Source organism: Crotalus tigris, unplaced genomic scaffold (genome assembly GCF_016545835.1).
Source record: "Crotalus tigris isolate CLP2741 ecotype Arizona unplaced genomic scaffold, ASM1654583v1 scf7180000023636.1099087, whole genome shotgun sequence".
Lineage (NCBI taxonomy): Eukaryota > Metazoa > Chordata > Lepidosauria > Squamata > Viperidae > Crotalus > Crotalus tigris.
Genome location: NW_024100093.1, coordinates 963,513 through 1,099,087, shown reverse-complemented (window position 1 = coordinate 1,099,087; position 135,575 = coordinate 963,513). Strand labels below are relative to the sequence as shown.

The window sequence follows — 135,575 nt, the reverse complement described above, 5'->3', positions numbered from 1 at the left end:
AAAACTTATTTTAATTATCAGGCATCACTCTCAGCCAATTAACAAATAAACCTGTTAGTGTAAAATAATAAATGTATTCCTTAAAAGTGTTTAAATGAATTACTATTACTGAAGTTAATTAATGGTTTTATAAATGTAAGTTATTCAGTGACTTAATTCTTTTAATTTTGTTCTGAAAAACTAAGGTCACCTTAAGATTATAGTTTTAAAATCATGAAAGTAAAAAATTATGAAATAAAAAGTATAAAAAAATCAGAAATTTATGAAAATGTGAAGATTAATGATGGAAAGTAGTGATATGTCTCCATTAATGGAACAGTATTGAGGCAATTTTTATGTAGTTCCCTAAGCATCCTTTGGATTCTCCTCTGACAAATTTATTGGAGGTTTGCAGGTTGGTTCCATTTCAAACAGTTGATTTCATTCCATCTGTTAAGCTAATTGAATTTGACTATTCATATCAATTTGGAAAAAAAAGTTGTTTGACTTTCCTATTCAGTTTGATTCAGTTCAAAGATTTGATCAAAGTGACTTTGAATTAAACCTCTGAATAAAAATGTGCTGAGCCTATTAATGTATTCCATAAAATTTTGTAACCTGAGAAGCTCTGTTATTCTGATTTGACATTTAACACTTATGCAGTTGTATATACAGAAAGAGGGAAGTTTTAAAGATAATTCTAGCATTGCTTGTGATATTTGATTCTAGTCAAGTTAAAAGCATACGCCCATGCACACACAGAGTACATGGAGAGAACAGGGTGAATTAAATCTTATCAAAGAGCAATTTTCCACAATGTGTTCAAAATTGAATAATAAAGTCTCATTTAAAGACACTATACAACCATTTGCAGTATTTGATAACCAGTAACGCACAATATTTCTGATACTCTTGTTTGTGTTAATATTTTTATAATCAGATTGCACTCTTTTTTCCAGGGACCCTGAAATCTGGCGTCAGGCTTGTTTGAAGGTTTGGGGCAGGACATGTAATAAAATGGTTCCTTACACCTCGTGGAGGGAAATGTTTGTGAAAAGACCTAGAGTTCGATTTGATGGTAAGAAACAGCAGTGTTGTAATGATAATCAGGAAAGACAGGGGTGGTATAATTGCAGCAGTAGTTCCTGATTGTAAATAGAAAGATTGGTTGGAAATGTGACTGGCGTACACTTGGGACTACTAACAATGATTGGCATTCTAAATATATACTTTGACCTTATAACACAGTCCCACTTAAAGAACACATAATCACCTTTTTAATGACCTCTCACCGAATAGAATAATTGTGATATTTGTGTTTGATGAGATATTCTCTGGGAAGGAACTTTCCAGGAATTGAGAATGAAACCCTCCCGAAAATAATTGCTGTGGCAAGGACACAGCTTTTCTGAATAATAAGTAAATTTTTAATTGAATAAGCATGTTTCAATTGTGTGTGTGTGTATGTATCCAGAAGCTGCATTGCAATAAATAACTGGATCATGGGGAAAAAAAGTTAAAATTAATTGAATTATTTATTAAAATAATTGCTTGTAAATAAAGTGCCCCCATTTGACTTTTTCTGCGTGTGCAAATACAAACCATTCATATGTAAACACTTCTTATGTTGGAAGAAAGACTCTGTTTCTTCCAACAGAAGCAAAAAGGAATAGTACTGTAGAGGAAATGGCAGGAAGGAAAGAAACATTTACAAAAAGAAATGAAGAAAGTGAAATGAGAGGAGGGAAACAAACCAATACAGAGATGAGGCTACAAGGAAGAAAAGACAAGAGAAAGGTTGTAAATAACTCAACAGAAGCCTTTATGCACGAATGCATGAGTTCTAGTAAATTTGAAATGCTTTATTCTCAGCCAAGTATGCCTAGCACCTGTCCTAGTTAGACATTATGCCTATTCTGTATGTGACCATTTCCTCCCATTTAAAGGAGAATAGTGTAAAACTCTACTGGTCCCAATGATCCCATTCTTGCCCTTCACATTTTGAGGTGAGCCTGCTGTGGAGAATGAGAGGAGGAAGAACTACTTATGTAACTCTTGCCTCACTGAGAGTAAGAACTGTATCAGTGTGTAACCGCCAAGGATCCTTTTTCCCCCTCTCCTGTCTCTGTTGAATTCAGTTTATGGTATTATTTGCAGATAGTTGCTTTATGTCTCTCCTACCACCTTTGTTTGTACAACAGTCCAAGTCTTTCCAACTTAAAAATAATAATTTGAAGAAAAAAATCTATCCTGCTTTTAAATGCAGTTATACAGTAATTGCAATAGATGAGATTATAACTGCTAAATGGTGCAAAGAAGATTGAAAATTGTAATAGGCTCTCTGTTTCAGAATCCTAAAATATGTATAATTGTATATTTAAAGTATATATTGATAATAAGCAGGTAACTCCATATTTTACAGGGGTATATATCAGCAAGACAACATACATTCGTCAAGGAGAACAATCTCTTGATGGATTCTATCGGGCATGGCACCAAGTGGACTATTACAGGTATAGCCATTTTAAAATGACTGAGTTACTTACCTCTCTTGCCTTCCTTCCAATGCAGTTTATGTATAAAGCTGCAAACCAAGATATACAGTGAATTCAAATGATTACCTGTACGTAAAAAGTCATGATGGTTTAGGTAACTGGAGCCATGTATTTTGTGACTAAAGTTTATAATTTTGCTTTTAGACATTCCTAAGGTATTTAAAAATTATTAGGAGAAAATTGTGTGGGGATTCCAAACTCTGAATCTTCTATGACTCTCAGGCTATGAATATACAGAGCTAGCTTAAAATATGCAAATTAAATCCTGAAATGAGCTAGTTTTGAATCATAATTGGATACCCTAGTTATTCTTCATTCTGATATCCCACTACTGGAATACTTCCAGTAACAAAACTGGATCATCATAGTTAATCAAATTCTGAGGACATGTTCTTTTGGTGCATGCTGTGATAAGATTCTTTGCATGGTTTCAGAGCTTTTTTCTGATTTCTAATGTTGGGAAAGATGTTTCTTCATTTTATTGTTATCTTTTAATACGTTTTTCTGAACAAACTCAAATTGGAAAAATGTTGAACAACTGTTTTAGGTACTTGAGATTTTTCCCAGATGGCCAAGTAATGATGCTAACAACTCCAGAAGAACCTCAGTCTATTGTTCCTCGATTACGGACTAAAAACACAAGGTATCTTCAACATTTGTAATAAAAAATTATATGGTCCATTGGATCCTGATAACTAGGTAAACAGTAAAGCTACTATCATTTTTCATTGCTTAGATGACTAAATTAAAGAATGCATTGATCAAGTGATTTGAAAATTACACTAAGTTATCTTTAATGAAAGAAAACCATGTTTGAATCTAAAGTTAATTATAATTTCAGTAAGCTCTTTGAATAATAGAGATTTAAGTTAATCATTTTTAATTTAAATCATATTTATTCTAGGACCTAATTTAATATCAGCAATGTTTTTAGTAGCACTTGAATGAATATATTTTCATGAAATGTTTTCCTTCTAAATCTCAGAACTGATGCAATCCTGCTTGGACATTATCGCCTTTCCCAGGATACAGACAATCAAACCAAAGTATTTGCTTTAATGACAAAGAAGAAAGAAGAGGTATTTATATAATGAAATATTAGATGGTCAACAGTAATCAACTGATTGATTAATAGAACAAGAAAGCAATAAATATTGTACTTTAGGATCATTTGTTAAATAAAAATATAACTTTGGAGTAGTTCTTTCTACAAAATACTCTCTCCAGATGTTCTTCTTAAACTCTGAATTTAAAGGAAACTACTTTTAGGTGTAATTTTTTTTTTTAAATTTGGAAGAGTTCAAAAACAAAATTCCTGAGGAAAGTACATCCAGAAGATAGTGAAATATAAGAATTCTGTATCCATCTTTAGACATTGTTTTATAATTTTAATTGCTCTGTTTCCTGCTGCCCTGAACCAACAAAGGCAAGCTATAGGTTTAAAGAGAAGACTGATTATTTGACAATATATATGGATTTTCTTTTTCCTAAATCTAGAGGCATAGAAGGTTGGAATTAAGGGCTAGAAGGTGAACAAGAAAAGATTGAAAGAAAATGTTGAAAGCTGAAGGGGAAATTGAAGGTTAGGAATAGTAGAAATTAATAAAAAGCCTTTCCCAGTTTTCTACCACTCAATAATTTTTATAGATTCTTAATATTTTCACTATCAACATTTAAAAGTCTAGTTTTAGAAGTAAGATACTTATATTATCTTTAACAGGTTATATTTTATATTATTCACTGTAGAAAAATACACTTTATTATAAACACACAATATGTTTTTTGTCTAAATGAAAATCAGCATTCATAGTATCATAGAAGATATATTTTTCTTCATCAATTTCTTCTAGGAGTCTATAAATGCTAATTTTCATTCAGACAATAAAAATGTTCTGGTGTTATAATTTCTCACAATAGGGTCATTGTGTTTTGAGTTTATACATTAACATAGAAGATTGCTGATTGGGGTTGATTTGTACCAGAATTTTTGAAGAAATGAAAATGTCTTTGAAATGTAACGTTTTATCTTTTAACTCTAGGGTACAGATTCAGTAGCTATCTTTTGCTGCATATTCTTGACAGCCTATTCCTTTCTTGTTTGTTATGTAGAAACCAATTGACTATCACAAGTTCAGATATTTCTGTCGTGTCCCTGTGCAAGAAACTGATCACAGTTTTCATCTAGGGTTACAGCTGAATTCCAGTGGCCGTCAGAAATTTAATAAACTCATTTGGATTCATCATTCTTGCCACATAACGTACAAGTAAGGTTTTTTTTTTTCAAATGTTATAAAAAACTTTAAAAGTCCTTGAAACCTAATCTTTCAGTCCTACCTAATAAAAGATACTTACTTACTTTCTTTTTTACAAGTTTTTTTATGCCCATTTACAAGACTTGGCAACAGAAGGAATCATATGGATGTCTACAGCCCATAATCATACCACTTATATAATAAGAAATGTCTGTATCACTACAGTTTAAACTAGGAGCCTGTAAGATTAGTTAATTTTGTAACATAAAAATAAATGCAAGTATCTGAAAGGTGAGATTTGCCCATATATCACATTGTTTCTAGTTGTTTTCATCCAACTGGCCAAACAAATATTGCCAGCAGAATAGAGTGATGGAGGAATTTGATGGTACATAAATGTGTAGGAAGAAGAAGGGGAAATTCCATTGAATGACTTAAAGTCCTTTTGTAATTAGATGGTGTCCATAACTTCCAGTTTGAAATGTTTGCTAGATACTTTGTCTCATAGATGAAGCAGAATACTGATTTTAATTTCTTAGGCAAATAAATCTAATTCAGTCAACAATATTGAACAAATCAGACGAGGGATATCAAACATCAAAAACATTTGCCAGACTATCTCATTTCTTTACATGAACAATTTGAAACTCTATAGAAAAACACCATCCAAAATTGAATTGCTACTTAACACTGGATGAAGACAATCATTACAAATATCTGGGCATCCTTCAAGTTGATAACTTCAAGCTTCACTGAAGTCAAGAAGAAGTGAAGAAGATCTGAAAATCTAAACTCAGTGAAGGAGACACCATCAAGGCACGTGGGCAATTCCAGTCACTAGAGCAGAACTAAAATGCTGGGTTAATTCTGGCTGCACAAGACCAAGCCTTAAAAACAAATGCATGCAAAACCAGAATTGAGAAAGAAGCTAATGCCCTCTCTGCAAAAAAGCTGAAGAAAAAGTGGACTACCTAATTGTTGCAAGAATGTTGTACACACCAATTATAAACAGCATGTCAAAGTAGCAACAATAGTGCATTGCAATATCTGCAAAAATATCATTTGCCTGCAAGCAAGAACTGGTGGGACCGTACAATAGACAAAGTAATAAAATATGAAGAAGGTAAAGTGCTCTCGGACTTTAAGATTCAAACAGACAGATACATGCTGCATAAAATCCCAGACTTAACAATTGTCGGTAACAAAGACAAAAAAATCTGGATATTGGATGCTGTGGCCAAAGAAAAAATAATGTCAATAGTAATAGATGTCTTGGGTGCAGTTGCAAACATTACAAAAGGCAGCTTTATTTGGAACAGCTTATGTCCTGCAACAATATCTTTATCACTATCAAACAACAACCTCTGCCTATCCCAGTTCCTTGGGAAGGACTTGATAGATAGATTAAAATATCAAATCCAGAATAAACGTGCTGACTGTATGACCAACCGTAATAATAAATATATGTTGTGCCCAACTCTCAGTGACTCTAGTTTATAAATTGTTAAAACATTTAAAACAAGAAAAAAAAAACAAAAAATGAATAAAGATAACAAAAATGACAAAATGTGATGAGAACAGTGGATAAAGGGGGCTTCAGTTACCCTTGTCAAAGGCCTGGGTGAAAACCACTTCGGGTTCCTTTGAAACACTAAAATGGGAGCCATTCAGATTTCAGGGAAAACATCATTCCAGAGAGCTGGAGCTGCTACAGAGAAGGTGGGCTTCTGAGATCTTGATAGTTGACATTGTTTAATTGAACCTGGAGTATGCCTACCCTGCCAGATCAGATAAACAGATACTAAATTAAACAAATTAGTATGATATTCTTGTTGAATTATTTTGAAGTATTTTAATAATTTGCAGATTATTCTACTAATCATTGGCATCAGAAAGTGGCATTCATGTCTCAAAGTCTCTTCTAACCATGAAAATTCCTATACAACCTTTTTTTTTTTTTTTTGCAGTATAGCTATATATTTCATGTATTATTTTGGAACCGTGCGGTTTTGTTTTTTTTCTCAATAAAGCCTTAAGATCTGCAAACATTGGGGTCAAATTCCAATTTCCATAGCCATATATGTAAAAGTGCTCTGGTTTCAAGTAAAAAATCTTCTTACATAGGATGCAAAGAGAATAGGTACAAGTTATATTATTCAAGGCAGTTCTTTTCCTTTTAGGCAAGGAATAAGTCAGGTTTATCACTTTTTTCTTTTTTTTAGGTCTACTGGTGAGACAGCAGTCTCTTCTTTTGACATTGACAAGATGTACACCCCTTTGTTCTTTGCACGAGTGAAGAGCTTTACTGCAGTTTCAGAACGGCCTCTCTGAGAAGCTCATGTTTCTTGCATGAAAGAAATTACAGCAAACAACACTTAAGTTATAAATGTGAGTGTGTCTGTGTGTGTGCGTGTGTGTATGGATGGATGTGTGTTTGTGTGTGTGTGTGTGTATACAGACGTGAACACAGACATTATATATATATATATATATGAATTTTATTTTAAAATTGGGAGATCTTTTTGGAAGAATATATACTGGAAATACATTTGATTTAGGGTGGCAGGGTTATCTTTCTGGTTTTGATGTCAAATTTACATTTTATTTTAAAATTGTTTATGTTGTGAAAAGACTTTGTAAGATACAAGGCATTTTTTGCCATCTCATTTTATGAGCAAAATTTATAAGCTGTTCTCTTTACAAAGTAAGGCTTCATCTGCCTATGCACCTTAAGTTCAGGAATTGTTATAAACATACTGCTGTACATAAAACATTGTGTGTGTGCTTGGGGAAGGCTCAAAATGTGAAGAATTTGTCCTGCATCTGTGCGTGGCCTATAAATGTATAATAGAAATTCATGTATTGGGATTACCTTTCAGGAAGAGATGCTGATTTCAGTATAAATTACAGCTTTATGAGAAAAAAAAAGGGGGAAAGGAGAAGGTGAAAGTTCAGCTTCAGATATCAACATCTTTTTTTTTTAAAGAATTACTTGGTTTTAAATAATCATAATAGTCACTTCAGAAGTTACTAGGTTTTGAGTTGATGATCACAGGACAGCCACATTGCTGCATTGATTGCGTTTGTCTTCTAGATCCAGGAAGTGAACACTAAAGTGTATCATCTGAATTCTCTTATGCAAACAAACAGGGCTGCATTTTGTATTGTTTTGTTTTTAGCTCATCTGCTAACTGCTAAAAATGCTGTACACCTCTTGGGTGTTTTGTAACATTTAACCTTTTCTTTTGGGATGCCTACAGATGTTCAGGTACTGTGTGCTGCTTCTCCTGTGTATGTAATTTGGGAATTGGATGCGACTGCTGTATTTCACCTATCATAAATATGTATTTACTCATACAACTCACTGTTCTAAATGTTTTCCTTTTACCAAGTTGTGTTTTTTTATTTTATTGGGAGGGGGGCATATGGATGAAATAAAGGTTACTTTGTTTGAAGTACCAAAATCTCTTTTGTTTGCCATACTGAGTGCCAGTTACCAGCCAGCCTGCGGAAAAATCAGCCAAAGGCCATAATGAAAGTAATAAAGACTGCAGGACCAATAAGCCGTTTGCACTGAATGCCATCAGTCCCTAAGGCAGCGGTTCTCAACCTGTGGGTCGCGACCCCATTTGGGGTCGAACGACCATTTTACGGGGGTCGCCAAACAACATGATCCGCCATTTTTTTGTCAGCCGGCGCAGGGGGTGGTGCCATGCATGCGCGTGGCGCAGGGGGGCACCACTGCGCATGCGCACGGTGCAGGGGGCAGCGCCATGCATGTGCTCCACGCAGGGTGGTGCATGGTGGCGCGCGCATGCGTGCCGCGCAGGGGGTGCCGCCGCGCCTGCGCGCTGCCTGCTTATGTCCGGGGTTGCCGTATAAAAAGGTTGAGAACCACTGCCCTAAGGGAACTAACTTGTTAGGAAGATTGGGGAAGAAGCCTGGTGAGTTGAACAGATATAGGGCTAAGGGGAATAAGGCGGTGAGAGAATTAGCAGGTACATGTGCCATGTAGAGGAAGAGGGTAAGGCACGCTAGCCATGGCCTCCTCAGTTTCTAAGATTTCTCTAGGTTTTGTCTTGGCTGAAATCCAGACCAACCAAACGGATGGCATATTTTGATTCAGCCGAATTATTATTTGTCAAACTCGGTCGCATCATGTGACGTATCGTGACGTATCACAATATTTTTTGCCTTTGCGGAATCAGATAGGTGTGGCCCTAACATGCATTTGGCCCGCGGGCTGCCAGTTTGATACCCCTGCTCTAAAGGGTTCAACTGAATCACCATCCCTCAGTGTGTTTGTTTTGTGTGCGGCACAAATAACACTTTCTGTATACTTCTACTTAAAAATGCACATCTACAGACATTTTTACAAAACAAAGCAACATTTTAGCCTATGGATCTCGATATGGCCTATGGATGCACAATAGGTAACAATTCTATCTGTAATTAATATACCCAATATATACATTAGCTATTTGGTAATTGCTTGAAAAAGAAAGCACAAGAAACGACAGCCAATCAGTTTTTAAAATTCCCAATAACAAAAAATTACCTATTGTATAAAAAGTATGTCATAGGACATTGGCACATTGAATAACTGAAATAAAGTTCACTGTTTGAATACTTGAAATAGCTACTATTAGCTTGGAATATTTTCCTTTATTTTGTGCATTCCTACTGTCACTTTCAAAGAGAACTGACAAGCTTCATATTTAGGCTGTTTCACCTTATACAGCTATCGCCATCAAGGTTTGTTTTTTTAAAACAATCTAGGCAGTTGCAACTTACACCATCATTTCTGACCTAGTTTCTGTATCAATGGAAAATAGTTCCTGACTATTTTTTTGTTGTGTTGTACCTTTTAAAGCCTTTTTTGGCAACTGGAACTGTTGGATGAGGTCTTAGAGACTGATAAAAAAATATCTAAAGGCAAAACGTGTAGCCTGGTAAATATGAAGACCATTTTGAGACGAAGCACTGCCAACTTGCACGCACGTAGTGCAGGTCACACCTAAATGTATCTCACAAAAGATTTAGCCATCTCCAGTGACTTTTTTGATTAAGATACAATACATCGATCAATGCATCAGTTTGTATTCAGAGTACAAAGTTCTCATGATCGGCACGTGGGCTTGTGCCACTGATCATTTTAGGTCAGTGTATTTGCTTTCCCCTATCTTCTGAATCTCCTACTGTTCCAAGATTGACAGTTGACCAAATGATCAAATTGGGAGGGAAAAGGACAAAGACTGAAAAGAGTGGTAGGGCTGGAAATGCCTGCTCCTAAATGAAGTGAGTGACCCTGACTCTTAGAGGTCTGGGATGAAGGAGCCCTGATTTTTGCCACTGCTATCGGATGACCCTACAGGATAATAAAAACAATAAGCTGGTAAGTTTTGGACCTTTTTTATTGCAAAATAAAAAAAATACAGAATAATCATGAAAAATTATTCAGCAACAAAACTGACACTCTATCAGAATGACATTTTTACAAGTGAAAATAATGTTTTTGTATGCTTCACTGCTACATGTTACCAGAACTATTTATTAATATGAAGTATTTCTTAAAATCATGTTTGTATAGCTATCTCACTGATGACAAAATAATGTGTTTTGAAATAAAATATCTGGGGGAAAAATAATGCCTCATTGGAATGTGTTCTGGAAAATGGAACCATAGGGCTCTTAGCAGCACTCTGATTAAGTTTCTGTTATATCAAATGGTTTGTTCTTGAAAATTTCAGGTCAATTTTTACTGCTACAGCTCCAGTTCTTTGTTTTTTTAAAATAAGTGTAATTAAAATCAGTCTTGTTTGTGGCCCAACAGATAGGACTTTATTTAACTGTAGAATAAGAATAGAGTAGAATTAGAATTAGAATTAGAATAGAATAGAATAGAATAGAATAGAATAGAATAGAATAGAATAGAATAGAATAGAATAGAATAGAATAGAACTTTGGAGGTCTTCTAGTCCAACCCCCTGCTCAAGCAGGAGAACCTGTACCATCTCAGACAAGTGACTCTCTAGTCCAGTGTTTCTCAACCTTGACAATTTTAAGGCATGTGGACTTCAACTCCCAGAATTCCACAGCCAGCATTGCTGGCTGTGGAATTCTGGGAGTTGAAGTCCACATGCCTTAAAATTGTCAAGGTTGAGAAACACTGCTCTAGTCTATTCTTAAAAACCTCCAGTGATGGAGCGCCCACAATTTCTGAAGGCCAGCTGTTCCACTGGTTAATTGTCCTCACTGTAATGAAGTTTCTCCTTAATTCCAGGTTGCTTCTCTCTTTGATCAGTTTCCAACCATTGTTTCTTGCCCTTCCCTCTGGTGCTTTAGAGAATAATTTGACCCCCTTTTCTTTGTGGCAGCCTCTCAAATACTGGAATACTGCTATCATGTCACCCCTATTTCTTCTTTTCTTTAGACTAGCCAAACCCTGTAATGAAGAGTTTCAGGCTCCATGATCCCTCAAGTGGGCCTCCTGCTAATTTTAGATCTTTAGAGGTATTTCCTAATCTACCTTCATCTGCTTCACATTTGATCTTAGGACATACTAATATGACTTAGCACTGGCCAAATTTGGCAGATGATAGTTGCTTGCAGGGGGCCTTTGTAGCAAAGATAATTAGATTCAAGTATGACTAATCACCTTTTTATGTGTGCACAATACTTATGACACATGCTAAAAGGGGACAGAGCTTTAATAATGTCAGGCCCAGTCCAAAAAAGATGTAGAACAATCTTGGCAAAATTTGGTTATTTGCTCACACAAAGAGATAGAATCTTGCCAGCCTAAATCCTTACTACTCTCATCCTAACGGATATACCCTAGGACAGGGGTAGGCAACCTCGGCTCTTTTATGACTCATGGACTTCAACTCCCAGAATTCCTGAGCCAGCATAGCTGACTTAGGAATTCTGGGAGTTGAAGTCCATAAGTCATAAAAGAGCCGAGGTTGCCCACCCCTGCCCTAGGACATTCTAGGGAGTAGCTATCCTGACTTTCTTCCTCTGGCTCCTATCCAGCTCTGGGATGTGTTGTCTTTTGTCTCATCCCCCTCCTTGGATGTGTTCCCTCCTTGCTGGGAAACTGCCACTTTACTACAATCCATCACTTCCCCCTTTGTCAGCACCATCCATTACATCTGGTCTGGTTGCAGCTGCAGATACCTGCTCATCTGCTACACCTCTTTTATAAATGTGTTGGCTTAAAGTCTTAAAGCCTTTAGTAACAGAACTGAAAACACTGAAAAAACAGTGGAATAAAAGTTTTGAATAACCCTAAGAAAATTAAGTATAATTTTTCAAAGGAAAAAAAAACAGATTAGTTCACTCACTAAGGCTGCAAAGTCGAAATGTTTATGATATAGCAAGAAAGCATGGCCAGTCCAAAATACTTTCCTCTAGACCACCAGTGGGCAGAACAGATCATCGGCCTACTTGTGCTACTACATTGGGCATATGGGCAATGAGGCTAAGGAGGAGTGCCACCCTAACTGTTTAAAGGTGGGACATTTTAAGGAAAGGCTTTGAGCATCACCCTTAACTGTTCTCTTTAGTGTCTGGCAGGGCAGGGAAGGGTAAGGTAGATGAGGGGCATGCAACAGTTGTTTAGTGCCTTATGCAGTTATCAGTGCCTTATGCAGGTAGCTGTGCTATCTCACAGCTGCTTGGCTCCTGTTACTTGTTAGCTGCCCTATTTATAAACATGGGTCTAGCAGTCTCCTTCTGAAAGAGTGTTAAACCTTGAGCAAAAGATTTCCAGATCACAGGAAGGACATGAGATTAAGTGGCTTTGAGGTCTATGTCTCTTTCTTTCTTTCTTTCTTTCTTTCTTTCTTTCTTTCTTTCTTTCTTTCTTTCTTTCTTTCTTTCTTTCTTTCTTTCTTTCTTTCTTTCTTTCTTTCTTTCTTTCTTTCTTTCTTTCTTTCTCTTATCAGCCCCCAGCCCATTACAAATAAGGATATATAGCTGGATGTCACAATAAAATAGATTACAGAGCTGATTTGTAATAAATATTATACATTGCCAGTAGATGGCAGTCTATGATTTAGAGACACCTAATATAACTGCTCAGCAGCATTCCTTGGTCAGCTTGATGCCTTGGAACAGAACCCAGAATAACAAGGTTGGAAGGGAGCTTGGAGGTCTTCTAGTCCAACCCTCTGCTCAGGCAGGAGATCCTATACCATTCCAGACAAATAGCTGTCCAATCTCGTCTTTAAAACTTCCTGTGTTGAAGCATTTGCAGCTTTTGGAGGCAAGCTGTTCCACTGATCGATTGTGCTGTCACAATCGATCAGTGGTTTTAAAGTTGCTTCTCTCCTTGATTACTGTAGTTTCCATTCTCGTCCTGCCTTCTGGTGCTTTGGAGAATAGGTTGTCCCCCTCTTCTCTGTGGCAGCCTCTCAAACATTGGAACACTGCTATCATGTCACCCTTAGTCCTTCTTTTCACTAGTCTAGATATACAAATTCCTGCAACTGTTCTTCATATGTTTTAACTTCCAGTCCTCTAACCACATTTGTCGCTCTTCTCTGCACAATTTCTAGAGTCTCAACTTCTTTTTTGTATCATGGTGACCAAAACTGGAGTCAGTATTCCAAGTATGTTCTTACCAAAGCAATATAAAGCTAACACTTCACATGATCTTGATTTCCTCTGCTGATGAGGCAGTGTAGGACTGCATTGGCATTTTTGGCAGCTGCAGCACACTGCTGGCTCATATTTAAGTGGTTGTCATTAGGATTCCTAGATCCCACTCACAATTACTGCTGTTGAGCAAGGTGCCTCTCATTCTATACCTGTGTATTTGTTTTTTCTTGCCTAAGAGTAAAATCTTCTAGAACTATTTTTTTTAACATGACAAAAAGAAATCATGAAATACACAGTAATAATCATGCCAACTGAATTTGATAAAAATTTAAATTTTAGTTTATATATAAATTAAATAATTGCACTCCTTCTGTCAAGCCCCACTTTTTTGAGATACAACCCAAGGCTCAGAATGGTTTTTAACCCACAAAGATGCACACATCTAATAAGGATGCATTGTTGTCGTTATGAGCAAACCATATTTTTAAATCATAGTTGATTAGAATGCCCTTAGCTTGTCCTGCCAATGTTCGTGGAGGTGTGGTTTCCTTCTCAGTAGTTCCTTCATTAGGATATTGTTTTCCGTTTGTCTGGTGTTAGTCCCTGCTTAATCCTTAAGGAGAAAAACATACCCCCACCAACACTGGCAGGGAAACTACTATATATAAACAAACATCAAACACTGGTGATGTTACTCAGTCAGGTAATGAAACGTCTGCAATCAAACAACCAAGCTCAGAGAGCACTCAGGACTCCAAAGAAAGTTCTGTGCTTGCAATACTTGGTAAACCACTATCCACTTTGCCAGACTCTAAGAAAGCCATCACAAAGACGTTAATTATTCTTCATTGTGCAGGCTATGGTCTCCTGAGAATTTAAACCCTAAAGCAGTTCTTTTGGTACTCTTTTGAAATCCCAAGGAAGCTAGCTCTACCATTCCCTTGTTATATACAATTAACAGGTAGAATCCAAAGCAGTGATGGCGAACCTATGGCAGGCGTGCCAGAGGCGGCACTCAGAGCCCTCTCTGTTGGCACGCGCGCCACTACCGCCAGCAGCAGGTCCATCAGGCTGCCACCACCGCCTGGAGCAGGAGCCCCACCCAGCACAAAGGAGGCAAAGCGGCCGACTAGCAAGATCTAGGAAAGGTGGTAGAGCAGAGGTCACCAACCATTGTCGATTGGTGGACTGGAAGAAAAGGGAGGGGGAAGCATTTTACATGCATGCGCGTACGGGGCTACGAGCATGGACACACTGCAAATGGGGTGGGGCTAATGCCTGCGTGACACTCACTAGCCCTGCCCCGTTCTTACATGATACAGAGCCTTGTATCTGCACCCTGCGATGTGGCGACAGCTGTTTTTGCACCTTGCAGCACAGTGGCCCATTTTTGCACCCCCGGTTTTTGCGTGTCAGAGGCGGCACTCAGAGATGCCTCCCTGCCCCCCCTGAGGGCACCACAATGCTGATGTGGCCCTGGCACTTTGCAATAAATAAGTGGGTTTTGGGTTGCGGTGTGGGCACTCGGTCTCTAAAATGTTTGTCATCATTGATCTAAAGTTTATATACTGTCTCTGTTCTTGTGACCTCTAATCATAGAAATAATCAAGTTAATTTGAGATGATTGTAATAAAAGATCAAATCAGATTTTCATTTTACTTCAGAGTAAATTGTGGGATGCAGGTGAACACGAAAGGATGAAGCAGGAATCACACAGGAGATACTTGAACAACTGATTTTTTTTTTAAAAAAAACAAAACTTCAGAGATTGCATTTGAAAACGGGGAGTGGGTTGGAGAAAAAGAAGCATGCTATAGACTCACTTGTATAGATGGGCATGTGTACACATGCACACACACATATATATATACAAACAACATACAATACTTTAACTACTTTCTTCTTCTCTGTAAGGTTGCTTATTAAAGGCAATGGCTGGAAAAATCTAGTTAAACCTGAAAAGCCAAGAAAATATGAAGAGAAGAGATGAATGTTTGCCTGGGTATGTGACAAAACAGAGATGATTTCAATCTGGTTTTTCTTCTTTGTTTGGAGTTCTAATTAAAAGCCCTTTTTATGATATAATATATATGGGATAGTAAATATAAGTGTGTATGATTATCATATTTTTGAAAGTAAAATTTCTTCCTAGAGGCAGACTTTTTTTAATGTTAACAGATTACGATCTCTAAGTTATGAAAAATTGTCATTTTAACACCTCAGGCTAAAAACTGGCATCCAATAAAACATTCTCCTGATTCCTATGTAGAAGAGTTCAGTATTAAATAACTTTGCTTGCTAAGTGTACTTAAGGATGCTTTCTCTGGGCAGGATCGCATCCAAGGCTTTCTTTTCCCTCTTCCCCGTTAAGCCTCAAAAGACTGCTAAACTCGAAAGTTTCTTAATATTTCAGAACTAGGTTGATACAAAACTTTGGACTGGTCAAGAATAGGGGATGATACTCCAAATTCCCACTTAGCCACGAAGCAGCCTACTTTAATTCCCCTTATTTCTCTCTGTCAGTTTGTGTGCTGCTTCATAATATTAAGGAACCAATACTTGAGTCTTACTAGTATTTAAGCAGAAATATGACAGTTATAGATGATCCCTCAACTTGGATCTGGCTAAGCCAGTAAGAACAGCAAGTTACAGGCTGTAAATATAAATGATTTTATGTCCTTGAAAATTTCTATTTATGCCAGCTGTCCTCAGGAAAAGATCGATTGAGTAGATTATGCAGCGAAAGATACTTTCCAAATAGCTTACAAATAATACACAAGTTAGAGTAACTGGTTAAGGAGGAAAAAACTCAGTCCAGGTACATCAGACAAACTCTAGACCAGTGGTTCTCAACCTGTGGGTCGGGACCCCATTTGGGGTCGAATGACCATTTCACGGGGGTTGCCAAACAACGCAGTCCGCCATTTTTTCCCCCTTTTCCTTAGCTGTGCTACTCCCTTTTATTCTATTGGCTTTTGAAAGCCAATAGAATAGACTCTCTTGAATAGAGAGAGCTGAGCCCGCCAAAAGTCCCATTCTGCAAACGGTGCTGCACCAGTTGAGTAGTCCTCGACTTACGACCGGTTGAGTAGTCCTCGACTTACGACCGGTTGGGGGTCGCGGCATTAAAAAGGTTGAGAATCACTGCTCTAGACAAAGCAGCTTTTGAGGCCACCATAGAAAAGAGACTCATAAGCTTGGATGTGTTCTGCACAGGCAAAATTTAAATTATTAGAATCATAGAATTGTAGAACAGAAGGGACTACTAAGATATCTAGTCCATCTCTCTACAATGTACTGAAAAACCATGAAACCATCTTTGAGAGGTTACTATCCATCCTATTCTTACAAACCTCCGGATTCCATAGGTGAACTGTTCCACTATTGTACAGATGTTACCATCAGGAAGTTTATTTATTTATTTATTCATTTGTATCCAGCCTTTATTATTTTTATAAATACCTCTAATGCTCTTCCCTTCTCCTATTTTCCCCTCAACAGCCCTGTGAAGTGGGTTGGGCTGAGAGAGAGTGACTGGCCCAAAGTCACCCAGCTGGGTTTCATGCCTAAAGTGGGACTAGAACTCACAGTGTCCTGGTTTCTAGTTTGGTGCCTTAATCATTAGACCTAACTGGCTCTCCTTATGTTTAAAAGAAAACTAGGTAGCTGCCCTTACACCCATTATAGCTGGTTCTTTTTTCTATGGCTACGGAAAATAGTTCATGATCATCATCCTGTAAACTTCCCTTAGACACCTAAACATGGTCATCATGTCACCCCTATTTAGTCTCTCTCTCTCTCTCTCTCTCTCTCTCTCTCTCTCTCTCATCTATCTGTCTATCTATCTATCTATCTATCTATCTATCTATCTATCTATCTATCTATCTATCTACCATCTATCTATCTATGTTAATTAAATGTATTTGCCGCTCTCCAAAAATTCCACATTCCTTCAAACATTCTTCATTATTAGCCTTTCCTTTGCACTTTGGAATGAAATATTAGCCATGTAAATTTAATTCATCAAAACAAATAAGTATTCATTAGGAAAGAAGTTTCTTCTCTGCAAAAGAACTCTGCAAAGGCATTCCTATCAACTATCATTTAAAAATACGGTTTGCTCATAACGACAACAACAATACATCCTTATTAGCTGGGTACATCTTTGTGGGTTAAAGATCATTCTGAGCCTTGGGCCGCATCTCAAAAAAGTGGGCCTTGACAGGAGAAGTACAATTATTTCACTTATATATAAACTAAAATTTAAAATTTTATCAAATTCAGTTGGCGCCACTCTTACAGTGTATTTCATGCTTTCTGTCATGTAAAATAAAAGAATACTGTGCATAATTAGTGACAACCTTTGGATAGCTTTTGGGGGAGGGGTCACCCAAGGCTGGGGGAGGGGTTTGCATGAGGCCCTTGTGCCTTAAGAGATGACTCTCTAATCTACCTGGTGATTTTCAAAATATTTTTTTTTAAGGGTTATAAATTGGGTCAATAGGATTATCTCCAGAGTACTGAAGAAAGCCTACAGCAACTGAAGTCCTTGCTTAAGGCCAGTCTGCAGGGGCATGGCAATAGTTTAAGGACATTGGAATGAGGACCTTTTGTCCTTGGGTTGTATTTCTAGCCACTTTACTGTGACAGTCTCCTAGACCTGCTATACTAAAAACTAACCAACCAACAAACCTGTCACTATTTCTCCATCACCTTGACCAACCTGATGGAACAGGGCACTTAAAACCTCTGATTTTCTGTATAGCTGTTGCTCTATTGACATGAAGAGATAATGATCTATAGCTCATGGTCCTGTATGACCCGAATATCACCACGGGCTCTGATCTGTCTCACTTTGGCTGATCTCAGAAAAGCTAAGCAGAACAGGTCTTGATGAGGACTTGAAGGGAAGGCCACGCATCTTCTGGGGCCCCAGGCAGACAGGAAGTTGACGAAACATACCAGCAGACATAGAGAAAGCATTTGCCCATTGATTTATCTGGACATGTCTTGGTGATCTCCAAAAGATGAGTTGAAACGGAGGAAATGTTTACCTTCTGAAAAGGTTGCAATGCATCTCTTGACCAAAATGATCATATAAGATGTAAGCCCTAGTTATCACCTTTCACATCCAGGCCACTTCTAATTACAGTCATGGAGTCTACATGGGGCTGTGCTTGACAACCAGCCAACAAGAAGCCAAATATTTTTACTGGATGAGAATTTGACCTCTCAACTTTTGATAAACATAAACTGGCACAATCATATTTTGCTCATTTCGAAACAGCTTTGTTTACTTGTGGTTTGTTTCAAAGGCAGATTCAGTGGGGGGGGGGTTTCCCTTTAAAATTCTAAATAGTCTTTTCCTGAATCTCAGGAAACACTATTTTTCTTGTGATTAGAGCCACTTTGGAATCAGGTGGCATCTAAAGAAAACGAAGGAAGGAAGGAAGGAAGGAAGGAAGGAAGGAAGGAAGGAAGGAAGGAAGGAAGGAAGGAAGGAAGGAAGGAAGGAAGGAAGGAAGGAAGGAAGGACTCCAGCCCTACCAGTACTTAAGAGGTGAAAATTCTACACCCAGCTGGCTGAGGAATTTGGGAGTTGAAGTCCACAAGTCTTAAAATTGCCAAGTTTGGAGACCTGTACTCTTTAGCCATAAAAGTCTAGCTGAGGGAAATTATAGCCAACTTCTTGCTGTATTGTCCCAGAACTGAAATGAGATGTATTGTTAAATGGTCTGTTACGTCTTGAGCCCAATATTCATGTCTCATCTCAGCTTCTTTTAGAGGCCTAATAGTCAGTTTAAAGCAGAATGGAACAACTCTGGCTCTAGGTACACATAAAGCTTTTGGCCTATATTTCAAAAACTTTCTGCAAGGTAATTTAAGGCTTCTTAGAAGAAATATCTGTCTCTTACACCTTGTTGCTAGGAAAGGAAAAGTTATGTCAGGGGGAAAGAGAAAGAGAAAGGAAGGGAGGGCAGGAGGGGGAGGGGGAGAGGGAGAGGGAGAGAGGGAGAGAGGGAGAGAGAGAGAGGGAGAGAGAGAGAGAGAGAGAGAGAGAGAGAGAGAATGGAAATGTGAAATGACTGAAGGACTGAAAAGAGAAAGATCAGATGAAAGATCAGATGAAAGATCATCTGCATTTAGCTCACAACCTCCATGGGTTAATCCTGAGCAAATGCCGCATTCAACGGGAAAAATCTTCTTGCTCTTTTTTAAACCTCTGAATATGTACAGTTTTCAATTTTAAACTTAGAAATCCTACCAAAAGTGCTGTTACCCAATTTACTAGGCACTGAGCAACATTTTACTGTAGAAAAGGGGAATATATCATTCAAGCATGATAAATTGAATGTTTGTAGCCATGTATATGCTTGCCCAGTTTCCTCCTAGTTGTGACATGTTTTTTACAGCATAAATGGGGATGCTGCGCTATAGCAGCAGGTACGCCTGCAATCCAATGTGTGCCAGGATAATCTCAACAGCCATTTGCTATTTGGGACTCCAAGGACACCAAGCGAGTTATTAAGGTTCATTCAAACCACCTGCACTTGAAAATGAAGAACCAAGATGACAACTGAAATAAGCTGTAGATGGCCCCTCACCTCCTGGCAGCCATTACAGGAGGTAGGAACATGATGAATGCGGATAACTAAAATAATTTCAGGCAGAATTATGGGATGCAGTTCATTCCCACCAAGATCTTTGGTTTCTTAAAATATTTGGCTTCTTCCAACAGCTGACATAAGAACTAATGTTGTAATTCTGGGCATCCTTGTAGTAATCATTTACTAATTTATTATGCTTATTTATTTTAGTAGTAAAATGTATACCCATCCCATTAAGTACATGCTGGATAAGAACTGTATTGGCTTATAAGGCTTTTTGAGTGGCTTTCTGTTCAGTAATTGGTCCCTCAAAATGGAAGAAGGAAAGCTGTTCCATAAGACAATAGGATAAGCAAGTCAAGTACTGTAGCCCTGAGCCGTGGTGGTGCAGTGGTTAGAATGCAGTATTGCAGGCTCATTCTGCCGACTGCCAGGAGTTTGATCTGATTGGCTTAAGGTTGACTCAGCCTTCCATCCTCCCAAGGTCAGTAATACGAAGACCCAGAATGTTGGGGGCAATGCTGACTCCACAAACTGCTTAGAGAGGGCTGCAAAGCAAAGTGAAGTGCTATAGAAGTCTAAGTGGTATTGCTACTGCTTCTCTCAGGTGTAAAAAGTTGGAAGATCTGCTAATCTACCTTTCTGCCAAATATACAGGCTGATCTGATCATATGTTCCCTTTGCCAACTTTCGAGTTTCTGCTTTCCAAGCAAAGAAACGGGTTTTTATTGTGTACAAAAAATGGACCACTTACAAAAGAGCATTTTAAAAATCATTTTGGTCTGTACCAGGACAGTTTTTAATGTGTGATGTTCAGAAGCTATGACGCTTTTGTGGACAATCTATAAATTAAGGTGTAAAAATATCCTTGTAATCATAATCAAAACATCAAAATAGCAACGAATATCAGCATTTGGAATTCCAGAATATCATTGTGAAATTTGATTACATCTTGCTACTCAAAGCAAAAGGTGAAAAGATGGTAAGTTAGTTGTATTGTTGGAGAGCAACCATTCTGGATTGAAGGAGAGCTCAAGCAAGAAATCAGCCTGGACTCCCTACATAAATACAAGAGAATAAGCAACCATCCCCTCCTTCAAAAGCCTCTGAGCCTTATCTGGTCTTTATCAAATGAAGGCTGTCAATCTGGGAAGATTCCTGTACTATGGGCAGAGACCAATAAAGTAGCTAGTTGGAATGCAACACATGTAGGTCTTGTGCCAGATTGATACATACTAAGGGTTTACTTGTAAAATGATCATTCTTGAATAAAAGTAGTTCTATATTTTTATTAAAAAATATTTCTCACTCTGAGAAAAATAAAAAAATAGCTTTAAAATTTGATAGATACACAAATAGATCTCACTGTATGCAGAGGAGTGCATCAAATCAGTGGAACTCTCAGTCTGTACTTTCATGATTAATCCACTAATGCAGGCATAAGATAGTCAACTTATCTGCTGTGAAATATTTTACACAAATTGCTGCACAAATTGAAAAAAATCAGAAATTCAACAACAAAATGCAAAAGAATACCAATATAGGATATAACTTAACTGACACCCGGAATCAAGTAGCAACACCATGTTCATAATAGTTGAGAATCTATCTCACAACTCGGGGGAGATGATAAAAGAGCTTCACCGCAAAGGAAAGAAGTTGAAAAACTTCTCATTGTTGCAGTGGTCAAGATTTGTATACTTTTGGTCTTCCTCGTTGGGCCACTCATTCCTTTTGAGGGGTAAGGAATTCTGGTAATAGTGATGGGCAGCATCTCCCATGAGGTAAGGATCCTCTGGAGACAGCTGGCAAAAGGATTGGCTGCTGTTACAGAACAGGGGTGCTTTGATTTCAGATATATCTTCCACAAGTATATTTCCAGGAGATCTGAAGGAGTGGTAACCAACCTTCACTGAGGTTTCCCACCTACTAGGAACATGTTGGGGACTTAAATCTACTGTATTAAAGGAAGATGGAGTCTCGCTGGGTAGACCTGGCAGAACTGTAGTAGAGCCACTGACATATTTCATTGATGGAAGATGCCTTCCTAAGTCAGGGTTTTGATTCCAGCTTTCTGGCTCCCCATATTCAGAACAGTCAGACGCTAACAATTCCATTGGGTCTCCACTATCATATTCACTGCTTCCAATTGGCTTGTATTTGTCCAAGTATTTGCTGTAGCCCATATCTGGAGTGTGCTCTAATACATAGGGCAACTTTGTGGAACTGAAGCCTTTGGTGAAAGTCAAGCAATTATTTAGTTCTTGAGATGGGTTCTCTCTGAAGTATCCACTGAAGTTATTGTGCGATATTCGGTCTTCATGTTTGGGAACAATTAACAGTAAAGTATCATCCCTTTGCATCTCTCCTGTCAGGGACTTAAGAAAAATCCATCATAATACAATTCAGCTTTAATAAAGATCCATTCATTCTCAAAGCAAAATTATAGTTGAACTCCAAATGTTGGGTACCTACTCAAATTATCATGTGAAGTCACCCTGCTCTTTGATTCAACCTTTTGAATGTTCTCAGTTACTGTGAGAGTCAGTTCTCACACAGACAGTCAAAACGCAAATAAAGGCAAATTTGATCGTTGTGGGAAAAAAAGGCCCGATAGGATCAGTCAACTTGCCCCAAAGAGGGAGTCATATTCTCCACTAGGAAGAATTTTTAACTCACTTTTTCTGCTTTCTCCATTTTCTCTCTACATTTAACTTGACCTTAAAACAGAATCCTGTCTTTTTTCTGTGCTGGATGGTTACATCTGATGTATTTTTTTTTTTTTTTTTTTGCGAAGCAATAAGTTACTTCTGGTAAGACTAATAAGAAAATGTAAAATTTCCTCCTCCAGAAATAGAGCCAGAAAGACCAAGAAAGGTTTCAGCAAATGAAAGCTATTCCTTTCTAAGGGAGCTGATAAGTAACTTAATAATGACATTACACCCAAAATTTTGAGCAGGTTTTTTTTAGTATAATATAATGCTAGATAAATGAGAGAATGCATGGACAAATGGACTAAAATTCACATTAAATTATAGCTTCACAGAAAACTTTTATAAAATGACGTATGGTTGGTACTTCACAGATAGACTAGTGAAAATGTATAAAGGGATTTCTAATAAGTGCTGGAAATGTAGTCAAAATCTAGATTCATTTTATGCTATGTGGTGGTCTTGCAAATATGTGAAAACATACTGGATAAACATAACAATGACTATGCAGAAAATATTTAAGACACGAATATCAATGAAACCTGAAGCTTTTCTGTTAGGTTTGATGGACAAGCCAATTGAAAAACAATTTGGGGTGCTATTCCTGCACATGGTAACGGCTGTGAGGATTGTACTTGCCAAATAGTGGAAAGAAAAAGGAATGCTGACTGTTGAAGAGTGGATTTTGAAATTGACTGAATTTGCAGAGGTGGAGAAATCAACTGCTTTAATTAGAGATAATGGACAAGACAGTTTTACAAGAGACTGGAAACTGTTTGTGGACTTTCTACGGGCTAAATATAACAGATGGTTACCAGGCATTTGAAGAAGAGTGTAATGTTTAGCTCAACCTATTGACTGCTTTTTCTTCATATATCTATATCTGTACATATCTATATCTATACCTGTAGCTATATCTATAGTATATAGATATAGATGATGATGATGATAATAATAATAAAAAAGTTGGAAGGGACCTTGGAGGTCATCTAGTTCAACCCCCTGCTCAGGCAGGAAACCCTATACCATCTTGGACAAATGGCTGTCCAGTCTCTTCTTAAAAACTTCCAGTGTTGGAGCATTCACCTCTTCTGGAGGCAGGTTGTTCCACTGGTTAATTGTTCTAACTGTCAGGAAGTTTCTCCTTGGTTCTAGGTTGCTTCTCTCCTTGCTTAGTTTCCATCCATTGCTTCTTGTCCTGCCTTGGAAAATAGCTTGACTCCCTCTTCTTTGTGGCAGCCCCTGAGATATTGGAACACTGCTATCATGTCCCCCCTTGTCCTTCTCTTCATTAAACTAGACATACCCAATTCCAGCAACCGTTCTGTATATGTTTTAGCCTCCAGTCCCCTAATCATCTTTGTTGCTCTTCTCTGTACTCTTTATAGAGTCTCAACATCTTTTTTACATCGCGGTGACCAAAACTGGATGCAGTATTCCAAGTGTGGCCTTACCAAGGCATTGTAAAGTGGTATTAACACTTCACATGATCTTGATTCTATCCCTCTGTTAATGCAGCCTAGCACTGTGTTGGCCTTTTTGGCCGCTGCAGCACACTGCTGGCTCATATTTAGGTGATTGTCTACTAGGACTCCGAGGTCCATCTCACTGTTACTACTATTGAGCAAGGTACCTGTGCATTTGGTTTTTCTTGCCTAAATGTAGAACCTTGCTTTTTTCACCATTGAATTTCATTTTGTTAGATAGTGCCCAGTGTTCACGTCTGTCCAGATCCTTCTATATCTTAAGCCTGTCTTCTGGAGTGTTAGCTATTCCTGCCAGCTTGGTGTCATCTGCAAATTTGATGAGTTCCCCATCTATCCCCTCGTCCAAATCATTGATGAAGATGTTGAAGAGCACTGGGCCCAGAACAGAGCCCTGAGGCACCCCACTACACACTTCCCTCCATGTAGATGCGGTTCCATTGAGAACCACACGCCGAGTACGGCCGGTCAGCCAGCTGCGGATCCATCTGGTGGTGATGCTATCTACCCCACATTTTTCTGTCTTGTCAAGTAGTAGGTTGTGATCTACTATATATATATATGTGTGTGTGTGTGTGTGTGTGTGTGTGTGTAAAAGAGGAGAATTTACTGCTTTTTCTTTTCTTTCAGCACCCAGAGTGAAGCCTACATGTTAAATGTTAAATTTATTTGATAAATTTTTCTTCTTTTTTGTACACTATATATTTTTCTTTCTTATTGATGCTGGTGTTAGATGTATGCTTTTGTTTTGTTTTGTTTGTTTGTTTTTCTGTTTTCTATTTTACTTTTTATGATAAAACAATTAAAAATATTAAAAAATAACATTAGAGAGATAAATTCACATTTAAAAATAATAAATTTACAGGGAAAGTGTCCCTTCCATGGAGGCTGACTACTGGTGATTCCATGTCAATATTCTTTTGGGTGTCTTAGAAATAATATTTATTTATTTATTTACACAGCAAATTTATATAGCTGCCCATCTTACAAAAAAGTGATTCTGGGCAGCGTACAACAAATATATAAAACAATAAAGCATAATCATATGGAAGAGTTTGGCCATTGCCTTCTCCCAGAATTTGACTTTTTGACTTCCCAGTTGATGGTTTTGATGGGGTTTTTTGGTGGTCTCCAATACAAGTGTTTACTAGTGTGACTTTGTAGAATTTTTTTTTTTTTTTTAGATCAGCCAAATTTGACTAAGTGCTACCTAAGTGCTACCTCTTAGCTCAGGGGTGTCAAACTGCCAGCCCGCAGGCCGGACACGTCATCCAGAAGTCCTGCCCACCCCATCACCGGCAATGGCAAAACTGTTCCGATACATTGCACGACATCACGTGACATCGCGAGTTTGACATGTCTGTCTTAGCTTGATTTTTCTTTGGATTATTATATTATAAAGAAATGGTTGCCACCAAAGGAACCATCCCTATTGAGGAACATAACTCCAGGGAGGGCAAATTGTACTCAGGCTTTACTAATACCAAACCTTCAGTCAATTCCCCCTTCTTGCTGAGTCCTCGGTGGATGCTCAGCTTCAGGAGGCCCATCTGTGACAACAGTATGTGGTCATTTGGGTATTGGATTCCACAAAAATTTACCTCCATCTCTCTGTTCCTCTTCAGTCTTGGAGAAGTTGAAATATATGCTTTTTGTATTGACCTTCTTCCTTCTGCTTCCAGTTTGGTTTCTGGTCTTGGGTGATCATGAGCTCCCTTTGACTTAACAAATAAATGAAAAGAGGCATAATAATATAAAGATAAGAAACAATTTATAGTATCATGCATACCAGTGAAAGAGGTATAAATTCCAGAATGGCCTTAGGGCTCTAAATTAAGTTAAGGAATTTAATTAAGGAGAAATTTCCTAACAGTGAGGACAATTAACCAGTGGAACAGCTTGCCTTCAGAAGTTGTGGGTGCTCCATCACTGGAGGATTTTAAGAAGAGACTGGACAGTCACTTGTCTGAGATGGCATAGGTTCTCCTGCTTGAGCAGGGGGCTGGACTAGAAGATCTCCAAGGTCCCTTCCAGCTCTATTCTATTCTATTCTATTCTATTCTATTCTATTCTATTCTATTCTATTCTATTCCTAAAGTTATTTGTCAACCTGCTCCAATTCTTGATTTTATTTACTTAATTGAAAGTACATTTTCCTGATGTAGATCATCTTCACCATATGTGGGGGGAAAGAAATCTCATCCTTCTACTAACTTATTTGTTTATATGGTTTTTTTTTAAAAAAAACTACGGTATTAAAATGCATGGAGTTTTTAAAATTTCACAGAGACTGTGAATTATTTTTAAAGAAATGATTAGACTTTTGGGGGGGATTTTATCTAGACCAGGCTACTATTTGCATTTAATTAATAAAATTAGAAATTAGATAGGATAACATATTTGGGTACTATTTAGTTCAATAATAGATCTAAAAATATATATGTATTTGTATGTACATATATGTATATATGATTTCAGATTCAGGGATTATGTGGGAAAGAGGTATCCTATTAAATATGCTTAAGCATCAAATCAGGTTTAAAATATGATTTAACACCTTCTAGAACTGCAATTCCTAAGAATCCCAATCATTTTGTTCCTCCTAGATGGGGCTTTCCAGGGCTTGCAGTCTCGAAGTATGGGGAAAATGTTATGGAAGAAATCGGATTTCATGAACTGGTTGCAAATCAATATAAGCTCAATGAAGAGTGCAAAGTGGCATGTGGTGTTTTGTGTGGTTGAATTTTAACATCGGTTTGGTTGGAAATATTGACCCAAGACATTCGCTTTGGCTACCAGATAACCCAATGGGATTTATCTTTAATAATTAAGGACATGGTTGGGCTCTAATCATTTAATGGGGACATACCATGGTCATGTCTCTCTAGATCAGGGAACAAAGACAGAAATTTAGAAGCTTTTCTGGATTTGGTTGATGGTACTGTTTTGTGAGTTTTGTGTCATTTCTTTCAACAAGCTTCTAGCAGTTGCTGGTATGACCCAACTTGTATAAGATTGGTCCCAAATTAGAAAGACTTCCTGGATCCCCCAAAGCAAAATATAAGGCCAAACATCCCCTGGGTTAAGAACATCCTGATGGACAAAAACCTGATTAGTCTACATCCCAGGTTCCACTTTGGCAAACTAGATGAATATTGGAAGCTTCCAAGAAGAACCCAAAGGGTATAGTCCTCTTCCATCATTGTTCCTACCAGGTTTTTGTCCCTACCCTTTCAATATCATGCATTGCTCATCATCAAAATAAAACAGGTCCATGTGAACTCGCTCTAAATGAATCAAATATTTGTTTTGTTTTTACTTACCTGAAAAAATATGAACCGTCCTTCATGTCTCCAGAAGTTTGTTACAGGATATCCACCATGGCCTTGACATGGAATCAGTTTCAAAGGCCCATTACAATTAGGACATGGTTTCCCTACAGGACATGGACTACTCATTACTTCCATTCAAAGCATAGTGTAAGATTAATCCAGTCTTCAGGTTATACAGCAATAATCATCATTATGAGCATCTAAATCATAATTTAATGTAGAATTCCAAACCTGAATCCCCACCAGATATGTGGACTACAGTCCCAGAAATTTCAGTAGTGGCCACACCCTAAGTGAGAAGTCCGATAATTGAAATCTACAAATCTGGAGAAGGTTTTTATAAAAATAAAAATGAGTATAATTAGAAATGGTCATTATCCAGTGCAAAAGTTTAAGCTTTCCTGATCCAGATTGGAAGCATATTTATTTGGTTAAAAGAAAACTGGTAATGGTTTCCCCTGTCCAGTTGTATCTGACTCTAGAGCACTGTCTCATCTCCATTTCTTGGCCAAGGGATCCTATACTTTTCAAAGATGCTTCCATAGTCATGTGGCCAGCATGACTATATGCCAAGAAGCACAGAATGATGTTACCTTCCCACTGAATTGGTAGCTATTTATCTACTCACATTTGTATGCTTTCAAACTACTATATTGGCAGGAGCTGGGACAAGCAATGGGAGCTCACCCTGTCCGCAGCACTTGGGTCTCAAACTGTTAACTTTATAGTTGATAAGCACAGGATCTTAACTGCTAGGCCACTGCAACCGCCTGGTATGTGCTATTTATTTCAAGGACATTCTTTTTCAAGGATATTTGATTTGTTCATATAAAAGTGATTTCACATGTACAGGGGGCTTTCTGATTTTCATACAGCATACGATACATTTCAAAACTTCTCCTAAACTCCAGGAGTAATTTTTCATGTATGCAAGGGTTTGGATTAAAAGAAGTCTACACGTGGACCTTGGATTTTTAATGATGTGTAGAGCCCACTGAAATAAATGGAATATTTCTATCCATTGTTCTGTCCACTAAATATTGTTCAAACTTGTTCACTTTTGCTTGCTTATAAATCCTAAATATTTGTTCTAGAAAAAGAGACAAATGCACCAGAGATAAATTCCTTGTGTGTCTAATCAGATATAGCCAAATAAAGTATTCTATTCTATTCTATTCTATTCTATTCTATTCTATTCTATTCTATTCTATTCTATTCTATCCTGTTCTATCCTGTTCTATTCTATTCATAGGTACACATTAATTAACGAAAGGACCTATGCATGATTTCATAACATAAACCCAATTATGTTTCCCCAGAAAAAAAACTCTTTGAAATAAATGGACGAACGATTACAGCCTCAATATTACCGTTCATATTTTTCCAAGCAAAAATATTTGACAAGGTATCTATTTACAGCGTTCCAAAATTGCCTCAAGTTGTTTTGTAAAAGAACTTAGTAGCTGAAAGTTATACTTTATCTGACTTTCTCTACCGTTGCAATATTTTTTACAACACTATTAACGATAAACATCAGCTTGTAAAAGTATGCTTTATATTACTCAACATTTTAAAAATAGTTTTCAAATATAATAGCAAAGCATATACCACATCTGTAAAGAAAGTCGGGAAAGAGAAGGAGATTAGTTAATTATAGGTAGTTCTTGACCTATGTCCACAGTTCAGCCCAAAATTTCTGTTGTTCAGCAAGGCAGTTGTTAAGTGAGCTTTGTCCCCTTTTGTCACAATTAAGTAAATCACTGAAATTGTTAAGTGAATCATGTGGTTTTAAGTGAATCTGGCTTTCCCCATTGACTTTGTTTGTGGGAAGCCAGTTGGGAAGATTGCAAATGGTGATCACATGTCATAAATACATCCCAATTGCCAAACGCCCAAATCTTCATCGCATGACCCTGGGGACGCTGCAATGGTCATAAAGGTGAAAACCGATCATGTCACGTTTTTCAGTGCCCTTGTAACTTTGAGTGGTCACTAAAGGAATGGTTGTAAGTCAAGGACTACCTGTAGGTGCCGTTGTTGTTGTTAATTGCGAAGTTGTGTCCGACCCATTGCGACCCCTGGACAACGTTCCTCCAGGTCTTCCTGTCCTCTACCATCTTCTGGAGTCCATTTAAGTTCACACCTACTGCTTCAGTGACTCCATCCAGCCATCTCATTCTCTGTCGTCCCCTTCTTCTATTGCCCTCAATCTTTCTCAGCATTAGGCCCTTCTCCAGTGAGTCCTTCCTTCTCATTAGGTGGCCAAAGTATTTGAGTTTCAACTTCAGGATCTGGCCTTCTAAAGAGCAGTCGGGGTTGATCTCTTCTAGGACTGACCGGTTTGAACGCCTTGCAGTCAAAGGGACTCGCAGGAGTCTTCTCCAGCACCATAGTTCAAAGGCCTCAATTCTTTTGCGCTCAGCCTTTCTTATGGTCCAACTTTCACAGCCATACATTGCAACTGGGAAAACCATGGCCTGGACTATACGCACTTTGTTGGCAGGGTGATGTCTCTGCTTTTTAGAATGCTGTCTAGATTTGCCATAGCTTTCCTCCCCAGGAGCAAGCGTCTTTTAATTTCTTGGCTGCAGACCCCATCTGAGGTGATCTTGGAGCCCAGAAAAATAAAATCTGTCACTACCTCCATTTCTTCCCCATCTATTTGCCAGGACTTGAGAGGGCCGGATGCCATAATTTTGGTTTTTTAATGTTGAGTTTCAAGCCAACTTTTGCACTCTCCTTCTTCACCCGCATCAAGAGGCTCTTTAGTTCCTCTTCACTTTCTGCCATTAGAGTGGTATCATCTGCATTCTTAGGTTGCTGATATTTCTCCCGGCAATCTTAATTCCAACTTTTGTTTCATCTAGCCCTGCCTTCTCATGATGTGCTCTGCATATAAGTTAAATAGGCAGGGCGACAGTATACAGCCTTGCCGAACTCCTTTTCCAATTTTGAACCAATCAGTGGTTCCGTGTCCAGTTCTCACTGTTGCTTCTTGACCCGCATATAGGTTTCTCAAGAGACAAATAAGATGGTCTGGTATTCCCATCTCTTTAAGAACTTGCCACAATTTATTGTGATCCACACACATTGAGTCAGACTCAAATCCTGGAGACCTGGAGAGGAACAAAGGTAGATCCAGCAACAATCTGTCTACCTCCAAGATTTTAGTAATCCATTCTATCCCATCCATCCACTTGACTTTTCTGCCTTCTACATTCTTCAACCTTGCCCAGAATGGGCCATTGTCTGTTAGCATCAGATATCCGAAAGATATGATTTTCTGTTTGCTGATGATAAGTATCAAGGAAGTAGTCAGTCAGTTTTAGCTTGTCCAGGACTTATGGGTTCTTCTGGCCAGGGCTTTTTTTCTCATAGAATGTCCAGAACAGAGTTCTGGCACCTTTTTTGGATGGAACCTTGTAGGGTAGGCAAGGCGGGTTGTATGACGTGTGTGAGTTCCAGCACCTTTTTTTTTTTAAGAAAAAAAGCACTGCTTCTTGCACTCCACAGTACTTAATATTCATCTCAAAACCAATAGTTCCATGTCTCTGTCTTCTTTGTCTCACTCTTTTTTAATGTCCAAGTTTCATAATCGCATTACCTTTAGAAAGGCTGTTGCCATAACTATTTTCATCTTGGTTGTTGTCAAAATATCATTCACGATCTTGTCTCAGGTGTTGCCTAGCTGCTCTCTCACCAGAATGGAGTAGCAACCACTTTTGGAGGACAGGCATCTCCTTTCCATCATGAATGTGAACTTGAGGAACATTTTCTTGTTGCAATTTTAAAGTGTTCTTTTTCCCTCCCAACAACACCTACAAAAATATAGGAACTTCCTGGCAAGCGGAATACGCTAACTTGGAAAGCTATTTAGCAAAAGAAGAAGGCTAGAGTTAGTGTCAGAATCCAATCATATTTCATCTTTAATTATCAAATATAGAAACTCCCAATTCTGCCTTCTTTGGATTCTGCCATAAGAGGGAGAGAAGGGGGAGAACAAAGGGGCTTTATGGCCCTCACTTCCTTCAATACACTTCAAAGAGCTGAATGCTGAATGTGTGTTTATTGTAACATCAAAGCGTTAGCACTAGAGAACCTTATCATAACAAAGCAGAGTACTTGCCTTTCATGTAGTTACCTGAAGTCTCCATTCAGACGGAAGAAAGAAGAAAGGGGGTGGAATTGTGATACTTGAAACTATCACTGGAAGGGGGGTTGATTGGGTGGGACTACTGGGGAACCCCTTAAAACCTTGAATGGAGAGCTTGAACCCCAAGTCCTGTCTAGCATGCCTGCAACCATTTTCTCTTAATAAAGGATTCCTGTTGGAAGAATTATTCCAAGAGTTCTGTCTTCTTAAGATGCAAAGTGGGGTGGGTCCTTACATTAGACAGGACTTGCAAAATTAATCCACCTGGAAGGAAGACCCTTGCCGGGGGATTTTGCAAAAATTTACCATGTCAGACAATGGAGCAAGAGAGGGGGAAAACTCCCTGGAAAGAGAGCCGCTGACCCAGTTGGAACCTTGCCAGATGTTGGGATCCGAGAGGCCAGATTCCTCAGGAGAAGAAGTGGTGGAGACACAGGACCACAAGCCTCGCTGGTCGATGGGCGTTGGAAAGAAAAGTGAGTGGGGAAAGGAATCAAGAAAGGTGACCCTGAGACGGGGGACCAAGCAACCAGAATGGAAGCAGGAGATGGAGAAATCCCTGCACGCAAGTGAAGAGGGAGGAAGCTGGGCACCGTACTCAGACTGGATCCTAGAGAAAGCTATTGACCTGATGAAGAGAACTCTCAGCTCCCTAGGAGAGGAGAATACTGAACCCTACGGCCGCCCCAGTTCCTGGAGCCGCAAAGGGAGAGACACCGAGGGGGACATGGAACCTGCAACCCCAGGGACATCTACTGATCCAGGAGCTCCCACCCCCTACCGGACCACAGATGGCAATCTGGACGGAAGGCACTACCACCCACAACAGAGGCACCGATCCATTCCAAGACGTCCACCGTTGGAAGTGAAATTCAAAGGGGAGCCAACACGCTTGGGGTTTTTCCTAACCCAAGTCCTCAGCTACATGGAGGAATATGGGCAGGATATTCCCAGCGACAAAGCCCGCATCCGGATCGTGCAATCTGCCCTGGATGGACCAGCTGCGGATTGGGTAGTGAACTTGCATGACTCCAATGCCCCAGAACTCAGTAACTTCAACCGTTTCATGTCCTCTTTGAGAAGACGATTTGAAGACCCCCTGGCTGATCGCAAAGCCCGTGAAAGAATAACAACGATGAGGCAGGGCAAACGCCCAGTGGCTGAGTATACACAAGAATTCCGGGCCATTGCCAGCAAACTGAATTGGCCAGAAGACATCCTCCTTGGCCATTTCAAAGACGGACTAAACTATGATCTATATGATGCTTGCCTGCCCCGAGGGGACCCACATCGACTTGAGGAATGGTACGTCTTGGCAGAGGAAGCAGAAATCGACATATTGAAGAGGCACCGCCGAGGAAACAGTGACTATATTAATCCCCCCCATGCCCGAAGCTGTGAAGGTGAAAGCCTTAATAGACTCTGGCTGTACCCGCTGCCTCATTAGCCCAACACTAGTGGGGAATCTGGGCATCCCATCCAGGAGACTGGAACAACCAATCTCATTTGGCCAGCTAGATGGATCCATAGCAGGGGGGGTGCCAGCTACCCTAGCCACTTTGCCAATACATCTCTCCCTGGGCAACCATGAAGAGGACTTAACGTTTGTGGTGACCCCAGGTATGGAATGCCCAATGATTCTAGGGATGGAATGGTTGAAAAAATGGAACCCCTGGGTAAATTGGAGGACGACAGAAATCAAATTCCCGAAGGGGGACCCTATGGACTTAAAACCCCAAGGGAGGCTACCAGAATCAAGAATAGAAAAAGCATCCATAGGAGAGGAAAAAAGATTAACAGAAATACCAGAGGAATATAGGGACCTTGCTGAAGTCTTCAGTGAGGAGAGGGCGAATGAGCTCCCCCCCCACCGACCCACAGACTGTACCATTGAATTCAAGCCTGGGGCAAAACTCCCGAAGCCCAGATTATACTCCATGAGCCCAAAGGAGAAGGAGGAAATGGAAAGATTTATAAAAAAAAACCTGGAGAGAGGTTTCATTGAGCCAGCCAAGCCTAAAGTGGCTGCCCCGGTCCTTTTTAGAGAGAAGAAGGATGGCTCTTTACGTTTATGCGTGGATTATAGGGCCCTGAATACAATCAGTGAAAGCAACCTATACCCGCTGCCCCTCATGAAAGACATGCTGTCACACCTATCGAAAGGGAAAATTTTTTCTAAACTAGACTTAAGGGAAGCTTACTATCGAGTGAGAATCAAGGAAGGGGACGAATGGAAGACTGCATTTAACTGCCCCATGGGGTGCTATCAATTCAAAGTCTTGCCATTTGGATTACAAGGGGGCCCTGCAGTCTTTATGCAATTAATCAATGACGTTCTAAGGGAGCACCTGTTTAAGGGGGTCCTTGTTTACTTGGACGACATTCTTATCTTTACTGAAACAAAAGAAGAACACGTCAAACTTGTCAGAGCGGTTTTAAAGAAGCTGCGAGCCGCTCACCTATATGCCAAACTCTCAAAATGCGAATTCCACCAGGAAAGGATAGACTACCTAGGCTATCGCATATCCCCACAGGGCATTGAAATGGACCCAGAGAAGGTCAAAGCAGTACTAAATTGGGCACCACCCCGCACAAGAAAGCAACTACAAAGTTTCCTGGGCTTTGCAAACTTTTACCGCCAATTCATCCCCTCATTTGCACAGATAGCCTTGCCCCTCACTAACTTACTAAAAACGAAGGGAGCATCCTCAGTAAAACCTAGCCAGCCACTAACATGGACAATGGAGTGCCAAGCAGCGTTTGAGAGACTAAAGAGACTTTTTTCTGCCGAACCAATACTAAGGCACCCAGACATGGACAAGCCCTTCGTAATACAGGCAGATGCAAGTGATGTGGCAGTGGGGGCTGTGCTATTACAAGAAAATGATGATGCAGTATTGCAACCCTGTGCATATACATCCAAGAAACTCACGGAAACAGAACAGCGCTGGCCCGTATGGGAGAAGGAGGCTTATGGGATACGTTGGGCATTACTCACGTGGCGACAGTTCCTGGAAGGCAACAAAATCCCCTTCCAGGTGTGGACTGATCACAAAAATTTAGAAGCCCTGAAAACTTCCAGGAAACTCAATCCCAAACAAGCCCGCTGGTCCCAGCATTTTCACCAATTCCAATTTAAGCTCAAACATTTACCAGGAAGAAAGAACTTCCTGGCAGATGCACTATCTCGCATGCCCCAATATAACAGCGCACGAACCACAGACTCTAGACCAATAATGGCAGAGTCACAACTGGCAGCACCAGTAACCACAAGAACCCAAGCCAAAATAAAACCACAACTGGACAGCCAAACTGGGATTGAATTCAGAAAAAGCTTGGAAACAGATGAATGGTTCCAGAAAAACAAAAATGTGTGCACAATGAGAGACGGGTTGCCTTGGGTAGGGGAAAAGTTATATATACCAACAACTCAAAGAGTAACTTTCATGCACCTTTGCCATGACACAAAATCAGCAGGGCATTTTGGATTTGTAAAAACTTTACATTTAATTAAACGGCAATTTTGGTGGCCATCCATGAAAAAGGACATTGAAAGTTATATAGCCAGTTGTCCAAAATGTGCCACGGCAAAGAGGTTGCAAGGGAAAGTGCCAGGACTATTGCAAACAGTGGCAAGTCCCTCAGCCCCCTGGAGAGAAATAGCCATGGATTTTATAGTGGAATTGCCAGAAAGCAATGGGAATACTGTGGTCTGGACGGTCACGGACTTGTTTTCCAAACAGGTGCACTTTATCCCTTGCCAAAAGATTCCCACTGCAAAAGCCTTAGCAAAACTTTTCATCCAACACATTTACAGATTGCATGGGGCACCCCAACGCATCATCTCTGACAGGGGGGTGCAATTTACGTCTGCATTTTGGAAGGAATTTTTATCCCTCTTAGGAACCACTCAGGGACTGACATCTAGCCACCACCCTCAAGGAAATGGGGGGGCTGAAAAAATGAACTCCGTACTTAAGCAATATTTAAGATGTTTTCTTAGTTTCCAGCAGACCGAGTGGGCGGACTTACTCCCTTTTGCAGAAGTTGCCTACAATAATGCAGTCCACTCCAGCACAGGTTACACTCCTTTTCAAATAGCCACCGGTCAAAGTTTCAACCCCATGCCAGAATTAACCCCAAACGAACCAACGATCCCCTCGCTGAAAGAATGGATGGAGAAATTACAAAACACCTGGCCAATAGTCAGAAAAGCACTAGATGAAGCTAGGCAGGCATATGAAACACAAGCCGATAAAAAAAGGGTTGAGCCTACACCATTCATTATAGGAGAAATGGTGTACTTATCTACAAAATACCTAAAGTCCCTACAGCCCTGTAAAAAACTTGGACCAAAATATATAGGACCTTTTCCAATTAAAAGAATCATAAATCCAGTAACAGTAGAATTAGAATTACCCAAAAATCTCAGGCAAATACACCCAATTTTTCATTGCAGCTTGCTGAAAAGAGAGCATCAGTCACCTCTACGGCCAAAAATCCCCCCCCCCACCACCTCCAATCATGGTGGAGGGTGAACAACACTTCGAAATAAAGGAAGTCCTTGACTCTAGGAGATATCATGGAGCAACTCAGTACCTAGTTGCCTGGAAACACCTCCCTCCCTCACAAAATGAGTGGGTCCATAAACGTCATGTCAGAGTCCCGAAGCTATTGAAGAAGTTTCACACAGAGTATCCTAACAAGCCTAACTAAATTTTATACTTGTGTTTTCTTTCAGGTGGATCTCTCTTATTTTTAAGAGGGGCCGGATGTCAGAATCCAATCATATTTCATCTTTAATTATCAAATATAGAAACTCCCAATTCTGCCTTCTTTGGATTCTGCCATAAGAGGGAGAGAAGGGGGAGAACAAAGGGGCTTTATGGCCCTCACTTCCTTCAGTACACTTCAAAGAGCTGAATGCTGAATGTGTGTTTATTGTAACATCAAAGCGTTAGCACTAGAGAACCTTATCATAACAAAGCAGGGTACTTGCCTTTCATGTAGTTACCTGAAGTCTCCATTCAGACGGAAGAAAGAAGAAAGGGGGTGGAATTGTGATACTTGAAACTATCACTGGAAGGGGGGTTGATTGGGTGGGACTACTGGGGAACCCCTTAAAACCTTGAATGGGAGAGCTTGAACCCCAAGTCCTGTCTAGCATGCCTGCAACCATTTTCTCTTAATAAAGGATTCCTGTTGGAAGAATTATTCCAAGAGTTCTGTCTTCTTAAGATGCAAAGTGGGGTGGGTCCTTACAGTTAGACTTAAGAGATCTGATTCGATTTACCAGATGGAGTACTACATGATTAAACATTTGTTTGAATATGGTTAAAAGAATAGATAATTTTGGATATAAAGGGGTCCTATAGTAAGAGGGATAAGAGAAATAAGCAATATAGTATTTTTTTATAATATATAAAATGTTAAAATACTGGGATGATGTATGTGGATAGAAAGTTTAGCCATTTAAAGGTAATTACATTTGAGAGAATTATGACTGAGAAGAATGATTTGAATACTGAGGGGGAAGTAAGCTTAAATAAGATTTTTGAAAATAGGACATATAGTGACTCAACAAGATGACTTTTATAAACATAAGCCGCTCAGAAAAGATGTTATTTGTGTATGTTATAGGATATATAGGTAGTATGGTATCTTTATAATATATAAAATATGAAAATATTGGGATGCAGTATGTAAATGAAAAGTTTGGCTATTTAGGTAATTAATTTTGAGAAAACTATGATTGACAAAATGGTTTGAATACTGAGAGGAAATTAAGTTTAAATAATAATTTTGAAAATAGGACACATAGTGACCTAACAAGATGACTTTTACAAATACAATTGGAACATAAGCTAATTAGAAAAGATTGTTATATATGGATGTCATTGTTATCTGTACACACATAAAAAATGTTTATATCCCACCTTGTATGTATTGAAAATATTATTATATTTATCTAATGTTGACAAAGGAAACTACCATTGGAAGAAGGGAAGTTCAAGGAAACACACTATTTATTAATATATTGATCATGGAATTATAGAAATTAATTATTATTGATTGTTTTTTCAAATATATGAACCCAGACAACATGCTGTTTACTAAGCACTAAAGATTGTTATTGCAAAAAACCAATAAAATATATTTAAAAAAAATTAAAGTGTTCTTTTTCCCTTTAGATCATCTTGAACACTTCTGTCCATTTTGACTGATGTGCTTTGCAGGCTAACCACAGCAGTTCATTGACAATGTCCCAGAGGCAGAAACATCACTTCAAGTACATCAATGGCTACCTTAGTATCTAATGTCTTCTAGAGCTGCTTTTATCATATATGCTATAATATGATAATAAGTATAACTTTTGCCATTTGGATTGAAGGTAGCAGCAAGATCCAACCCCCTTAATTACTTTTTTTCTTTCTGTGTAAGTTAAGTTCTTCTACCTTAAGTGACTGCAGAACTGTGAAATGGTGAATCGCTACACTTATTTGAAAAAAGCCAAGGGAAACATACAAAGTTCAAAACAACAAAATGGAAGAATTATAAACAATTTCCCCAGGTTTTAATCCAGGAATATTCTAGTTACAAAGAAAGTGTTGCAATTATTGTGATATGCCAGCTATAGCATTTGTAGAAGCTACGAAAGACCAGCAAGGCAATAAGAAAGAAAATTTTATTTAAAACCTTGTTATTATGCCTTGATGCTTTCATTTTGTATATACTTTCAGTTTAACTGGGTTAGTATAGTATACATAGGTATACATATGTATTCATGGATATGTGCACATCCATGTGTATCTTTCTCTCTCTCTCTCTTTCTCTCTGCATCCGTATGCACATATCTATAAATACATATGTATACATATAAGCTAATACACATTTATACTGAAAATATATATACTGTAAATATACAATACTACACACACATACACATGCATATACTGCACATGCATGGGGGTACACATACATATGCATAATATGCATACCCATATAAAAGCATATTTAGGTAGGAATACCCATATGGAAGGAAAGTGATTGGCCCCGGTTTTTTAGGAACAGAGAAGTGGGAGGGCATATATAAATAAGCTATAGCTTTCTTTCCTGGGATGAATATTTTTTTAACTTCTTCTGCACACATGCATGTTAGCTACCTGATTTCATGTCCCTCTTCTGTTTCTGAAACCTGCCTGTTGATGTGGCATTTTTCTCCCCTTGTGTGATGGCATATGTGTTTGTGTGAGCAACTCAGGGTTATAATACATAAGACAGGCAGTCGTATATGTCTTTTAGATAAATTATATTTAAATTTTATATATACTTTTATATATGAATGTGTTTGGCAATATATATATAATTTATTTTATATATTTATTCATTTTATAGTCCAATTTGTGAAGGCTTTCAGTATAATCTTTCCAACTTCCTGGAACCCAATTTTCTTGGATTAGATGTCTACTGTGATTATTCTTGAATATCCCTACTTTAGCGGTAAACTTTTCTATGGTTTTTGGGTCATCTTAAAAATAGCTTTCATTATTCTTTTCCCTGTTATTTCTTTCTCTGTGTTGATTCTCTTGGAGGCATCTATTCTTGACCTTTATTGCTTGACATTGAGAGTCTGCATTCAGCATCTTTCTTGTAGCCCAAGGCTTTCATCCTTCATCTTTTTGGTCTGTCATGACAACTTGTTTTGACAATCATTTTGCTTCTTCCCTCCTTGAAATATTGTTCTGCATTGTTTTTTATAGGATCTTTTTCTTTCGCATAACTCTTCAGGTTCTCTTTTGCAGAAACTAAGAATGGTAAATGTGTTCACCTGGATCTCCTATTCTACCTGTAGGTCCTCCAGTCCAAATGTTGCTGACACACACTATTTAATTTACTAAGTTTCACTAGTAAATTTTATAGTAATTATTCATGTTCTGTTACATTGCTCCACGAGGATTCTTATATTTATATGGAATATAAATATATGGAATATGGACAACCAACTCCTCTTACTTCCAAAAATGCCTTTTGAACCTAGGCAAATCCCACAGACATCCTTAAAAAAATAAAATGAGAGACTGATACTGCACAACAGGGCTTCGTTTGAAACTGTGTCCAACTGATCTAAAAATGAAAGTGAGGGAAGGAGAGAGGAAGAGAGAATGAGAGGAGGGACGGGAGGAATCTTGGCAGTGTATACATTTTGGTCAGTGTATACATTACAATCAATCACTCTGTATATGTATAAGCCTCTCTTATGACAGCTGGTCTGTGAAAATAACCCCATCAAGCTCTTAAATTTCAACTAAATACACTTATCCCCAAAGTTGCCTACCCTTGGGCTAATTATTTAAATAGAAGGATGTTTCTATTTCATTGGATAATAGTTCTTGGGGAGTTGATACCTCATGGAATCATCAGCACAATAGTTTGGAAATCTTCCTCATTTCGTTTGGTGGAGGAAAGCAAATATCAGAAGAGTAACAATAGCCCCCCAAAAGTGCTTTGAAGACAATAATGACTCACAAATTCTCTTAATCCTATTCCATATTAGTAGACTGTGTTACAAGGGGAGGAATATATCAATAAGGGAAAAATCTTTCACCACTGACATGTCTTTGAATATCTTCATGTGGTCCTGTCTCCAATATGTGTCAGGAAACGTTATACAACTGTCATTATGGTTTTTATCCTTTTTTTAAATTACCAAAGGCCCTTAAGGAATTTTCCTTGAAGAAATTGGGCAAATGTGTAATTGTGTAAATTATGGGATCACCTTTCTTCTTTTTTGTGATGCATAGAGGATCTTCTTGATGAGGCTACTTCAGAACACAAGGGATAGTCTTACAACTCAAAAAAATAAAAATAACAATAAAGGAGCAGTGTCCTTTTCCGATTTCTTAAGCTAATCTACAGACAAAGAACAGGGTTTCTCCTGCTCTTCTAGTATTTATTTATGTTTAATTTTATTTATTTACTATTGTGGTAATCTGCTCCAATCAGTAGGTTCTGGGAGGCAAATAACAGTAGTAGTGGTAGTTGTAGTAATAATAATATCAATAACAATAACAATAATAATAATATAGTAGTAGTAAGATGTATGCCCCCAAACTATCAGCTGATTGAAAATTATAGCAAAAGAGAATTTTTAAAACAGCCTTATGAACACTAGTAGGAACTTTGAATATGAGGTGGAAGAATTACATGAACTTCTTAGGTTAAGCACTTCCACCTAGGTGGCGCAGCAGTTAGAGTGCAGTACTGCAGGCCACTTTAGCTGACTGTGTTCAGCAGATCAGCGGTTCAAATCTCACCGGCTCAAGGTTGACTCAGCCTTCCATCCTTCCGGGGTAGGTAAAATGAGGACCCAGATTGTTGGGGGCAATGTAAATATATATATACATTGCTTACTGGTGTACACCGCTTAGAGAGTGCTTACACTTAAAGCGGTATATAAGTCTCATAAAATAAAATATAAATAAATAAATAAATGTGTCTACCAAAGACCAAAGGCCTCTTGTCCATGTCTCCCTGGTCTCACCTGAGGGGGGAGACTCAAAGCTCTTTTTAAGTTATCCTCATCAAACTTTGATTCCCCCAAATTCACCAATTGGCAACCACTGCAGAAAGTGTTTCGTGGTCACCTTCAAAAAAAAACCTTTGGTGTCTCTTGATGTGACGGGCTACTTCTGTTTCCACTGCCGAAATCAGCTGAGGTTGAGCCGCACCACATGATCAGGCTAAAACAGCCGATTAAACAAAAATCTGGGCCTGCTGAGACTGACTGAACTGAGTGAGCATATCGTCAGATGACTTCACCAGATTTGAAGCATAAACTCCTATGAGCCCTTGATACTGAATCACACAATAGATATCCTAACTGCATCTATAAGCGCAGCGCTGGGTCAGACAGAGCCCTGAAATGATAGTGCTTAGGAAAAATGAAATTATATCTCCCAACCTGCTAACCCCAACCCAGATACAAGGGAAATCCTAAAGGCACTGAGATTTGGGCAATGAGAAATCAAAAGCCATGAAAATCTCCATAGCACAATCATTTACTGTTACTCAGTGCATCACCCTGAAGATTTTGCATTAATTTATTTCAATGGAATCTCCACTGAACTTTTGTAGTAGCTTAACATTAGATTGCAGATTTTTTTTTTAAGGGGGATGGTTGGATTGGCTCTTGTGATTAAAGTTAGTTGGGCTGCAAGCAGAAAGGATCTTATAGGGATGATTCCTGAGTATATTTTCTATGAAAGAGAAGCCAACTCAAGGAGTGCAGGAGAACAGTCTCGTCCCTATGACATACTTACTTTGCTGTTTCTGCCTGGCTTTGTCACATATGGCTGGTCTCAGGTACAACTTCCCTCCATCTAAAGTGGAGCAATCACTGTCACAGACCACAACGCCAAGGCAGGATTTTTTTAATATGCGCGAGTTGTGATTATTGGTGTTCCTCATGGCCCAGCTACTCAGGTGCCTCTGAGCATTTTTGTCATCTGCGCCGTAGATGTATTTTACGTAGGAATCGGGCCATTCCTGAAACCAGTCTGTCTGTTTCACATCCTGCGAGGAAGCCAAAGAAGTTTACATTTGACATGAAGAGAGAGGAAAAAAAGTAATACAGCTGTTTTTCGTTCTGCAGATTTCTGAGTTCGTGACACAGGCTGAGATGATTTTGAAAAGTTTAGGCTATACACCCAGGAAGAAGACTTGCCAGAAAACGTACCAAAGGTTGGAAGAGAAAATATTTAGGCATTAACTTCCCATCCATGGCTCTTAACCTTTAGTCATATATACAGTAATAGGATTGGATATTCCACTGAAATCGATGGAAATTTAGTTAAGCATGATGAGAGAATCTGTTTCGGTGACTCTGTTTCAAGGCTGATTAATCAGCATTCAAGCCAAAATATCTGTCTTGTTTTAATATCATGGGATGGCGGTACAAGGACAAAAGTAGGTTTCAAGCTACTTTATTTTTTCTTTTTATACATTACTGACTTTTATATTTAATATATGCATTATTACTTGCTGACCCCAGGTCATTAAATATTAGCATGTCTGAGAATGACAGAACTAGGTTAATTACATTCCCCAAGAGGGGAAATGTTAATTACGCTCATCTTCAACAATTCCAAATATACCTGTCTTCTTGCAAGAGGTGGTTTTAATCCATGTGTGCACAGAGGAAAATGCAAATGTATCAGAAAAATGATACATTAGTTTGTGGCTATTAGTTTGGTGAAAGAATAGAAAAAATATTGCAACAATATAGCAACAATTGCTGGAATGAGAATACAAGCTGCCAAGCCCATTTTGATCAATTTAATAGGGTGTCACCAATCTTTGGTGAATTCTCCTCTCCGTAACATCAGGGTCAACCAGTGACTTTCAGAGGTTTCAAATTGGAGGTTTGAATTACGTGTTAGTTTCGATGACAATGGGTTGGATGTTGACTCATCCCATTGATCAGTGTTTCCCAACATTGGCAGCTCTGAGATGTGCATGCGGACTGGGGAATTCTGGGAGTTGAAGTCTAGACATCTTAATGTTGTTTGCATTGGGAAACACTGCAATGGATCACTAGAGATTTAAATAAAATAGTACAATCCTATATATACATATTTACATAGAAATTTATTCTGCTTAGCTCAAGAAACAGTCTACTGAATGGATCGCACATAAGACTAAATCATGGTTTCTTTAGCCTTGTTTAAAATGAACCCACAGCCAGAATGTTAGTTTCAGGGCACAGCCATCTTATTCAATTCAATTCAATTCAATTCAATTCAATTCAACTCAACTCAACTCAACTCAATTCAAGCATGTTCTGAATCAAATTAGTGATCTACTTAACACGTCCATGCAATTTTCTTGAAAACAGAATGGAAATGGTTTGTTGTTGCTTTCTCTGAAAAAGTTTTCAACTTTTAGCCTACTGCCCAGGTAATCTCTTATCCCAATAGAAGGTCCCACTCCACTTAACTTCCAAGCACAGGTAAGGTCAGCCTGATGCTGCCACCTGCTGATGCAGGTAGTATTATATGAAATAATACTACCAGTAATAAATACTGCATTAATAATAGTGACTAAAGATAGACCATGGTTTTTGCAAAAGTTAATATGGAAAAAATAATTTATGTTTGTGTAAAAGGAACATTACGTTAGAAACCACCTACCTTGGGAAGTTTGATGTCATTAATATCCCAGCTGAGAACTTCCTCATTTTTAGAAGACAAGTTTTCTCGTTCCATGCCAACATCAGTAACAGCTCTCAGCATGTCAGGATTTGTCCCCTGGGTGTAACAAGAACAGCCTCCACTGTCAGTTTTTGAAGTGGTACGGCAGTCCCAGCTAGCAAGCACTTTAGGACCAGGAAGCAATTTCCCGAAGCTAAATCATAGGTTGTTCATTAAAGATAAAATCAGTATACTTTTGCTAGAAAAACCCGTTCCATTAAAAGTTTTGCAAGCAGCAAAGACAATGGAAACTGTGGCTTCCAGACAAGAGTGTGGTCTTTGGAAGATGGCATTAGCAGAGGTTTACAGCAGAAGTCCTTTCCATTGTTCTAGAATTTTAGGAACCAGAGCTTTCTCTTATTTTACATTAAATTCACTCTTAAATAAATGTGCCTTAAGACATAATTGTTCTTTTTGTTACAAATTTATTACAAGGATTATGGCAGCTCTTGTTCCCTCTCTTGGACTCCATACCTTTCTTAGCTAATAGTAAAATATGTAAGACTGATGGGTGGGGTGGACTTGGGTTCAGTAGATTGTTCTCTCTACATTCTGGCAGAGAGAAAGAAGTTCCCTGAGGATGGGCTCCAGCATGAGTCCAAAAGCTTGAAACATTAAATTTCAGATTGGATCCTGCAACATTATCCCAGGGAATGTATATTTGCCTTGGATAATGTCATGGATAATCCTTAATTAGTCTGGGATTGTGACAGCAGGAGACAGAACCTGCTCCTTCCTTCCTTCCCTCTCCCTCCCTCCCTCCCTCCCTCCCTCCCTCCCTCCCTCCCTCCCTCCCCTGTGTATGTGTGTGTGTGTGTGTGTGTGTGTGTCTAATTTACAGGTTTTACGGTAGAAAAGTATGAAGTCTTCAATTGTCTTTTGGAATGTAAAAGACCTCAGAGCAAACCTACTTACAAATGTAAACATTTTTTCAAACTTACTTGCAAAATTTTGCAAGAAAGAGTTGCAATGCCCCATGGTAATACATCAAGACTGATGGATTTTAAAGAATGTTAAGTGTGTTTTTTATGATCTTAAAAATAAGCCAACTGTTCTCAAAATTGTTATATTGAAAGTAATGGAAGGTACACACACGCACGCATGCACACGCATGCACACACACACAAAGCACACACAAACATACACACACACATATGTAGTCCTCAACTTACATCTGGCTGGTTAGCAAGCACTTGAGGATATCAAAAAATCGCAAAAGAGGAAATTATGACCCAGATTCTAAGTTCTGATGTGAGCCCTTCCTGTGGTTCTGTGACTGCATTTTAGGCACTTGTCAATTGTCCAAATTTACAGCCATTAGCATCGTTCCCTGCTCATGTGACCGTGATTTATGACTTTTTTTTTTTTTTGCAAGAAATGTGTATTTACTTCTAGTTTGGGCAAAAAATGCCCCATAGTGAACAATAGTTTTGGTTAACATTTGCTGCCTTTGTTTTTTTACAACTGTGGCATTCACTTCACAACCGCTGCCAAAAAGATAATAGAATCAGGCTCTGTCACATTGTGACTTGCTTTATGACCATAACAACTTACAACCAAACTGGTGGCTTCTATTAAGGTAATAAGTCAAGGACTAATCTATATGATAATATAGACCAGCCCCACTATTATTTTGTTCTAATTTGTGTTCATATATTTGTTAATATGGTTTTGGGACAAGTGGTAAGATTTAAAAATATGGATGTCATTTTGTATTATATTTCCAAACATCATTTTTCAACATGAATAATGAAGGATTTACCTAGTATTGGAGAGATGCAAAACCAAAAACACCACATTTTACAATGTAAAGACATGGATAAATGAAATGTATTTATTATTTATTGTTTGTTTATTCATTTATTCCATATTTCTTAATCATCCATTTCTTTCAGATGTTCTCCCTGCTCATGAGCTGGCATTGTATCCATGTAATGGAAAAACCAATCAGTTTTCTGGTGATCATGGTTTAATAACTTTAAAAATGGAGCATATTAGTTAAAATATGTATTATAGTTCATTTTTCTTTAGTCACATGACTTTCTTTTCTCTCCCCTCCCCCCAGTATATTAGAGTAATACCAGTATAATAAAGCACTACGTTATGTTCTTTTTAGCTGCATCAGGATTCCTTACATAAAATAAGGAGGGATACATCTGGCCAGATATGTACAGGGTTTTTAGGAGAATTTAGAAGTTACTTAGAAATGATTTACCTTTTCTGATTACTTGTTGGTATTCATTCCTTAACTGAAATAGAGGGCAATTCGGAAATAAATCTCCATTTGGTTATCAATGACAGACACTTGCAGATAAAGAACTTTTATTATACACATTAGAAAACTACATTACATTACTTTTTGACATAATCGCCATTCAAACTGAGGCACTTGCCATAACGTCTTACAAGTTTTGAAATTCCTTAGTAGTAGTCGCCCGGCACCAAATCTGGGCTATGGGGGAGGTGATCAAAAATATCCCAACGGAACTGCTTGAAACATTCTTGGGTGCTTCTAGCGGTGTGCGGGCGAGCATTATTGTGAACCAACACCACACTGGAAGTCAGCATGCCCCGATGCTTGGTATGAATGGCTTATCTGAGTTTTCGTAATGTTTCACAGTAGACTTCTGAATTGCCGGTCAAACCACGCTCTATGAACTTCACTAGAAAACTCTTTTGGCATCTTCACATTTGGCGGGATTTTCTAAGGCACCACTTACGGTATGGTGTTGGTTCACAATAATGCTCACTCACATACTGCTAGATGCACCCAAGAACTTTTGAAGCAGTTCCGTTGGGATGTTTTTGATCACCTACCCCCATAGCCCAGATTTGGCACCGAGCGACTACTACTAAGGAATTTCAAACCTTGTAAGACGTTATGACAAGTGCCTCAATTTCAATGGCGATTATGTCAAAAAGCAATGTAATGTTGTAGTTTTCTACTGTGTATAATAAAAATTCTGTATCTGCGAGTGTCTGTCATTGATAACCAAATGGAGGTTTATTTCCGAATTACCCTTGTAACTATCAGAATCCTCATGAATAAACTCAAAAAAAAGTAGCCCCTTCATAGCCCATCCACTGGCTATGGGAGTGCCCAAAGCTCCCAGAATCCCTGGAGCTCTTTGTGATTACAACATCTCATTCAAGTTATTCCTTGTGCTAAAAAAACCACAGCTTTGACGTTCTTTTAACTGTGTTTTGCCTCAGCGTATTTTTACAGCAATAGATGGCAGCAAATACCTTATTTTCTTCTCTCATTCTCAAAGCATTTCCATATTACTAAGTAGCATAAAACAAGCTGTTTCTGATTGTGTTCTAAATTAGGTTTTGGGGGGGTTGAATGTTTTCCCAGCAATAATACTTATGTGGGAATTGATAGTCTTCAATTCAGCCAAAGCTTCAGTCAAATGGAATGCAATCAAATCCTGTTGAAGCAAATTTGCAAATCAAAGTGGAGTGCAAATGGAAGGGGCTCTGTACATGTGAGGGCTTTTCTGATGCTTTGGCAATTGTGTTAGACAACGTACAATTTTGCAACTTCACTTCCATACATGGAAATTGTGGAAGGTTTAATTGAAATGAAGGACACTCTGAGGTCTTATCCCCCACATCTCTCTAATTACAGGTAGTCCTCGACTTACGATCCCCCAACGGGATCAGAATTTCTGTTGTTAAGTAAGGCATTTGTTAAGTGAGCCAGGCACAATTCTGCGACTTTTTTTTGGTCAGGGCTATTAAATGAATCACTGCAGTTGTTAAGTGAATCAAGTGGTCATTAAGCGAATCCAATCTTAGCACAGGTTGATTTAAATTGGGAAAGACTGCCAAGTTCTATCAGTAATATGCTGCTGATGCTGTCACCAATGATTTCATTATAAGTTTTCTTCAGCTTCCTTTAGGAAAGTTTGTGGCCACATGTTTTCACTGTTTTCTTCTGGAGGGAGTGATAGTGACACTTTGCCTATTCCAGAAGTTACTTCAAGGGGCTGCCTGTCAGGGCTACTTGTAACCATCACTTTTGTTCTGTCAGTCAAGAAAGGGCTTGACCATGATTGATCCCTATCACCTTCTTCATCCAATGCCCTTCCTCAGAGCTGGTGATCTGTTTTGGAGATGGCTTTAGCATTCTTTAAAAGAGTGTAAGTCTTATGCTAGACCTATTTTCTTAAAAAAATATCCCCAATGAAAGGGAAAGGTGTGGAGCACCAATTCATAACTCCAGGCCTCCACCACATGTTAAGGAGGGTGATTGGTAGTAGTTGTTCCCACTGATCAATGAAGTTTAATAGCATGGGGGGTGGGAGCAAAGTAGCTAAGAAAATCCAACAATCCTTTTCCTCCACTTGTTCTACATTTAAACCAATAACAGAACTGCGTACATCAGGGGTGTCCAACCTTGGCAACCCTTGGCAACTTTAAGACCAGTGGACCAACTCATGCTGCCTGGGGAACTCTGGGAGTTGAAGTCCAAAACTCTGAATGTGGCTAAGATTGGACCCCTCCCCCTGGTTTACATAATTCTCATGGCTGGGGCACAACAAAGCTTGAGAGAGCAGCACAATTTATGCCAAACCACTCAAGGTTAATGCAGCCATCTGGCTGTGCACTGAGACCGATATTGATACCTTTATCTTGTGTTAACGGCATGTTACGTCCCAGTGTTTATCCTGTCAACACACCTGGCAGCTCAGCTCTGCTCTCAGAACCCTTAATGGGGGCTTCAGATTTAAGCTCTGAATAGGCACATGTAACATATGCAGCAGGATGCAGGTTTAAGTCCCTCAACGATGAAGGAAAGAGTGCCAGGTTAAACAATCTTGATAATCCCAATATTTATGAGTTATGATTGCTACTTCCTCTGTGCCAACCTCTTTTTCTATGACCCCTCTATCTCTGGGCCATTACATCTCAAGGTGCCTGCCTGTTTTTGCTGCCTCTGCTCATTAGCTAAAATAAGTGCTGCAAAGAAGCCACAATATTATAACTGAGTCCTTCCCACTTAAGAGGACTCCCATTGCCCAGCACCATGCATTGTATATATTTTATTGTTGGGGGCTTCCCTAAGAGTTGAAATAAACATAAGGAGGAGTAAAATTAGTCCTTGACTTATAGCCATTTGTCTAGTGATCTTTTACAACAGCACTGAAAAAGTGACATCTGATAGTTTTTCACACTTACAATCATTGCAGCATCCTCATGGTCATGTGATCAAAATTTGGATGCTTGGAAACTCACATATATTTATGACTGTTGTGCTGTCCTGGGGTCATATGATCACCTTTTGCAAGTTTCTGACAAGCAAAGTCAATGGGTACAAGCAAAGTCACTTAACAACCAGATTACTAACTTATCAACTGCAGTGATTCATTTTAAACAATTATTTTTTTTTTAATTGAATTTTTTTCAAAAATTTTACAAATAAACATCCACCCCCCCTCCCAAACCACCCCACCCTCCCCCCCCCCGACTTCCCAGAACTGAATATAGGATTATTTAACAAATTTTAAAAAATAACGTATACAATTTATAAGATAATTAATAATAATAATAAAAATCATAATAATAATATATATAATAATAATATACGTAAAAAAAAGGAAGAAGAAAAAAGGGAAAAAGAAAAGAGAGAGAGAAAGAAAAAAGAAAGAGGTAGGCGAAAAATAAAACATATATAGAAAAGTATATAAATAATAATACAGAAGAAGAAAGAAAAAAAAAACAATCATTACAAGTTATAAAAAGGCTAAATAATATTTTTCCATGTCTAAATTATGTTGTATAAAATTTATCCATTTTTCCCATACCGCAAAAAATTTCTCTTGAGATTGCTCCTTTAAAAAAGCCGAAATCTTTGCCATTTCTGCCAAATACGAAACTTTATAAAACCACTCTTGTAAAATAGGCAAGGATTCCTTCTTCCAATATTGTCCTATTAACAGCCTAGTGGCTGTAATCAAATTTAGCATCAATATAACCTCCCTAGCATCACAATCAGTAACAATACCTAATAAAAATAATTGCGGAGTAAATTTTACCCTCCTTCTAAAAATTCTCTGAATATTCCACCATCATTTTAAACAATTATGACAAAAAGGTCGTAACATGGGGAACAACTATCTTGCTTCGCAACAAAATTTTGGGCACACTTGTGGTCATAAGCCAAGGATTGTCTGGATAAATTTAATAAATAAACAAAATACATGTTTCAATCGATGTGTAGAGTACATGTTAAAAATCTCAGGTTCTCAAGCTCAAGAGAGGCTACAAATCCATCCACATTCCTACACTTTACCCCCTGCCTTCCTGCTTTTCTCCCTGCCTTCCTATTGTTTATAGGTTGCCAGGTGCCCAACCATTCTGGATGGCTTACAGTGAGAAGTATCAAATGCATAGCTTCCTGAATATGATCAGGGTGAGAGCCATCTGGATCTCTGAAAGGCTATAATTCCAGAAGGTGGGAATTAGGATGGAGAAGGCACATTTCCTGGGTCCCATCAATTGGAAAACACCCAATTGCATGGATGGGAGACAGACAGTCTCTCAAATAATCAGGCCCATGCCATGAAAGGCTTTATAAGTGAACTTGAATTTTACCCCAAAGCCAGCTAGTAACTAGCTCACAGAGGAGTGGAATCACAGGGACACAACAAGCCATGACCAGTACTGCCTGCAGTATTGCATTCAGGGATCATCTCAGGGGTAGGATTCAGCCAGTTCATACAGGTTTGGTAGAACCGATAGTTAATTTTTTGTTGAGTTTGGCGAATTGGCTGAATCCCACTACCAGATGGTGCCCACTGAACCCCCTAGCCCTTGTTCGCAAGGTCCAGACTAGCCCTCTGAAGTGCACTTCCGGAAGTCTGTTTTGGGCCTTGGAGGCCCGGAGGAGTCCTGGCAGGCCCAGAATGGCCCACCAGAAGTGTATGGATGCCACTTCCGGAAGTCCATTCTGGGCCTGGGAGGCCCGGAGGAAGCCTCTCAGGCCCAGAATGGCCCACTGTAAGTGCATGGACGCCACTTCTGGAAGCAGACCCAGGCCCAGAATGGACTTCCAGAAGCAGTATCCACACAGAGAACCGGTTGTTCACATATTAGAATCCCACCACTAGATCATTTGTAGCTTCCAAGTAATTTGCAAACCATGCCTGCTGTGGGGCCTCAACAATCATAGCTTAACATGAAATGGATTAAGTCATTTTTATCTCAGCATGTAGTATGAATTCAGTTGTTGCAAACCATTTAGTAAGCACAATAAAACTGCCCTTGGCTTAGAGCAGGGTTCTTCAAACTTGGCACAATTTTTAAGACTTGTGACTGAGGCTTCTTTGGTAAGAAGTGAAACATTGTCAAGGAAAAGCAAAGTCCAGTTGCCTTTTGAAAAAGCACCTTTGAGTTTAAGACTTGTGGATTTCAACTCAAGAATTCCTCAGCCAGCCCCTAGAGACTTGGGCAACACATAAACCTGGAATCTCTTAAGGCAGGGGTGTCAAACTGCCAGCCCGCAGGCTGGTTGCATCATGCGGAGGCCGCGCCCACTCCAGCTCCAGCAATGCAAAAAAAAAGTTGTGATACATCGCAACACGTCACGTGACGTGGCAAGTTTGACACCTGTGTCTTAAGGGACTGTAGAACTTTAGAACCAGCTCTTCAAACTCAATTTCTTTGAGAGGGCCAGTGCTTTCTTTTGTCACCAGGGAATATTTCTCAAAGGTTCTTGACCGTTTGGGAATTCAGAACATTTCTGCTGAGGCATCCAAAGGCAGTCTGTGATAATAAGACCAGCATGCTATTAAATAGCAGCTGATGGGGAAGTTCAGGAGGAGAGCATTACAGCCTTCATCTCCTGCTGGTGGATTTCCTACAACCATCAGCTGGCCTCTGTGGGAAACTGCTGCTGAACCAGATGAGCCTTTGGTCGGATCTGGTGGGAGGTTTCGTTTCCAGAGGCTTTCTTCAGTATGCTGCTGTTGTTGTTGTTGTTGCAACATTTCTAAAGCACAGACGGACTGAGCCTAACATTTTATTTCTCTTCTAGCTAAATAAAGAATTGACAAATTAAACAAGTGACAAATCTCAGTGTATTTCTGGATCAAGAGAGGTCTAACGTTTTGTTTCCCTCAGCCAAATGTCTTTTGTTTTCTGCTTTGATGATTCCTTTGTCTGAAAAAAAATACAACAAAACATAATATTCAGATTCTGCCTTGATAAATGAGTTCTTCTTTCTTCCAAAAGAATGAGGACAAGCAGATTTGGAGCTGCAATTATCAAACTTCCCTCACCGTTGCTTTCAAAATTAATCTTTGCTTCATTTTGAGTATTAAGTATATACAGGAGCACACTGCATTGATTTTTACATGCAGAAACCTGTGAAAATCAGAACAATGTACTTAAATTTTAAAAAAGGATGGGGTAGAGTCAGAGAAATAAAAGAGAATAGTTGGAGAATGAAACTTTTTCACCAGCAACAAAACCCTGCTGTATTTAATTAAGAAGTCTATGAAAGTAGGCCATATGCCTGTGCATTTGCCTGCAGCAGGAGGGTGCAAAATATTTACCTCACAGAGCCTATCAAAAAGATCCTGGACTCCCTGCTGGAGAAGCAAAGAAAGATGGAAAAATGGCTGTTAACTTTTTCCTTTTGCCCCTAGCCAGGGTAGGCAACCTTGGCTCTTTTATAACTCATGGACTTCAATTCCCAGAATTCCTGAGCCAGCATGGCTGGCTCAGGAATTCTGGGAGTTGAAGTCCATAAGTCCTAAAAGAGCCAAGGTTGCCTACCCCTGCCCTAGACTCTCACAGTTCTCTATCAATCAATCTCATGGAATCGAAGGGCAATTGGAAGGCCTTTCCAATTGTTCAAGTATCTAAACTCAGTTGGATTATTTCTAAACACCCATGCCCTAAAATTCGTTTTGCTCTCAGCCTTTAGTCTCTGGAAAGTACTCTGAAGCCCATGTTCCCTTGCCAGCACTGTCGAAGGAGGGGAGGTGGACGGCAATCAAGCAGCAAAGCGGTTTGATGTCCTGGGTTGAAATTGCTTCCCCAAGGATATTATCCAGAACAGACTCCTAGAACTGGCATGAAACTCTACAGCCAGCCGCCAAAGCCCAGCCCAGCTAAGGCCCTGCATCCACTGGGATTCAGATTTGTACCTATGCCAAATGAGAAATCACTTCTGACAATAAAGTGAATTTCCAAATAAATAAAAGAAAAAGACATTTTTAAAAGATCCCGCTGGATAGACCAGGGGTAGGCAACCTTGGCTCTTTTATGACTCGTGGACTTCAACTCCCAGCCATGCTGGCTCAGGAATTCTGGGAGTTGAAGTCTATGAGTCATAAAAGAGCCAGGGTTGCCTACCCCTGGATAGGCAATAGCAAAATAAATAAATAAATAAATTCTGGCGAGCAGAAAACACAACCGCCTTAGGTTGCACTATTTGAAGCCATCTATATAGCCTTCTACAAAAGATTTATTCAGATGCTGATTTGAGAGACCAATGCAAATGTAAGTAATGAGAATGACATACAGGTAGTCCTCAACTTACAACCATTCATTCAGTGACTGTTCAAAGTTACAACGGTACTGAAAATGACTTATGACCGTTTTTCACACTAATGACCACTGGCAGCATCCTCTGACAGTCACATGATCAAAGGTTGGACACTTGGAAACTGGCATGTATTTATGCACTATCCCAGGGTCATATGATCATCAGTTGTAAGCCAGATTCACTTAACAACTGCACAATTCACTTAAGAATGACACTGATTGATTGATTGATTGGCAATGCTTTGATTGGCAATGGACATTTTGGGCTCCACTGCAGTTGTAAGTTGAGGACTATCTCTCCTTTGTCCTAAAGCCAGTGCTTTTATGAGCTAGGAATTTCCTCATAAATGCCCCATCAATCTCCCAATATGGGATGATTTTGTACTGGGCAGAAGAGAAAAGGTGCCTTCATTTTTCTATTTTTCTTTCATTCTCCATTTGCAACTCTAGTGTAACCGTTGAACAATGTGTCCCTTGTATAATCATTTCCAGAAATCTGTGTAATTTTTCTCCTTGTGAGAAAGAAGATAATGTTCTGAGATGATAAAGTGTGTTTCTATGCTTTTTCATCAGTCTTGAGTAAATAATAGTGTTACATATCTGTCTACATTATAAACATCAGCAATTTATTTTCATTAATAAAGGTATATTTTCTACATTTTTCTAATCTTAAACAACTCTGCAAGAGAAGTGGGAAATTCCATAAAATTCAGGCAAAAACTCATGTTATGTCCACATCCTCCAGGTCTCTTCCTTTTCATAGAAAACTGCAGCATTGTTTCTAGGAATGCATTTAGGTTTCTCCTGGTTAATCTCCATTGTCACAGCAAATAATCTTATTAAATATCTGTTATTGATACCGGAACAAGTGAACAAGACATTAAAAAAATTATTCTTCCTCAACAAACTGTTAAAATTGTTGCTACAATATGGAAAGCATCACATTTTTGTCAAGTGTGCTTTCAACGTTTGGTGCAATAAGAATATTATCAATGATTATTCAAGATAGATTATTTTAAAACCTGCACTTGGAACCTATTTACAATCTGTTTGGTGAGCTTGTGTGAAAATTCAAAGACTTTGGAAAAAAAGTTTTCATTGAAACAGTGTCAATAATTGAACCAGATACATGTAGTCCTCAACCTATGACTACAATTGAGCCCAAAATGTACGTTGCTAAGTGAGAAATTTATTAAGTGGATTTTGCTCCATTTTATGAATTTTCTTGCCACATTTGTTAAGTGAATCACTGCAGTTATTAAATTAGTAACACCAGTGGTGAGATTCAAATATGTGAACAACTGGTTCTCTGTGTGGATGCCGCTTCCGGAAGTCCATTCTGGGCCTGGTTAGCTACCGGTTCTGCCGAAGTGGTGCAAACCGGCTGAATCCCATCACTGAGTAACATTGTTGTTAAGTGAACCTGGTTTCCCCATTGTCTTTGATTGTCATTTATTTGAGGAAATAAATGAAGATTAGCTGCAGAAAGGATTGGTAATATTTTTGTGAGTGGCTGCAAAATAATATATAATGTACAATTGGAATGTGGGGAATAATCCTTCATCTATTGGTCTGGATTCAGAAATGTTAACAAATAGTCTTAAAAGAGAAATTGATGGGAAACAAAGGAAAAGTTTGGCTTTTATTGATGTTTGATGCAAAGTTTGATGCAAATGACTTTCTAACAGTTTGACATAACTTTCTTAAGCATCCCCAGGGTATCAATTCACATGCTTCTCTTACTAGTAGTACCTATGGTCAAATATTTATTCATTTAAAAACAACCAGTGAACATTGTGTTATTCTCTACTATTTTTTATTAGCTTGTGTAGTATGTTCTGTGTACAGTAACAAAATTATCTCATTGTGTTTTGTTCTTAAATAATAAAAAATAAAACAAATGCAAGTTCAAAAATATGCAATTTTTAAAAAAAGTGTAATCCAATTATTCTTGCAAAGCAGCATTCATTTTCAACATTGAAGAACTTTATCAAGCTAGAATGCTCTTTTTTTATAAAACATTTTAAAAAGTTTGTTACAGCATATGCGACAATATGAAATTAGAAAAATATTGGGGTTCCCCCCCCCAGTATTTTCTTATTCTGCCACTTCTCTAACTCTTGAGACAGCCATGTTAATTTGGACTGGAAAATCTGGATGATCACTGGATAGAAGGAATTATAGATAGTTGTTTAGCAACCACAATTGGTACATTAACTCAGTTGTTAAGCCAAACGGTCACTAAATGAAATTGTGAATAGGCTTACGATCTCATTCAGTTTTCCTTTGCTTTATAGATCTCTGATGGTCATAAATGTGATGATTGGTTGTAAAGTTACTTTTTCACTGGTATCATAATATGAACTAAGTATGGATTGCCTATACACTTTTTGCCGCCATCTAGTGATCATCCTGAGTTTTACATTTCAGGTATGGTAGACTAATGAGTTGGGCAAGCCTAGGTATCATTTTTCATGTTTGCACAAATCCTTGTAGCCATTAGATGGCACTCAGGCCCTTCCCAGTCATGACTAATTACAGGAACTAGGAACTTTGCAATCCAGATCTGGTAGTTCTAGGGTTACAAAATTCATTTTCTCTAGTATAAACTTTTGAGGTACCTGAAAAAGATGGAATTACAGAGATAGAATTAACAGAGAGTTGGATTACTGAAGCATGGGAACACACAAAAGCAATGCTCTTGTCAGACAACCTGTAAAGCCTGAGTTTGGAATAAAACTTAAATATGTGTTTTTTCTGCAAGAGCAAAGGTCACTCCATTAGATTAAAGGCAACATAAAATTGGCAAAGAAGAGGGAAGTTTTTTTAAAAACCTAATAGCCTTTTAATGACCATTTCCAGTTACGTTGATTGCTTTGGAAGAACATCAGTGCTCCTGAGCTGGGAAAGATGAATCTTGTTCCCAGCACAAGACGAAAGAACATGTCCCTTCTCAACTGAGGTGGATACTCCATTAGTTTTCGACTCAGCCAACTGTGATGAGCAATCACACCAGGATATCTTGAGCAATATGAAATGAAGCACGTAGTTATAGGGCTGAAGGACGTACAAGACTTTGCTGTCCTGGCTTCCTGTGCTAATCAGAGAAAAGAAAGCCACAGCAGGTATTAGAAACTCATGTAAGGGGCTGTTTTGGGATGTGGGACTTGCCCCAGAAGGGGCATTTCCTCAGATTCGGTTCCTAGGAGGGAGGGGGGCATTCCAGGGAAGCAAGAAACAACTCAGTTCATATAATTTGTGTGACAGAAACAGGGTGAAGACAACCCCTCCCTAATAGTTCCCAGAGTACATGCTTCACTAGATAGTCATTTGTTTCACTTTGGCAAGATTCTGTCTATAGGCGTAGAACAATAAAGACACCTGATTGGAAGAATCACTATGTGTCTTTCTTGATTTTTGAAGCCTGACAAGAATGACCTTCACTTGGTTTCTCCAAGGACCATAGAATCACAGCCTTGTCAGGCAGGTTATGATTTTTTATTTAAAAAAATATTTATTTGTATTCTGCCTTTATTATTTTTACAAATAATTCAAGGCAGCAAATATACTTAATATTTCTTCCTCTTCCTATTTTGCCCACAACAACCCTGTGAGGCGAGTTGGGCTGAGAGAAAGAGAAATTAGCCCATGGTAACCCAGCTGGCTTTCATGACTAAGGAGGACCAGAACTCATGGTCTCCACCGCTTTCTGTCCAGGGGCATTTCTAATGGGCAGACTTAAAAAAAAAAATCAAGAAGATTGCTCATGAATCCATTTGATAGAATGCAATACCCACAGTGACCTCCTCCACCCCACTGAAATTCTCCTAAAAGCTTTAGCAATGGACTAATGCGTCTCGTATCAATAAATAACAGCTGTGCACTTGCTGTATGCTGACAGAAATGTGCCCAGCAGGTAAATTATATCAATTTATTCCCTACCAAGTACACTCTGTTTTGAACAGGGGATCTTTGAGGCCTATGTTCCCGACTTCATTTCCTTCTCAGAAATGAAACCTTTCCATAAGGTGACATAAGAGTGATCTTCGATTCATTGCCACAATATGAATGATCAACTCAAAATTCATTTAACCTTCCAGGTATCTGTTTTTAACACCAGTATAATGTAAGAGCCAAGAAAGCCCACTTATCTGTTGGAAACATGCAAATATGATGCCTGGTGTGCCTGCTGTTTTATGGAGATGAGAGCCCCGTTAAAAGGTGTGTTCTGTGAAAGTATCTTTAAACCCCCATCAAAATTTGATTAAAGGTCCTCAGCTAGAATAGGGACCCTGACGTTGTCCTTCAACAGTGAGCAGATCGCATAACATATTGAAGAAGCACGAGATGGCTTGAGAACAAATAAGCACGTATATCAAGTGTAATGCAAATTGCCATTTTCCTTTGTGAAAATGTATTTAATCTCCAAAAGATATGCAAAGCACCCACCAGTTGTGTAATCACTCACTATGTCTGCCGATTCATCCACAAACACATAATGGGAACAAGGAAAAAGGAAGAGATTCTGCCACATTCCAGATCTCCAAATGACAGCAAAGAAGCTAAAAGCCTCTCTAAAATCTTTGCTGCCATCTACTGACCACCTGGAGTTTTGAAGTCAGGATTGATCATCCCAGCGTTACTAATTTCTCATCTGTTGCCTCAACAGGAAACTTTAAAATGTTATTAATGCACTTTAGCAAAACATCAGGTGGCAATTGTCTGTTACCATACTGACTTTGCTAGAAACCATCCTGCAACCTTCCCAATGTTGTGAGATGCCTCGTCATAAATTAATCCACCCCTGGCGGTATTGTGCAGGTACATACCTTATCCATTGATATGAGTAATGACCTAGCAGGTTTCCAGAAATAGACTTTAAATGATATAAATGCTGTTTCACTCTACAGATCCAGCTGCCATTAAATAAACTGAAAGAAACTGGCAATGATAAATTTGCAATCTGGCAAGGAAGTGAACAGGAACACTTGATATTTTCTCTCATTGATCACCAAAGCCAAGGAAAATCTGGAAGGGGAAAGAACATTCTAAAGGGGAGATTCTTTTGCCTTCGCTAAGTCAAGGGGGGGGGGAAGGGTTCCTGTCCTCTAGGACAGGGGTCCCCAACCTGTGGGCCATGGCCCACTACTGGTCCGTGGCCTATTTGTAACCGGGCCATAAGTGTCTGGCTGGTGCATGGGTCTGCATGCACAGCTCCACTCACGTGAGCATAACCGGCGCTCAGGGCCTTGCTCATGCGAGCATCATAGGTGCTCAGGGCCTCACCTGCACAGATTGTGGGTGCTTGTGGCCCCACTTGCATGAGCACTCAGGGCCTGACTTGTGCAAGTGTTGCAGGCGCTTGCAACTCCACTTGCACAATAGGTGCTCAGTGCACGCACACACGCCTGCCCCTCCCACAAAATCATCCCCATTCCACCCTCCTCCGTCCGGGCTGCCAACACGGAAAGGTTGTGGAACTCTGCTCTAGGGAAGATGTCACCTGGAGGTTAAACAAGGTCAGCTTGGGAAGGACTTTTGGTTTCATTTAAGACTGTAAAGGAAGAGCCTCTCCACATCTGTAAATGGAACTCCTGAGCGGTTTAGGAATTGTGGAGTCCTTAGTGCTCTCTGAGCTTGGTGGTCTTCTTGCAGACATTTCATTATCAAACTAGGTAACATCATCAGTATCACTGAGTGAGGGGTTTGCTGCTTGTTTACATACAGTAGCTTGCCCTGCCAGCAGTAGTAGTGATGTTACCTCATTTGGTAATGAAATATCTGCAAGAAAATAACCAAGCTTAGAGAGCGCCGAGGATCCTCCAGTTTCAACCCTTAGCTACAAATATTCCTTTCTATCAGTTTAGAAACAAATTCAGTGGAAGGAAACAGTAATTATTTTAAAGTACACATCTCCATTGAAGAGGTCAAAGGTCCTCCCCTGCCCAGGAACATAGCCTCCCTCAGTATCTACTCAGATGTAATCCTGACCAAGTGCTGTGGGACCTTCTCCAAGTTAAGTAGATATAGAATTGCAGCTTAAAGGGCATGTAGGGTACAAAACAACAGGAGGTTTTAATTTTTTTACATTTTTATTAAAATACTTTAATAAAACAGCTAAATATAGAGTAGGCAATTATCTGTCGCTGTACTGACTGTTAAAAACTGCTCCATGAGCTTATTGGTGTTATAAAATAGTTTTGTCTTTCAAATATGAATCTGGGGGGGGGGGAAGGGAGAGGGAGAGAGAGAAAGAGAGAGAGAGAGAGAGAAAGAAAATGCAAACAGGCCTAAATAAGACTCCTCACTTTTGCTTCAGGTCTGGACATCAATAAAGATCATTCCGTGAGCTGCAGTTTACAAATCTCTTAGGCTTTGTACTTGACCCAGTTTCTGACTCAGATGGCATTTCTCATTGATACTGAACAACTCCCAGTGCAGAACCACTACTTCAAACCAGGACAAGGAGGCAAAAAGAGCCTTTTCAACCCTTTTCCTCCACCTGCATTCGTCATAATTGGAATCGGGGTCTACTTGTGACAAGAGGAAAACTCTCATGAATGCCAGTGGGAATTTTCTTCTCCGTGCAAACAACGGGGGAGGAGCATGAGAAAAACACAAGAGAAAAATTAAAATGGAGAAATTTTTAAAGTTAATTTTTGCTGAATGCTGTTTAACTTTTTCCTTTTAAAAGTTAAGTTAACTTGGCTTATTTATTCCTGGAATTACCAAAAAGGGGAGAAAAATGTTCATCAGTAATTGGTGGTATGTAAGGGCAAAAAATTGGAACATCTCATGTAAAAATACAAATACTAAATAGTAACAGGTGTTACAATGCTGCATTGGGTCTATTAAAGTGTCAATATATTAAAACACAAGCACAGGTATCAAGAATGATTTAATGATTAAACACAAAACATAACAATGCAGGTATTTCTGATAAGCTAAGGTTTTTTTTTTATTTTTAGCACACACATATTTAGACAGCATATTTTGTTTGAATGGTAAAGCTGCTGTATGAAATATGTGAAAACTTTGCAAATCAATAACTAGAAACCAAGACATGTACATATAAGTCTTGAGAACATTAAACACACACAGAGACACACACACACACACACTTAGAGGCACACACACAAAGTAAATCAGTGCTGTCTCATTCAGAAACAAGATGGGGCAGGGATGGGGAGGAATTGACTGAAGAAACAAATCAAATCTGCAAAGACTAATAATTAGTCTCAAACATTAGCTGTATGAGAACATAGTAAACTCATATCTGTATAAATATAAAATCATAAAACTCTTAATATATAAACTTGGACAGACAAGGATGGAGAGAATGGCTTGATACAAAGTACAGATTAGCATGTTAACAGATTAAAACGCCACCATTTTACACAGTATATTTCTTTACAGATACCTGCTTATCAACCAACACTGTAAATATCTCTGTGTGGTTTGTGTGTGGGAGGGAAACAATTACAACAAACAGAGATTTCAACAAGCATTTCCAAAATAAATGTCCAACGACACAAGGAACCAGAGAAGAAATGGATGAAAGGAAACAAACCTCATTTTGTTCCAAGAATTTTTCATATAACTATAGTCTGACATGAGCTAATGCAACACTCTAAAAAGGCAAAAACTGGAAAACATTTACTAGAGGCACATTTCTAAAGTCAATGAGTTGTATCCAAGAGTTGCTTGTGTGAATGGAAGGATTCCTATTTGCACTGGGGCAGATCCCCCACTTTGCAGAAAAGTTTCCCTATACAGACGTAGCCTTCTCTGCCCTACACTATTCATTATCAAGTATACTCCGGCTTCAATACTGAAGAGGAAAGGGGGAAGCCAGGGTTCATCCCAAAAGTTTTGTTAAAGTTGCAATAACAACTGATTGGCAAAAACTAGGAAAAAATGGGGCAAATTTACCCAGGAATAGCGTTGAAGTGTGGTTGAAACAATGCTGTCCGTCAGGCTCAACATCTGCAATTTTCAGAGATCTGCTTCGTAATTTAATCAAGAACCCTTTCCTTGGCTCGCCATGGCCCAACCTGAAGACTCATTCTGTGATTTTTCAAAGTGAGGGGAAGACATGGCGATGAACGAGCTGTGCCTTCCTCATCAGGAAGAGAAGAACCCACAGCTGGTTTCATCTGAGATGTTGCCTGTCGTTTTAAAAGGAAGCAGCCACATTTTCAGGATGCAACACTGGACACGTTGGGTGGGAGAAAGAGAGCAGGCGAGCCTCCCCAAGCATCCTGCAATGCTTAAGAGAGTCAGCATCCCATTCTAGACACTGCCAAAGCAAATGCGAAGTTTCTGTGACTTATTAAAAGTTAATGGAGGAAAAAAAAATACTTTTAAAAGGTGTACTGCTGCAGACTTGTTACAAGAAAACAAGAAAAAGAGCAAGTCCTGACCAAACTAAATGGCCATTTTATTTTATTATTATTATTTTAGCACTGGTGTCATTTCAAACAGAGCATATACAGTATAGAAGCGTGAGCGCCTTTGAGCGTCACGTCACAGACAGCCCACTGCATCTCTTTTGATTTGCGAAAGGAATTAAACAACGCTGCACCTCGGCTGAAAGAGATGCCTCTCTCAAAACGGGCTGCACACATACTGCGCCAATGATACTTGGTATGGGTGAAGGGTTTAACAGGGGATTTACCCTAGCTTTCCGGGTTATCACTTGTATGGTAGATAGACATTTTTATATTCTAGACTTGAAAATAGCCATTTGTAAAAAGGGTCATTAAGAAGATCGTTATCATCGGTATGGAAATATAATCCCTCCACAGGAAATGAGGCTGTACGCTTGAACATGTGGGGAGACCCACATGTCTATGTATGTGAACTTTTCATCAATGACCCTGTGCTTCTCCGTTTGGTATCTGTACCAGGGCCATAAAATGCCGCTTGAGAAGCTGCTCCCTTAGAATGAAACAGTTCCATACATTTTCAAACTGGTAATTAGATTTTAGGCCCTGCTTTTATTTTGATTTAAGGCATGTGTGTTTTAAACTACTGAAAAGAAAAAAAAGAACTGAATTTTGTCATACAAATTACAGTAACATGCACTATCTACAATTAAAAATATGAGCCTGAATTACAGTTTTGGAATCGTGAATCCTAATTCAGCACCTATTATATTGACTAGTAAGGCAACAGCAGTGTCTGTCATACTACAATAATACCACCTTCCACATTTTATGCTTCAGTCTATGATCCTCCAGGATTATCAACATCATCAACTTTAGCTTATGGACAGTTTCTAGGATGTTTTGCACTGGTTAAATCCTACAAAAATCGACACTATTCTAGGCAGGAATAGTTACAGTAGCTGTCAAGAGTTATCAGTGCACAACACACATTGTGCTTACAATCAGATTTTGTTGTTGTTGTTGCCTGGGATATCAGAATAGTTTTTCAGTTTGGTCTTCAATCCTTTCTTTGTTTTATTTGCTTCACATTGTTCCCAAAAGAAGAAAAGCTATTTGTGTGCCCGTTCATAGCAGCTGCAGATCCATTCTGATATTCTTTCCTTCTGGAGGCTGCTTTTTTGTTGTAAGTCTTTAAAACAAAAACCACAAACACACAGAGGGACAGGTCAGTAATGGCTTTTGTCGCAGGACCAAAGAGAAGGGGAAAAAAAATCAGGGTGCTTTTTATATTATGTGAAGTACCTTCTTCTACTCAGACTGCCTTAAGGGGCAGAGTCTGATTTGTGATCAGAATTAAAGTTTGCTCAAACTACAGTCTCCCGCACAGCAATGAAAAATAAACTCTACTTTATTGGAAAATGTGAACAGAACTTTCTCTTCATACAGCCTATGTGTAGGGAGATGCTCATGCTCATTCATTTCTCCTAATTTCAGGGAGAGCCAAAGGTGCTCCTTACTAAATACAAGAAGTTATCATTGTCCTAAATTTGGGACATAGAACCAGGCTGAACTGAAACAAGATCCCCACCAAACTAACAGCTGGAGGGGGAAAAAAAGATACAAACCATGTCACACTTACTTAAAAAGATCCATTTAATTAGATCACTGTATAATCTTTTAGAACAATATTTAGTGTATTCTATAGCAGGGGTCCCCAACCTCTGGGCCGTGAACCATTTGAAATTGGGCCATGGAAGGGGCAGGCAAGCGCATGCATGTGGGCGAGTGCATGTGCCCATCACTCACGCAAATGGAGCTGCACGCGTGTGTGCTTGCCCACTGCTTGTGCAAAACCATCCCTTCTCCCTTCCCCCCACCAATCCACAAAGCCCAGAAGGTTGGGGAACTCTGTTCTTTAGTATCTTTTCAAATGCCTACTAGAACTGTGCAATGTTTCAGATTTGAAGGCCAAAAAGTGCTTTGAGCCTCTGGGGTCACAAAAGTAGCCCTGCCTATAAATTCTTAAAGCAACTGTCTTTTCCTGGGATGACTCAGCAATCCTGAAACTGGGAGAAGGCATAATTGGCTTAAGGATCCATAAATGCATAGAATGAAAGATTCTCTCATATTAAAATCCAACTGTCCACAAATTTAAGAAGCATGTTCTGATGCACGAGCCCTTCTAGCTATTTTTTTTAATACTGGTGATGGCCATCCCACTCCTCTTCTTCTGGAAAATACCCCACTTAACTTACCTGGACATAGAAATTTGTGAAAAGGATAATCAAGGAGATCATATAACCAATTTGGAAGTATAACCATCCCATAGGGAAGGAGCAAGGCCAAATGGCCCCACAGGTTGTCTGGATGATTGTCAGAACAAATTGTACCTAGAGGGTAAGAGGAGAAAATGGTTATTTAAGGAAACAGCAAATGCTGTAGTAGCCAAGCAGAGCAGGAATCAATCACAATCGATCATAATCCTACTGTATGCTCTTATTAAAATCTGCATCACAACTTCCAGCCATTCCGTAAGGAAAATGGGGTGGTGCTCCATTTCAAAAACTTCAGGCTAACTGGGAGGTTGATACTTCTGACATTCAATTAAACTCAAGAAGTAGTATATAAAACATGAAGGGAGGTTACCAAAAAGATAAAAGTGACTTTTGTGCAAATGAGCAGTGCTTAAAGATAGCTTGTCATGAGTCTCAAGGTATCGTTTCAAAATTGCTACAGAAACTGGAAAGAAGCTGAGCAACTGCCTTCAAGAGTGAGATTAGCATGGCAATGTTTGACCAACAAGTTGGCTGGTCACAGTTCCTCCAACAGGCCAGAAACAGTGAACATGTTGAAAGTGGCCCACTTGACAGTGCCCTCATCAAGATCTCTGTGCTTATTGCAGTACGGGTAGTCCTCAACTTACAGCCATTCGTTTAGTGACCGTTCGAAGTTATAATGGCACCGAAAAAAGGGACTTATGACCATTTTCACACTTATGACCGTTGCAGATCCCCATGGTCACGTGATCAAAATCCAGACCCTTGGCAACTGACATGAATTTATGATGGTTGCAGTGTTGCAGGATCGTGTGATGACCTTTCACGACCTTCCGACAAGCAAAGTCAACGGGGAAGGCAGATTCACTTTACAATTGTGTTACTAACTTAACAACTGCGGCAAGAAAGGTTGTAAAATGGGGCCAAACTCACTTAACAACTGTCTCACTTAGCAGCAGAAGTTTGGGCTTGATTGCGGTCGTACGTTGAGGACTACCTGTATGTCAAATGGAACTCTTCAGTTGTACTAAAGGGTGGGACATCTACTGGAGCTTCTGCACCTGCTAAAAATTGCTGTGAAAATTAAAGAATAGGGCAGTCTACTGAACTTTCCCTCTCTTGGACAAGAGTCCCCATAGCTCTGCTATCAGGTTATATGATGAATTTGAATATGTTAACATTTATTACAATGTGCAAATACAGTCCACAGCTAAGATTGGGGTTAAGGCAAACAGCTTGAACTACAATCAGAAACCAGGAATTTTAGTTAGCGTACAAGACCCGTGGCCATATGGGTTAAGATCTCATACAGACTTATAAATGTTTGGTTCTTTCCAAAAAGAACTTGCTCCTATATTTGTTGAAAAAAGCAACCACAGTTCACTACAACTCACCAGCTGTCCCTGAGTGATGTATTTCTTCCACCAGAGATATGGACGCATAGATGGGATAACAGATAGTCCATAGTAGGAATACATGAGGACATGAATAAAACTGTTAAGAGTGGCACCAAAATACGCTATGGGTTGTAAGGAGAGAGGGGAAAATGTAGTGAAAAAAATTATCGCTCTAAATAAGTTATAAAATTAATATTTTACAAACATTTAAAACTTAATCCAAGATTAGAATAAAATTAAAACCTGGAAACACTAAGGAAAGGTGGTTTAATGTCATCTCTGAATTTGAACCGGTTGTAACCTTGTTAATTATAAGAGATTTCTCCCAAAGCTACTTAAGAGTGTGGTTTCTAGGGAATGCTACAAATTGCACTGACTTTGTTTATAGGCCATAGTTCAGCCATACACATCAACATTTATTACAATCAGTAGTCAATCTACATAACCACGGAGATAGAAGAGGCATCTATTTACACCATACTTTGCATCTAAGCATTTACTACCAAAGATGAATGAACTTTGAATGCACAGTGACCGTTTCCTCATCTCTCTCATTGGTGCAAACAGATGAAGTTATTTCCTGCAAGCGCTATGGGCATCTGATGTTAACAGTATGGAAACCTCCACACTGCATGAACATATAACTGATAGCATGTCTGTTAAGTGTGACATTAATGTAGAGCTGCTACCGCAGGGAAAAGCTTTTTGATAGTTTCTGCCCGGCATTGTTTTGGACAGTTTGATACCGATTTCCAATTGGTAATTCAGAACATCTAGCACAGTGCAAATTGGCAGGAGACAAACATCTGGCAACATATAAAGCTAAACAAAATAAGACAAAAAAGTAGCAATTAAGGACAAAAGGTAACTGTGAAGGAGTTAATCAATCAGCCTCATCTCTGGTGACTGAGAATAAAAAAAGTTTTACCAAATTAACCACAGCTTCGACGAGAATCATTATAAGCCTTATAAACAATTAGAAACAAAACCCTTTCAATCTAGTGAATTAACAGAATCCATATATAGGTAAATGTCTATGGAGATTCTCAGCCACCCAGATCATAGTTATCCCAAAGATGCTTTTTCATGAGGCAGCTGGACTTTCTTGTTTTTCTTTGAAGACATTTCACTTCTCATCCAAGAAGGTTCTTCAGCTTCTCATTTTCCCCACCGTCCAATCAGAGCTGAAGAAGCTTCTTGGATGAGAAGCGAAACGTCTTCAAAGAAAAACAAGAAAGTCCAGTTGCCTCATGAAAAAGCATCGTTGGCATATATAGATAGTCCTCAACTTATGAACTTTCATTTAGTGACCGTTTGAAGTTACAGCAGCACTGAAAAAAGTGACTTATGACTATTTTACACACTTATGACTGTTGTAGCATCTCCATGGTCACGTGATCAAAACTTGGGTGCCGGGCAACTGGTATGTATTTATGACAGTTGCAGTGTCCCGGAGTCATATGATCACATTTTCCGACCTCTTGACAAGCAAAGTCAGTGGGGAAGCCAGATCCACTTAACAACCGTGTTACTAATTTAACAGTTGCAGTGATTCACTGAACTCCAGCAAGAAAGGTCGTAACATGGGGCAAAACTCAATAGCTGTCTAGTTTAACACCGGAAATTTCGGGCTCAATTCTGGTCATAAGTCAAGGACTATCTGTACACATGTAATCTTTTTTTAAAAAGGAAAGTCTTCTAGATTTCACTGTATATACAATATCATAGACACACAGATCACCTCCCATCCAGAGTCCCAAGAATACTTACAGTGGCCACAAGGCACCCAGTTCATAACAAACCACCAAATATTCAACATAGTCGTATGGTGGTACACATGAAGAATGGTGATTTGGTGGTTATTTTTTCGTAATATAAAGAAGAAAGTATCCATAAATTCAATGAGCTTTGAGAAGTAATACCACCAGAGGACCCGTATAATCTGGTAAGAGGAGAAATAGTTCAGATGTTTTGATCCACAAAGACATGTAAAATAAAACTCCGGGGCATATTCTCTGCCTCAAAGGCAAGTGCTAGCTGGGCAAGATCCTAGTGCAGGGGTCCCCAACCCCCGGTCCGTGGACCAGTACCGGGCCGCGGCATGCCAGCAACCAGGCTGCACCAGCAAGCAAAGCCCCATCCGCGGGATGTAGGCAGCACACAAAACCATGCCCCCTCTGGTCCATGGAAAAACCTCTCTCCATGTAACTGGTCCCTGGTGACCAAAAGATTGGGGACCTCTGCTCTAGTGGATCAAGTGCTCCTTCTCATCCACTGTCTGCTAGAGCAGCGTTTCTCAACCTTGACAGCTTGAAGATCGGTGGACTTCAACTCCCAGAATTCGCTGGCTGTCAAGGTTGAAACCCTGTGCTAGACCACGGCTTCATTCAGGAGTGTCCTGGGCTTGCAAACACAGGACCATTTCACAGCCAGGTGTTAAATCTTTCCTGCTCAAAAGAAAGAGAGGTGGCTCTACCGTGCAGTCCAAACCCTTTGGGCCTGTCTGAAGCAGCTACTTGATTATAGGTATAAAACTGAAGCTGTGAGTGTAGAAGACACTATAATGTTATGCTTATGAAACTGTAGCTCAGGTGCATCAACACTCCCAAGGGAAATGTTTAATCCTCACATTGCTACAGAGATCCCTGAACAATCTGAGCAAACATGAGTTAAGGCTATTGTATTCCCTAAGCTTTTGTCAGGTTGGAGAGACTGAGAACCAGGGGAAGGCTGATTATGAAGGGAGAGAACTGGTTTTGAGCAAGCTATAGGGCAGTGATGGCAAAGCTTTTAGAGACTGAGTGCCCAAACTGCAACCCACAACCCACTTATGCATCATCGGGTGCTGGGTGGGCGTGGCCCATTGGATGGGTGTGGCCCATTGGGTGGGCATGGCTGCGATGGTAATGGCAGACTTGGTGGGACTAAAAAGTTCAATCAATCAATTCCAACTTCGCAAGATCCCGCGAGAAGTTAAAATTGATGGATTAATTGAACTTTTTTTTTTTTGCACATGGCAGCAGAGGCCTAAAGCGAAAAGGTTTTATAAAACCCAGCTGAAGGCTAGGACTGGGGCGACGACGCGTGTGCCCACAGAGAGGGCTCTGCGTGCCAACTGTGGCACGTGTGCCATAGGTTTGCCACCACGGCTATAGGGCAAGCTTATTATGATATAGCAAGCGAGCCTGTTTTGGTAGCCCATGTTGATATCTGACTCAATTAAAACTAAGTTACAGGACAAAGAATAATTAGACTGAAGAATTTGCAAAAGCAAGAATTAGGCAAGCAGACTGACCCCCTCCCCCTTCCAACAATATGATGGGTAGCTGATGGAAAGAGGTCTTTTTGGCTGAAACCCCAAAATAAAGAATGCAGTACAAGCTTTTAGGGAAAGCCTCAAGACTAATTTCTTTTCCCTGGCATTAGCCAGGATTATGAATGTTTTAGGCTCAATTGTTGGGGAATTTTGCAATTTTAGCATTTTAAGAGATATCCCTTTTATTACTGTTACTAGCTTTCAGTAGGTTGTGATGTGTATTGCTTGCTCATTTCTTTCTAATGTTTACAAAATTAAGATACATATATTCTGTGGGTTATTAAATCTATTGCTACATAAGAGGCACCTGGTATAACCTAAAGTAGAGAATTAACCACTAGCTTTCTTCATTTTAATGTTTTAGAATTTTTTAAAAAACAAATTCCATGACCACCCTGCTCTCAAGATTGCACAATTTCATTTTCCCCACTTAAGAGAAGCATTTCAACACCTGACTATGAGAAGAAAGAAATGGATGGGACTGAGTCTCGAACAATTGGAGAGTCTCAGATTAAGAGGTCAACTGTACACGACTACAGAGTCTTGAAAAGCTTTTTATTCCTTTTGCATGCAATTCTCCTAGAGCCACACTGATAGATTATTGTGGCTGGTTACCTGAGGGTTCCAAAACCTATTCAGTCACAAAACTGCCTTTTGAACACTACAACTCTCAATATCATTTGACATACTCCCCCCCCCCCATATGATACAATACTCTGGACAAAAGGCAGGATAAAGATGCTCAATTCAAATGTAATTATATGAGTCAGATAATTCGTAGTGAATAATTTAATTTGGGAAGAAGGTCTGAACTGATACTTCTTTGTTAGTGCGACACGAAAAAGAGAGGTTGACAGGCCTGGCTCCTTTGCTGACACCAGGTATTTAATAGAAATGGGGAGGACAGATTATAGGACTCTAAATTGTTCTGGCTCTAAGCAGATTATAGGACTCTAAATTGTGCTGGCTCTAAGCAAAAATTTGGCAAACCAGGATTCAGACTGCGACTCAATCTAAAAATTCCTAAATAGAGTTTTTGCACATTTTAAAAAAAGGATAATGGTACTGAAATTTCAAAACAATGTCTGCTGAAATGATCACATGATGCTGATTAGATTACAACTGGGAAAGTGCATATTTGAATATTGCAGATAATGGCTTATATCCAAGTTCCATTTTAGCCTGTTTTGAGGTGCTCATTTTAAAAATGAGGTTAAAAAAAATAGCAGTACTCCGTGATTATCTACAGCCTCCAAAGAACCATTAGGCTCGTATCAATGATTCTTCTAAATGCCATATCAGATTAAAGGAGACTTTAAAAACTCACAAAATAAAGGCTAAACGTTTCAAATAGATGAGGTTGGTCTATTGATTCCTGGAATTGCTATTGAAATTGAAAGTCTAAAAATGTATCTTATTACAATTATTTTTAGTCTGACTTTTAGAATAGAGCCCTGCCAAGGAGACATGTAGAAAAAAATGATAAACACTAATGATAGCAATTGCAAACAAGACAGCAGCTTCAAATTACAATTTAAGAAAAATTCAAGACTAAATGGAGAAGAAGAAAACAAGTTTGAACTTTAGAAAGGAATGGATTCAGGGGGGAAGACTGGATGGAATACATGAGCTCCCAATGGAAGTTCATCAGTCCTCAAGAAAAACTCAGTGAGGGTTGCTCAAACTTTCTGACCTATCTTTTCATCCTTAAAAAAAAAAAAACCTTACAAAATATGAAAGACTATTTTCTTTCAAGCAACTAATCTACAAAACAGACAAATCAGAAGTGGAAATCAGAAGAGCATATTCCAAAGGAGAGCAAGATGGGCGTTAAAAGCATCTTTCCTAAAGCGAATCATGTCGACAACACTTCAGAGGTATTAATTAGGATATATTCCCCATTTCTGCAATGCAGCCAAACTGTTATTAATTCACTCATTAGATTTTTTTGCTATTTAACGCCCTGCCACTAGTTCCAAGTATTGTTCCATTTGAAGCGTTCCATGCAAATATCTGTGTTTTATCAGCAGTGCACTATGAAACCCAAGAGCTTGAAAATGAAGGAGTAACACTTGAATTTCTAATGCACTCCTGCAGGTTTTCAGGGATGGTATTATGTTCAGGCAGTCTATTGTGAGCAAAGGCAAATTTTAAGAAGGGATTTTTACATTTTAAAAAAGGATTATTATTTTCAACTGCAGACTTACTTAGAGTTGCTGTTTAAGAGAGTTTTGCTTATAACAAAAATCTTTCTGGGTAATCAGAAACATTCCATATCCTATTTCTTGTAGGAAAGACAAAAGAAATGGTTCCAATGGTGGTGTTTTTGCTCTAAACACTTTTGCAGGTGAAACATTTATTTGTGTTGTTATCAGGAAGGCCCAGGTTCCATTCCTCACCCAGCCTTAAAATACTAAATAACCTATCAAGCCCTTCCATCCAAACTGGACTCGTATGGTTGTTAGGAAACTGGGGTACTTAAAGCCATTTACTAATAATAAACATTACTATTTACTACTATTACTACTACTATTACAAATTCACTTCAAAGGTAAAATTACTCTTTAAAAAACTTATACAGTATATTTTTGAATAAAAAAAGTAATAAATTAATCAGTAGATTTAGAGTGTAGTACCAGCCAGGTCATATTGCTCTTTAAGCAGCCAGTTCTGACTTTTTTTTTCCCCTGTTAATTTATAAAAGCAAACCAAGTGAGTTTTATTGCAGACTACTTTACCTACTTCTCCTACATTAATAAGCCATGATATATTAGTAAATCTTTCCCATGCAAGAGCCACACCCATCTACCATCCTGGCTGAAGGAAGAGAGATCAAGTTATTGTTCAAGGCCTATTATGGGTTACATTACTGGTAAGCCCTTGCTAGCTCGAACAATGAAAAAAGAAATCCAGATACACCTTCTGCCAATGTTTGTCTTCCAACTCTTATGACAGGTCTTTATTTAGAGAGATTTGCACAAGCGTCGCTTCCTTTTGCAAGGCGTTAGCAGGCAATTGAAATTAAAGGCTTAGTCGCCTTTTCCGACAGATGATTCAGATAAAGCAGACTTCAGCCATGCTAGCTGGAATTGAAGGAGTGGATTCTCAGCACATTTGGAAAACATGAAGTTGGGAGGGCAGAGCTAGAAGAGCACCCTTCCCAGGCAAGCACGCTCACATCTGTAGGAACTGTCTTCTTCAAGAGATAAAATAAAGCAGCAGAGGCAGCTTGGGACATTACCTTCATATCAGCTTCACCTCCACTGTGCGTATCCTGGCAGAAGAAATTGTATCCTCCTTCCCATACGCCCGTCACCAGCTAGTGCAAAACAAACATTTGGTCAGTAGACAGCAGGCGCTTACAAAGTGATACCACCAAATCTTGAAAGAATCCAAATCATATCCAAGACAACCCAGAAAAAGAAGGACGAGGGGGTAGACCTACCCCATGCAGGTACTGCTCGACTTACAACAGTTCTTTTGGTGACTGAAGTTGTAAGTTATAATGAAAAAAGTGACTTATGATCAAAATACAGACGCTTGGCAATTGGTTCATATTTATGATGGGGTCCTGTGATAACCTTTTGTGACCTTCCGATGGGGTAGCCGGATTCACTTAACAACCATGTTACTAACTAAACAACTGAGTGATTCACTTAACAACTGTGGCAAGAAAGGTCATAAAATCGGGCAAAATTCACAACTAATGTCTTGCTTATCAACATAAATTTTGGGACTCAGTGGTGGTTGTAAGTTGAGGACTACCAGCAAAGCAGGGAGATTCACCCTTTATTTTTCTGCCACACCTTCTCCTTCTTTTTCCCTCTGAAGAGCAGCTGAAGGAAGGGCAAATAATCCTGACAAAGTCTGAACTGGTGCTCAGAAAAACCTTCTGATATTACACGGAGGAAGGGGTCAAAGACGATCCCCACTCAAAGGTTAAGAATTAAATAGGCTTTAGGATATTCAACTCATTTAATATTAAAATATTCCATTTCTTATACATAAGTCTTTTTATGCTTCAGATGCCTGTGGTCAAACAGTTTCTGATGGTTTTCAAAATGTGTAAGATTACAACATTCTGGTTTACCAAAAGCAAAGAAGAAATAGGAACACACCACAATTAATTCTCACCTTTTCAAACATAGCAATTTGGTATGTCAATGTGATACGGTTTCTCTTATCTCTGAACAGAATTAGAATCTATTCTTCTGTTATGCCTCCCATTAACCTTCTGTTTTAGGTTTCCTGGCTGATTTGCAAGGGAGGGAGGTGGATATGTGCACTTGCCCGCTCTTTTGGGCACACCGGTTCTGAACAGCTCACAGCCTGGTAGTAGACAACGGCCCGGGGGTTGGGGACCCCTGGTATAGCTGACAGTTTGTGAAACCTGGTGCCACATGCCGGTTCCACTTGATTTGAGCTGCATGGAGCCTGTCTTATGGACTTAAGTCAGACTGCATGACTACGACAGGGAAGCCCCACGCTCAAATCCCAAACAGCTATCATGCTCCTAGAATCACCTGACCTCATTAAGTCTTAAGACTATAAGTAGTCCTTGTTTTACGACTGGTCATTTTACAAACATTCAAAATTACAATGGCTACAGAAAGGGTGTGTTACGACCCGAAAGCACCCTAACAGCCAACATAAATGGTCACAGTGTACTCTTGCAGCCATGACTGTATCTTGCATGGGTGGCCTTTATGACTTGTTGCATTCTACGTTGATATGACTGCAATTTGCAATGGTTTTTTTTGCTAGTTTTCAAAAACTACCCATTCACATGGGCAAAAAACACCCGTCAAATGAAAGGGTTCTCTTAATGACTGCAGGCTTTGGTTAACAAACATCCCAGAAAAAGCTTATTTCTGGTCACATGGGTACAGTCGACGTAGGACTGCAAATCTGTGATCAATTATTTAATTTTATTTTACATTTTTTGTCCCACCTTTATTATTTTTTTGTAAATAAGTCAAGGTAGCGAACATATCTAATACGCCTTCTTCCTCCTATTTTCTCCACAGCAACAACCCTTGGAGATGGGTTTGGCTGAGAGACAGTAACTGTCCCAAAATCACCCAGATGGCTTTCATGGCTAAGGTGGGACTAGAACTTTTGATTTTTAGCCTAGACTTTTAACTACTAAACCAAACTGGCTCTCAATTGTGGTTGTAAGTTGAGGACTACTGCTTAAATGATTACCATAGGTCTCTGGAAGAACAGTGGGATATTTATATAGTTATACTGTAGCTATGTAGACAGACAGACATGCATATAGATATACTGTATTTTATAAGCAAACATACACATATTCTGACATCATTCTTGCCTTTAAGAAACAAGTTAAAAGATATCACTCATAAAGATGTTAAAAGGGAAATAATCAGCAACAATTTCAGTGCCAAAGTATTTGATCTAGAGCACATAAGACCAATGGCGTTATCTCACTTCAACATTATTTCTGATACAGCAAATATGTCCAAGTGGAAAAAGAAATACTGTCTCCCCTAAATAAATAAATTGCATAATTGTATGGAATTTTAATGTTACATTTCTCTGATAGGCCCTTTTTTGTTGCCGATTGTGAGATTTTTTTTTTCTTACAAAGCAATTATCGCATGGAAAAATCCTACTAGGTTCTTTTTTTCTATATACAGTAGAAGCAAAGCTTTCCTTAGGAAGGATGACATTTTAAGCTCTTCTATTTTCCCCAACTCTTGGAGCAGCACTGAGAAACAGCTTTTGAAACTGCAGATAACAAGAAAAACACTGTTATTTGTGTCGATCCCGTTTCTCAGATAAAATCTCGCCTTAGTAGAAACCAGTCACTTTATTTTCTATAGGGTGTCAAACTCGCCATGTCACGTGATGTGTTGCGATATATCGCGACTTTTTTTTTGCACTGCTGGAGCCAGAGTGGGGGTGGCCTCCGCATGATGCAACTAACCCATGGGCTGACAGTTTGACACCCCTGCTATAGAATTTATTTATCCTATGGTTTGGGCTATCTTTCCCCAAAGATATGAGAAAAACCAAAGTATCTTACATAGACTTCCTATTTCGATATTATTTAAGAGCAAAATAAACAGGTGTAGAGACTACATCAAGGACTTTCCGTCCTATTTGTTGGAGGAAAAATGGCCTAGAATTCCAATACAAACTAGAGCATGCCACAAACTCTTGGATAACCAGAGGATATTGAAGTTTGCTCTGTAAAAAATACCAGCTATGCTCAGAATAGCATGCAAGTTCTGATTTGTTTATATCCAGACCCACGCAAATTTTTGAATCTGGACTTCACAAGCAGCTGCTAAGTGTACCCATCCTGCAAGAGACCCCTTCCTGTTATCTGCTTAAATCCCCTACATAATTTTCTTTAAATATTCATAAATAACATTTCAGGGCCATGCCTTCTTAAAGTGGTGAGTCCATGGGGTCTACATACAAATAAAGAGGATGAACAAACGAACCTTCCAAGACTGAAGTATCTAAATAAAAAGCATATTGTGGGGATAAACAAAGCCCTAGGACTTCAGCATAAAGAAGGACAAATAAATCTTGTAGCCTTAGAAACATAAAAATGTATGTAGCTGGGCCAGACATGTTTTAAAGTGCACTTCAGAGGCATACTAAGGAGCTAAATATAATTCATTCAGAAGAGAGTTATCTGTATGGTCAGCATAAAGAAAGCTCTACTTTATATGCAGTGAATTTCTATTATCACTTGTAACATGTGACAATCTTAATTCGTTTGACCTTTCCTCCTTGACCTCATATAACACTTAAACTAGCAACTTCCTCCTGAAATAGAACTGTTTTGCATTTCCTTGTTCCTCATCATATACAGAAAATAAATAACACAAACAAGGTGATATGCTGAGATAGTGTTCTGCCAAAATTAAATATAGTTTCCTGAAATATTGCAAGTGTATGGCAAACATGCAATTTATGTATAGTATCTGTTTAATTTGAAGAAGCCATCTGAATTCTAGAAATTTAAAAAAAAATGCACAGGTGAAAGCTTGTGCACTCTGCATGTAGTGCCGGAGAAAGGGGTTTTATCTTTCTTGTGAGCAGGTGGATCTCATATTTATATGTGGGGTATAGTTTGTGAATGGAGCTTATACTCATATGGTCCAAAACATATAAGTAATGTCTGACAGGTTCACACTCCATTTGAAGACAGACTGGTGGAGGCGTGGGGATGGTATTTTTTGATTCCCTGTCCTATGGAACAGCCTCCTTCCAGAGTTCAGATTGGGGACAACCTTGGCTTCATTAGAACATGTTTCTCAACCTTGGCAACTTTAAAATGTGGGGACTTCAGCTCCCAGAATTCCACAGCCAGCATGCTATGATCATGTGATGCAGAACACTGCAACTGTTGTAAATGCAAGGTGGTGACCAAATGCCCAAATTGCAATCACAAGGATCTCAGGAGTGGTGCAGCAGTTGTAACTTCAAAGAGGGTTACAATATCTCAGGGGCTGCCACAAAGAAGAGGGACTCAAGCTATTCTCCAAAGCACCTGAAGGCAGGACAAGAAGCAACGGATGAAAAGTAATCAAGGAGAGAAGCAACCTAGAGCTAAGGAGAAACTTCCTGACAGTTAAAACAATTAACCAGTGAAACAACCTGCCTCCAGAAGCGGTGAATGCTCCAACACTGGAAGTTTTTAAGAAGAAACTGGACAGTCATTTGTCCGAAATGGTACAGGTTACCTGTCTGAGCAGGGGGTTGGACTTGATGACCTCCAAGGTCCCTTCCAAATATTATTATTATTATTATTATTATTATTATTATTATTATTATTATTATTATTATTATCATCATCATCATCATCATCATGTCAATTTTTTCAGTATAATTGTAACTTTGAATTGTCAATGGTCAGTCAAGGACTATCTATCTGTATGTGGTTGCTAAGAGTCAACAGCAACCTGATGTCGTGTAATCAATCCATTTTCTGTAAGTTTTCTAAACAGAACATTTAACATATTCATATTAATTTTAAAGAGTAGAAATTTTAAAAGGTATGCATTTTCTAGCAATACTTTTGTGCTGTCTTATTACTTTTTGATGGCTAGCTCTCTTATCACGTGATAGACATACCTTGCTCTTGATTACTGAATATGTGAACTCTTTCAAAAAACTCTGCATTTAAGAAGATATGCCAATCTAATCCATGAGAGTTCTTTCACTGAAGCAACTTACAGTTGCATTTTGCAATTAATTAAAATAGGTGTGTCCAAACTTTCTTCCTGTTCTCTTTTTTTCCCCTTGTTGCTAGAGGCGTGCAGAAGGTTAGATCTAATTTCCTATTTTTTTTTTTTCAGACAATAACCAGCTCACTTTTTGTTGTAGGTTAAGGATATATGTCCTTAACGGAATGAGCTATGCATATAGTATTGGAAATGATCTTTAGGGAAGTACAAATAGTCCTCAACTTATGACCACAATTGAGCCCAAAATTTCTGTTGCTAAGTGAGAAAGTTGTTCAGAGAATTTTGCCCCATTTTACGACCTTCTTGTTGTTAAGTGAATCACTTCAGTTGTTAAGTTAGTAACACAGTTGTTGAGTAACTCTGATATCCCACTGACTTTGTCAGAAAGTGACAAAAGGTGATCACATGACCACGGGACTCTGCAACCATCATAAATATGACTCAGTTGCCAAGCATCCAAATTTTGATCAGATGACCACGGGGATGTTGCAACGGTCATAAGTCACTTTTTTCAGCGCCATTGTAATTTCAAATATTCACTAAATGAACTGTGGTAAGTTGAGGACTACCTGTAGAAGACAAAACAGAAATGCTAGAGCAATAAATTGTCCGATCTTGCAGGCTTAAATAAAAATCATCCTCATTCTGCAAAGCCTGAGCTCCCAAACAGAGGGATATTTTTTTTTTCTTTCTTACCTCATAAAACATATAGAAGGACAGAAGAGTAAGTCCAATATTGTAGACCACTAGAATTCTCCTGCATGAAAACGGCTGTCGGTTCCGCATATACTTTGGCCCTAGCCATATAATTAATAAATATAAGACAGAGAAGATAAAGGTAGGTCTGTAGTTCGTCAAGAGAAGCCATCCTTTTACTCTGGGATCTGAAATAGAAAACAAGTTTTATTACTATTGTTCGTACTTTGCAGCAGCTGGGATTTAATCCTAGCAAATAGCTGCCCATTCCAGATTCCGACACCTCCCTCTCCCATCTCTTTAGGAAAGCTTCAGTCATAGAAACTGAAGGAATAATAGCTGGTAAATACACTAGAAGTCTTTTGTTCTTATTTATGCAACAGCACTCTCCCTCTCATATGAGGTCCAATTTAACTGTGCTGTTGCTAAGGGAAGTACAACTAATTATGTTCTCTTTACTTTACAAAATGCTGTTCCCCGAAGGAGCACTTGATGTGCCACTTTTCATATTTGTTTCTAGAATCCTGATTCAAAGTACCTGCAGCTCCTGTTATTTTTTTAATTCTCCATTTTCAGTTAAAATTTATCTCCCACATCCTATTATGGGATCATGTTTTTTAATAAGAGGGGCTTTAAATGAGACAGAGTGCCCGACTTGCTGTTTAATTTGCTGTTCTTGCAGTTTTACTGATGAAAAGAGCCTGCAGTGCAGCAAAATAATGGGTATTAAAGATTATTTTTTTCCAAACAGCTTTGAATTCTCTTGGGGAGAACTGTTTCAGCTCCTCCATTCAAAATGGTGTTCCAGGAGTTAGAATTTAAAACTTTCATCCATTCATATTTAACAATACTGGGGCTTCATCTTAATTCCCATTCATTGGATGGCACAATTAAGCAAATGAGAGACGGTTTGATCTAGTGGTTAAGTCGCCAGACTAAAAACCAGGAAATGGTGAGTTCTAGCTTCGCCTTCGGCATAAAAGCCATCTAAGTGACTGCTGCTTCCCATGCAAATACCTCAAACGTCAGTGTGGAATGTGGAATGTGGCACTACTAAATTTTAATCTTATAAGTAGTCTAAATGCCTGGAATAAATGTTGTGCCAATTATGCTAAGCCAACTTTGAGCTGGCTTTGGATACAGATGAAGACTAATAAACATCTGAGGAATTCTATGAAGTATATTTAAGAGGCAACAACAAGTACTTATTTTACCCTACTTGTAAAAGTCAAGAGACTGAATCAGTGTAGGAAGAAATGCCTTGCTGTCCTCTCTTCCCTATTATTTTTAATCTCAACTTTATTATTTTTTATAAATAACTAAAGCTGGGGAACATGCCTAATACTTCTTTCTCCTATTTTCCCTACAATACCAACTGTGTGAGGCAGGTGACCTGAGAGAGAGGGTCTGGCCAAGAGTCACTCAGACAACTTTTATGCCTAAGGCGGGACTAGAACTTACTGTATCCTAGTGATTGGCCCAAAGTCACTCAGAAAGCTTTCCTGCCTAAGGCAGGACTAGAATTCACCATCTCCTGGTGATTGGCTCAGAGTCATTCAGATGGCTTTCATGCTTAAGGTGGGACTAAACTCACAGTCTCCTAGTTTCTAGGCTAGCATCTTAACCCCTACACCAAACCAGCTTTCTGTTATTAAATGTCCCATCTACTTGCGCCGATGGTTACAACAGGAAAGAGTTTACAGTCTGACTGAGAGATGCCAGAACGGAGAAAGATGTACGATAGCCCTCGACATACAACCATTCATGATCTTTCCAAGATACAACAGAACTGAAAAAAAATGACTTATGACCATTTTTCCACATTTGCAACCATTGTAGCATCTGCATGATCAAAATCTGGATGCTGGTCAATTGGCTTATATTTAGGATGGTTGCAGTGTCCTGGGATCATGTGATCATCTTTCTGACAAACAAAGTTAATTGGGAAGCCAGATTCACACTGCAACCATGTTACTAACTTAAAAACTGCAATGGTTCACTTAATAACAAGGCAAGAAAGGCTGTAAAATGGGGCCAAAATAACTGTCTCACTTAGCGACAGATATTTTGGGCTCACTTGTGGTTGTAAGTCGAGGACTACCTGTAGGGGGAGTTTATTTTCTTATGGTTTAGAAATGGGTGGAGCTATCAAGTTTATTTTCTTAAGATTATAGAGCTGAGAAAGGCTAAACCTTTAGAGCAGGCATGTCAAACTGCCGGCCCGTGGGCCAAATGCGTCACGCCAAAACCGTGCCCACCTCATTGCCGGCAATGGGGAAAAAGTCACAATACGTCATGTGACATCGCAAGTTTGACATGCCTGCTCTAGAGCAGTGTTTCCCAAACTTGACAATTTTAAGGCATGTGGACTTCAACTCCCAAAATTCCACAGCCAGCAACGCTGGCTGTGGAATTCTGGGAGTTGAAGTCCTCATGCCTTAAAATTGTCAAGTTTGGGAAACACTGCTCTAGAGGAAAACAGCCCTCCAGCTAATCATGCCTGAAGCTGTCGCAGCCGAAGCAGACGGAGGCTAGGTGCTGTCTGGATCTTAACAGTTCAAACCTTTGAAAGCAAGCTACATACCTCTTGGCCCAAGCCAAACATCCAGGTAGCTATTGATTGTTTTATCCAGTGATTCCATTGTATCACCTAGAAAGAAAGAGGAAAAAAACATTTATTTTTTTCTATGAAAGATCTCTGATTGAGACCCAGTTAAGATTTAACTATAATTCTGAACATTTGATGCAGTTTCATAGGAACCGCCATCATATATTTTTGTTGTCTTTCCTTATCTTTCTAAAACAGTGGTTCTCAACCTTTTTAATGCCGCGACCCCCCAACCGGTCGTAAGTCGAGGACTACTCAACCAGTCGTAAGTCGAGGACTACTCAACTGGTGTAGAACCGTTTGCAGAATGGGACTTTTGGCGGGCTCAGCAGGGCAGAGACAGCCCGGACAATTCCTATTGGCTTTTGAAAGCCAATAGAATTAGACTCTATTCAAGAGAGTCTATTCTATTGGCTTTCAAAAGCCAATAGAATAAAAGGGAGTAGCACAGCTAAGGAAAAGGGGGAAAAATGGCGGACTGCGTTGTTTGGCGACCCCCGTGAAATGGTCGTTTGACCCCAAATGGGGTCCCGACCCACAGGTTGAGAACCACTGTTCTAAAACATGTGAGAACAGTTGGCATTAGGTAGCTGTATTTTCTGTACTAACTGTACTTGCTGCATATCCCTTGACAGCAGCACAAAGTTAAGACCTGCTCTAACTAAGCTGTACACTGAAATTACAAAGGATTCTCTTCAATTGCTTTGGAAGGTTAAAAAAGATTTGATGAATCTTACAATGATATTTGCTGAAGGGTGGGCAGCACTGATGATGTCCTGATGTTTTATATAACAAATAACTCCTGAGCATTTACTATGTCTGAAGCTCATGGGAGTTGGAGTCCAAAAAATCTGAAGAAGACCAGGTTGCCTTCCTTTGCAAAAAAAAAAAAAAAAGAGTTTTAAATAGGTAGTTAACAGTGTGATGTGTCTCGGCAAAGATATTTTCGAATCTGGCAATTGTGAAGTATAGAAAAGCTGGTAAAACCACTGTTTCTGAACACAACATTGCTGAACACAATTAAACTTTAATGCAACAATAGTTGGGTGAGCCCGTTGTCTGGTTGTACTGTCTGTGCGGAGTTTGATCATTCTCGGCTGCTTTTCTATGCTGTTTTAAATTATTTATGTTTTTGATCATTGGCTGTTTTATTTTGCTCCTATTTCTTTTGTCCGCTGCCCAGAGTCATGTGTAGGAGATAGGCTGTCATAAAATTTACTAAATAAATAAATAAGAGGGAAACCATCTCTATTCCTTTCAAACACCAGCACACGACTGACAAGTCAAAGCTTGAAATGAAAGAGGTGTAGTCTGCTTTCTAACTAGTCACATTTTAGTAAAATAATTTTAAGCAAGATATTTTTCCAACTGTTTGCCCTTCTCCATTTTATAAATAATTCTGACCTTTTTCTTTCTTTCTTTCTTTTTGGTGAATGGACAGTACACTACAGTATTTAAATTACCGGAGGACTCTCATACAAATCTTAGGAGCAGCTTGATCTTCTGGAACTATAACACAGCAGAACAATCTGTGACTTTATATAAAGCTGCCTCATCAACTGAGTGAGAGGAGCTGACTTTGACAAATTAACTTTGGCTAAGTCTTACCTCTTATGACTATGTAAACAGGGAAGGGAAGCAACATAGTGGTCAAAAATACAACTCAGAAACACCTAATGGTGGGAAAGCTTTGTGGCCAGTTTTCATATTAGCCTTCCAACATCAGATGCTACCTGGGTGGATTTCTGCTTTGCAAAACAGGATCATACACAAACAGGATCATACACTGGATTAAAAATACTTTCCACTAGTGATAACCCTGAATATTTATTATAAGCTTTCTGACTGTCAAGCAGCCTACAAAAGCAAAAGAAATATAGTCGAATTGAACGAGTAAAATATGATCAAGGGTTCTTTTTAAGAATATTCTGAAATTGAATTCTTCTTGGGAAATACTTCCCACGTATTTCTTTATTTATTAGTTCAATTTATATGACTGCCCATCTCATGTTTATGATTCTGGGTAGCTAACACTGTATTTGCAAGTGCTGCAAGAGAGATCAGTGCTTGTTGTTTCTTTAAATATCTTCTTTCTTCTCTTTTTTTCATCTAATATCTGTATTTCATCTGTATCTGTCATTCTCTTTTTCTTCTTTCCAATTTCTCTTTTTATATCTTTTTTTCTTTTTCTTTTGTTTTATAGATTTTAACCTTAAAAAAATCAAGAAAAAATATACATGTACATGTATATTCCTTTAATTCTCCCAATAATGATATTAATATTATTCTTTGATATACTGTATTTGTGTCACCAACAGAACCAATACTTAAGTGTATTTTAGCTTAACACGTTTTGACAGCTGATCTCATACAGTTGGTTTATGAGCAAACCCAGAAAGCCAGGTTGAGTAAATAGTAATTTATTATGACTTGGCATGACATGCGAACACAGCCAATGAATGCTTTTCAATGAAGAACGGAGTGCATAAGTGGTCTTTGATCCAAACATTAATACATTCTCTTGGACATAACAGAGATTTGTCTTAGCAAGTGGCAGCCCTCAGCTAATCCTGGTTGGGCTCAGATCTGATTAGTATTTGATCAGGAGACTGCCAGGTAATGATAGGGTTTTTTCTTACATTGAAAAGAAAAAAAGATAACTACAAAAAAAAAATACTAAAAAAAGGCAGCGTCAAATGACTTTGATAAAGTTGCACGGCACTACTCCTGGAATCATGAAGCAATGAGCCTTACTGGAAGAGACATTATCTTTAACAGAGATCTACTGCATGTATGTATGTATGTATGTATGGTTCATGGCCTGTTAGGAACTGGGCCACAGGGCTGGAAGTGAGCAGTGGGCAAGCAAAATTGTACACGTGAGTGATCTAGTTTGCGCGCTCCCACCACCACCACCACCTCGGTCCATGGAAAAATTGTCTTCCCGAAATCAATCTTTGGTGCCAAAAAGGTTGGGGACCATTGCTTTAAGGTATCTGTAAAGTTGATTTTGTATGTGTATATATATGTGTGTGTGTGTGTGTGTGTGTGTGTGTGTGTGTGTGTGTGTGTGTGTATATATATATATATATATATATATATATATATTATATATATATATATATATATATATATATATATATATATCTTATCTGTTGGGTGAGGCACCCGGTCTACCAAATATAAATCAGTCTGTTCTGCAAGTTTCCCTCCAATCTAGGAGCATGTTTTGCAGGCAGACCTCACATACTGTGAACATTATAAATTCAAAATTAACTAATGAGCCTGAAATAGCTATACTAGTCTCCCACTATACTATACTCTTTGCCAGCCACAAATTTTGACGTCTGCCTGCAAAACATGCTCCTAGATTGGAGCGAAAAAGATATATATCCTCCCTGGTTTCTGCTGACAGGAGTGAGGGGGAACTTATGGCTCAAAAGGGTAATACAGCTGCCTAACATGCAAGCTGCCCAGGTTCGAACCCCTGAAGGGTGTGACTAGCTGATGAAGGCTAATGAGCCTGAAATAATATATATGAATTTCATCCAATCTTTTGACCTTTTTGGCCATGGTTGTTAAGTGAATCGCTGCAGTTATTAAATGAACTACATGGTTATTAAGCAAGTCTGGCTTCCCCCATTAACTTTGCTTGTCATATGTTATCTGGGAAGGTCACAAATAGTGTTCACATGACCCAGGACACTTCAACCATCATAAATAGAGGATGGTTGCCTGTTTCCTGAAATTTGAACACGGGGCCGTGGGGATGCTGCAACTGTTTTAAGTCACCTTTTCCAGTGCCATATACAACTTTGAATGGTTGCTAAACAAATGGTTAAGTCAAGGACTATCTGTATCCATATTTTAACTATCTTTAAGAAGAAAATCCAGTTGCAATGTATGGCTGTGAAAGTTGGACCCTAAGAAAGGCTGAGCGCAAAAGAATTGAGGCCTTTGAATTAGGGTGCTGGAGAAGACTCCCGCGAGTCCCTTGGACTGCAAGGCGTTCAAACCGGTCAGTCCTAGAAGAGATCAACCCTGACTGCTCTTTAGAAGGCCAGATCCTGAAGTTGAAACTCAAATACTTTGGCCACCTAATGAGAAAGAAGGACTCACTGGAAAAGGGCCTAATGCTGGGAAAGATTGAGGGCAATAGAAGAAGGGGACGACAGAGAATGAGATGGCTGGATGGAGTCACTGAAGCAGTAGGTGTGAACTTAAATGGACTCCAGAAGATGGTAGAGGACAGGAAGACCTGGAGGAACGTTGTCCATGGGGTCGCTATGGGTCGGACACGACTTCGCAATTAACAACAACAACAAGAAGAAAATATATTTAGTATCTCTCCATTAAAATACAAAATCAACAGCCCGTTGATTTTCCACCAATAAATTCGGAAGGAATACCATTAGAAAAAGTTGAAAGGATCACGCACCTTGGTTCTAATTTACATGAAAGCTGGGACATGACCACTGAAGTAAAGACAAGGATAGAGAAAGCTCGAACAGCATTCTTCAAAATGAAAAAGGTCTTCTGCAGTCATGACATAAACCTAAGACTGAAAATCAGGCTTGTCAGATGTTATATTTTTTCTATCCTGTTCTATGGAGTAAGAGTTGGTCTCTGACAGAAGGCCACCTGAAGAGACTAGAAGCATTTGAAATATGGATTTACAGGTGGCTGTTACGTATAAGCTGGGTTGACAAGATCAGAAAAGAGGAGGTGATAAGCCGCCTGGGAAAGCCAAGGGAAATCATCAAAACAATTAAAAAACGAAAATTAAAATATTTCAGACATGTGATGGGACACCCAGAAAAATACGTGTTACTCCATTTAATCCTCCAGGGAAAGACTGAAGGCAAACGAGGTCAAGGAAGAAGAAGAACATCATGGCTTCAAAATCTAGGGGACTGGTTTGGACAAAACTCAGCAGCACTTTTTCGTGCGGCTGCTGATAAAAACAGGATCGCCAATGTGCAATAACGGATATGGCACAACAAGAAGAAGATTAAAATATATAAAACACTTCAAAATAAAGTAGTTGAAATTAGCAGGATTTAATTTTAAAAATATTCTGTACACTGGATCGCCTTCAAGACAGAAATTCCTGAAAATCTTACATCAAATATATACAGGGCATCACTTCATTAATAAGAAAATAAGATATTTGCATATCCTTTGGAGAAGTGTGTCATAAAAATGGCCAACCCCCATAAAGACCAAAAAGGTCACAAGATACCGTATATGCCGGCGTATAAGGCGACTCCCGCAAGCGCTAAAATCGGCGCCAAAGACGGGGGTCGTCTTATACGCCGAGTCGTCTTATACGCCGGAAATACTGGTAGTTTCTGGCGTATAAGACGACATTCTAGGAATGCGGCCCGGCGACAAAGACGGGGGTCATCTTATACGCCGGGTCGCCTTGTACACCGGCATATACGATACTCTGATTTGTGGAAAAAAAATAGTTAAGGAAGAGAGGATATTTTACATTTATTAATATGCACATAGAAAGCTGATGTTTATTAATATTCTGGTCCAGCTCAAGCCAAGTATAATAAGGGGCGGATGCCTAGTTTAAATAACTGGAGCTGTGTGGGATATCTGGGATGCATGTCTGTACTTGAACGTAAAATGAATTTTCTAGCATAAGTCATGTAGTGTGTCTCAGGCTGTTTCTGCAAGACACCATGAATCACAGGTTAGTCACATTTTAGGTTAGCAAGTTGTGTGAGGTGCACCGTGGGCCAGGGTACAAATGAGCTGCGTAAATTATAAATAAACTATAAGTACAGATAACGGGAAACGCTAGTTTGGCGTAATGGTTAATGGTGTTGGATTGGAAACCGTGAGTTTTGGGTGACCTTGAGCCAGTCACTTTCTCTCAGGCCTAAGAATGAGGCAAGGACAAACCACTACTGAGAATCTTGCCAAGAAAACCACAGAGACTAGTCCGGGCAAGTATCAAGACTGACTCAAAGGCAAATACACAACAAAGCACATTGTGCTAACACCGCTGTAATAAAGGCTGCATTGAAAATTAATATAGATATAGATGATATTTTTGTTTCCTGATGAAATGGGATACTTAGAATTCCCAAGTGAGTCATCTGGTTGCTACCTAAACCTTCACATGATCATTTGGATGAGCGACTCTGAATCAGAACAGCAATTGATTTTGTGACATAATACTGTCATTGACCAAGGCAGGAGGGTAGTCTTAGGTATACAGTTCTATAAGCACTTCAATATTTACCCAATGTCAAACTTTGCATTCAAAACCGTTCGGCTGCAATGCTTTCAGCAACCAAAGCACATAATGGAAAACAAAACCGAAGTTGTTATTCAATATCTTTCACACATTTCAAGAAAAAATGCATTCGGTAAGAGTGATGCTGAGGTTTTTCTGACAAAGGAGTTGCTCGTGCAATACAATGTTTGCAGCAACAGTTTCATGCAAAAAGATTGCAAAATAAAAATTACAAAAGAACATGTGGATATGAAGACCCTAAAGAGGTCTTGTTTTCTGTTTTCCTGTTTCTGTTTTCTGCTCCACACATTTGAATTCTTGTCATTTTAATGAACCCATGTTCTCAAAATCACGAGGGGGGAGAACTCACCCTATTTTCCTCCTCTATTAGAAAACCGTCCAAAACTGTTAAAATTAGTCCAAAATACCTTCCGAAAGTAAAGTAGGCTGGGGAGGAGTGGAGAGAAGCAAGAAATGAAGGGATCTCCACTGCCACTTAAGATAATTAGACCTCTTTTGTTTAACAATTTGTTATTCAGATCATGAAAGCTTCCATCTACCAATTTGGATGTAGATGGTAACACAGACAGGCAGTCCTCGACTTACAACCACAATTGAGCCCAAAATTTACGTTGCTAAGTGAGACATTTGTTAAGTGAGTTTGCTCCATTTTATGATCTTTCTTGCCACCGTTGTTAAGTGAATCACTGCAGCTATTAAGTTAGTAATATGGTTAAGTGATTCTGGCTTCCCCATTGACTTTGCTGATGAGAAAGTCACAACAGGGGATCATGTCGTCCTGGACACTACAGCCATCATAAATAGTCAGTTGCCAAGCATCTGAATTTTAATCAGGTGGCCATGGGGATGCTGAGATGGTCGTAAGTGTGAAAAACATAAGTCACTTTTTCAGCACTGTTGCAACTTTGAATGGTCACTAAACTAACTGTTTTAAGTCAAGGACTACCTGTACTCTCTGTTCATAGCTTAATTTGATCTTGTGCGGGGTGACTTATTCAAGAGTGGTCACACAACCAAAACAAGGAAAGAATAAGCAAACAACACCCCTCCCCCTCCAGTCAGTAATAAGGTCTAAGTTGTTAAGGATGTGTGAATGCCCTTCATCATCTGCGTGTTCATGTGTTGACCGTATTTTAGCAGCTGGAATCTCTAGTAAACCAAAGCTGCTCTTTATGCACAGGTATGTGTAGACCTTGGCAATTTTAAGACTTGTGGATTTCAACTATGCTGGCGATGCTGGCTGGGGATTTCTGGGTGTTGAAATCCACAAGTCTCAAAAAGTTGCTAAAGTGTAGACCAGGGGTCCCCAACCTCTGGTTCATGGACCAGTACCAGACTGCGGCATTCCAGCAACCGGGCCGCACAAACAAGCAAAGCCCCATCCGCGGGATGCAGGCAGCATATAAAACCATGCACCCTCCGGTCCGCAGAAAAACCTCCCTCCATGGAACCGGTCCCTAGTGCCCAAAAGGTTGGGGACCTCTGGCATAGACCATAGAGAACGGCCTTTGAAACAGACATATATAAGCCTTCTAGAACACCTGACATCTTTAAGACTTCAAGAAGAGCTGCTTTGTAAGCATTATCAAACTTTCTGAAACATTTTCAATGTCAGACTCATATATTCTTACAGAGGTTTGCTCTAATCATATGGTATGGAACCAAATTCTGAAGCCCAAACCGGCAGGAAATATATGATGTCCTTCTATATTAATTATATTGCTATTCTTCCAACCAGACTTGGCTACTAGATTTGAGCCCAAATGTAGAAAAAACACCTGTTGGGACAGATCAGTGTGTTCTGGATATATTGAGCTGTGGTCCCTTATTTTGCACTCAAATGAAGTATTTTGCCCGGGCAAAATGTAGGCTGCTATGGAACAAGCAATCTCACAAAAACAGTTGGGGACAAGCTTTGTTTTCCTTTTTGTTCCTAGAAAAAACTTTAGACATTTTTTTTAAGAACTTAAATTCATGGATTCAAATGGTAGGATAATACATGTATAATTTTGCACATATCAGTGGCCAAGCCAGAAGAGATCTGAAGATACAAGGGAGGAGTTTGGGTCTACATGCCATCTTGGAGCTACAATTTGCTTACACTTTTATCTACATTTAAAAACATGGGAGCCTTGAGCAATGTCCATAAAAAAACAACCAATAAAATCTGTTTATAGGAAATACAATGTTAACTCCTAAGTGCCAATTATGAGGAAGATGACAAAGAAAAAAGCAAAGCTTCCTTCACATCAGGCTACCTTCCAAGCTAATTATGTGCCTCCACCCAAAAGGTGAGGCACACGTAACTTGTTTAATTCTGCTATTAAAGATAGAATCCTGCTCATATTGGAAAAAGGCCAGCTGATGTTTTGCTGTAGGACAGGGGTGGGGAACCATGGCCCCTTTATGACTTGTGGACTTCAACTCCCAGAATTCCTGAGCCAGTAGGAATTCTGTGAGTTGAAGTCCACAACTCATAAAGGGGCCCTGGTTCCCCACCTCTGCTGTAGGAAATGCAATCTTGTCTCCCTCCATTCCAGTTGTGTTTCTAACTCTTCCACTGCAATTTCTCTGCAATCATTGCCTTCATCTTTTTTAATACTTAGCATCAACTGAGGCAAGGGGGCCAACCCACTGAAGCTGGTTCAAACAGATTGCTTCCTACTGTAGGTGATCAAATCTCACCTTCAGATTCACTTGATGTTTTTATATAGGTTTTAAAATTGATCGTTTTAAAACTTAAGTCACTAAAAACATAGAGGTACAGGCATCCCCTCTCATGTCAGATAGCAATTCCCACCTGGAATCTTGGGAGATTATGGGCCACTATGTCCATCTTGCTAATCCTAACAACATTTAGGAATCACTGGACTGCTGTACTCATGCAGTAGACATTTCGCCACTGAACTATCGCAATGTGCTCCACATGATCTGCCCTTGTAAATCATCCCAAAGCTACAGCTCAAAATGCAGTTCAAAATGCAACAGCATAGCTGCTTGTTATGCCCATGTGTCACTACTGCTATGTGACCTTCACTAGTTACTGGTTGGCTTGTAGGTGCAATTCAAGGTGCTGGTCATTACCTATAAAGCCCTTCATACCACAGGGCCTGGTTTTTTGAGGGACCTCTCCAGTTGTTTCCAGGCAGAGTGTGTTCCAATCCCATCAACTAAAAGTTGTCATCTTATGGGACTGAGGAAGCATGCCTTCTCTGTCGTAGCCCCTGACCTCTGAAACAACATCTCTTGGAGGTACACATGGCTGCCACGGTACTTGATTTCCAAGCTGCATAACCCCTGGCGCTCTTTTCAGATTTGGAGTTAAGCTATTGCTGATTTTTACCTGAATATTGGGAATGTTGTATTGGTCCAGGTAGTATTTTTATCATTCATTCGTTTGTTCGTTCATTCATCTGCCCGCCCGTCCGTTCATTTGGAGTTATTATACACCACCAGGAAGCTTATTCAAATTGCATGTTTTCTTGCTTGCTTGCTTATTTATTTATTTGTTTGTTTATATTTACTTATTAGTTATTGCACACTGACAGGAGGCTTCTTGAAATTGGATGCCCTTAACAAAACTGAAATAAATGACTAATTGGTTATACATAGGGATTTTACAGAGTTTCCTTTTCTATGGCTGGCCTGTTTCATTTATGTTCTTGATTTTTCCAGTACATCATTTTGTTATTTTAATTTCTTATTTTAGACATTTATTTTCAATGTTAAAAATAGAGTATTATAAACAAATACTATCAGCCTCATAATGTACACCATAACTCATGCTCAGATACTGAAAGAACACAAATTGAATAATTCAATAAAGTATTTTAGGATTCGTAAGTATAACAAAAGAAAAAATAGACTATATAAAACTACATAAAAATGCTAATAATTACACAATTAACACTAATATACCCCTTATCCATGACTACCCCAACAAATCAGCCAATAAATCATTATTGATCATTCAAAATTCTTAACTTCTCTATTAATAAACATCAAATATATGGACCATGTTATTCCTAAAATTAATGTTTCTATTTATCATCCTCTGATTAAGTGTGTATTAATTAAGATTTCATATCTTCCTATGCCACTGATTAACTATGTATCCTGCTTCCTTGTTCTCTGAACAAGCTATAACTTGGCAGATAGCGATCAAGAGAAAAGTCAATAACTCTTTATGTGATGCTTCTATATGTAAGCCATCAGAAACTGATAGACCAATGGGGAATTTGGCATTATATTTTTTTTAATAATTTGGAGCCAGTTTGTGTAATAACAAAGATGTTACCTAGAAACCAGGAGTGTTGAGTTCTAGTGCTGCCTTATGAAAGCTGGCTGGGCGACGGTGGGCCAATCGCTTTCTCCCAACCCAATTCCCCGCACAGGATTGTTGTTGTGGGGAAAATGGGGAGAAGAACTATTAGGCAATAAAGATAAGATTGAAAATATAATAATAATTATTATTATGAAGCTTTATGGGATTCAAGAGAGACCAAACAAGAATCACCAAATGAAGGATAGGAAAGAGACATGGCAAGACGAAGTATTACAATGGTCAGTACATAAAAAAATAACAGGCAAAGCAGACACTGTATAAAGACCTGGCAATGGCTAACAGCAGAAAACCTGAAAAAAAGAAACCAAGGGGCTAATTCTGGCTGCACAAGACCAAGTCTTAAGAACAAAGGTATACAAAGCCAGAATTGAAATAACAGCAACAGAGAGCAAATGCCATCTCTGCAAAGAAGCTAAAGAAACAGAAACCATCTAATTAGTTGATATACAAAGATTGTACAAGTTAACTACAAACAACATCATGACGGAGAAAGTAATAGAAAATGAAGAAGTTAAAGTGTTCTGGGTCTTTAGCATTCAAACAGATAAGCATCTGCCACATAAATGGCAATAGCACTTAGACCAGGCATGTCAAACTCGCAACGTCACATGACGTCACGCAATGTATCGGGCCGGTTTTGCCATTGCTGGCAATGGGGTGAGCATGGCTTCCACATGACGCATCCGGCCTACAGGCCGGCAGTTTGATACTTCTGACTTAGACTTATATATCACTTCACAGTGCTTTACAGCCCTCTCTAAGCTGTTTACAGAGTCAACACATTGCCCCCAACATTCTGGGTCCTCATTTTACCAACCACTTCAGAAGTAGGGAAGTCAACCTTGAGCTGGTGAGAACTGAACTGCCAAACTGCTGGCTGTCAGCAGAATTAGCCTGCAGTACTGCACTCTAACCACTGTGCCACCACGGCTCTTCAAACACCACACTTAACCAGTGTCAATTAAGAAAGAAAAATAATCTTGATAGTGAACATTGTAATACCTTAAGAATACAGAATAGAAGAGAAAGAACTGGAGAAAATCATAACATACAAATACTTGCAAATAGCAGTATGTCTGTGGCAAAAGTAAGCCAAGACGTACCAGCAATAATAAATGCCTTGAGTACAATCACAAAACATCTGGAGCACCACTTGAACACTCAACATTGACAAATCACCAGTCAATTGCAAAAGGCAGTTTACTTGGATGGTATCCTGCAATGGTATCTTTAACACCATCAAGCAACAACTTCCACTTATCCGGGGTACTTGATAGGTAGACTAAAATGCCAAATCCAGTCTAAACTTCTGGCTGACTATGTGATGGACCATAACAATCCTATGGCACATCTGGAAAATCAATTCCAAAACTTTTTACTAATTGTACACTGCCATCATATATGCATTGATCTGTTCACTACTTTAATTCCATCATAATTTACTATTCTATAATTCAATAAAACAATCAGCAAAATATAAATAAAATATGTCTAAGGTCTGTTGTTGTTGTTGTTAATTGCGAAGTCGTGTCCGACCCGTCGCGACCCCATGGACAATGTTCCTCCAGGTCTTCCTGTCCTCTACCATCTTCTGGAGTCCATTTAAATTCACACCTACTGCTTCAGTGACTCCATCCAGCCATCTCATTCTCTGTCGTCCCCTTCTTCTATTGCCCTCAATCTTTCCCAGCATTAGGCCTTCTCCAGTGAGTCCTTCCTTCTCATTAGGTGGCCAAAGTACTTGAGTTTCAACTTCAGGATCTGGCCTTCTAAAGAGCAGTCGGGGTTGATCTCTTCTAGGACTGACCGGTTTGAACGCCTTGCAGTCCAAGGGACTCGCAGGAGTCTTCTCCAGCACCATAGTTCAAAGGCCTCAATTCTTTGGCGCTCAGCCTTTCTTATGGTCCAACTTTCACAGCCATACATTGCAACTGGGAAAACCATGGCCTGGACTATACGCACTTTTGTTGGCAGGGTGATGTCTCTGCTTTTTAGTATGCTGTCTAGATTTGCCATAGCTTTCCTCCCCAGGAGCAAGCGTCTTTTAATTTCTTGGCTGCAGTCCCCATCTGAGGTGATCTTTGAGCCCAGAAAAATAAAATCTGTCACTACCTCCATTTCTTCCCCATCTATTTGCCAGGAATTGAGAGGGCCGGATGCCATGATTTTGGTTTTCTTAATGTTGAGTTTCAAGCCAACTTTTGCACTCTCCTTCTTCACCCGCATCAAGAGGCTCTTTAGTTCCTCTTCACTTTCTGCCATTAGAGTGGTATCATCTGCATATCTTAGGTTGTTGATATTTCTCCCGGCAATCTTAATTCCAACTTTTGATTCATCTAGCCCTGCCTTTCTCATGATGTGCTCTGCATATAAGTTAAATAGGCAGGGTGACAGTATACAGCCTTGCCGGACTCCTTTTCCAATTTTGAACCAATCAGTGGTTCCGTGTTCGGTTCTCACTGTTGCTTCTTGACCCGCATATAGGTTTCTCAGGAGACAAATGAGATGGTCTGGTACTCCCATCTCTTTAAGAACTTGCCACAATTTGTTGTGATCCACACAATCAAAGGCTTTTGCATAGTCAATGAAGCAGAAGTAGATGTTTTTCTGGAACTCCCTAGCTTTCTCCATGATCCAGCGTATGTTGGCAATTTGATCTCTAGTTCCTCTGCCTCTTCGAAATCCTGCCTGTACTTCTGGTAGTTCTCGATCCACATACTGCTGGAGTCTAGCTTGTAGGATTTTAAGCATAACTTTACTAGCATGTGAAATGAGTGCAATGGTGCGATAGTTTGAACATTCTTTGGCATTGCCTTTCTTTGGAATTGGAATGTAAACTGACCTTTTCCAATCCTGTGGCCACTGTTGAGTTTTCCAAATTTGCTGGCAAATTGAGTGTAGCACTTTTACTGCATCGTCTTTTAAGATTTTGAATAGCTCAGCTGGAATACTGTCACCTCCACTAGCTTTGTTGTTGCTCAGATTTTCTAAGGCCCATTTCACTTCACATTCTAGGATGTCTGGTTCGAGGTCAGTGACCATCTCATTGTGGTTATCTGGGATGTTAAGCTCATTCTTGTATAGTTCTTCTGTGTAGTTTTGCCATCTCTTCTTAATCTCTTCTGCCTCTGTTAGGTCTCTGCCATTTTGGTCCTTTATCATGCCCATCTTTGCATGAAACGTTCCCTTCATATCTCCAATTTTCTTGAAGAGATCTCTGGTCCTCCCTATTCTGCTGTTTTCTTCTATTTCTTTGCACTGTTCATTTAAGAAGGTATTCTTATCTCTTCTAGCTATTCTCTGGAATTCTGCATTCAATTGGGTGTATCTTTCTCTTTCTCCTTTGCCTTTCGCTTCCCTTCTTTCCTCAGCTATTTGCAAAGCTTCCTCAGACAGCCATTTTGCTTTCTTGCATTTCTTTTTCTTTGGGATGGTTTTAGTTGCTACTCTTGTACAATGTTGCGAACTTCCATCCATAGTTCTTCAGGCACTCTGTCTATCAGATCCAGTTCCTTAAATCTATTTGTCACATCTACTGTATATTCATCAGGAATATGATTTAGTTCATACCTGAGTGGCCTAGTGCTTTTCCCTACTTTTTTCAATTTAAGCCTAAATTTTGCAACGAGAAGCTCATGATCTGAGCCACAGTCAGCTCCTGGTCTTGTTTTTACTGACTGTATAGAGCTTCTCCATCTTTGGCTGCAGAGCACATAGTCAATCTGATTTCTATGTTGACCGTCTGGTGATGTCCATGTGTAGAGCCGTCTCTTGGGTTGTTGGAAAAGAGTGTTTGTTATGACCATCGTATTCTCTTGACAAAATTCTATTAGCCTGTGCCCTGCTTCATTTTGTACTCCAAGGCCAAACTTGCCTGTTATTCCAGTTATCTTTTGGCTTCCTACCTTAGCATTCCAATCCCCCATGATGATAAGGACATCATTTTTTGGTGTTAATTCTATAAGGTGCTGTAGGGCTTCATAGAACCGGTCAATTTCATCCTCTTCAGCACCAGTGGTTGGGGCATAGATTTGGACTACTGTGATATTGAATGGTTTGCCTTGGATTCGAATTGAGATCATTCTGTCATTTTGGGGATTGTATCCCAGTATTGCTTTTCCTATTCTTTTATTGACTATGAAGGCTACTCCATTTCTTCTGAGGGATTCTTGCCCACAGTAGTATACTTGATGGTCATCTGAGTTAAATTCACCCATTCCTATCCATTTTAGTTCGCTGATTCCTAAGATGTCGATGTTCAGTCTTGTCATCTCTTTTTTGACTACGTCTAGCTTGCCTTGATTCATGGATCTTACATTCCAGGTTCCTATGGAGAAAAAATCTTTACAGCATCGGACTTTCCTTTCACCACCAGATATATCCACAGCTGAGCGTCCTTTCGGCTTTGGCCCAGTCGCTTCATTCTTTCTGGCGCTACTAGTACTAGCCCTCTGCTCTTCCCCAGTAGCATATTGGACACCTTCCGACCTGAGGGGCTCATCTTCCAGCGTCATATCTTTTTTCCTTTTAGTACTGTCCATGGGGTTTTCATGGCAAAGATACTGGAGTGGTTTGCCATTTCCTTCTCCAGTGGATCACATTTTGTCAGAACTCTCTGCTATAACCTGTCTGTCTTGGGTGGCCCTGCACGGCATAGCTTATAGCTTCATTGAGTTACGCAAGCCCCTTCGCCACGACAAGGCAGTAATCCATAAAGGGGGTCTAAGGTCTACATAACTTTAATTCTATAAAAGTTTATTAATCTATAAAAAATAACAGAGCTTAAAATCTATTAAATCTGAATCTTGAGAATAGATCTGTAAGTCTATACTAGCAAAAAGTATTCTAATATATTGGGAGTCATAGTATAAATATTTATAAAATCTACTCAAATGATGTGAATATAACTATAAACCATTAACTATACACTCATACATAACCCCTTTCAAAATCTCAGGCAGTTTACAGTAGAGTACAAATACTTATGACCACAATTGAATCCAAAATTTTCACTAAGCAAGACAGTTGTTCAGTGGATTCTGCCTCATTTTACAGCCTTTCATGCCACAGTTGTTCAGTGAATCATTGCAATTGTTAAGTTAGTAAAATGGTTGTTAAGTGAATCTGGCTTCCCCACTGACTTTGTTTGTCAGAATGCGGCAAAAAGTGATCACATGACCCCAGGACACTGCAACCGTCATAAATACAAGCCTGTTGTCAAGCCTCTGAATTTTGATCACGTGACTAGTGATGCTGTAACAGTTGTAAGAGTGAAAAACGGTCCTAAGTCACTTTTTTTTCCAGTGGCCTTATAACTTCGAACAGTCACTAAACAAATGGTTGAGAACTATTTGTATAATAAAGTAGATCCAAGATGAGTTTTGGTGCTGCCCACTCATCTGACTTATCTGGAGTTTTTTCCTCTTCCTCCATTATTCCTAGCAGGTCTTCCTTATATAATTAAAGTAAAATCAATGCAATTGGCACTGGTAACAGTCTAAACTAGTGATGGCGAACCTTTTAGAGACCGAGTGCCCAAACTGCAATCCAAAACCCACTTATGCATCGTCGGGTGCCGGGTGGGTGTGGCCCATTGGCTGGGTGTGGCTCATTGGGTGGGCGTGGCTGCGGTGGTAACGGCAGACTAAAAAGTTCAATCAATCAATTCCAACTTTGCAAGATTTTTTTTTACACAAGAAGTTGAAATTGACTGATTGATTGAACCTTTTTTTTTTTTTTACATGGCGGCGGAGGCCTAAAGCGAAAAGGTTTTATAAAACCCAGCTGAAGGCCTAGGACTGGGGCGACGGCGCGCGTGCCCACAGAGAGGGCTCTGAATGCCGCCTCTGGCACCCGTGCCATAGGTTCGCCACCATTGATCTAAACCAGGGAATAAATGACAAAGGCATTACTTGCATCATTTAAGAGGCACTGCAAATTTAAGAGGAACTGCCAGCCCGCAAAATTGTACAAATATAGTTCAGAACAGAGTCACACAAAGGTCCAAGCATTTATATTACCAAATAAAGGTTTAAAGAGGAAATGCTCTGGGGAAAGCTTAAGAAAACGGACATGCTAATGTTACATCAGACAGATGTTTCCAAATAACTGTTTCAAATAATTTGTGTTTCTAATAAAACCCCTAGAAGAAATGTAAAATTAAACAAGGTTTTTATTACTGATTTGATGAAACTTAATGGAATGAGCCATGAATGTTGTTATTACTAGGTGCCACATAGTGAAGAAGAGATTGCTAACACTTCAGAAAGCAGGCTCAAGGTTTAAAAAGAACCTTGAACGTTGAGCTTTATTCAATAGTTTTGTTTTATTGGTGAGAAATGTACGATTCTGCACTTGGTTAGGAAAAAACAGATACCCAGGTACAAGATGGTCAATACTAGGCTTTTATTAAATGATATGCAAGTCTCTGGCCTTTATAAAATGATAAGTGGCTATAATTTTTTCTAATTTAAGCCTCAAAATAATTATCTAATGCATGATAAGGATCTGGTCCTATTAGACTACAGATCAGCATCAGTCAGCAGTGAGCTGCAGCTTAGATATTTGATGCAGATAGTTATTTTAATAAGAGTTGTGTCGGGAGCTGCAATTACAGCTTTGTTTCATAATTTCTGGATCAATTTTAACTTCATGATTATGTTCAATTAACTACAATCCCTATGCAAGCCAACTACTAGTAGACTTTCTATTTACACTGCAGTTTGCGAGATAAGTGCAATGTACCATTGATTAACAGTATAACAATATATAGAGCATCTACTGAAAACAATGTCCCTCAATGTCTAATTTTTCTCCTTTATAAATCAATATCTGCTAAAGATTATGGATGAGGAAATACATTAACTGATGTCCTTTTCCAAAATTATGGTTACGGTTTTTTTTTTTTTTTGATGGAAAAAACTGACATACAGAATAAATGTGACAAGTAAGTAAATAAATAAGATATTAGAAATTTTATTTATTTTGGCTTCAATTGTGGTCATAAGTCGATGACTATCTGTACTTAAACTCCTGGGGGGGGGAAAGAAAAGGTATTCTTGAAGCATGATTATCTGCTGACATGGTTCGTTGACTTTTCTCTTATGGCTTCTTGGCTAAGCCATAAACTGTTCTCACCACTAGCTGATATTCTAACCCAAAACCACATTATGTCTCAGTATTAGAAACTGTGGAAAATGACTTTGATTCGTTTATAGCCTCCTCAATCCCTTGCAGAAGCTAGAATCAATTTCTGCAGTACAAAAAACTCCTCCAATGTTTTTTAGACTAGAAGCACCTATCCAAGAACAAAATACATAAACCTTGTTTGAGTATTTATAGTAGTGCAAGAGGCTTTATAGGTGTCCACTCACTAGATAAAGTGAAGGGGCGTTCTCTTACCTGAACGCCTTTTCTCAGCACAGTGATGGAGAAGTAGCCTGGTTTCTTTAATGCAACGTAAGGGCTCAGCTGTGTCCTAAAGGCAGCAAACCAGTGGAAATTTCAAGGTCACCCTAGGCAGGGCAGCAACCTTTATACAGCCGAAATCTCTCTAACTTTGGGTATCACCTGAGGTATTACTATAAATATACTAAAAGAGCAGAATGAGTTTTCTGAGGATAATACTTTGCCTTGAAAACAGATCAGCACTAAAGCTATCCATTAAGTGGCTACCTTTTCTCAAGGTCAACAAACAGTACGGTTCATAACTATCAATCTCCCAAGCAATTCTTGGAGGGCAGGTCAAAATCCACATTTCTGTGGATCTGCCTTCAAGAGTCTGAGGTACAAAAAGAAGAAAAAAAAAATGAAAATGAGCCTGCTATCTGTTCCAAGGATACTACTTTTCAACCTTGCTAGACTTTAAATTGCATTATTTTTTTAAAAAAAGCAGAAGTTAGTGAAGAGTGAAATTATCAGGGGGAATCTGTTTAGAAACAACATTTTCTTAATGCCTAGGAAAAACAGAAGCATATTTGAAGAGAGGCATAGCAGGAATTATCCTCATGCAGACCTCTGATTCACAGAAGCCAGCACTTTTGAGGAAAGCAATTGTGTCATTCTGTTAGCTGAAATAAAGCAGTAGTCCACCAATCAGAATTGTATTTTGTGAATATTTAATAGGAAATGAAGCTACATTCCCACTTCAAATCCCATTTGTGATGGTGGGAATGCTCTCGGAATGGACAAATGAAGAACAGCGAGCATGTATGCTGAGTAGGTGAGGGTCATCCCAGCTTATACAGCTATATTAGCCAACAACAATACAGAAAGATGATGGGGGTGGATGATTACTTTAATGACAATAGTAAAGACATCGTTTTGTAATGTGCAAAAGGCAATGGTAAACCACTTCTGTATTTCACAAGAAAAACATATGGATAGATGAGATAAAGTAACTGCTGATAGAATGCTGGTTAATAGCCCCCTGAGGTCAAATGACACTCAACACACTACTGAGGAAGAAAAGAGAACATAAATTTTGCAAAATACACTGCAATATTACTACTTCAAGTCAGAAATGGCTAGACTGCTATTATAAAGGTGCTCATACATTTAATTTGTAACAAAATACTAAACTGAGACAACTACTGAACTTCAGCAATGCATGTTTGTATTGGACTGCACAAAGTACAGGTAATACTCAATTTAAGACCAACAAACAAAACAAGCAAACTTCCATCAAAGCCATAGTGAAACAGACCCAGCCTTCTGCCAGGTGGGGAACTGGTAAGCTTTCTACCCTGCCTTGAGGCAGAGGAAAAAGATAAGGCTGCTGATTGTTCCTACAAAATCTGGTGTGTATTTCTGTGTGATTGATTGAAACTTTGAATGAGCTGGTTAAATTCTAACTTCATGCTTGCCAAACCTGGTAAATTATCCTAAATTGGGTAAAAGTTGTTTTTCTTTAGGTAAGGACACCTGAAACCCATTACTCAGTCACAAAAAGGACATTTAAATTGATTTAAAAGTGTTTTGCCTACTTTGGATAGAAAGGACTTTCTGATAAGCGGTTTGGGGCAAAGAAGGAAAATGTGTGAAATGCTGTTCTAACCAGGATGCTCTGAACAAATATCAATATGACAGAGAGCAGATGGTTAAACACATGGCACACTTCAAAGTATGGCTAATTTACACAGCTATCAATGAAGGACGGCAATTTGTAGAATCTATGGGTCTGCGAGGTAACACTCCCATAGTAGATTCATGGGAGATTTGCCTCTTCACAAAAACATCTGCCAGAGAAGCATGGCAAATCTTGAGGCCCCATCTATCAAAAAGTGGACTTAGTCATGTGGGATGCACTCTATCACTCCAGTAAATCTGCTTTCCACTGGAGTCGATTTGACCATCATCTGCATTCTACAGTAAATATGCTGTTAGAAGCTGGTGTTCCCCTTTGCAATTTGCCAGTTTCCTATTTTTAAAAAATATATTTTAATTAAAAGAATCATTTAACAAGGGCAGAGAGGACAGGGCCATGTAGTACATGCTACTGTGGGACACCACAGCTCCTACCCCTGTACAGATGCATGCAGCGTTGGATAGATTAAATTTAGACTGGATAAATTCCTGCAAGTTTTTCCATTTTTCCTGACCTCTTCCTTTCTACCTCTGTGCATTCCTCCTCCCCTCTGGTCTCCAGTGGCTCTTGGGAGTCAAGCAACTGAAGGAAGCAATGTAAAATCTGAAAAATTATTTACAGGCTTTGAGTTGACAAGGCAACAATATGCCTCTATCCGTACAGTACAGGCTCCAGCGTAGCACTTTTGCATAAATGGTGCAGTCAGAACAAATCCCACTTGTACATTTTCAGTGATGCAATACTGCCAAGTCTATTAGGCACTCAACAATATCTCTAGGATAAAACTATACTACACAGAAAAGGCCAATGTACGCTGCTTAGAAAGCCTGACAACGAGGTCTTTCTTGCCTAGACCAAAACCGATGAAAAATGAATTTGTGGTTGTTGTTTTTTTAAACATGAGTCCAATTTGATATGGGGGTGGGGGAGAGACGGCAGTTAATTGACACAGATTGCAACTGAGCAACATAACACTTATTCTGGACCGTATAGGTCTATGTAGCCCTAACTAGAGAGCAGGAACAGAATAACACTTATTACAGTGGCACATCGGTTCGCTGTTCTTATTTATGTTCTTTGTTGCTTCTTTATACTCCGTGACATTTAAAAGCTTGCACAGATTAGCAGAAAATCCCAGGAATTTCATTGCTTTACTACAGAGGAATGCTACATTTAGGCATTATACAAAAGACACCATTAATTCCATCAAAACTTGATTGTGAACAGAACTAGGTACAGAGGAAGAATACGGTCAGCTGATAACTCGATAAATTACTGATTACTAAATTTAATACAGGTCATTCTCACTTAGGGCGGCACGGAGGCCAGCAGTTAAGACTCTGGGCAAGTTGAATGGAAAGCCGGCAATCCAGGTTCAAGACCCAAGTGCCACGTGACGGATAGCTCCCATCCTTGCCCCAATTCCTGCCAACCTAGCAGTTCAAATGCATGCAAATTAGGGCAAATAGGTACCACTTTGGTGGGAAGGTAACAGCACTCCGTGACGTCATGTTGGACACATGGGGAACCCAACAGAAAATTGCAAATCCCAGGTGGCTCACAAGCAAACCAGTAGACAGGAAGGGGCTGCAGCCTGGAGTGGGAGATGTGTGGGTGGCTGGCGAAGCACAGTGTGGATGTGGCCATGTGTGGCCACTGCTGAGTTAGGAAGGTATGCAGGTAGCCAACACAGCATGAGCACCGCCAGCCAGGAATGGCTGCTACCAGGTGGGGGAGACTTACCAGAGTTACTTATGATCTGCTCTGCTGGCTTCCCCATTGACTTTGCTTGTGGGAAGTCAGCAGAGAAGGTCACAAATGGCAATCAGATGAATGCAGGATGCTGCAAATCTTCAAACTGCAAGATGATTGTCCAGTACCCAAATTGCCTCTAATTTGGACCTGAACCCAAATCCATAAATCCATCTGCTCCTGCTTGAAAAGCAGGTTGCAGGTATGATTAGGAGGGCTTTTGCATAGCTACTTGTAACTGGGAAAGTGTTCATGTCCTAGTCTACCTTCTGTTTGGACTACTGCAATGTGTTCTACGTGGGGCTACTCTTGAACATTTGGAAACTATAGGTGATACAAAATATGGCTGCCCAAACCATGACTGGTGTGTCATATCCTGTTAGCCCTTAAGAGGTAGACTAGACTAAGTAAGAAACGCCATGCTGTTCTGTATTACTTTTAGTATAACAGTTGTAGTAACAGAACCTTGCAGGACTATGTGCTTCACCCTTCTTCCCTTTTATCTTCTTGTGAACTAGGAAAGGGTTTCTCTTAGATCAGCAGTTCTCAACCTATGGGTCGTGACCCCATTTGGGGTCGATCGACCATTTCACGGGGGTCGCCAAGCAAGGCTGTCCGCCATTTTTTTCCCCTTTTCCGGTGGGTGCCTTACCTCCCTTGGGCTGGGCCAGCTGGTGGCCCAGCCAGTGGTCGGCCTGCTCCGTCTCTGCCGCTTGCCAGCTACGCCTCAGCCGGCGCAGGGGGCGGCACCACACATGCACAGCGCTCCCAGGCAGGGAAAGTCCTCGACTTACGACCGGTTTAGTCCTCGACTTACAACCGGTTTAGTCCTCGACTTACGACCGGTTGGGGGTCGCAGCATTAAAAAGGTTGAGAACCACTGTCTTAGATATTTCCAGGTTCAAGCTTCTTTTATCTATCCACTGCCTTGACAGCACCTCTTCCTTCTGTCCTTCAAGGCCATTCATTCCCTTCCCCATAGAAGAGTATTGATTCAGGAGCTGAAACTGTTTGCCATCCAATTACCGGTTGCAATTTAAGGTGTTGATTGTCACCTCTAAGTTCCTATTGTACATATCTCCTTGCTATCTAAGCAACCACTTTCTCCTTTATCCACCTGCCTGTCCATCACATTAAAAACATCAAGTCCCATTCCTATGGAATTGTCACCAGATGGGGCCTCTAAATCATCTGTTTTCAGTTACTGACCTGGGCTTTAAAAGGGATTTGACCAACTCTTAGGCTTTAGGAAAACTAGTAAAGATCTACTTGTTTTGTCTCACACATGAGAAAGGCATGGGGTAATTGAAATGAGGTTCATGGGTACAGGTTTGTATTTTACAGGTTTGCTGTACCTGTTTTATCTTTTTATTTTTATATGTATTTGGGATTGGGGAATTGTTTTATGTCTTGATACTGTTAGTTGTCCAAAGCCTTTGGGAATAAAAAGGCAGCATGCAAACAAGTAAATTAATTAATAAACCTGTATTTAATAGATTAATTGATAAATTAATAAACCTGCATTTGTTTCTAAGTAAGTCTTCAGGGGGAGACAAAAAAGATTAAATCATCCTGGAGGTATTTTTGGTCCTCAGTGAGAATCTCAATGCTAAATAGGGGACTGAGAAAACTCTTTGCATAAGCTAGGGGGCTGTTTTTCTGAAGAAGAATCAAGAGTTTATAGATGTAGCAAGCTTGTAGGTTGTCCTATTCTAGATGTCGCTGGGCAGTTTTATAAAATTACAGCAACAATAAATGCAAACATGATTCCTGCAATTAAAAACAGCATCCATTTAGGGAGGGGAAAAAATCCCGTCCAAATTCCTCAGAACTCCCAGAGCCATCTAACCCAAATTCAGGTTCTTAAAGAGTGTGTGAAGATGGGCATCCTTTCCTCTAAGCCAGGCATGCCAAACTGCCAGCCCACGCTGAAACTGCGCCCACCCCATTGCCGGCAATGGGGAAAAAGTTGCGATATGTTGTGCGACGTCACATGACATCGCGAGTTTGACATGCCTGCTCTAAGCCAAAGAAGGGTCCCCAAACTTGGCAACTTTAACATTTGTGGACTTCAACTCCCAGAATTCCTCTGCCAGCAGCATGGCTGGCTGAGGAACTCTGGAAGTTAAAGTCCACAAGTCTTAAAGTTGCCAAGTTTGGAGACCCCTGTTCTAAGCAAGTCCTGTCTTCCTAACCTTTCAGGCCGCCACCAAGAAGCAAGTGGATAGGAATGACCTTGAAAACATTGTTTACTTAAAGAGAGAGAGAACCAGCTTCCATTTCAAGTTTACACTTCAACCAATGGAGGTATAACTCGCTTCTGATTCTCCTTGAAAAAATAGGCTTCCTCTTTGAAGTATTCCTTGAGTCTCGGTTATCCCTGGAGTTATGGTGAGGTGTATCTTTCCATAGATGTGAAATGAGTTATGAAAGAGATGAAAGTGAACTCAGACACTTCCTGAGCCAGTTAGATCTGGTGAGACCTTGGTTTCTTCCGGTTTTGAAAACTGCAACGTGCTGTCCATGAGAACAGCCTCTAAAGATCTCAGAAGCAAATGTGGCAGCTATACTATTAACCAGTGCAAGATGCAGAAATCACATCAATACTGAATCAAAAGACCTGCACTCAATTACTTATAGGACAATTTGGGATCTTATTATGTTAAACTCCTCAATCAGGTTTTCCCAAACTGTGAGGTGCACCTCCCTTCAGTATGTGTGGGGCAGAGTCCAGGGGAGGTGCGAAGAGCATTCCTACAACAGACCCACATTTTCCAAATTGTCATTGTATTGTTTCCATTGTTCATTGGTGTTCATTTGGGTACGGATAGTCCTTGATTTACAACCACAATTGAGCCCCAAATTTCTATTGTTAAGCAAGGCAGTTAAGTGATTTTGCCCCATTTTATGACCTTTCTTGCCATAGCTGTTAAGTAACTCACTGCAGTTAAGTTAGTAACCCAGTTGTTAAGTGAATCTGTCTTCCCCATTGACTTTGCGTTTCAGAAGGTCACAAAAAGTGACCCCATGACTCTGGGACACTGCAACCATCACAAACATGAACCAGTTGCCAAGTGTCTGAATTTTGATCATGTGTGAAAAATGGTCATACGTCTCTTTTTTCAGTGCCATTCTAACTTGGAATGGTCACTAAATAAATGGTTGCAAGTCGAGGACTGCCTGTATTTGGATTATTTTAGGGGAATTTGTACATTGCCATTACACTAAAGGGAAGCACGATGGCAGAAAGTTTAGGACCCTGTATCCTGAATGGTCCTGGGAATAGCTGCATGATCCTGAAGAAAGACACAGTAGTTTTAATGAGCTGCACAGTAGATGGATGCTGCTATTTGTGACCCCGTGTACTCTGAAGGACCTTTTTGCAAATGAATCTGAAAATGTAGGAATAACTCAATTCTCTGCAAGGAACTTATTTAACAGAAACACTGTTATGTACTATAATTTTCAGAGCTGCAGATATATTACTGAATTGCAGCAAAGCAAGGAGTCCTAGAACACCTATTGAGTAGCCAATTTATCACATCTACCACGAAGACAGTGCATGCTGTTTTTTTTTAAAAGAGATGGATAGACATATAGAAAACAATACTCACACTACACAGGGATAACTAAAAAGTGAAAACTTGCCATTTATTGTTAAGGAGAAAATGTGAAGACAAGGAAATTGCGACACTCAGCTTCATTAGTTACCCGGTAGTTCTTCTGCATGTAAGAGGTAAGACAAACTTAATGTGCTATCATGAGATGGTTGAAACTACCAGTTCCTGCAGCTTTAAAACAAGTGGGAAATTGGACACAATAGCATCAAAACAGAAAGCAAACTCCTACTGGTAATCCAGGCTGTCACATGGAAAGGGAATTCCAGCTAAAGAACTGTTTAGAGAAAGAAAATATATTATCTGAACACTTGGTTACCAGACAATAGTTTAAAAAAGAACATTTAAATGTGATTCGGATATCAACTAAGCAGGTACTGAGTGACATTTTACATAAGCGGGCAATATTTCCAGTGTCTTCCGATTTCAAAAGTTCTTATTTTAAAATCCCTGAGATCAATAAATGCCATTGAGGGCATTTACCAGACCTAACATTAAGCTATGTTTACTTTAATCATAAGCTAGATAAATCACACTCTGCTAGTTCAGCAATAAACCATGCTTTTGTAACACAACATACTAAACTAATGCCAAACCAAGGACATTACAGCTTAGGTTCAAAGTTAAGAATTCCGTATGGCTGGCAAGATTTTCTCGAACGTTGAAAGAACGCATGACTTGGCTCACATTGCACACCGGGGCATGGTTTGGTTTAACAAGAATATGCCACAATTCAACATATAATAAAGATTGTAAGCTGCCCAGAGTCACTCTGGGTAGAGAGATGGGTGGCATATAAATTAAATAAATAAATACTTTGCCAGCCACACATTGCACAAGCCCCAAAATCATGGATTAAAAATCCCCTTGACTGATTTCATATAGCATACAATATACAGCATATTAAAGCAAAAAAAAAAAAAGGAAGATATGCTTTAGCATGATATGTCAACCTTTTGTGTAAAGAAAGAGATTATAACCCCAAGTCTTAGGCTTACTAAAGATAGATCTTCTCATTCTAATAATATCAGCATGAGAGTTCATCATTACTTCAACAACGTTCCCCGGAATAGAGGTTTGTTCGGCATATATTACTTGCATTCTTATGCATCAAACATTACTTTCCCAGAATTTCAAGGTTCTGCAATGTTGATTCTATGGAACCCATCCAGTAATTCCTTAAGAAGAATACAATTTATTTTTGCTTCAAATGCTGTTTGAAAAAAGATGAAGTCATCTACTCAGACAATGCCTTTTCTATTTTGAACTGTGCAGGTAATTCTCTATTTACAAGCCATTCATTGGGTAACCGTTCAAAGTTACAAAGGCACTGAAAAAAGTTACTTCTGACAAGTTTTTCACATGGCCACTGCAGCATCCCCATGGTCACATGATCAAAATTGAAATGCTCGGCAACTGGCATGTATTTATAACAGCTGTATTGTCCCAGGGATTATGTGATCATCTTTTGCAGCCTTCTGACAAAGTAAATGGGGAAGCCAGATTCACTTAACAACTGTGTTACTAACTTAACAACTGCAATGATTCACTTAGCAACTGTAGCAAGAAACATCACAAAATAGGGCAAAATTCACTTAACAAATGTCTTGCTTATCAATGGAAATTTTAGGCTCAATTGTGGTTTTAAGTGGAGGAATATGTATATGGCTTCTTCACTCCTCCACCCAGCTATAAAACCTTTCCCTGGTTCCCAAGCTTGTGTATTTCAGTGTAAGTGAGATGAGTGGCATATTAATTAATTAATTAGTCAGTCAGGAGGCAATATAAGGCACAGAACCATAATTGTCATGCATTAATAAGCTATGAAAGAAAGCCCTGCTTCACCAAGAACTCTAAAAGGTCTTTAAAATTATAACCTACTCTGAATCAGCAATTACAATCTCGAAGGATGAACTCTCCTTGTCTGTTATACATTTTATAATACATACATGCATATTATACAAATAGTCCCTCTTTGAGGGAGCCAGATGGTTCAAAAATGTGAAAAATAAATAAATAATAATAAATAATAACTAAATAAATACATCTTATCATTGGAAAGGGAGAAACAGCTATTTGGTGTTTGATTAAAAAGACAGCAAATACATGTAGTTGTCAATTTACAACAGTTCATTTATAGCAGGGGTCTTCAAACTTGGCCCTTTTATGACTTGTGGACTTCAATTCCCAGAATTCCTCAGCCAAGCACCATTTGAAGTTCCAATGGCACTGAAAAAAGTGACTTATGATCATTCTTCATACCTACGAGTGTTGCATCATCCTCATGGTCATGTGATCAAAATTCGGATGCTTGGGAACTGGCCTGTATTTATGACCACAGTCGTGTGATCTCCTTTGGCAACCTTCTGACATGCAAAGTCAATGAGGAAGCCAGATTCACTTAACAACCATGCTAACTTAACAACTGCAATGATTCACTTAACAACTGTGGCTAGAAAGGTCGTAAAATTCACTTAACAACTATCTCGCTTAGGAACAGAAATTTGGGGCTCAATTGTGGTCGTAAGTTGAGGACTACCTGTACTAAATCACAGTTTTACTATTGTGCAAAAAGAACCATCTGGATCTTCTGTTTCTAATATCAAAACTGTCTTGGAAATCCTGGTGTGAAAAGGCAATAAAGAGAAGCCTGCTTATTCAAAATTATTTCATGCAAGATTCCACAGCACTTATAGTGCCTAATGCCCATTAAGCTTTTCCACCCCTCCCTATTTCCTCCTCCTATGTGTCATCTTTGCTTTCATTACCTTCAAACTATGAAACACAAATCTGAATTAAATGTAGATTTCCAAAAATACTGTCATCTGGTTCCCAATTCTTGTCAAGTCAATATTATTATTTATATCCAGTGCATTACAAAGCAATGTAGGAGATCTGGGCCACTGCTATTGGCAGCTCTGGATAAGCTTAGGTGCTGGAAAGGATCACATTTTAAATTCCATATTCACTATTCCTTGGCAGAAATTCAAAGGCTTAAAGTGACTTTGATTTGTACAGAAACAAGAGTACAGTTCATCCCTCAGCTGAGTTTTTGCAATTCTCCTCTTCCTCACATCTCACCAGTCCTGCTCTAGATTTTATTTGATGTCAACGTAAGGGTGAAAAGTCTCCCCATTGGTGAAAGAGAACTACTCAAATTTTTTCTATCAAATTTAGGTGGGCCAGAATATTAATTTGTATTTGAAATGCCTCATCTCAATTTTATATTCTGTGAGATGGCAGACTTCCTTAAAAAGTTCTGCTGCTGTCATTCATATATAAAGAAAACATATAACAAGTTAATATTAGCTCATCACACATTATCCTAAATTAGGTCCTTAATGCCAACCAAATAAATAATAGCTAAAATTGCCCCAGTTTAATTAGAATGCAACAAATTAAATTATTAAAGATCTATGCACTGTGAAGATTTCTTCCAACAAATTATTGCACTTATGTCCAGTGTTATTATTCAGCCTGCCTGATCAGTGTACCATGCAATTCTATCTAATAAGTATGGCATTACAAAATTACCAGCTGCTAAATATTTTGCACCATCCTTCTTGTTCTAAACCCAGATTCAGGGAAATGAAGCCATTTATTTCTAACAAAGGGATTACGCAACTACAAAGCTGCTAATTACCTGGGGCAAAACGCTATTTCCTTCTGAACGTTTATGCAAGTTTTATGCAAATAATAGTCACCTTGGGATTACGTCATTTCTCTTCAGTAGTTAAACTACTCCAAATACATTTAAAGTTACTCCCAACCCAGCAAGTACACTGAGACAGGAAACAGAAATGCAGAAATAGATGAAAAACCCTGTATCTTCCCTTCTGAGAATGGCAGGCAGAAACTAATAAATACCTCTGTAAAGAAGCTTTTAAGCTGGTTTTTATAATCTGGATCCTGAAAGATATCCCTAAGTAGGTCAGAAGTATGCAAATATTCTTGAGATGAGGGCTACATCATGCTAGAAGCTGCACTAGGTGTAGCCATACAAAATGCTTTAAGACAGTGGTTCTCAACCTGTGGGTCGGGACCCCATTTGGGGTCGAACGACCATTTCATGGGGGTCACCAAACAACGCAGTTCGCCATTTTTCCCCCCTTTTCCTTAGCTGTGCTATTCCCTTTTATTCTACTGGCTTTTGAAAGCCAATAGAATAGACTCTCTTGAATAGAGTCTAATTCTATTGGCTTTCAAAAGCCAATAGGAATTGTCCAGGCTGTCTCTGCCCTGCTGAGCCCGCCAAAAGTCCCATTCTGCAAACAGTGCTGCACCAGTTGAGTAGTCCTCGACTTACGACCGGTTGGGGGTCGCGGCATTAAAAAGGTTGAGAACCACTGCTTTAAGGGGTGATGGAGACAAAGGCATAATTGATTATTAATGTTTTTGCAAATAACTATTTAACTACTAATTTTCACCTACCTTAAACTCAAGAGCAACTTTCTCCCTTTGAGACAGACACTTTGGAGATGACCTTGAGGAAATATTCACATTACAAAAAAAAAAAAAAAAGAGCGCAAGCATTTCTTGAACCCCAGGAAAGGAGACAGAATTAGGAAGAGACTCCTACGATAGTCTCTTACTCCTCCTTAGCCTGGCTCTTCTCATTGGAGGTGTGAGAAGGAGGGGAGGAAAGTCACAATCAGTTTTGCATGATTCTGTTATAATTGCTTAGTTCAAAAAAAAAAAAAAAGTTCTAGTCTTCTTATGCAGTCTGTTTCTTGATCCGGACAACCTTGAAGGGTTGACATTTATTTATACATGAATTACCAGGTTAGCAATAAATGAATGAGAGCAAAATAAGTAAAGTGAACAGACACATCAAAGTCACAGAATGAGGCAGAAGATGTTGGTTTATTACTGGTGGTCAATAGTATTTAACAATAACAATAACAGAGTTGGAAGAGACCTTTGAGGTTTTCTAGTCCAACCCCCTTGCTCAGGCAGGAAACCCTATACCATGGGTGTCAAACTCGCAATGTCATGTGACGTGTCGCAATATATCGTGACTTTTTTGCCATTGCCAGCAATCGGGTGGGTGCAGTTTCGCTATGATGCATCAGGCCAGTGGGCCAGCAGTTTGACACCTCTGCCCTATACCATTTCAGACAAATGGTTGTCCAGTCTCTTTTAAAATCTTCCAGTGTTGGAGCATTCACAACTTCTGGAGGCAGGTTGTTCCACTGGTTAATGGTTCTAATCATTAAGAAATTTCTTCTTAGCTCTAGGTTGCTAAGGACAGATGGGTTATGCAACTGAATCCTCAGTGGTGCACATGGTCCTCAAGTTACAGGTTGCACAGCCCTTGTGCCATCATAACGTCTAAGTATCATTTTCCAGCCACAAGTAAAATGTGGAAGTTATCCTTGCATAACATCATGACTTGTGTGGTGTCCTTAATAGCTACTGGGAATAAGACTGTGGAATGTCTACTGTTCTCACAAGTTTAACTCATCATTACAATTCTTGTGCTTTTTCCTATCTAAGTACAATAGCAACCACGAGCAATACTTTTATTCTGGTGTTTATGGTATAACAGGACCCTAAGATCAGCTCTCAGGTCTATATTATCTTACTGGTCTCTTCTTTCATTGAAATAAACTTCCCATAATCAGCAGATTTCTCTTAAAGAAGTCAGGACAGATCTTATACTGTATCATGAGACCAAGCTTTCTTGCTGACTAAGCAATGGTGTTACCTTTCAAAACTACAAAACTGTGATTCATGCAGTTCCAAACTTTTTGTATTGCAAGAGTCCAGGTGCAGTTAAGCTCCGAGAAGAGAGAATTCTATCTTTTTGTCTAACAAGAGCAACTTAATATTTAGTAAGTGCTATCACCCTTTGGGGCAGTCTATTTCTGTAAATCTCGAAGGAAAGTAATTCAGATAGACCAACATCTAATCATAACCACAATATCTCAATTAAACAAAATCTTAAAGACAAATTACCAATTTGTTGATTATACCTGCACCAACACATCTGTTCCAAGATATTTATACAATTCTGCCAAAATTGTATGAAAAATAATTATCTAGATGTTGCCTCAAAATTTTCCCCACTTCCTCCAACAAATAATATAACACCCCAATTAAGTACACCTACAAAACACAGAAATTCACCTTTGGAGAAAGGATAGACCACATTTGCTTTTCAATGCAGTCTAATTAGATTATCTCCCTTGATGCAATCAAAAACTCTTCTTTGTTGAAAGCAGAGATATCCGCCTTCATCTAAATCACACAGCACTGACTGATCCTTAAGTTTGTATTTCCATAAATACATTTTAAATCTGTATTTACACATATACATCTTAATGAATACCCTTTTGCATTTTCTGATTGATGGAGATTGCAATCTGAGCAACAGACGATTAACAAGTTTTACAAGTGTGCTGCTCATAGAACAATGTTTGCCGGATATGTCAATAAAACTTAATATCAGCACAATTTAATCTGCAGCCATACAGTAAATTAGATGATAAATTTAGAGTTTCAAAAAGCAACCATATGCATGTTTACTTTAATGCAATTCCGTCAATCACTGGGGCACAACTAGAAATATGTAGATACTATTGCAATCTAAATGTGTTTGTTGACTAAGAATATTTGCCAGTCAAGGAAAATTATTCATATGCAGGTAGTCCTTGATTTACAATCACAATTAAGGCCAACATTTCCATTGCTAAGCAAGGCAGCTGTTCAGTGAATTTAGCCCCATTTTACAACCTTTTGCCACAGTTAAGTGAATCATGCAGTCATTAAGCAAATCTGGCTTCCTCATTGACTTTGCTTGTTGGAAGCAAAGGTTACAAATGGTGATCACATGACCCCAGGACAGTGCAACCAAATAAGTGTCAGTTGTCAAGCACTCAAATTTTGACCATGTGACTATGAGGATGCTGCAATGATCAGAAGTATGAAAACTGCCCATTAAGTAATTTTCAGTGCCATTGTAACTTTGAATGGTCACTAAATGAATGTTTGCAAGTCAAGGACTACATGTATTTAAATCCTGGAAGAGTTGGCTCAATCACCTGTTTAAGGAGCAGAATGACTGAATGGTTGCAGGCAACAGTTAAGATCATACATTAATATGTTCTTATCATGAAGACTATAGGCCCGTGTTTCTTAATCTCGGTAACTTTAAGCTGCATGGACTTCAACTCCTGCATGCTTCCTGGGAAAATCTGAGAGTTGAACTCCACACAGTTGAAAAACATTGCTATAGGACAGTTATCATCAACGTTTGGACTGGGATCTCAAACAGAAAACCCACATTCAACCATCATTTAATTGCAAAACCCAGTTCAGCTCTGACTAAATACTTTGTTATTGAAAAGTCCCAATCACCATAGCCAACCTCAATTCAAGGCTACCTGCTCCAACCCACACCAACGTGCACATTCATCACACACAAGCATCCAGTTCCAATAGGGACTTAGTTCAAAGAAGCAAGCCTCTAAAGACTGAAATGCATTCACTGCACTGTCTCTTATTTTCTAATGCAGAAGAAGCAACCCGGTGCCCTCCAGATGTTTTGGGTTTCACCTCCCATCAGCCCTAGCCAATTCGACTAGCGACAAAGGCTTCTGGGAATTGTGGTTCCAAAGCCCGAGCTCGCCTTCCCCTTGCAAGCGTGGAAACCAGTCCCCGTGCCAAGTGCCTGCCAGCCACTCAGCCTTCCAGCTGCGGCAGAGATTCGCGGAGCGCGGCGCTGCATGCAGCACTTGTTGCAATGCTGGCCGCTTCTGCCGGGAAAAGAAAACAAGCAGCAACTGGTTCGCAGGCTTCCCTTTCGAAACTCGCCCTAGGCCGCCTCGGCTCCTCTCCGCTTTTGCCACTGCACGCCCAGCAATAACGGTAAAGCGAAGGAAGGGCGGATGCACGTGGAGCCCATCCCGATGGGCCTTCGGGGAGAGGGGGTGGGAGAAGAAGCGAGCCCCACACAGCACCGGAGCTCTCTCAAGGTTGCGCAAATCCCGCTTGAACCCTCCGCTTCTTCATCCCCACCCCGGCCGGCGCCTGTCGAACAGCCCTCGATGGCTGTCAGCGGGACTCAGCCAATCCTCGGCCGCCGCTCCCCAGGCCAGGATCCGCTCTCAGATACTTGGCCCGCCGAAGGACGGGCTCCAAAGTAACCGGCGCGGTGCCTGAGACGGAGATGCGGTGCTCCGCCCGGCTTTTCCCTTCCCCGCGGGGCAGATCCCAAGCAGGGAGCATCCGCCCCGGCGATCAACAGCTGCATGCCCACCCTCTCCCCTCCCGGCTCTCCCTCCCTTCCTGGAGGCCCACCTGGCCTGGCTCCTGCGCGAAGGGCTTGGCAAGACTCCGCTTCACCTTCCTCGCGTCCTCGGCCTCCGCGGGCAACTTAAGGCAGCGAGCAACGGATTCCGGCAATAGCGAAGGAGGCGGCAGCAGCGGCGGCTCAGTCACGCTGTATAGAGATCGGCGGGGAAGGGCGAAGGGGCGGGTCTAAGCGGCAGCGGGCTCCGGCACCGCTGGAGGAGAGGAAGAAGGGGAAGGCGAGGAGAGCGCGAGCTCCGGCTAAATTGTGGGCTGATGGTGACGTAGCGAGGGCGGCTGGAGGCAAATGGGAAGGGATCTAGGAAAGGGGGGGGGACTCATGACGTCATGCCGATGTGGCGCGAGGAGAAAGGGGTACTTGAAAGACAATGGAAAGTCCCGGGAGAAAGAAAAAAAAAAATCCAAAAGGAAAAAAAAGAACCCTCTTATGCATGGTTTGCAGAACGCTGCCCTACAATGCTTTCGGTTGGGGGAGGAGGATTTCACAAAGTTCACGGGACTTACTCCTAAGTAAAGCCCGTCCTCCTTAGGTTTAGTTGTTTAAAAGCTTGCACAACTGTTCTGAAAAGATTGCACCCTTTGCTGCCCTTAAAGACGGGTAGGGGGAATTAGGCGTCAGCGTTCAGCGCTGCGGTTGCAAAGCGGCGGTTGTAGCGATCGCGGGCTAGAAAGATTTCAGCGGTAAGGACGCCGACTGCTCGCACGGGGCAAAGTGATGTGTGCACCTGACCCTAACTAGGCTTCAGGGCGCGCTGAGAGCAATTCCACGCCTTGCATATCGTAGGCTACGATCATACAACCCTAGGTCGCTTATGAATCAAAAAGGTACGCTTGCTCTGCGTGCCAAGCCAACTTACTACTAACCATGCTTTTTAGCACCTTGTGTAACTCCAGCCCGTTGGCCTAACATGGGAATCGTCGATGCACCGTACAACCCCCCCCCCCCAAGGATTAAGCAAATGGGTGGAGCGTGTTGCGTGAATGCAGCCCGAGGTGGCAAAGAAGCGTCGGGCAAAAGCCCAGGGCGGGAAACTAAGCCGGCTGCAAAACACGACTTGGTTTTGAGTGCACCAAGCGCCTGATAGACGCTAAAAATAGGAAAAAAAAGTGAGAGGATCGAAACCGGAACAGGATTGCATCGTATTGGAAGCAAGACGTGTGCAAGGGCGTGGCTGCGTGCACAAAGATGTGCGATCTGAAGCCGGTTGCTTCACTGCCGACCTTTGTTTCCTGCAGCCGTGCACATCCCCGAGAGGCCAAGCAATTTCCCTCGCCTTCAAAGTATCTTTAAAGGAGAGCAACGCCGAATCGCCCTCCACGCTGAAGCGTCCCTCCGCCCGGCTCGGGGGCGGACGCTTCCCTTCGGCAAAGCACAGTCCGCGGCTCACCCCACTTGCCCGGCAGCGGACGTAGCCAATCGGAGGTGGGCGACGGAGGGGGCGGCGCTTCGAGCCTTGAGGAGGTGGGCCCTTTGCCTTCGTTGACCGAACAACCTCCGACGGCGGTTGACGCGGTGAAAGCCGGCGAGAGGATGAGGTGACTTGGGCTGGTTCCTCGCCTGTCTTTTTTTTTTTTTTTTTAATTAGGAGTCGACAAAAGGGTTATAACCCACTTTCCCCCCATCTTTTCCATTTGCAATGCCGAGGGAAAGTTTAGAAGGCATACCAGAGCATACCTTCCTGGAGTGTTTCTGTAATGCTTATAGATATTTGCAGGAAAAGATCTCAACTCTAAAATCCTTTTCAGTTAGCATTATTCAGGCAGGACAACGAGAGATTCGGTGAAAGGGAGCTTTAGAGTGGGAAAACCCAGGCTCACAGGTCCCTCCTTTGGTATGGATGATTGGTGGACCAACTACTCTCAGTCTAACCTAACTCACAGGGAAAGAAATGGATCTATGCACCTTGCATCTTGAGTTTCTGAATGAAAGGCAGGATATACATGTAACAAGCCAGTCTGGTGTAGTGGTGAAGGTGCCAGCCTAGAAACATTTTTTATTATGTTTTTTTGGTTTTTATATATAAACCACCTGGAATCACTCAGGTGAGATGGGCAGTTTACAAGTTTGATAAATGCCAAAGCAGAAGGAGTTTCACATCATGCAAGAAATCATGGCTTATACTGGTCTTGATTTGTTGAATAAGTCATAGTCAAGTTCAAACAACAATCTCAACCAGGACTGAGCAACTTGAGCTCATATCAAGCTTGGATGCACCACCCCAGACCAATGTGATTTCTAGTGACAGCAGGAAAATGAGAAGTGTAATTTAAATCTCTTCTGGAGGTTAACTTAAATTTAGTTAAAGATAGGCCTCCATACGTGACCTGTTGTCCAGTTTCAGAGGAACACAGAAAATCCTGTCTTAGTCCCTGTATATCAGCTCTCCTGAGGCCCCCAGCCAGCCAAATATTGCCTATTCCAGCTGTAAGACTGTAAATTACAAGCCAGAATAGCTAAGCGAGCATGGTAAGCCAGACACAAAGGCATTTTATGACTTAGAATAATGTATAAACTTGAGCAGCCAAAGTTACTTTTTCATCTCCCATCATAGACTGTGGGCAGGTGGCAATAAATGTGCATTATCATACTGTCTTTGCAGCTCATATATCAAAAGAAATCTTATTGTCTAACTTGACATTCCATGTCCTCATGTTAGGAAACATCCTAACTGGAGCATATCAAGGACTTACTACCCCCTGTTTGAAAGCATTTTAAAAAAAAAATTTTTTTTTTAAACTAGGACTTTTTAAGACTGCTTTTGGGACTGAACATACAGGTAGTGCTCCACTTATGACCACCATTGAGTCCAAAATTTATATTGTTAAGCAAGACAGTTGTTAAGTGAGACAGTTGTTAAGTGAGCTTTGCTCAATTTTATGATTTTTCTTGCCACCACTGTTAAGTGAATCACTACAGTTGTTAAGAGTATTATGAAGTGAATTGGGCTTGTCAGAAAGTCACAAAAGGGGATCACATGACCCCCAGGACACTGCAATCATCATAAATAAGAGCCAGTTGCTAAGCAGCCAAATTTTTTATCATGTGACCATGGGGATGCTTGCAATAGTCATAAGTGTGAAAAATGGTCATAAGTCACTTTTCAATGCTGTTCTAACTTTGAACAGTCACTAAACAAATGGTTGTAGTAGGAAGTTCTTTTAAAAAAATTAAAATGAGAGGGGAAGGGAGAATCATTCTTTTTAACAATGTGACCATCTGCTTGGAAAATGGAAATTAGCTGAGCCAAAGGTCCTTTTTCAAAAGGCAGCTGGACTTTGTTTTTCCTTGAAGACGTTTCGCTTCTCATCCAAGAAGCTTCTTCAGTTCTGACTGAAGCTTCTTGGATGAGAAGCGAAACGGCTTCAAGGAAAAACAAAGTCCAGTTGCCTTTTGAAAAAGGACCTTTGAGAAAACCATGACCTGGATGATTGAGAATCTCCACAGAAATTAGCTGAGATAGAAAAGCAGATGCTAGGAGCAGTGTCACTGAGTTGCTTTAGGATAAATGGATATTTTCATAAAAAGCCATTATGGAAATCATTTTGTTGGCATCCATTACAGACTCTCAAATCTCCAAATATGCCAGTTGGCCCCTAAAGTTTAGAAACTTACTTGTTAAGCTATAATGTTTGAGTTCATATGAGTACTAAACCATAATATAGTTTCATTTTTATCAAACCTGGAGAATGGTTTAACATGCTATTTGAATCAGGTGATTATGATTTGTTCAACTAATTGTTTAAATAAATCATTGGCTAGCATAAGATAAAGGTAACTTACATCCTTGTCTCCATCAATAGAAGAGTTCTGGAATGGTTGTGCAAATACAATATATTGTGACTCTCTTTTCTGATTGAAATAAAATCTGAAAGTCAAAGTCCTCTCCTTCAGATTGTTTACAAAACAACAAATGGAGGCTGTATAAAGTGCCTCACAAAAGTGGTTTATAGAAAGTCATTGTTGAGGTTCTCGTTCCGTTCATAAATAGAGCTTTAACTGTACATACAGTTCAACAGTTATTCCTGATTCTAAATTGAACATAGATGGGAAGAATTGTTCAGTTGTCCTTAAGATTAATGATGGAATGTTGAGGACGTGGTGACTCTTGTACTTGCAACTTGATATATTTTTGGGACTTTGTAGATCAGAGTCTCAGTTACGCATGGAGGTAAGAGAAAGCCATGGAGTGCAGATGCTCAGATTTCTACTTTCATCCTTTGGTTGAGGCTTCCTAGAAATTATCACAAACCCCTCTGTTATATACGCTTGACCCATGTCACATGCTAAGTCATTCTATGATTTGATTGGTCTCTTTAGTTATGTATTTAATTGTATTTTTATAACTTATTTACTTGTATTTTTATAACTTACTTCAATCCTGGAGGACACTGGATGGTATTCAGCAATATACCGATATATAAACTAACAAAAACCCCAAGCCCAACATCATAATACAAACACTAGAAACTCAATACCTCAAGCAGTCATGTTGGGCCAAAGATTTGTTAAGATAAAACTGCTTTAAGATGTTTCTGAAATATCCGTAATGTAGGGATGTATTGTATATAATTTTGTGGGCGTATTCAACAAAGTGGACACTACCATTTGCTGCCTCACCTGTTTAAGGTTTACGGCTGATCAAACCCTAGCTTAGATCTACAGTGTGAACCTAGTCATCATGTCTTGTAAATGGGCAGATGTGGTTTGCAGGAGCACAAAGACTGCTGTGTTTTTAAAAGCTGCGCAGTGTTGCAATGCTCGAACCTGAGAAGGTTTGAGAAGGCTGCTCATCCTTTACTTTTATGTACAATTTTTACATTTTTTAAAAATAGAATGGTATAATGCAAGCCTGCTCGTTTCTTCCAAAAAGTTAGTTCAATTTTCAAACCATATCTGAAAATGCTGATACAAGTCTCAAACAAAGGATAGTTCAGTTCTCCCTCCCTCCCTCCCTCCAATTTGGTTAAAATAAAAGCAGAAGTCCTTAAAGTACCCAGCCAACGCATATGTTCTGATTCTCACACTGAAGCCATGCACACAGTATGACAAATGTGTCTTGAAAATGTCACGGCTCTGTGGTCATAGTAAATGAAATGACCTTTGAGCAAAACTGGGTTACTTGCAATATTTTGTTTGAACCTCAAGAAATCATTAGTTCTTTCCAGAGCTGGCTATACTGGCCAGAGATATTGCAAGTTACAGTCTGATTTACATGGACTCTATTAAGTTGAGGAATGCTGCTATAATAATTGTTCTTAATCAGTGTTTTCTCTGTCAGCAATATTTAAGTTCTGTGGACTGCATCTCCCAAAATTCCCAGCTAGCATTTGTACAAATATAAAGAGCATTATTGTTACAGTGACCCTAACAGAGCTGTCAAAATGCTTCAGGAACAAAGCCAAAGCTAACTCCATGATGAAATTATGTCATTTTTTCTTGTGTTTTCTGAAGGGACGTGGCTTCCCCAAAGAAAACTTGGTTTTGTGCCAGAATTCTTGACTGGAGATTGCTTTGTTCCTTTTGTGGGGGGAAGGAAATATCGCTAGTCCACATTAGGTTAATGGAGAGGATTCATTTTAATTCAACCTTTCCCAGTTGGATATATTTAGCTCAGGTTGGACTCCAAGTTTCCTTATCTCTAGACAATTTCACCTTAGGCTACCTGTGGACCCCACCTGACCCGCAAACACCAGTCTGAAATAATAAATCTTCCTAAAACATACTTCAAATACTTGCCTTACTGTAATCTGAGCCTCTCAGCCTCCTCTGACCATTTCTGAATATCGTGTCATTAAATATTTGATAAAGTGGCCTATTGCATGTTGTTTACCTTCGACCTTCCTCTTCCCTCCCCTTTCCCAAGTAGGCATTTGGAAAACAGTGAGATTGCATTTTTTTTAAACAAAGCACACAAACCTTTGAGAGCAAGAACAATTCTCCCCGTGCCAATGTCATAGCTGAAAGCACAGCACAAAAAGAAAAAGCACAGCATTTCTGAAACTTAACAAAAAAGTCCTTGGGTATTTATGGGCTGCATATTTTTCTTTCTTATTTTTCTTGTCAGTTATTCACCCTTCTTACCTGGTGGAGTGTTCCTGAGAACATTAGCTCATGTACTGGGATGCCACATGGTGAGCATTTATTAGTGATTCTCAGCCATTAGTGTGTTTGTTCTGTTGCACTGACTCCTCCATTCGGCCCTCTTAGAGCTTAGCTTCCTTAGTGATTCTTTATTGAACCCAACTCTTCCTGTGGTGTAGAAAGAGCAACTAACATAATGTTGCCATCTCTTGGGGGGATTTTTGCAGAAGGATGTTACTTTGAATACTGTGCCTTTGGCATTTTCCAGTACAGAAAATAGAGGGTACAGTTGCATAAAGGAAGCTTAGTATCCAGATAAGGCAGTGTCGTGGAAAACAGGAGATTAAATTGGGGAAGCTTTGGTAATGTTTGAAACAGCTGCTGAAGAATGACTTATTGTATATATTTTTAAGCCTAAATTTATTTTATTCAAAACAAAGTTAAAATACAAAATACAGAACTCAAAATCCAAAAGGACAAAAGAAAAAAAAAACCCTCAAAACACAAAACAATCAAAACATTAAAAAGATGCATAAAAATAAGGTATACATGTATTATCCACTCTAGTCAAAACAGTTAAAATACAAAATACAGAACTCAAAATTAAAATACAAAAGGACAAAAGGGAAAAAAACACACCTCAAAACACAAAACAATCAAAACATTAAAAAGATGCATAAAAAATAAGACATGTATTATCCATTCTAGTTGAATACTGATTAATATATTACTACAACATTATGTTGAAAGAAAAGTCTTCATCCTGGTTCATCCAAGCCGGGGATAAATAAACAACATGGCGACTGCTTTGGGAAGAAAGTTACAGTTTATTGAAGAGGCAGAAAGATGGTTCTTGCAGGAAAGACCAGAGAAAAAAAGAGAAGGGTTGAGCACATGGGTAGTAGGTTTTTATACCCTCTCTAGCCTTTTTTTGGAATAGTTTCCTGTTCCTGTGGCATGAATTTTGAGGCTATTTCCTGTGTCACGTATTCTGACCTGAGTTTAGGTGTGCCTCTCTGGTATTCTTTATGGGGATGGGTTAGTCCTATTATCATATCCTGCTTCCCTGGTGATGGGGCTAATGGCTCCTAGAGTGTGGGTGGGGTATGCAGATTTTAGGTCTTTGTCTTCTTGCGCTTCTGGCTTCAACTTTCCTGATGTTTTACATTTGCATTTCTACAGGGCTGGCTTCTGCTTGGGGGAGGGAGACCTGGGGCTATCAAGGAAAACTGGGCATGCTTTTCTGTCTCTTTAAGATCCTTGAAGGAAATATATTTTTCTGCCCTTTTTAATATTAATGACAGAACGTCCTAACCGCGCTTCACGAAAGCCAGGAAACAGGAACGTTGCAGTATTCAACAAGTTTTATTCACTATGATGAAAACGAAGTTAGCACTGAAAGGAAACTCCATCCATTGCCCTAAATACATTACTCCACCACGCCCAGAATACACACCCCAAGTAACAGTTAAATAGTCAATTAGCTTCCACCTGTACCACGCCCCAGACCCGCCTCGTGATAGACCTCTGCTCTAACCACGCCCCAATCCAGCTAGCACTTATGTTCAATATCACATTGAGTCCAGGTGTTACATTCACACCATTCTCGTTCCTACAGTCTCGGACTTAATCTCTTTCCATATTATCCCCCCCCCTTTCTATCCTGGCATCTAAGCTTTGTGAGACCCAGCGACCCAATTCCTAACAATCACAGAGTCATGGTTCCAGCGACCCAAGTCATAACAGTATTGAAATCATTCGGCTCCTCTCGCATTCTATTGCTGCGTAGCATCCGTCCGGTTGCTTTCTGTCAACGTGAGATGGTCACATGACCCGTTCAGCTGCCGCTGCGGACGCCCTAGCACCACCTTCATATCGTTGATGGCGATGTAACTCACGAAGCCACCGGACTCGGCTGGAACACATGGAACCTTGACTGAACTTCGGAAGGTAGGTATCACGCTGGGTCTGACATTCGGCCCCCCTCATCACAGGGCCCCCTGGAGTAAAAAATAGAAAATTGATTAACCCTGCCAGTGTACACATACAATAAACTTTCTAGTCACCCCCTGGTTTATGTGGTAGTGTTCTGTGATACCTGCGGATCAGATCAGGAGCGGATATGTCCTGTTCGTCTACCCAAGAGGCTTCGGATAGAGGGTATCCCTTCCACAATATCAGATAATAAAGTCTACCCCCCCTCACTCGTGAATCAAGTATGTCTTGTATTTCATACCGTCCTGGCGTGACAGGTCCTGGGGGTTTCTCATGGGGTGGCCCTCCCATGGGCTTCAACAAACTCACATGGAAAACCGGATGTATCTTACCAAGTAGTTTCGGTAAGTGGAGCTTCACCGTCACAGGATTGAGGATCTGGATTATGCGAAATGGTCCGATGTATTTTGGTGCTAATTTTCTGCATGGCACCTGTAACTTAATATACTTAGTTGACAGATACACTAAGTCACCTACCCGTAATTGAATTGGTATTCTACGACCTTTATCTGCCTGGTATTTTGCCGTCTGTGCTGCCCGCTCCAGAGCATGTTGTACTGTACTCCATACCTTACTTACTTGCGACAACCACTCATTTGGTTGACCGACCTGGGTTTCCCGGGCCCTACATTCCGGTAGTGGAGCAATGTCATGTCCATAAACCACTTGGAATGGGGTTAGGCCAGTACTTTTATGTACCGCATTATTATATGCGATCTCTGCAAATGGTACAAAATCTACCCAATCTGACTGTTGGTAGGACACGTAACATCGTAGATATCGCTCTATAGCCGCATTGGCCCGCTCTGCTGCCCCATTGGTACAAGGGTGATATGCAGAACTAAGCCCTTGTGTGGTACCAATAAATTTTAGAAATCGCCGCCAGAAATGAGCTGTAAATTGGACACCCCGATCCGAAATAATCCGGCGAGGCGCTCCATGCAATCGGAAAACTTGTTGTATGAACATTTTAGCCAATTTCCTCACTGATGGTAGTCCCTTACACGGTATGAAATGGGCGTGCTTTGAAAATAAATCAACCACCGTCCATATAACTGTATATCCTTTTACATTTGGTAAATCAACTATAAAGTCCGTCCCAATGTCCTGCCATGGCCGAGTTGGATTAGATACTGATTGGACTAAACCCATTGGTTCTTTAGGGACTACCTTCGCCTGTGCGCAAACGTGACACCCTTTCACATACCTTTCAATGTCCTTCCTCAAACTCGGCCACCAGAACTGACGTCTTGCTAAATGTAATGTTTTCAAAAACCCGAAATGGCCTGCTAGTTTGGAATCGTGGCACCGGTGGTATACTCGGTCCCGTAACTTCTGTGGTACGTATAACCTATCACCGTACCAGGCCAAACCATTTCGGTAGGTCAACAATCCGGGATTAGCTAGTAACCAAGAGTCATTCAACAGAGCTGACTTTACTTCATCCTCGAATGCTATCGTCTTTGCGCAGGCATCTGCCCGTATGAACCCAACATCACAAGGAGGCATAATAGCCTGGACCACCTCTTCCTTTTTGCTGTCGTATTGCGGTAGATTGGAGAGTGCGTCCGCTAGGAAGTTCTTCCCCCCTGGAACAACTTTAAAATGGAACCTAAATCGTTGGAAATATTGCGCCCAACGAACATGTTTGGGAGCTAATCTCGGTGTTTGGAGAACCGTTAAGTTCTTATGATCTGTCCACACCTCGAAGGGATGCTGTGCGCCCTCCAACAAATGGCGCCATGTGGACAGGGCCCATTTCACGGCAAACGCCTCTTTTTCCCATACCGCCCAGCGTCTTTCTGTATCGGTGAATTTCTTGGAGGTATAAGCGCAAGGTTGTAGGGTACCTTGGTCATTACGTTGCAATAAGACCGCTCCGACCGCTACGTCGCTCGCATCGGCTTGTACCACAAACGGCCGTCCCGGATCAGGATGTACTAATACAGGTTCTTGAGTGAATAATGTCTTTAAGGACTCGAATGCCTGTTGACAGGCGACAGTCCAGTCCAAAGATTGTCCCGGGCGGGCTTTCCTTGCAGTATGCTTGGTACGCAATAGTTGGGTCAACGGCAGTGCCACATCAGCGAAAGAGGGAATAAATTGCCGGTAGAAATTAGCAAACCCCAAGAACCGTTGTAACCGGCGATGGGTCTTCGGGGCTTGCCACTCTAATACACTTCGTACTTTACTGGGATCCATCTCTATACCGGCTGCTGAAACTCGGAATCCCAAGTATTCAACGCGCTCCTTGTGAAATGCGCACTTTGATAGCTTACAATATAATCGAGCGTCTAACAGTTTTTTTAACACAGTGCGCACCAACTTTACATGCTCCTCCAGTGTTTGAGAATAAATGAGTATATCATCCAGATATACCAGCACACCCCAGTACAAATGAGCGTGCAAAACTTCGTTAATAAGCTGCATAAATACAGCTGGGGCCCCTTGTAACCCGAAAGGCATCACTTTAAATTGATAGCTGCCCAGCGGGCAATTAAACGCCGTCTGCCACTCATCCCCTTCCTTAATCCTTACCCTATAATATGCTTCACGGAGATCTAACTTTGTGAAGATTTTCCCAGCAGCTAGATGGGCAAGGAGATCTTTCATCAATGGTAGGGGATATATTTGTTCTATACATACAGAGTTAAGGCCCCGAAAATCCACACATAACCTTAATCCTCCATCTTTTTTCCCTTGGAATAATACCGGGGCCGCTATCCGGGAATGTGCCGGTTCTATAAAGCCCCTGATCAGGTTTTTATCTATGTAATTCCTCATTTCCTGTAGCTCCGAGAATGTCATCAGATACATCCTGGGTTTCGGCAACTTCGCCCCAGGAGCAGTTTCGATTGCGCAATCCGTTGACCGATGGGGTGGTAAACTATTACATTCTTGTTCGCTAAAGACTGCTGCTAGATCATTATACACCGCCGGATATCCAGGATCACTCCCAGCCAGCACCGATTTCGAATCTTCGCTTGCCCTATCCTCACTATGCTCACATGGGTGGGGTGGTTGGGGACCTACTGCAAGTCTTAAATGATGGGACCCATCCGCCCACCACATGTTCGGAGTCCATTTATCCAACCATGCTAAACCAAGGATGATAAGTTCGGACATAGAAGGCACTACTATAAATCGTATTACCTCCCAACGGACACCTATCTCCATCCTTACAGGCTCCGTCACCAAGGTGGTCGGGGCTCCCCCCAGGAGGGACCCATCTACGTGTTCGAAACGAATCGGAGGCTTTAACCGGGTCACCCTAATGCGCATCTGCCGTGCCACCTCCCTACTAATTAGGCACCTAGTGCACCCGGTATCAATCAATGCCTGAAATAACCCTGACTCACCAGTAACCGGACTTGTTTCGAATTTCCTTCTCTGGGGCTGACTTCCCACAATTAGTTCTCATCCCTTGTGAAACAAACCCTCCAAAAAAATTTAAACTACTAAATCTATTTGCAATTTGTTGACCTGTCTTCTATATGTTATATAAATGACCAAATAGTTAACAGGAAAAACAAAACAAAATTAGCGTTTCAAAACTCTTTGTTAATAAGCTGTTATTGTAATCATAGAAAATTTACCACGGCATCTTATCTATCTTAAATCATCCCAAAAGTTATAAACAAATCATCCTAGGTCAAATATCCATGTTTTTTTCTTAATATTGTCTCTAGCCAATTGTTGTTTAATTAAATATAGTAAATTATGCCTCCAAAATATGTCTACCTTCTGATCAAAGTGCAAGCAGAAGTAATTGCCAATTAACTGTAATAAATCTGTCCAGTCTCCCCCAAACTTCATAGAGGTCTGGAATCTGTCTCTTTCCTTTTTAGTCAAAACCATAATATTGAAAGAATGTGTCTTTGGAACAGCACATGAAATTGGAATAGCAGATAACATCCACTATGCTGGTTCACCAGCCGTGAGACTATCTCTTTGATCTGGAATTGGATCAAAGTCCTTTAGTGTATCTTCATCCACATCCAAAGATAAAGCTTCAGATCTTAACATTCATTTAACAATCATTAAAGTTTGATCAACTTTTTGATTTCTGGTTTGCTGATGTGGCTGCTGCGGCCGCTGGAAGGCGAGCTCCATCTTCCACATCCGATTTTGCACCGCTGGGGGACTCTGGAAAGGGTCGAACGTCACCCTCTAGGGGTGACAAGCAAGGAGGGGACCCCTGCTTGATTGCAGGAGGGTGGTAGCCCTTCCACTCGATCCGGGGCAGCCCTCCAGACCGGCATAGAAATATGGCCCGCCACTTCAGATAGCTGAAGTCAAACTTACCACCAGGCACCTGTCAAGTAGTGCGGATGAAACTGGGTGAGAGCTGAACCTCTCTTCAATCCTAATTATTTTTTCCACCTGTACAAGGTACCTACCCAAAGTATTTTCCCCCTTGTGGAGAGAGGGAAGGGAAATTCTATCCCACCCTCTAAAAACAGCGGCCACTATCTAAGGCAGTAATGGCAAACCTTTTAGAGACTGAGTGCCCAAACTGCAACCCAAAATCCACTTATGCATGGTCGGGTGCCGGGTGGGTGTGGCCCATTGGCTGGGTGTGGCCCATTGGCTGGGTGTGGCTGTGGTGCTAATGCAGACTGGGTGGGACTAAAAGGTTCAATCAATCAATTCCAACTTTGCAAGATCTTTTTTTTCCCCTGCAATAAGTTGAAATTGACTGATTGATTGAATCTTTTTTTTTTTTTTTTTGCAAATGGTGGTGGAGGCCTAAAGCGAAAAGGTTTTATAAAACCCAGATGAAGGCCTAGGACTGGGGTGACAGTGCGCGTGCCCACAGAGAGGGCTCTGAGCCCCGCCTCTGGCACCCGTGCCATAGGTTCGCCACTACTGATCTAGGGAGTTTAAAATGCTGAAATAATAACCTGATTCTAACTGGATTTCTATCAACATTTGAGGACTAAACGATTTCTTACTCTTATTGAAGATTTGGGTTTTTACTTACAAAAAAGAAGTAAAATTGGAAATTGTTCTATATTCAAATTGTTCTATATTCAATGACAAAATTATTTTCATTCTCTGATTGTAAAGCTTTTAATTTAACACACCACTAAGAGAACATGGATGAAGATCAGGAACAGATTCTCTTTATGTTGAAAGCAATTTATGAAACTATTCTTACAGTTTCTGATGAAATAAGAAGCTACAGAAAAGAACATGATGTCAGCCTAGATATACAAACCCAAACTTTGATTACAACTAAAGAATCAACTACACAGAATATAATAGAAGAAGTGGAACAATCAAATAATATGATAGAAGATTCAAGTGATCAACAAACACAATTAATGGAAAATCCAGAAAAGGGACTGACAACACTGAAAATGGAAAAGACTTTCTATATAAATCAGAAGAAACCTGAGGATCAAGAAGAAGAACAAACCAAAGGGAAGATAAACATTTCAGGACGACTACGTTGAGACAGAAAAATAGAAGATTTGTTAATTCTTCAAAAAAAATGGCAACTGGATGGCCTCTTTTATCTCAAACAATATATATAATAACAGAGGGAGATTTATTTGATGACCTAAAAGACGGATATGGAAGGCAAGTTGGCAAAGAAAGAAAGCTAGAATAAGGCTGAAGAGAATTGGGGTTTTGACTTATTAAAATAGAATATATTCAAACAGACAAGATGTGTACTTTGAATACTAGATTTTGTTATAAAATGAGATAAAGAAAACTTTGGTTATTTAAAACTTGGTAGTATAAATATTAAAAGTTAAATTTGAATATTGATTTGTTTATAAAGATTGAATGTAAAAGTAATTAAGATATATATGCTAAAAATCTATTGATAAATGTAATAAACATGTTTTTACTTAGCTGATATAATAAGAACTTTACTAGCTTAAATATGAGAAAGTAGACATTAAGAGAAAAAGAGAGGAAGTATTGATATATAAACAAGAGAAATTTTGGTTACTGAATTTAAGACATTTGGAAATTAATAGAAAATAAGAATGTTATACTGTATTATTAATTAGATGATGTAAGATGGTGAGAAATAGAATATATCCAAATAGTTAAGATGTGTATCCTGAATATTAGACTTTGTGATGAATTGTGATAATGGGAACTTTGGTTACTTAAAACTTGGAAATTATAAATATTAAATGTTACATTTCAATATTAATGGGAAACTAAAAATTGGGAAAAACTAATTAGGACATTTATTGTCTATAAAGACTGAATGTTAAAATAACCAGGATATGTATAAGCTAAAAATTATTGATAAATATAAGAATGTTATTTTTATTTAATTGATATAATAAGAATTGTATTAGTTTAAACATGAGACAGTAAATACTAAGGGGAAAAGAGAGGAAATATTTAATGTACTGTATATGCCGGCGTACAAGGCGACCCGGCGTATAAGACGACCCCTGTCTTTATCGCCGGGCCGCATTCCTAGAACGTCATCTTATACGCCGGAAACTACAGTATTTTCAGCGTATAAGATGACTCGGCGTATAAGACGACCCCCGTCTTTGGCACCAATTTCAGCGCTCGCGGAAGTCGCCTTATATGCCGGCATTTACGGTAGTAATTTGAGACTTGTACTAAAGATATTTGTATGTCATTGATTTATCGATTAACTCAGCTGCTATGTTGCTTTTTAAATACTTAAATGTAAAATTAGAAAATCAATAAAACATTAAAAAAAGTTTGATCAAGTTTTCGAGAAAAGAACTTAGCTAGAAACTGCCCCACACTCCTTTCTTAGATTTCAGAGACTCTTCAGCCATCTTAATCTGTGAAATTTAGCCAGGGAACAAAGAACAAAAAAAGTATGTTTGCCTCTATATTTCAATCCAAGATTATAAGAGAAGTTCAATGGAAATAAACTCCAGATGTTTTGCAAATTAAAAAAGATACAGAATCCAGTGGTGAGAGTCTGAGAACTCTTCACTTCCCCCCAGACATTACCGTGCTTTCCATATAGAAGGGACAGAGGTTATCCAAAACAATGTATAGCAAAAGAAAAAAAAGAAAAATCAATTGGAGTCCAGCAAGGGGTTGAGATAAATCAGCACCCAACTATTAATTAACTTTTAAAACAATAAGCAAAAAAACCCCAGTGAAATCAAAAATTGAAAGTTCAAATTCCAGCGTGCTTGGAAAATGAAACTGCTTGACAGGAAGATGGATATGCCCAATGACTTTCAATTGCTTCCAGAGGAAATTGGAATCTTCCAGACACCCCCCCCCCGCCCACTGGGTCCACGATAGTCCAAAAGTCGTCTTGAGTCACTCCTAAGTGCTCCCTTTCAAAACCAGGGAGCAGCAGTGCCAAAGAACCAGCTTAAGCAATGAAATGAGCAGGTCATTGGTAAGAGAAAAAAGAAACCCTTACCGTACACCAACCACCTTGAAAGGTGAGGGCCAACTTGTTGTATATTGACTGAAGCTATGATGCCCTTGCTATCCTGACTTAGTTGCCCCTATTCCTGCCTTCCCTCCTAATTGTTTGGTCCCTTTTCTCTTGACAAGTTTTATTTTTTCCCCTGGACAAAATGTTTTCTTATTATAAAACCTTTTAATTAATTAATATTAATTAAATATTGATTAATATTTATATTATATTAGTATGTATATATTTATATTAGTATGTATATATTTACATATTTTACTTTTAGCATATGTAACATATTTATATATTTAAATGTATGTTGTATTAATGTATTAATATTCATTTAATTTACATTAGTTTATATTACCGTATATGCCGGCGTATTAGGCGACCCGGCATATAAGACGACCCCCGTCTTTATAGCCGGGCCGTATTCCTAGAACGTCGTCTTATACGCTGGAAACTACCAGTATTTCCGGCGTATAAGACGACTCGGCATATAAGACGACCCCCGTCTTTGGCGCCGATTTCAGCGCTCGCGGAAGTCGTCTTATACGCCGGCATTTACGGTAATTTAAAAAATCCTCCACTAAGATGTTAACATAAGTGAAATGAATGAAATTAAAGAAGGCTATAGGTATGCTAAATGCAAGGCCTAAGTAACAAAAATCAGTTTGCTGCTCTTGCTAATAAAAAAGTGGCTCTGGAGCGAAGATATTTTAGAAAAAGTTGAGGGGATGCTTCACCCCTTTTTGGTACAGCTGTTTTTTGGGGGGCAGTCAGAGGTGCAGACAAGTTTACCTTTATAAAGGTAGAAGCTATTTGGGCTACCTAATGAGAAGGAAGGACTCACTGGAGAAGAGCCTAATGCTGGGAAAGATTGAGGGCAATAGAAGAAAGAGACGACAGAGAATGAGGTGCCTGGATGGAGTCACTGAAGCAGTAGGCATGGGCTTGGATGGACTCTGGGAGATGGTGGAGGACAGGAAGGCCTGGAGGAATGTTGTCCATGGGCTCATGATGGGTTGGACATGACTTCGGAACTAACAACAACAAAGGTAGAAGCCTATCAGCCACTTTGAAGAAGGCATATGTGAAACAATCTTTAAAACAGAGGGGAGGGGTTATTCCCTGAAGAAGGTGATAGCCTTCTCTGTTTCTTCCTCCCACCCCCCCCAGATGGAGAGAGAGAGAGAGAAGGAGGAGGAGGAGGGGGGGAGAGACAGATGAAAATGACCATCTAATTTTGTAAAGTATAAGGGCATGTAATATTCCATTCTACTGAAGAGAGATATACACAACTATAAGTATAAGGAGGAAGGGAAAAAAGAGTATTAAGCCAGATTCTGTTTACAAGTCAACCACCCTATTAAAAGAAGGGAAGTTAAAAAGTTGGAGCAATTTCTGTAATCAGCAGGACACTGTGAAGGGAAACATTAGACTTGCAAGTATAAATTGACTGCCTCTTTCCCACTGAGCTAACCCACAGTCAAAAGTTAAACGTGGGGAATCGAGGAACTGGAAAATAAAGAACGTTGATTCAGCCTCTGATCTTCCCCAATTATCTTCTGGCATCCCTGGCTCAGATTTCAGCAGCAAAAGAGCACACCTTTATTTGTTCAGTCAGGTACATAATATACTTTTGGCAAGCATAAGCAATTGTCCTAAGACATGTAATGAACAAAGTGACCTGGAGATTAACTGTCCCTTAGTATAAAATCTCAAGTTTATTTATTGTAAATGGGATTTTTTTTCTTTTGCCCCATTTCCTCTTATGTGGTCCAAATAACTCCTTTATGAAAAGCAATCTTATCTTTTCTCCCTCGATTTTCTACATGCCTGTATGTGGGATTTTTAACTCTGTGCCATCGGCACTAGGGTTGCAAAGGGGTGGGTTTTTTTTTTAAGTGTTTGATTTTAATTTGAAATAAAATTAAAAACAAAGCTGGCATGCTGTGAAGCAAAGCATCAGCCTCCAGAATTGCTTTTATTGTCAGGAACGCCCACTGGATTCCACATTGGCCTTGTAGGCTTCCATGTGAATTAAAAATAGTGGGTCACTTTAGGCCAGTGGTTCTCAACCTTTCTAATGCCGCGACCCCATGTTGTGGTGACCCCCAACCACTTATACATCACTGGGTGCCAGGGGCGTGGCCAAAGAAAAGGGGGAAAAAATGGCGGACAGCCTTGTTTGGCGACCCCCATGAAATGGTCGTTCGACCCCAAATGGGGTCCCGACCCACAGGTTGAGAACCACTGCTTTAGGCCAATACTTGTAAACTTGGCTCTTTTATTGAGGAAAAAAAAGACAAGGAAAACTGGAAGTTAATTGTGTATCCAGGCTGATGTTACCGGAAGCAACTTCATAATTTTGTCTTTGGTTAAATTTGTCTTTTGTGACTGGCCTTCTATGTTGGCGGTCATTCTATAAATTGGAAAGCTCTTGTGTGGCACTCGTTTGAATGCTCATCCCAGGCTCTTCAAACATCAGAAAAACTCCCTAATCCAAAACAGTTGGAGATCTTTGGCCTTATAATGTCACCTCTGCCTCTTCTTTCAGATCACTATCTGAAAGCCGAGTTTGGTGCAATGCCTTAGTTTGCACTGCATCCATAACTGTGGATAACTCGAGTAACAGAGGCACAAATTGTTTGAAGATTTTCAACCTCCATATTCTCCCCTCTCACTTTTCTTCAGTATAGTTATATTACACTTAACGCCCCAATATTTGTCTAGGACAGGGGTGTCAAACTGGCAGCTTGCGGGCCAGATGCATCACGTGCAGGCCACACCCACCCCAACTTCGCAAAGGCAAAAAACCATTGCGATACATCATGATTCGTTACGTGACCCTATCAAGTTTGACACCTATCATCTAGGAAATTAAAGTGGATGATTTCTATTCTTCACCCCTTTTCTATCTGCACACGGTGAAGTGGATTAGTCTAAGACAGAGGACCCAACCTTTTGGGCACCAGGGACCGGTGCCATGGAGAAAGGTTTTTCTGTGGACCAGAAGGTGCGTGGCTTTGTGTACTGCCTGCATCCTGCAGATGGGGCTTTGCTTGTTTGTGCAGACCGGTTGCTGGCATGCTGCACACAATTGTCGGTCCACGGGCCAGGGGTTGGGGGTTGGGACCAGTGGGATTCATGGCCATGTAAAGACCTAAACCTGGGTCTTCTAAATCCTAAACCTCTGGTAACTTGATATTTTAATCATATGCTATCTGATTTTGGTGAGGAATGTCAGATGTGACAGGATAACATGTCTATTAATTAGTTTATGAAAACTGGCATTTGCCATCTATATTTGGCATTACTCTCAGTGACATGCTTCAGGAAAAAATATTGCCTGTATAAGAGAAAGGAGTATGGCAACATGGCAGATAAGAAAGTTTTCAGAGCTCCCAAAATGACTCACAGATGAGTATATCTCCTTGGCATTTATTTTTATTTCCCTAACTGAATTGCCCTCAGTAGCAACACTCTGTTATTCATACAGTACTATATTCATATTTGTATTCTGAATCCCATGAACAATTTGGAAATAAGTTTCCCATTAACAAGCCAAAACTGCTGATTCCAAGAGGAACTCATGGTATGGGCTCCTCGTTCAGCTTAATAGAAGCCACTCGGTCTCTCACCATGGCAGCGCAGCTAGATAAACATCTTTATTACGTGCTAAGGTTAGGCAGTAGATTGCCCTTTGTCATCATGAAGGGGAAATCTTTGTTCTATTTCCTGCCACTTAATTACAGTATTCCTTTTTACTGTCTTTAATGGGCGCTCTATCCTTGTGCTTCTAATTTTTCAAACTAGGCAACTGTTAGATGGTGATATTACTGGCATTTTTTCATGGAGGAACTGGAACGCCTAAGATAACTCTTGCATGTGGCAGATTTGAGTTTCAGCAAGCTCAAGCATTTGCTGAGGCTCCTAGTGAAGTCAGTAAGAACTAAATAGAGTATATCACTAGTCTTATTTAAATGGGTAGTTAGGAGAACTGTCTCTATGTACATAAAATCTCTTGCCTTCTCATCTTTAATAAACTTTCCCCAACGGTACTTTGCAGATGTGTGAGTGTACTGCAGCTTCCATTATGCTGAGCTAGCGTAGACAACTATTGTTACATTCAGCCTGTGGCTCAATATATTTGAAAGAAATGGTTTAAGGGAGGTTGCCACGGAATTTGCTTATCCTAGATGGAGACTTAAATGTGTACCTTGCAGTTTATTTGCATAGTCTCTTCCTAATAGCTTGATCCTTACATCAAAAGAGAACATGTTGGCTTCACATAAAACATGAACCTGACAATTATTGTGTTTTATTCTACTCAAGAACATTGAATATTTCCATGATAATAATACTAATAATAATAAAAAAAGAGTGAAGTCTGTATCTCATTAAAGCTTCATGTAAATTTGGAAATCTTTGTTCTGGGATTATTATTTTTTTTGCTAATTACTCCTGTTAGCGTTTACTTTTGGGAAAGTAAGTGGTATGCTAAATTTGTGCTACCATATTGTCTGTCTACTTTAGTTGTTCACATAACTATTTAACTAACTTCTTTTTTAAGGGAAGCTAACACTGGCTGTTTGAAATTTCACCTATTTTCATTTTTTCTCTCTTCCTCGTCATTAAAATTTTAGATTACACCTCCCAGTGCAAGAATCCCAATGCCAGGCCAGGATTATAAAGGTTAGACAATTCATGCCAAATGCGGAGAGGTATAGTCTTCTGGAATGGAGAAAAAAGATTTAACTACTGGCTCACAAAAAACCCAGATTCAACTGGATGGAGAAGATGCCTAAAACATGGAGGTCAGGAAGTTAGTGTATTTTGTTTTTGAAATCTTTCCTTCTCTTTTTGAGAATCTTGAGAATTATCAATTCCATCCAAGCACAATGTTCATACTCTTCCACAATGTAAGCATCAGATGGAAGAAAAAAGGAATGCCTGTGCCTATGGTGATAATCTAGCAGACATTACAGCAGCCCAGGTCTAGCAGACAGACCTTTTTCTCCACCCATTAACTCTGCCTTCATATATTTGTTTTGTGATTTGATCCTCATTCCCTTCTTATGATCAAGTCCCCTTAACATATACAAATTCAAGGCATTCCGTTACTGCAAACTACACGAGAGTCTTTTTTTAATTGGTTTCGGTGTGTGTGTGTGTGTGTGTGTGCGCGCGCCCTCGCGTACACACACAAAGAGAGCTTTAATAGGTCTTCTGTGAGCCCTAGAGAGTACAGTACAGCACTTCCCATTGTAAAATTAAAACACAATATGGTCTTTTGTAGACTTAAGACATGGGTGGACAACTACAACTCATTTATGATCTGTGGACATCAACTCCCAGAATTCTTGAGCCAGCCAGGAATTCTGGGAGTTGAAATCCACAGGTTGTAAAAAGGCCATAGTTGTCTACCCCTGACTTAAGGTAAAAGGAATGCAGAGCTCAGTTTTACAAAGAAAGTACTTGACTTGCACTTCCTGCAGGATAGGCGTCTCACTTCATGGATGAAACTCCCTGTTCCACTGAAGAGAAGGGCAAAGTACTATCCATGCATGTCAGGTCTTTTACCATGTTGGCCAATCATTCATGTCCACAAACAGCTCCTGGGATTAGGATTTAACCAGCCTCCCACATTCTCCTTTGACTCCCCTGGCCCCTTTCTCTCTTTAAGGGATAAGAGAGTGGCTTAGCAAGAGAAGCCTTCTAGTCCCGCCCCTGGTGCTTAAAGGCAACTCTTTCCTTTTGGCTGGCAAAGAGAATCATTTGAAGCTGTTTGCTTTTTGACAGCTGTAGCCAATGGGGGTTTAAAAAAAAAAAAGCCATGCCCTGCAATTCTGTTGCTTGGAACAAATAGTGCTTCACAACAACAAAATCTGGACAAGTCATGAGGAGAATTCGCTTGGAAGGCGGTGCAAGGTTTGTTTACTTAAAAAACAGACACCGCTTGTCATAAGGGAAATGGAAACCGCACATGAAAAGCAGATGCTGGATGCCAACAGACATGTTTGCTTTTTAAAGCTCCGGTGCCTATTTTGAGCACTAAAGAATGCTGATTTTTCAGTAGATGAATTGTTTCCATTTTTTTTAAAAGGAGGTTTATTTCCTGGTTTGTCCTTCAGTTGCAACGGTGGCCCTGCTCACTCATACCCCCATATAACGGTGGTTTAGTGGGCTTATTAATATTCCCCAGCAATTCTCTTTACCAAAACCCTAGAAATGTCCCAATTAAGTCCAGCCAAAAGCAGACTGATGCTAGTCCACAGAGCAATGGCCAATGAGTCCACAAGGCACTAGAAAGTTTTCCAA

The 135,575-nt window shown here is 39.7% G+C and overlaps 3 protein-coding genes across 3 annotated transcripts; 1 reads left to right on the top strand and 2 right to left on the bottom strand.

The window, feature by feature from the left end:
• Window positions 1-168: 168 nt before the first annotated feature.
• On the top strand, window positions 169-8,244 carry LOC120297569 (F-box only protein 9-like). Its single transcript, XM_039320341.1, has 6 exons — window positions 169-1,057; window positions 2,402-2,492; window positions 3,082-3,177; window positions 3,520-3,613; window positions 4,644-4,798; window positions 7,009-8,244. Exons 1-6 carry the CDS (start codon window positions 997-999, stop codon window positions 7,115-7,117), a joined length of 606 nt encoding a protein of 201 aa, XP_039176275.1. The 5' UTR covers window positions 169-996; the 3' UTR covers window positions 7,118-8,244.
• A 13,394-nt stretch (window positions 8,245-21,638) lies between these two features.
• On the bottom strand, window positions 21,639-43,968 carry GCM1 (glial cells missing transcription factor 1). The gene is made up of 5 exons (XM_039320325.1): window positions 43,867-43,968; window positions 41,998-42,250; window positions 27,517-27,629; window positions 25,795-25,914; window positions 21,639-22,376 (listed from the first exon to the last, which is right to left on the bottom strand). Exons 1-5 carry the CDS (start codon window positions 43,966-43,968, stop codon window positions 21,639-21,641), a joined length of 1,326 nt encoding a protein of 441 aa, XP_039176259.1.
• Window positions 43,969-60,364: 16,396 nt separating this feature from the next.
• Window positions 60,365-114,033, bottom strand: ELOVL5 (ELOVL fatty acid elongase 5). The gene is made up of 8 exons (XM_039320331.1): window positions 113,770-114,033; window positions 80,372-80,437; window positions 77,788-77,975; window positions 72,105-72,182; window positions 67,318-67,489; window positions 65,545-65,669; window positions 64,130-64,264; window positions 60,365-63,063 (listed from the first exon to the last, which is right to left on the bottom strand). Exons 2-8 carry the CDS (start codon window positions 80,427-80,429, stop codon window positions 62,932-62,934), a joined length of 888 nt encoding a protein of 295 aa, XP_039176265.1. The 5' UTR covers window positions 80,430-80,437; window positions 113,770-114,033; the 3' UTR covers window positions 60,365-62,931.
• Between the last annotated feature and the right edge of the window lie 21,542 nt (window positions 114,034-135,575).

What these genes read in the sequence shown, in the direction of transcription:
- LOC120297569 (XM_039320341.1), top strand. Translation starts at nt 997, where the DNA reads ATGGTTCCTTACACCTCGTGGAGGGAAATGTTTGTGAAAAGACCTAGA. An exon ending in TTACGGACTAAAAACACAAG is followed by an intron (nt 3,178 to 3,519) that starts GTATCTTCAACA and finishes TCTAAATCTCAG; the next exon opens with AACTGATGCAATCCTGCTTG. An exon ending in TCTTGCCACATAACGTACAA is followed by an intron (nt 4,799 to 7,008) that starts GTAAGGTTTTTT and finishes TCTTTTTTTTAG; the next exon opens with GTCTACTGGTGAGACAGCAG.
- GCM1 (XM_039320325.1), bottom strand. Translation starts at nt 43,968, where the DNA reads ATGCTGAGAGCTGTTACTGATGTTGGCATGGAACGAGAAAACTTGTCT. An exon ending in ATGACATCAAACTTCCCAAG is followed by an intron (nt 42,251 to 43,866) that starts GTAGGTGGTTTC and finishes GCTTCCTCGCAG; the next exon opens with GATGTGAAACAGACAGACTG. An exon ending in AGCCAGGCAGAAACAGCAAA is followed by an intron (nt 27,630 to 41,997) that starts GTAAGTATGTCA and finishes CATGTCCTGTAG; the next exon opens with GGAAACCATGTCCTAATTGT.
- ELOVL5 (XM_039320331.1), bottom strand. Translation starts at nt 80,429, where the DNA reads ATGGAATCACTGGATAAAACAATCAATAGCTACCTGGATGTTTGGCTT. An exon ending in CCTTCTATATGTTTTATGAG is followed by an intron (nt 72,183 to 77,787) that starts GTAAGAAAGAAA and finishes GTTTTGCACTAG; the next exon opens with CTGGTGACGGGCGTATGGGA. An exon ending in CTGGGTGCCTTGTGGCCACT is followed by an intron (nt 65,670 to 67,317) that starts GTAAGTATTCTT and finishes TACAACCCATAG; the next exon opens with CGTATTTTGGTGCCACTCTT.